Genomic DNA, 104,897 nt, shown 5'->3' with positions numbered 1-104,897 from the left:
GGGGTAAGCATTGCCCTCCTGGGCTCCAGTCACAGATTCTGTTCCACCTGGGGTAGGGGGTTCCTCCTGTCCTTTCCACCGACCCCACAAGGCCCATATAAGGCCCACAAGTGCCTGAACACCTGGGTCTGTTGTCCTCCATGGGCAGAACAATAAAGTCTGTGTTTGACACTTTTTGTGAGTTATTATCCCACCAGCCTTGTAGGCCCCACTGGCCCAGACAAAGCCACACAGTTTTCGATGGCAGGCGTCATTAATTCTTCTGTCCTCCTCCCAGCTGGTGTGATGGGTGGAGGAGGAGGGGGTTAAGCCAGGACCTCAGACAAAGAGGTGGAGGGGCAAAGGGAAGGATGGGGAGGATGAGCTTGGAGGGAGGAGCATTACCTGCCTTTCCCAGACTCCTAGACTAGAGAAGCCCCAGGCTAGGCTGGGGAGGAGGAACCCAGGCCGGGAAGATGTCCCTATGCCTGGTCCTCAGGTATCACTCAGCTGGTAGACTCCTGAGAATGTCCAGAAGCCCGTGTTCCAGGGACTCAACTTTCTCCAATCAGTGGCAGTCTCCCAGAGCAGCTAGATGCTCTCGCTCTCTCTCCTCAACAGCTCGGGGTTCCTAGACTCACCCAAGAGCTCCCTGAAATCAGGAAGCCGATTTTAAGCCACACTGCAGTTCTGTTGAGGCTTCCACACTTGAGACTCCATGACTAAAGTCCTGGGGACACACTGCAGAGGTTTGGCAGTGTGACTAACTCAAGCATGCCATCAGGTTTAAAAAGACCTCTGGCCTTGGAAAGCTTATGTGGCAGGCACCCTGATTCTGAATTAAATGGGGGGCTGTGCTTGAGAGGCTGTCAGGGCCTGTCAGGCCGCTCTGGGGTCCTCTGCTGGGGCAGGACAAGACTCAGCTGGATGGCGGTGTGAGGAACTCATTCAGCACTGGGCACTGCCTAGACTCCTGGCTCATCCCTCCCTCTGCTAACTGCTAAGGCACAGCCGGCACCTTGCTCCTCCCCCACGTGTGCATGTGCGGGAGCCAGAGAGTTCCTTAGACGCTGAAAGGCAAAGTCAAGAAACTGATTGCTCTGCCTCAGAAGAGAGAGGTCCCTGGGGCTCCAGGATCTGATATCAGGGCCCAGAAACCCACCCCCCAATCTCTGCCTGTGTGTGTGTGTGGGTGGGGGGATTAAAAGAAAAGCTGAGACTATGCCAACAAGTAGCTGTAGCCTACGGGATGTACCAGCTCAAGCCCAGAACATGTGTCCATGTCCAGTCTGTGAGACCACCAAGATGCTGTGGCAGGTGAGCAGGTGCCTTAGCTGAACCCTACAGCATCTTGTACCAGCGGCCTCAACGGCCCACCTCATCTCCTGGCCCACCTCTCTGACCCTCTCCAGGGCGGCACCTCTTTCCTCAATCCTAGTTCTGTCTTCTGGGAAGATTCTGGGCTTCCTGAAGGTAGAAACCACATGTCTACAGCCCTCCCCACCACCTGCCCCTGTCACCCACCACCTGCCCCTGTTACTCACCACCTGCCCCTGTTGTCCACCACCTGCCCCTGTCACCCACCACCTGCCCCTGATACCCACCACCTGCCCCTGTTACTCACCACCTGCCCCTGTTGTCCACCACCTGCCCCTGTCACCCACCACCTGCCCCTGATACCCACCACCTGCCCCTGTTACTCACCACCTGCCCCTGTTGTCCACCACCTGCCCCTGTCACCCACCACCTGTCCCTGTTACCCACCACCTGCCCCTGTTACCCACCACCTGCCCCTGTCACCCACCACCTGCCCCTGTTACTCACCACCTGCCCCTGTCACCCACCACCTGCCCCTGTTACTCACCACCTGCCCCTGTCACCCACCACCTGCCCCTGTCGCCCACCACCTGCCTCTGTTACCCACCACCTGCCCCTGTTACTCACCACCTGCCCCTGTCACCCACCACCTGCCCCTGTTACTCACCACCTGCCCCTGTTACTCACCACCTGCCCCTGTCACCCACCACCTGCCCCTGTTACTCACCACCTGCCCCTGTTGTCCACCACCTGCCCCTGTCACCCACCACCTGCCCCTGATACCCACCACCTGCCCCTGTTACTCACCACCTGCCCCTGTCACTCACCACCTGCCCCTGTCACCCACCACCTGCCCCTGTCACCCACCACCTGCCCCTGTCACCCACCACCTGCCCCTGTCACCCACCACCTGCCCCTGTCACCCACCACCTGCCCCTGTCACTCACCACCTGCCCCTGTCACCCACCACCTGCCCCTGTTACTCACCACCTGCCCCTGTCACCCACCACCTGCCCCTGTTGCCCACCACCTGCCCCTGTCACCCACCACCTGCCCTTTCTAAGGTCTGGGAAAGAGAAGGACACACAGACTGTATACACACAGGGCAGGGAAGAAATTCACTAATTAGGCGGGGTGGTGGTGGCGGCGGCGGCGGCGGCGGCGGCGGCGGCGGCGGCGGCGCACGCCTTTAATCTCAGCACTTGGAAGGCAGAGGCAGGTGGATCACTGTGAGTTCCAGGCCAGCCTGGGCTACAAAGCGAGTCCCAAGACAGCCAGGGCTACACAGAGAAAATAAAATAAAAATTACGTAATTAATTCACTAGTTGAACCTTCGAAAGGACCTTGTATCTTAGCATCTATCGTTTGCATGGCAGAACTGTTAGTGCCCCAAGGGCGACACTGGCCAGTCTGAACCCACTGTCCTCTTCCCTTTTCAGCCCTGGACCAAGATCACCAAGGCAGGTGTGGTCTCCATCCTATCAGAGGTCAAAGGAGAAGGACAGAGGTCAGATGAAGCCATTTGCCCTGTGATAGGGACCACAGGAGACATGAACTGCTGAGGAGGATGGATGAGGGAGACTCCCTTGAGGAGAAGCCAGGACTAGGGATCGCCAGCATCAAACCTCTCTCATGACTTGAGGGCAGAGGGGACAGGGGTCAGAGGTGCTGGGCAAAGGGACGCCTCTTTGTTCATAACGGACAGCCTGGGGATGTTCTGCCAGAACAAGGCAGGGCAGGGCTTGGGTCATTTCCCACCCATGACCTTAAGGACAAGCCAGCTCAGATCTTTCCGCAGCTGTTCCAGTGATCCACCTGGAGACTGAAATCAACCAGGAAGTCATTAGGAAGCATCCAAGCCAGCGACATTCTTAGAGCCACAGGAGGGGTCCCTTCCAAGCCCAGTCCTATCGGGACTCAGCTGTGCCCTTTCCCAGGGTCTGCTGGGTGAACTCAGATGCATGAGGCAGGTATATACCTGCTTTCCAGCCTATCAGCCCCTCCCAGGATGTGAGGGTCAGTCCTCCCACATCTGGACAGGTGAAGCCCATTTTTCAGCAGCCGCCAGGATGGAGCCAGCCTCCTTTCTGGGAAAGTGACTGCCCAGCTCAGGTTGCCTGAAATGGGCACCAGCATGTGAACAGACAAAGCCTGGGTGGTGGGTGGGGCTGGGGCCCTCAACAGTGTGTGTCGTCAAGGTGGCAGCAGTGGGTAGGACAGCCCTCCAGCCCTGCTATGGAGCTCACAGAATCCCCACAGCTGTTCATGAACCTCTAGCCCACAGCCTGTGCCTAACCATTGTCTGTCTGTCTGTCTGTCTGTCTTTCTTTTTTTTTTTTTAATTGTTTGTTTGTTTGTTTGTCTGTTTTGAGACAGGGTTTCTCTGTATAGTTCTGGCTGTCCTGGAACTCACTCTGTAGACCAGGCTGGCCTCGAACTCGGAGAGCTGCCTGCCTCTGCCTCCTGAGTGCTGGGATTAAAGGTGTGCCAACATCACCCCCCAGCTTCAACTGGTCATTTCTTGAAATCACACTGAAGGAACCAAGCTGTTCTTCCCAATGTCCCAGAGCCTATCACTGCCCAAATGCCAAAGACAGGTTGGCACAGAGAGAGCACTAGCTAGGCATTGTAGTCTCCGGTCACAACTCCAAGGTGGCATGTGACCAGTCTTAACAGACCAGACTCTTCCCTGTTTCTTCAAAGTTATGGCTTGCCTTAGACATGGGACTAGACCCAGGGGTGCCATAGAGGCCCAGCTGACCTCTCCCACTCCCCGGGAAGGAAGGAACTGCTCTGACATGTCTCCTGCTCTCCTCACTTGTAGAATTAGCCTTGGGGGAACCCTATGACCCAAAGAGGGAGGCAGCGGTCTGGCTTCAGACCACTCATCTGGGAAAAGGGATGACTGTCCTCGTTGATGTCCTCGTTGATGGAACTGTAGGGTCTGAGCCTCTGGAGGGAGGGGTTAGCCTTAGCACTTCTTTCCCCTTGGTCCCTTCAGAGAGCTCTCTGTGTCTTCTGCATTCGGAGCAGACTTGGCGCTTGTATCTTGCATTAGCGAGCATCCCATGTGACAATAAGTACAGGCCTGAGCCACCAGCCCTGGCCTTTTGTGTCCTGACACTTCTAGACAATGTTTGGCTGTGGCTATGGGGTCCCGCAGGCTTTCAGGACTGTGTAAAGGGTTCCAGAGGACCCAAGGTCACACCGGATACTCCGACTGTGTCCTTGCTGTGGGACCTTGGACCACCGGCGAGAGTGAGATGTGCCAGCTCCTCCCACTGGGTACTCCAAAAGGCCGTGACTACACCCAAGAAAGTTCACTTCCCATTTCCTGTTGATTGGGTCTCCTCTAGACAGGCATCCTCTCTCACCTCCCAATCACCATTTCCTCCTGCCCCTTACCCCACCCCCACCTAATCAGAACCTGCCCCTGCCCCCACTGAGTGGCTTCCTCTCACGGCTTCTCCATCCTACTACAGTGAGAAGGGGACACTGCCTTTCTTCAGGCCTGTTGTCCTCTTCCCTCTGTCCTTCAGAAAGCCCCCGCCCTGCTAGGTCCTCTTTCCCTAGCTGAGGTTCAGGAACCTGACCCCCACCCCCAACAAACTTGGCTCCTTTCGGCTCCCCTCCCTTGCGGGCAGAGGCAGGGCGTTCAAGTCCATTTAATCTTGGCAGAATGCAATTTCCTGCTTCAGGGAGCTGGCGGGTTTAGGAGGCTTAATGAGGGGGGAGGGGGGAGACAGGGAAGAAGAGAGGCTGAGTCGGGCCTGAGAGATGGAGACGGAGAGTCCCTGAGAAGGGTGGTCCAGGAAGCCTAGGGGGTGTGTCTGGGATTGCCCTGGAGCGGGGGATCTTTGAGATCACACAAAGGTCAGCTCCTGGGCTTCGGGCTCCCACTGGGAGGTCAGGGACCCCAACCTGCAATGCTGTGCATCCCCAGCTATGAGGGTCAAAAGAGGGGGGGACTCTGTCAACAAAATGTGGAGGGTCAGGGGTGGGGACACGGTGTATAGGGTCAAGGGAGTAGGGGGCCCTGGCTCAAACGTAGAGGAGGGGGAGGACTTAGTAGAGGAGGGGGAGGACTTAGCGAAAAAAGTGCAGCTACAGTGGAGGGCTGTGGGTGGAATATACGTGTTGGGTGGGTCCCGGGAGAGTGTGCAGCTGGCAGGTCCCAGACCCCCAGGGGGTGGAGAAGCTGCCAGGTTGGAATTTCAGCCCAGAAAGGGATGCTTATCTGTATGCTGCCACCAAAGAGGCAGCGAAGATAAGGGACAAAGGGGCCTCTGAGGTGCCGGAAGCCTCACACCTGGTGGGGGTGGGGTAGCCTAGAGCCTGCCTGACACCTGGAACACAGACAGCCCCTCCGGGGAGACTGAGGCTGACTGTCCTCCTGTGCTCCCTGCCCTGAATCTGTAGTAGCCCCTGTCATCCTTAGCTCTACCCCAGGTGGTCTCCCTAACCTGACTCCTCAGAAGCACTTAAAGGAGCCAGGGCTGCCAAGGAGGAGGTCCCCCAGCCCAGGAGAGGCTAATGAGGGGCAGAATGGAGGGTTCCAAGACAAGGAAAAGCAGCATGGGAGCAGGGACATGCATGTGTGCGGGAAGGTCTATCTGCGGGGCTGGGGAACGGACAGAGCACGGCTCAGAGGGCAGGACCAAGGCTGCCAGAAACACCAGACATCCAGCCTGCAGCCAGAGCCCCACTTTTCCTGCTGTGAATGGCATTGCCGGGACCGGAGAGGAAGCTGATGGAAGCGGTGAAGTTCTCTGCCCTCTGGCACTTTGGATAAGACCCTCTCTCTGGACCTCAAAGTCACCATTTATGATCAAGGGTCATAAACATTTAACCAGAAAGGAGCCTCTGGAAGCAGGGGACCTGCCTCAGCCCAGGGATGGCCCGTGGGTGTGCTTGAACGGCACCCAGGTTTGGGGTGGTCAAAGAAGTAGGCAGAGAAGGTAACAGGGATACTGTGGCCTTGTGCCCTCCCAGAAACCTTGAGCTTGTCATCATTTGTGGACATAACATGTCCTAAAGAGGTGCTGTCCTGTTCCTCTGGAGAGAGTTGCCAGTCAGCCAACAGGGGCAGCCAAGGTCCCACAGGTTGGGGGTCTCCATGAGTATCCAGCCCCCTGTGGAGAGCTTTGCCTCTCTGCTTCCCTTCTGACCAGCTCCCCCTCACCTGACACTGGCTCTGGCTTTCACCTCATTCTAACTATGCCTGTTCCTAGGTTGGAAGGGCTCCCTGCTGACCCCCAGAACCTCACCATGCTGACTCCTATAGTCCCAGGTCCATCACGGTTTGGAGGAACTACGGGCTGGACATCAAGGGTTGAGGCCGGCCATGGCCTGCTTAAGGAGGGGTGGTATGGGTCCCAGGGGTTCCAGGCAGCCTGCTTTCCTAACGCTGTGTTCCCATGACAGCCTGCACACAGCTTATCTCCCAAGGGAACAACGAGGCTGCCTTCCCTCAGGAGGCCCCAAGGGTGTGCATGTGGGCACCACATACGCCGCCGCTGCCGGGCCTGACGAGCAGAGGCAGTGACGGGGGACGGGGTCAGACCAGAGCAGCTATGAGCCACCCCCACCTTAGAGTATCCCTGTGTCAGGTGGGAAGGCAGACACCTGCTCCTTCTTTCCTGGGGCTCCAGCAGAGCAATTCCAGACAGGCCCCTGTGTCCCCGGAACTGGCGTTTTGCTCTCCATCAGTAGCAGGGAGGGCCAATAAGTTATAACAACTTGGGGAGAACGCACTATACACACTAATGGTTGCTCTCGGAAGTCTGTTCACGGAAGTTCATTTGAAGCTCCCACAGCCTGGTGAGGAACGGATGTGCTCCCACTTTAAGATGAGAACACCAGGAACCAATGAAACGCCCGGCAGCCTGGTCCTGCCGGCAGCCTTTCTCCATAGCTGTGCAGGTACAGACACCCTCGTCCCAACCTGTGCAGGAGTGAAGAACAGTAAGCTCAACAGCCCAGGGCTGCCTGGCCATCTAGGTGGCCCTTCCTGCGTCTGTCCCTGATGCCACCTCCACCACGGAAGCTCTAGAATAACAGCTGTGCTGGCTGGCTTCTTACCTTCTGGGCTCTGGCTTCTCTAAACACCAGGCTCCCTTTTGCCTGGACTCTTCTCCTGCCCTCAGGGAACTCCAACCACAGTTAGAGCTGATGATGCTGAGCCTTTAAGGTATCCCCCGTAGGGGGCTCTAGCCCTTAGCCCTTCGCTCACAGCTTGACCTACGGCTTAGAGATGGTTTCATTGAAATAGCAGACCAAACTAGAGCGGAGAAGTCAGCCCGTGTAGCTAGGGCATGGAGGGTAACACACGTGACGTTTGCAGAATAAATGAACGATGTTTGATGGAGATGGGACGTTTGCAGAATGAATGAACGATGTTTGTTGGAGATGGGACGTTTGCAGAATGAATGAACGATGTTTGATGGAGATGGGACGTTTGCAGAATGAATGAATGATGTTTGATGGAGATGTGACGTTTGCAGAATGAATGAACGATGTTTGTTGGAGATGGGACGTTTGCAGAATGAATGAACGATGTTTGTTGGAGATGGGACGTTTGCAGAATGAATGAACGATGTTTGATGGAGATGGGACGTTTGCAGAATGAATGAATGATGTTTGATGGAGATGTGACGTTTGCAGAATGAATGAACGATGTTTGATGGAGACGTGACGTTTGCAGAATGAATGAACGATGTTTGATGGAGATGTGACGTTTGCAGAATGAATGAACGATGTTTGATGGAGATGTGACGTTTGCAGAATGAATGAACGATGTTTGATGGAGATGGGACGTTTGCAGAATGAATGAATGATGTTTGACGGAGATGTGACGTTTGCAGAATGAATGAACGATGTTTGATGGAGATGGGACGTTTGCAGAATGAATGAATGATGTTTGATGGAGATGTGACGTTTGCAGAATGAATGAATGATGTTTGACGGAGATGCAGGGTGCAGTTCAGGACCCTCTTAGACCAGGGGTTCTCAACCCTCCTAACGCCGCAACGCTTCAATACAGTTCTTCATGTGCTGACCCCCAACCATAAAATATTTTCGCTGCTACTTCATACTGTAATTTTGCTACTGTTATAAACTGTAATGTAAACATCTGTGTTTTCCTACGGTCTTAGGTGACCCCTGTGAAAAGGCTGTTCGACCCACAAAGGGCCATGACCCACAGGTTGAGAACCGCTGCCTTAGAGCCAAGACAAAGGCTGTTTGGGCAAGCTAAAGGCAGCTTGTGGGGAGAGTATTTGAACCAGGCCAGGGGACCTCTTAGGAGACAGGGAAAGGTATTGCTCACACCTTGTGCTCCCAGCCCTGCCTAGTCCTTACCTTCCCACCTGCAAGTCCCAGGATGATGAGGGCCCTGGCTGAGTGGGCTACTTTGTATCTCTAAGGCCCCAGACCCTGAACAAGATTATAAGCCAGGACTGGCCTCTGGGGCCAGCTCTGCTCAGCCAGTTCTTTGGAGAATTCTACCCCAGAGACTAACCCAGTCTATGATGAGAAATGCCATTCCTTCCTTGAACTTCTATGCTAACATGGAGCCCACCCTCAGTCCCATCTGAGTGAGATTAAGACCTTGGAGGGGCTGGGGATGTAGCTCAGTTGGTAGAGTGTTATCTAGCATGTTTAAGCCCTGGCTTTCAGCACTGGGGAGGTAGAGGCCTGGTGACCAGGAATTCAAGACCAGTCTCAGCTACATAACAAGTTCATGAAGTCTGGGCTACATAAGACCTGGTCTCAATCTAGCAACCAATCAAAAAAATGTTTTTAGTCTGGGCGTAATGGCACATGCCTTTAATCTCAGCACTTGGAAGGCAGAGTCAGGTGGATCTCTGTGAGACTGAGGACAACCTGGTCTACAGAGTGAGTTCTAGGACAGCCAGGGCTATATAGACAAGCCCTGTCCCCCTAAAACAAAACACAAAATGTATTTTTAGATTTATATCATGTATATGAATGTGTGCCATGTGAGTACCTGGGAGTTACAGATGGTTGTGAGCCACCATATGGGTGCTGGGAATTGAATCCAGGTCCTCTGCAAGACAAGCAAGTATTCTTTTTCTTTTTTCTTTTGTTTTTTTTTTTTTTCTTTTTTCTTTTTCTTTTCTTTTTTTTTTTTTTTTTTTTTTTTGGTTTTTCGAGACAGGGTTTCTCTGTGTAGTTTTGCGCCTTTCCTGGAACTCACTTTGTAGACCAGGCTTGTCCTGGAACTCACAGAGATTCGCCTGCTTCTGCCTCCCCCGAGTGCTGGGATTAATCAAGGTGTGCGCCACCACCGCCCGGCCAAGCAAGTATTCTTAACTACTGAGATATCTCTCCAGCCCCAATTTAAAAAAAAAAAAAATGAAAGCTTCATCTTCAGCTGGAATCCCTCATTTCTGGAAACACTGAAAGTTTGGTGGGTGAGCTTGAGCATGGGCAGGTAATGCTGAGGACAGTTCATTCCCAGGGAGGGAAACTGAGGCATCAGGGATAAACTCTTGAGATTATCTCCAGATCACCAGGTCTGAAGTGACAGACTACTGTCATGATAGTTGTCCCGAGACTGGTGGAAGCTAGCAGAGAAGGGCTGTGGTTCCCTGGTTCTAGCCACAGGGCTGTCCTGTGCATTTCCTCACTCAGGCAGGAGCTAGGTGCCTGGGGAGAGGGAGGTTGAGGCAGGCACTGGAGGACTGAGCCAATGCGGATTAGAAAACAGCAAGGAAAAAACATTGCTCTCTAAGAGAAAGCTGGGTGAGGTGCTGCCTAATCCTAGCACCCCAAGGAAGGATGGTGCGGGATGGTCTTGAGTTCTTGCTCGCCTGATCTGTATCCATCGAAACCCTGTAGCAGAGGCTGCAGAGATGGCTCAGAGGTCAAGAGCACTTGCTGGCCTCTCCCAACACCCACACCAGGCAGCTCACAACCACCTGTGACTCCAGCTCCCAGAGAGGCTCAACAGCCTCTTCTTTTGCCTTCCGAGGACACTCACATGCACGTGTGCATACATATACATGAACACACACACACACACACACACACACACACGTATATAAATAAAAAAAATAAAAATTTGAAAAAAGAAAGACCTCATATCAACTCCCTTCCTTAAGAAAGAAGACAACATGAGTTTGGGAAACGGCTCAGTGGTCAAAGTGCTTACTGAACAAGCAAAAGGACCTGAGTTCAGATCCCCAGACCCCGTGAACATGCTGGGGAAGTGTGGTGGCTCACCTGTAGCTTTAGAATCTCCGTAAAACTACTCTATCTGCAAGCTCGGGGTTTAACTGAGAGACCCTGCCTCAAAGAATAAAGTATGAGAGTGATAGAGGAGCCAGGCGGTGGTGGCGCACGCCTTTAATCCCAGCACTAGGGAGGCAGAGGCAGGTGGACCTCTGTGAGTTCGAGGTCAGCCTGGTCTACAGAGTGAGTTCCAGGACAGCCAGGGCTACACAGAGAAACAAACACAAAAAAAGAGTGATAGAGGAAGATTTCCTTGTCACCAGGCTTCAGCCACCTCACAGACATGCACACATGTTTGCCTACACGTGTGTGTTCCTTTTAAAATATTATTCTATGCATCTGAGTGCTTTACCCACGTGTATGTGCATTATATGCATACATGATTGCTGTGGAATATTTTGATTGCTGGCTAGTTGTGCTTCTTGAGGCCCTGAGAGCCTCCTTGCAGTTAGCTATGACCAGTACAGGTGGCAGACAACAGGGGTGGCACACAGCAGGCACACAGCAGGCGGGGTGCGGGTGCATGAATATTCTACTGGCTGGCAGGAACAAGGTCAGCAAGTTATTCTGAGGGTTCTCAAGCCAGGAGAGTGTGAGATCTGTTCTGCTGTCTCAAACAAACCACGCCCCTCCCTATTCTACCCTCCCCCGGTTCTTATCCCTCCATCTAGGTTGGTCCCTGCTCCTCTGACAGCAAGCTAGAGCTCTGTGCAAGCTTGTCCTCAGATTAAGGTTTACATCAGTCTTGCAGGAGAGGAGGGGAGGGAGACTTGCCAGGCTGGCTGTGTGTCTAAGGGTAGGAGAGCCAGGGAGGTAGCCTGGATCTCCAGTCCCAAATCCAGGTCATACCCAGTGGGTTGGAATTCAAAAGAAAGCTGAGGAGTCCTGGTGACCTCTGAAGAGGTCTAGCAACATCCCAGTGCTGCAGCCGAATTTGGGACCTCTCCCCTGGATATCCACAACTTTCTCTCCGGGTCCCTATTAGCCAGGGGAATACTTTAAAATCTGAATCAAGGCCGGGTGGTGGCAGCGGCGGCGGCGGCGGCGGCGGCGGCGCACGCCTTTAATCCCAGCACTCGGGAGGCAGAGGCAGGTGGATCTCTGTGAGTTCAAGGCCAGCCTGGTCTACAAAGTGAGTTCCAGGAAAAGCGCAAAGCTACACAAAGAAATCCTGTCTCAAAAAAAAAAAAAAAAATCTGAATCAAGGCTGGGGGATAGCTCAGTTGATAGATTACTTGCCTACCATGTATGGAGCCCTGGATTTGATCCAGTACCACAATAAAGTCAGACCTGGTAGAGTAGCACATACCTGTAATCCCAGCATTTGGGAGGTGAAGGTGGGAAGGTCAGAAGTTCTAGGTCATCCTCATCTGCATAGAGAGTTGGAGGCCAACCTGTGATGCTGTATCAAATAAATACATCTAATTAAACTGAAATCAGAACATGTCATACCCCATCACCCTCAAGGCAGTCCTAATCATTTCAGAGATTGCATCCCAATATTCAAGGGGGTCCTTGAACATGGCAGTCCTAGTCCCTTTTAGAGGTTGCACCCCAACATTCAAGGGGTCCTGGTCTGGAATCCACAGACAAAATCAGGTAGGCTCTTACCCCTCAAGGTCTCTGTTCAGTGGATGTGTGATGATATATAGCCAAAGTGAGTGCAAGGCCCTACCCTAGATTCCACAGATCTCTAGTAACACAGTGGAGGTCCCTCCCCATCCTTGGATGAAGAGTTGAGACCACATATGGCAATGGTCCTACTGTGTCCAATGGTGCTTGAAAATCAAGTCCTACTAAGCCAGAAAGGTATCCACTTGGCTTGGCAAGTACCCAGCACATGAAGAGCTGCTCTTGGACAGGTGGACCGAGCCTGGGGTTGAGCTGGCTTCTTACACTCATACCTGGCATTGGCCCTGCTGCCTTGCCATCCTCCAAAGCACTAAAGCCACACTCTGTGAAGAGGAGATGTTTCTAGAAGGAGCATTCCTGGTTGGCCCATCCCAGCGTTGCTATTGCCTCAGGGGCCTTGCTGGTGAAAACTCTCAGATTTCTGGATCAAGGAGGCTAGGGATTTAATTGGGATGCTCTGGCCTCAGCTCTCTGGAGGGAGGGACAGGACAATGACCTTAAATTGCAACCCCTCTTCAAGGATGACCTGTAGCCAGGCCCTGGGAGGAAGGCCTGATGGCAGGGTGCCCAGTGTCTGTGCACTAGCCCTTCCCCCTCCTGTGGGGGGACTGCCTTCATCTGGGCCTCACTCCCCTGCTGGGAGAGAGGGACTGGGGGGGGGCACACCACCACCACCACCACTGTCACGGAAGGGACATTCCCCAGTCATTTGGAACTAAGTAAGTCCAGATCCCCGCTTTGGCTGCAGAACCCTCTTTGGGCCCCCCTCCCCCAGGACGGGGCCACACAGACACATGGAGGGAGTGTGCACAGCAGATGCGGTCCTGGGAGGTAGCCAGAAACCTCACAAGACCAGAGCTGCCATGGTCTGCTTTGTCGGTGAGCGGCATGCCGGGACCTCGCCAATCTCTCCCAGACTGGAAGTCCACCTCTGCCCAAGGGACTGTGTCTGCCCCTAGAAAGCTCACAGTCCAAGCGTCTCTGCCTTTTAAGTTAGAGCAGAATCCACCTTGAGTCCTTGCTACTGCAGCTGCTGCTTTCAACAGGGGCTCTCAGGAGGCCAGTTCTTAAGAGAGAAGCGTCAAACAAGCATCCCTCCGTCCCGTCCCCGTCCCATCCAGGGCAAGCAGAGGTCCCACTCAGGGGAAAAGGTCAGAATATGCAGCACCCTCAACCCTTTCCTGGGTCTTTTACTCACTATCTGGAGAAGCAACCCACAAAACAGGCTGCCTGCCCTCTGGGGCAGACTAGCCATTGAATATGGAAATAGGTCTCTTATGTGGTATGCTGGGAGGAGAAAGGGGAGAGGAAAAGGGGGGGATGAAGGCTGCTGGGAGCATCAGGGGTCAGAATGGACCCAGAAAGGAGGCAGCAGCCCAGGCCAAGCATGGAGTCAGTGTGAGACCTCCAAGTGCAGGTGTCTGCGGGAAGAACTCTCAGGGATCCTCAGCACAGAGGCCCTGAGGCTGCAGTGGCCCAGGTGTGCAAGGAAAGGCTGTAGCCAGGAAGGGGAGAATCAGAGAGGTGGGACGGGGACCGGCGGCAACCCATCCAAAGACAGCGTCCCTCCTCCTCCTCCCCTTTTCCCTTTTATTCTTGTTTATTTTACATTTTTGTTTAGCATGGGTGGAAGTCAGAGGACAACTGGAGGGAGCCAGTTCTCTGCTTCCATCGTGTGTGACTTGGGGATCAAAGTTGGAATTCGGGATCCCTTTACCCTGCCTCCCCTTCCTTCCTTCCTTCCTTCCTTCCTTCCTTCCTTCCTTCCTTCCTTCCTTCCTTCCTTCCTTCCTTCCTTCTTCCCTTCCTTCCTTCCTTCCTTCCTTTCTTCTTTTTTTCTTTTTTGAGAGAGGGTCTCACTAAGTGGCCCAGGATGGCTTTGAACTCACTGTCCTTCTCCCTCAGCCTCCAGAGTGCTAAGATTACAGGTGTGTGCTATTATACCCAGCTTGGATTTGACTTTCAACGAAGTAGGAGCGAGCCGTGGTAAGCACGGAAATATGACCTTGCATCCATTTTAACAGAATCGCTCCGAATCCTGCCTAAGTTGTGGGAGGAAAGATTGTGGGTTGGGAGAACGAGGAGGTGGCTTTCATAGTGACAGATAAGAGGCAAAGTTGGCCTTGGAGGTGGTAGAGTGGCTGCTAAGCAAGCTGGCGGTAACTTGTGGTCACCTGGCATTTTGCACACTGTAAAGGTGAAGCTGGACAGATTTACTAATGTAAGAATCTAGACTAACTTAGGCTCTGGGGCCTGAACGGCTGGCAGGAAGAATTGCCCACAGAGGCAGGCAAAGATTACTGGTATGGTAGGTGTCCTCAGCCAGGTCCATTGCCTGGCTGCCTATTCATCATCGACCAGGTTCTCAGAGGAGAGGTCTATGCCAAGGGAGCAGAAGAACCCCGAGTTCTCACCCCAACTCTTACTGGGGGTGTGGCTCTGCAGAGCTAGGTAAGGATGGAGTTTGAGGCCTGGTTCCTGGCTCCCCGTGCAGGCTAGTCAGGCCTGATGGCTTGCAGGAGGGCTTTATGGCCTCTGTCTAAACAGGATGTGCTCAGGATGGCCCTCAGTCATGGGTCACGTCAACAGTGAGCTTAGGTCCTCTCAGCTCCACCTCCCCGCCCCCCATACAGAACGGAAGGATAACAAACAAGGATCTTCATCGTCCCTTATGTCTGCCTCTATTGTTCACACTGAACTCACTCGGGCAGCAGTTGCTGATGGAGTTCAGGATCGCCTAGTGACTGGATGGGTATGAGACCTTCAGGACCCCGGGGAGCTCTGGTTCATCCATCATCAGGACTGGCTTCCTGGGTGATAAGCCCAGGGGCCCGAAGGATCTAGAAAGAAACTGGAAAGGCATTCTCCAGACAAGGGACCCACATGTGGGAAGGCTCCAGAATGAGAGTTCAGAGGTTCTAGAAGAGACCAGGGATGCCTGGCGGGGGGGGGGGGGTGGGGGGGTGGTGGTGGGGGGGGTGGTGGGGTGGGGGGGGTGGTGGTGTTGGGGAGCTGAGTCCCTTGGACAGCAAGGGGCAGCGTCTATGGGTGAAAGGGACCAAAGGCTCAGTCCTGGAGGAAGTGCAGGATTGCGACTGGCATCGGTGCCTGGGAAGAACATTCCTGGTGAGGGAACAGCCGCAGAAAGGCTGGTAAGCAGCCAGGGAGGTGGATCATTCTAGCGTTTGATCGGCTCCTAGCCAGCCTCTGGGGCAGGCTGGGCAGGAGGTTGAACCAAACCTCATCCTGGCCCTGGGCCAGGGGTGACTCCTCACTGCCTCCCCCTCACGGTGCTGCCCACCCGGCTGCCCCACACCCCCTCTTAGGCCCCTTCCCAATTCTCCCCCTCTCTGGTTCCAGTTCCGGGGGTGGGGGCTGGGCGAGAGAGCAGGCAGTGGCGCCTGGGGCAGGGGAGATGAGAAAACCAGAAAGTAGGGAAATCTGAGCCAGCGATGCTGGGCGGGCCAGGGCCTGCTCTGCCTGCTAGGCCCGGGAAACAGGTTCCCTGGAGACTGGTGCAGGGGCGGAGTGTAGACACCACCTTCATCCAAGGGGCGTGGCGGGTCTCTGAGGTCTTCCAAGTCCAGCCTTGAGATGCAGAGAGCTGAGGTATAGGGTCTCTCTCAGGTTAGCTGGGGCGACGCGGCTAAGGGCTTCTCTCTCCAGCCCGCGGTAGGCCTGGCAGCCAGATAGAGGATGTACAGGCAGCGGGAGGCCAAGAGGCTGCAGTGCAGTTATAGCACAGCCTGGAAGAGCTAGAGGAAGAGACACGGGCACAAAACCTGCCAAAAACCAGTTTGGGCCAGGTTGAAGGGCTGAAGGACCTGGGGGAGGAGCTTTCCTCTTGCTTTTAGGGAGCATCATCACCCAGCCGTGAGGACTAAGCCAGTTCCTGCCCACCTGGAAATCCCAGAAGGTGCAAAAAGCCAAGGCACAAGCAAGCAACCATGTGGACAGGCTAACTGGCTGTCTGAATGCCCTCCCCTGACCCTATCACATGACTGGAGTGGGAGCTACAGAAGATGCATGGCATGCCTGGAGCTGGGGGTCTCACAGAGGAGGGACAGAGGTCTGGCTGGTGATTCCTTTACCCCTAGGGCATCCTCTCAATGAACTTGAACAGCTAATGGGTGGGAGGGGGAGGGAGACCAGAGAACTCTGGTGTCGGGGAGTGGTAGGGAGCAGAATGTCAGTCCATTGAGCCCGGTAGGATGTTGGCTCTCTCAGCTCGGGGCTTCTTGGCTCATGTTATCTTTAGATCTGGTGCTACGCAGGCTTGCTCTGTAGTCATTCAGTACAGATACACAGAGTTCTGTCAGTGAGGCTCGGGGTCCCAGCACTCCGCCACCCCCAGAGCACCCGTCTCTTTCATGCCTTTGGTTTCTTGTGGGCACCACAGCCTGGCCTTCTGCCCGTAGGCTTTCTCTCAACTGAACCTCTCTCCAGGTACCACAGCCTGGTGGGCATATGCCTTGCCCACTTCTCTCCGTCTTTTCCTCTGTTCTATGGTAGGGACAATGGGTCCTGCTTCTCTATGTCGCCCTGCCTGGCCTGGACCTTACAATGTAGACCAGGCTGGCTTCAAACTCACATAAATCTGCCGGCCTCTACTTCCTAAATGCTGGAATTAAACCAGGGCTGGTTTTAAAGGTTCTTTGAATCCCTAAAATTGAAGGCAAAATTGCAGGAAACACCATAATATTTCTTCAAACAGTACTATATAATAACACATTACAGGGTGGGGAATGTAGTTTAGCTGACAGAGTTAACAATCATGCACAAAGCCCTGGGTTTGATCCTCAGTACCTCATGCACCCGGCATGGTGTCATCCCTGCACTGTGGAGGTGGAGGTCACTTGAAGTCATCCTAGGCTGCTAACAAGTTTGAGGCTAGCCTGAGACACATGGGACTCGACCTCACAGAGATCTGCCAGCCTCAGCCTCCGGAGAGCTGGGATTAAAGGCGTGTGCCGGCACACCTGGCTAGTATGTGTTTTCTGTGGACAGTACCTCCCTATGCAGCTCCAGCTAGCTTTTCACACTCCCGTCGTCTATCTCAGACCCTGAAGTGTTGGGGTTCTAGGCATGTGCTTCTGGGACCAGCTTAATACTCGGGTATTTGTTTTGTTTTTTCCTCCTCCTCTTCCTCCTTTTCATTCAGGGTTTTTGAAATAGGGTCTCATGTAGCTCAGGCTAGCCTCCATTTGTAGCTGAGGATGGCCACAAATTCCTGATTGTCCTGCCTCCACCTCCCAACTGCCGGGACTGCAAATGTGTGCCTCCATGCTTATCAATACTCAGATACTCAATTTTTAAAGTGTTAAATAATTGATTCAGCCCTCCTGAACAGCTTAGGGGGCACTTGGCCTTCCCCTCTGCACAGTAAGGTTCAGTTCTTGTTCCTCCCCTTCTCTGGCCCCCTTCTTGTCTTCCCCATCACCTGAGGCCTTTGTGCAACAGGCTGTTCTGTGTGTCTGAGCGGTTGGTTCTTCACATGAACAGATCAGCTGAGAGCTGCCCTTTCCAACCCTGAACTTGGGGCTCCACCACCCCCTACAGTTCTGCCTTGTGACCACGAGGATGCTGGGGAGAGAAGGGGTGTGGGGCAACAGGTGGAGACTGTGGAAGAGATGGTCCCGGAAGCCATAGCAATGGCAATAGGCGATTTTTGTTGTTGTTGTTGTTTTGTTTTGTTTTTTCGAGACAGGGGTCTCTCTGTGTAGCTCTGGATGTCCTGGAACTCACTCTGTAGACCAGGCTGGCCTTGAACTCACAGACACCACTGCCTTTGCAATGTCCGGAGTGCTGGCATTAAAGGCGTGCACCACTACACCTGGCTACAATAGCCACTTAAAAAATTATCAATTTGTATATTGTATGTATATGTGTGCTCTATTTGCATGTACGCCTGCATGACAGAAGAGGGCACCAGATAAAAGTGGGCATCGGATCCCATCACAGATGGTTGTGAGCCACCAGGTGGTTGCTGGGAATTGGACCCAGCACCTCTGGAAGAGCAGCCACTGCTCTTAGCCACTGAGCCATCTCTCCAGCCCCTGGTGATAGCCACTTAAACACGGTGAGTGAGTAGTCATGGTGGCCCAAGCTGCCATGGTGATGGTGGTGCCCAGGTGGTAACCACAAAGGCGGCCCTCGAACGGACCAGTAAGGATGAGGCAGGCTGGCTATCACAGTGATTTACGTACTTTTGGCACTGCAGATTGAACTCGGAGCCTTGCACATGCTAAAGCCTATGCCCTACCACGGAGCAACACCCTTAGTCCTGTGAGTGTGTGTGACTTTTGTTCACTTATCTGTTTTCTGAGACAGGACTTGACTAGATAGCACGGGCTGGTCTGGAATTTACCATGTAGACCAAACTGGCCTGGAACTCGAAGAAGTGCGGGGATCAAAGGCTAAAGGCATACGCCACGCCACACCACGCCACGCCACGCCACCACACCTAGCCTCTTGTTAGTGTTTTGAATGAAGCATGACACAGGGGAGATCAGGTGCTGTCACTCACTACAGTCACCATAAACAGCAGGCCGATGTCTCCTCACCTCAAATACCCTCTTCCTCGTGCAAGCATACGGGTGGTACCCCACTTCTGAGTCAGGTGACCCTCTGCAGTATCCAGGTACCCCTTTCTACCCAATACTTACAGTCATCCAGTCAGTGGGTCCGAGGAAGAGTGGATCTCCCCGGAGTCTTAGCCAGGAAGAGAAGTGGACAGGGGAAGAAGAGTAAGAGAAAAAAGAAAGGAGGAGAGGAAAGAGCCGGAAGGGGAAGACGGGCAGGGAAAAGGGACAAATGGGGTCAGGCATGGGAAGAAGAGAAGGCAGAGGAGAAAGGGAATGAAAGGGGAATGAAGAGGAGAAGAAAGGAACAGGGAGAGAGGAGGGAGGAGAGGATGGGGAGAGGAGGAAGGAGGCGGGAATAGGAAGGCGACAGAGGACCAGGAGGAAGCAGAGGACAAAGAGGGCCCAAACCTCTGGGGACCACAGCAGAGTGTGTGGAGAAGCGCTGAGAAGTGGTTCTGGCTGATGGGGCCATGACCTTGGGGGATGGGCTGCTCAGAGGGACCCTTTCTGGGGTCAAGGGAGGCTCTTGCTCAATTGTTGAGGCTATTTGAAAGCAAGTGCCCCTTTTAGGGCTGGAGGCCTGGACTCATCATCTGGTTTCTCTGGATTATGGCACTGCAAAGGGAAAGTCTGTGGGAGCCCGTGGCTTGAGATAGGACTTACTAGTGGTTGAGGTGATTACTTGGAGCATTTGGGTAGCTGGACAGAGCTAGCTGGTGGCTGGGCTGCACAGTCTTGACCTACTCTGGAGGCAGCCATCTGTCGGAAGGTCCAGAAGTGCCAACCGTCCCAGGGGCTGTACCGCCACCTGCTGAGAGGCCTGGGCCGTCCCAGGTCCTTCGCAGCGGGGCCGTGGGCTCGCTGCAAGTAGGAAGGAGGGACGCGGAAGGGGGCGCGCAGGTGAGTGCAGGCTGGTTGTTCCCCTGCGCTCCAGCCCTTCTCACTAGGGAGTTGCGTGCCCGGGTAAACACCAGGCGCGATGTGCGCGGTGTATCCACGGAGAGACAAAGCCAGGGCGGGGCGGGGGCGCCGCCCGCGATGCCAGGGCGGGGGTGCAGGGCGCAGAGCAGCCTCCCCTGGCGCGGGTCGCCCACCGCCTGGGAACCCTGAGCCCAGCCCGCGGACAGGTGGAGCGGGGGCGGGGCGGCGGCCGGGAGGGTCCCGCCCCGGGGGTGGGGCCGGGCGGGCCCGGCGGGGCGGGGCCGTGCTATGCAAATGTCGCCCACGGGCGGCCAATTGCCTGCTCTCCGCGCGCGGCTCCGAGCGAGCGTCCCGTCCCGCCAGCGGCCTCGAGACCGGAGCAGCTAGGGAACAAACCGCAGCGGTCCAGGGAGCCCCGAGCGCAGCGGAGAACCAGGCACGCCTCGAGGACCCGTGCAGCCCCGCGCGGTCTCCGGGCCCCAGTCAGGCAGCCAGGCGAGCGCAGCGCCATCCGGCCGAGCCCAGCGCAGGGCTCCGTAGCCTAGCGCTCGCCGCCGCCCGCGCCCCGCACCGGGGAATGCGCCCTCGGCGGGCAGGCCAGGGGGCGCCCGTAGCCCGCCCCGGGGGAGGCGGCCCCGAGCGCCCCTGAGCCTTTCCATGGCCCGGGCTGGGGCCCGGGGCCTCGGCTGCTGACGTGCACGAAGCCAGTGGAACCAGTGAAGCCGCGGCTGCCGTGCGGATCCCGGCTCAGGCTCAGAGGCAAGAGGGCGCGGACAGGGCCGTGGCCCCGGGGGGCCGCTAGAGCGGACCGGCCCGACGCGAACCTCTCCGCTGCTGCGGCGGGCACCACTGCCCGGGCGCCCAGGCCCCGCCGCCGTGGACGAGGTGAGTACAGAGGGAACGCGACCCCCCGACCCCACTGGGACCCGCGGTACTGCAACTCCTTAGAAGTGTACAATGCGCAGGGTCTGGCGAACCGTGGCGCACTGTCCGCGGGCACCAGGCGCCAGGACTAGGATGTGCTTCATACCTGTCCCGGCGTCCAGGAACCCCGCAGCTTCCGGGCGGTGTAAAGATGTGGGACTGAGTGATGTGGCCTGCCGGGTCACTGGTGTGTGAAGAATTAACTTTTTCCACCCCCGCAAGGTTTTGGGTGGGTACCCTCACCCTCGCAGAGTGGGAGTTTGGATCCTTCTGTTTTAGTCTTCTGCTGACGCCTGCAGCAAGCACTCTTTCCTAATCGGTGCGCATGCACTGCCTCAATGGCCCTGGTCTGAAGACCAGGTCAGCCTCAAGGGGAGGTCTAAACTGGAAGCCCCCACGTGGAGGGTCACCCGGAACGGCAAGGGCGTGAGGATCTGCCTCTAAGTGGCTTTTCTTCCAGCCCTTTGCCGACCTCCTGGCCCCTAACTGCATCTTGTCCTGGCTTGGATTTAGGGGTCTCCCTGTATGTGAGGTGTTGGTAAGTTAGGAAAGCCTGCAGTCAAGCCCCAGGTGAAGTGGGCAAGGGACCAGGGGAGTGGGGGAGGTTGCCTAGAGCAGGTGAGGCGAGGGAAGTGTCAAGATGAAGAGTCCTTTGGAACTGGGACTGGGGGCCCAGCTGGACCACGAAGTCCTTATTCTTGAAATAGGTGCGTTTTGCCACCAGTCCATTAACGTCTGGGAAGCGGACAGACTGAAGCCTCCCTCATGTCCACCCTGGAGCTGGGCCGGGTGGAAGGACTCCTGGTCCCCTGAATTCGCTCTGTTTCTCCAGTGTCCGCTACCCTAGTTACAGATAGGGGAAAACTGTACCCAGGGGTGGGACGGAGCAGGGGCTTCTCCGGCTGCCCAGGGGGTGTGCCTAGATAGACCCGGTGGACTGTCTTGTCTGGGTAAGGCAAGGATGCAGGCATATCCACCCCCACTGTTCCCCCTTAGTTCCAAAAGAGCCAGGCCCGGAAGTAGGAAGGTGGGGGTTGGAGAGAAGGCCAGAAGCCCAGCCACTGCCCCCGCTACTCTGCATACCTTGGGGGGGTGGGGATGGAGCCTGGCCCAGGTGACCTTGACTGGGAAACCCTGGCCACAAAAGGGGGTTTCAGGCCCAGCAGGTCTGCTTCCTGGTCCATGAGGTGTTGGGGGAGGGGGAAGCTGAGGATCCAGGAAGGAGTCTTGGGGTGTGGGGGGGAATAGCTGAGGAGCTGGTGGGGTGCTGTTAGTAATTTCCTCCCTGCGCTCCCCCACAGTCCTGTTCTCAGCTAGAGGAGCCAACCTCCCTTTGCTAAGACAGGCTCCCCCCGACACACACACACACACACACACACACACACACACACACACACAGTGAGCTTGGGAGGTCTGGATCAGGCTGGACAGTTTGACCACCTGGCCCCCTGTCCCGCCCCCAGGTGCCTCTGGACCCCTTCCTCTGTCCGCCCCCTTCCCTGCACCCCTTGCCAGCCCCAGCTCCTCGTTTCTTTGTTCAGGCGTCTCTCCTCCGTCCCTCCCTCTCTCCTCCCTCTCTCCTCCTCCCGCCTGCCTGCTGCCTCCCTCCGTTCCCTCCCGCCAGCTTTCTTCTCCTCCTTTTGGATTTTCCTCCTGGTGGGCTCCCAGGTGGCGGTGGCTGGTCCTCCCCTGTCCACCTACCTGAGCTTATTCTGACTTGGGGGTTTTGAGGGGGCTAGGACTACATGGACGGTCTCCAGGGGCTGGCTGAAGGAAAGGGACTGGAGGAGCCCCCTCCCCCTCCCCTCCCCGGTCTTCTTCATCCTTCTCTCTCCTCTGTCCCCACCCCTAGGCTGCCAAAGAGGGACCCTGGATGTGGTCTTGAGACCCCAGCAGACTTCATCACCCCCCCCCCCATTTACCTCTTTCAAGGGCCAGAAAATTATGGGAGGTCCCTGTAGGAGCCTCATGGAAAGGTCCCCTACTTGCCTGGACACCTTGAGTGAGTCCAACACTAGCTTTGGTGACCCTGACCCTGTCACTGTGAAAATGGACACTGGAAAAACGAGGCAATGGGGGGGGTGCTGACATGAACCCCCTGATCAAAGCTTTCAGAGACTCAGACGGCATCTTGCCCTCCTCGCTTCCTGGAGCCCCACCCCACTAGCAGGTCAAGTTCTTGAGCAAACCCATGCTTGTAAAGACGAGCGTGGGCATGCAGGTGTGGATGTGTGTATGTGCAGGACTGCTCGCGGGGGCCTCCCAATGCACCCTTGGGGTGATGGAGGCTGCACAGCCCCCGTCCCCCTGCCTCCCTGCCAGAGCCCGCCTTGGATTCTGTCAGCATTAGCTTTGTGCCCCCAGCAGACTGGGGGAGGGGGCTGGGACCGAGTCTCCCCTCCCCCAGTCAGCCAGTCTCCCTGGGAGAGAGCATCTGGGGTGGGGAGGCCTTGGAGGAAAGAGAGGTGTGCCAGGCACTCAGAGAGCACCGCTGGAGGAGTCAGGCTGAAGCTGCACTTCCTGTCTGAGGAACCTCCAAGTGGTTCGCTCGCCTTGGCAGGAGAAGCGGCTTCCGGGCCGGGGGCTGGGTCTGAGGAGGGCACTGGAGTCGAGAAGTCCACAGTGGAGACTGGGCCTGGTCTCAGCCCTGCACAGCCCTGACTGGGGCAGTCACAGGCCACAGTACCCCAGCCCCATCCCAACACACACATACCCTGGTGTCCTGAAAATGGCTCTGTCCTATGGCCTCCCAAGGGAACGGGGATAAACGGGGCAGCTCTGGGGGGTGGGGCTGTTGTTCTTAATGCCCCCACCCCCAGTGCTTCGGGTGGGGGGTGGGAGTTGGCAAGGATTTGTATCGGGAGGGAGCAATATGTTTCAACAACTGGTGCTGGGCTGCGTTTACCCAACAGCCAGCCTGCCTGGGGAGACAATATTTGAAAAACAAGAGTATTAAAATTTGGACCTGCCAGGGATGTGGGTGACTTTGAAGGGAGTGATGTAGCTGGCGCACAGCTTATCACCGGTCCACCGGCCATTCTAGCACCCTTTCTGATCCCTGAGCTGGTACTTTTTTCATGGAGGAAGTCCTTCTGCCCGTCTAACCTGGGTGCTTCCTGCTTCCTGCTTTTTGGTAAATGTGAGTCTTGTTATTCTGTGACTTTTCTTTTTTGTCTGGTGTCACCTCCCCTGCTTTAGGCTGTCAGTGTGTCTCGTTCTTGCTCCCTATTCTCCCATGATTCCCCTCCACTATTATTAGGTCCAGATTTTCCTGCCCTGGGAAGAGAGCCTTGGCTCAAGCAGACCTAGAGCTGGAAGAGAGGGGCCACTCTGCGGGTTGTGGGCACAGTGTGGAAACCTGCTGTGAGCCACAGAGGGTTCCCATTATCTGCATGTGCTCCAGCATGAAACTGAGGGGACAGGGAGGCTAAGGCTTGTGTCTCCAGCCACTCCATCAGTGCTGGTGCTCCCAGGTGGCCCGCTACAGCCTGGACTCCAGGCTCATTGGCGACATGTCCCCAGACAGAAGGCAGAAGAAAGTGTGAGGTTTCTCCTGAGTTGAAGGTTGTTGAGGAGGGAAACTGAGGCACTTTGGTCAGAGGTTGGACAAGGGGAGGTAGGCAGGGTGCTGCTCTCTAGTAATCCCAACACTCAGGAGGTGGAGGCAGGGGGACTAAGTCCCCTGTCTCAAAAGGAAAAAGAGAGAAAAAGAAAAAGGAGCCAGGGAAATGGCTCATACATTCTTCTAATCTTGATCTCTTCCCAGGTGTCCAGAGAACTGGAGCCTGCTTCCTGGGCCCTAGGCCCCTCCACGATGCTCGTCACTGGTCTCATCCTGTGGGCTTCCCTGCTGACTGGGGCCTGGCCAGCTACCCCCATCCAGGACCAGCTTCCGGCCACACCTCGGGTCCGACTGTCATTCAAAGGTCAGAGACTTGTTTGCGCCTCCCTCACACCATCCTTTCTCACAGCACTTGCTTCACTACTGAGGAAAGAATAGAGGTCAGGGCACAAGACAAACAGTATATATAGTCACGTGGGCAAAGCTGGAGAGAAAGCAGGACCTGTCGGGAAAGGCTGGGATCCAGGGGATGGAGACGATGCTGGAATCTTTGAGCTCTGGCTGATAGGTGGGGAGATACACTGAGGTCAAGCCTGCCTGTGCCCCCAGGCAGCTCCCAGGGCTGAGGGTCAGACCATGAGGTAGACCGGAGCCTCAGCCAGCTGTGAGGCAGAAACAGTTCTGCCCGGGTGTGAGTACCTGGGTAGTGTTCCCGTGAACTTGAGGCTGTGGGCCTTCCGGGGCCCTGAGGGAAGGGACTGTTGGCTGTGTTGTGTGGGGAGCATTGGGGGAAATGGAGCACTTGGTGAGCTCAGGGAAGGCATCTACTGTTGTGAAAGGCATTAGCACCCCGGCTGGCTCCCCAGTGAATGCTCTGGGAAATCACTAGGAGATTTTAATGGCGGCCTGGGGTCTGTAGTTTACTTATTTCATTACCTTTGCACGCCGCCCACCTGGCAGATGACACACAGTGACAATCCGGATATGTGTCAAGGGACAGTGTGTGTGTGTGTCTGTCTGTCTGTCTGTGTCTGTGTGTGTCTGTCTGTGTGTGTGTGTGTCGGTCTGTGTGTCTGTGTGTGTGTGTCTGTGTGTGTGTATCTGTGTGTGTCTGTGTGTGTGTGTGTGTATCTGTGTGTGTGTCTGTGTCTGTGTGTGTCTGTCTGTGTGTGTCTGTGTGTGTGTGTCTGTCTGTCTGTGTGTCTGTGTGCGTGTGTGTGTGTGTGTGTGTGTGTGTGTGTGTGTCTGTGGGTGTGTGTGTCTGTCTGTGTGTGTGTGTATCTGTGTGTGTGTCTGTGTGTGTCTGTCTGTGTGTCTGTGTGTGTGTGTGTCTGTCTGTGTGTGTGTGTGTGTGTAGAGTGCACCACGTAGGTGAAGAACAGAGGCTGTGTTGGGGCTGGGGGACCTAGGGTTACTGCTGAGTTCTGTCTTGGCCATCCTCTGGCTGGAAGCAGCGCTGGCCAGCCTCCTGCCCTGGGTGGGGCCAGTTCAGCCCAGGCTGGCCAGATTTCCCAGCAGCCATATTGGGTTAAAGGCTGAACTGACCTTTCCTTCCCCAGGCTTGGCTGAGACCCAGCCTCTAGCTCATCGCCCTGGATGGCCCCTGGCAGGGCCCCGCCTCATCCTACCCACACCTGGAGGAGGGAGTGGGGAATGATCTGGTTAACTTTCCTAGTCCTGATGGGCAGACAAGAGTTAATCCGTTCTGGTTCCTAAAGGGCCTCCTTTCCCAGGCTTGGGAAGGTGAGATACTTACTCGCCTGATAGTTCCCTGGTGGAATTCCTCAAAGCAGATTAATAAATCTTGAAGGGGCCGGTTCCCCCCTCACCTCCCTGCCTGGGGCTATTGGAGTGTCTCCTCCCCCCAACAAGAGGAAGGAGGGGCCTTAAACCCCACCACACCTCAGGACCCTTTCGGTATTGTTACTTTTTTTTTTTCCTGGTTTTTTTCGAGACAGGGTTTTTCTGTGTAGCTTTGGAGCCTGTCCTGGATCTCTCTCTGTAGACCAGGCTGGCCTCGAACTCACAGAGACCAGCTTGGTTCTATCTCCAGAGCACTGGGATTAGAGGCGCGCACCACCACTGCCTGGCAAGGTATTATTTTTATTAACATTCATGCCAGAAAGCAAGAAGGCAGAAGACTGCCTTCTGTGTGCTCCTTTTAAACCTTGTCGAACCTCAGGGGCAAAGGGGCAGAGGCTTTGTTCCTGTTTTCCAGGGAGAGAAACTGAGGCTCAGGCAAGGGCAGGGCCAAGGTCAGGCAGGAGGCAGAGACAAGGCCAGAAATAGAACCCTGGTGTCCTGGGCTTGCTGGCGCCCACATCGAGTTGGGTCGATTCCCTCTCAATTAGCTCTGAAGCCGACACCCACAGTGACTAAAAGCCCGGCTTCCTGGCAGCCAGCCTACGGTGTTGTTTGCTGGGCCTGTGCCGGCCTGGGGTAGGGTGGGAGGATGCTTGGGGCCACCCCATCTTGGGACTTTGTACCTTTGCCCAGGCAGGTTCTTCAGCCAAAATGACCTCCCTGTTCTCACCTGACCTTATGTCCTCCTCGTATTGTGCTTGGATGGGAGCTCAGGTTAGCGGGTACTTGAGCACCTACTGCGTGCTCTACTTAGCCGAGTCCTGGGAACTCTGCAGTAGACAAGATGAAATGCACATCAAGAGACCAGCTGAAGAACACTTATTAGGTGGCCCCACTGAGGAACCCGGGCCCTGTGTGATCTCTCCTGCTCCAGGCTCAGGTCCACAAGAAGTGTGAGGGGAGTGGAGACTGACTTCTGGAGACTGGGGTCTCACAGCTAGCTTAGGACTGGAAAGGAGTGTGTGTGTGTGTGTGTGTGTGTGTGTGTGTGTGTGTGTGTGGTCCTTCCCTTCCGGTGTGCACATAAGGGGTTCATAGAGAGGGGCCCTCAGAAGCACTGCCGGTAACGTGGGCTCATTAGTCTGTTTCTCCTTCCTCTTTGGAAGGATACAACAGCTGGGAGCCAAGTTTGGGAGAAAATGCCTGTCTTAATGTGCTTTGGGTGTTATAGCAGAACTTGCCACTTCCGCTGGGTCCAGGCAGAGGTGCTGGTGTGAGGGGCCACACTGTCCAGAGAAGATAAAAGAACAAAGGCAGGAATTGGACCAGCTTCCAGCTTGCAGCCCACCCATCCGTCCAGGCACCCCAGGTCTAGAGCCAGGAGGGCATGGGAGCGAAGGGGCCAGTTCATTTAGACTGAGAGGTTTCCGTGGTCCTTCTCCTGGGCTTCCATTAGCCGCCCAGAGAATGCCAGGCACAAACAAGGAGCTGAGTAGGACCACCTTCCAGGGGCACCAAATGTGTCTTTTCTTTCCACTTCTGGCTGCTTGCTGGGGATCCAAGACAGTAAGCCCTTCCCCCTCCTCCTGATGGGGCCTGGAGTCCCCTTTGCCCAGAATCACAAGCCAAGTTTGGGTGGAAAAGCTTCCTTCCCCTACCCTGGGCCACCCTAACCCTGGACACCGCCTCCCTAACAGCAGCAGGGAGGTGCCAGGCCCTGCCAGGTCCTTTGTTCTGTGTGGGGAATGTTTACTTTTCCCCAGGAAGCCAACCCCCCACCCCAACATGCCACTGCTGTCTGGGCTGGCTTTGGCCAGGATTTGGGCCTGAGAAATGTTTGGTCAGAGAGAGGGATCTCGTGGTGACATGAGGCAGCTGGGTACGAGGGAAACTGAGGTGGAGGGGTAGGGAGAGGCAGCCAGTGGCCCCTGTGTGAGAGAGATCAGGAAGGAGGCAAATCATGGGAAGGGAAGTGGACGTCTCTGCTGAGGTGAGAGCCGGGGCAGCCCTGACTCCAGGTGCACCTGGCTCCTCCGTGAGGAAGAATGCTCTGTGGGCCGATCCCTGCCTGCCACCTGTCAGTGCCCACTCACATCGTTTGCACGTGGCATAAGTGGACCCGGTTGCTGTAGCTTGTTGGAAATGGAGGAGCGGAGTGTTCACAAGTCATTGACTTCAATTCACCCTTGCGGGTGGCGAATCTGGGTTGAGGTGTAAGGCTTGAAGCAAGCCTTGACAGAGCCTTGGCCCAGGCTTAGCTGAGGGGTAGGGGTGGGGCTGGAGAGCTGGAGTATCACTCCGGCCCCTAGGGGTTCCCTGAGTCCCCAAACTCTCTAATTGCTGAGAAGTAAGAAGGAGGAAGAGGTACAGGAGTTAAGGCCAGTGGTGGCACCAGGAAGCTAGGCAGGGGTCAGGTGGCTTTGACAGCCACCGTGGGTTTGCAGCTCCTAAACTAGGGAGGGGCAGGCATCCCAGGATGAGCCAGGATGACAGTTGGCTCTGGAGGAAATGGAGGCCGGCTCCCTGTGATTGCGGGAGGCCCAACTTGAGGCACTCAGGTCAGGAGCCTCAGCTTTTAACCCAGACTCATCCCAAGCTTTGGATGGGGTGCACTGGCTGGGCCTTCCGAAGCCCAGGCCTTGTCTCAGCCTCTGGCATGCAGCCCACCCCGCCCTGCTGGCTCCAGCTTCCCTTGGCACCGAGTGGAGAGCTGGTGCATGCTCCAGGAGTAAATCATGTTCCCTGGCAGCCCTCACGGCTTCGTAATCGTAAAGAATTTAAAGAGAAACTGCCAAGATACAGATCTCACCCGGGGCCCCTAAAGGCATCTTTTACCCTGTGGCTTGGGAGGCAGCGAACCCCAAAGAAGGTTCTTGGCTGCCTGCACACCTGTGTGTGTGTGTGTGCACCTCCCTTCTCCTTCTCCAGAAGTGATAGTTTGGAAGGTGGCCTCAGGGCCCTGACTGCCTGGCCTCTGACTACTAGGAGCCCCCAGTGCCTCCTTCAGTTAGAGGATCATGTGGGTGTCATCCACCTCCAGTTCTACCCTTGGTGGCGGTGTGGATTCTATGAAGATGCTTAGGCTCACTGAGTCCTGGTTTCCCCCTTTGCAAAGTGGGAATGGTGGTAACCCGTGAAAAGAGCGCCCACTGTAGGCCTGGCTGGCTTGGAATCTGAGATCCTCCTGTCTCAGCCTCTGGGGTGGCTGGGATTATCGGCCTACACTGCCAGGCCCATCCTGGAAGGAGTGTCCTGAGGGCTGCCTCGCTTATATCCTCACCAATAGGCCCTATACAGAGAACTTGCCTCTGTTCCCACTGTCTTCTGGAAAATGGGGCCAGGGATAGTTCTGACTTCACTGTGGTGTTGGGAGGATTAATTATGTGGATACTGTCACTGTCCTCAGCAGAGAAGAAATCTTAGTGACCAGGGTGGCTGACAGGCTAGGGTTGATGGGGAGTACCACAAGGTCTCCTCACAAATCCCTTCCGGAACTCTGCCCTCTGGTTAGGGAGCTGGGGCTTGGAAAGGACTGTGGGGAGAGGGGTCGAGAGGGAGAGAATTCCTGCCTTGGGCGGGTGAAGGCAGGCAGGTTTCATGGGTGAGGCCGGCTCTCAAACAGAGGAAAGAGGAGGGGCAGAGGTAGGGTTCGAACCACCCAGCACCCTGTGGCCTTGAGCTCTGTTCCCTTGTGGCAGAGTCCTAAATATAGGTGGTGGCAAAATCTCACTGGCAGAAATACGTTGGTGGGGAGCAGGTATCCTGAAGCACCTGCCTCCCGCTGAAATTGTCTCCCAGAGCCTGCCTTAAGCACCCGGGCATCTGCAGTGACCCCCTCTACGGAGGCTGTTCTGACTTCCGCAGCTCGTCTTAGGGTGGCCTGCCTCAGGCTGCTCTCTGGGGCAAAGAGGAGGTTTGTTGGCCTGGCCCAGAGCTATCTTGGGAATCTGAGCCCTGCCTCCAGGGAGCCCATGGAGAAGCAGAGAGGATTCCTGCTGCATTTTTCTTAGAAATAGCAAGAGGGCCTTTGCCAGAGCCTGGCGTGCCAGAAGGCTACATGCAGCCTGAATCCAAAGCCCCGCTCACGTGGGTGCCTGAGCTTGGCAGGCCTGTGGTTCCCACCCAGGCTGCTCAAGCCCCAGGGAGAGGGCTTTCTGGGCCCCAGACCCTGACCTATGGTCTTGACCTAGCGAAGAACAGAGCCTGGGCAGTGGCTACTGGTCTAGGCCCACTGGCCTACTCACTGCTTGCAAGGCCTCCGCTGTCCAGGGCTGGCTCCACACAGCAGGGACAGACACAAAGCACCGACCCTTTCCAGGGACCAGGAATGCTGGGAGTCTGGAGACCTTAGCTCCAGCAGCTCCCTTCTCCCCCCACCTTCCCCGTCCCCTAAAGGTCGCCTTGTCTTGACTTCCTACCCTGGCCTGATCTTTCCTCTGAAGTCTCCATAGCTAGCCAAGAGCCTTATTTCTTCCCACTGGGGACCTGGTGCTGGTACCCTCATTTTCCTCTGTGGGCCCAGTCCTAGGCATCCATGGACAACAGGCAGAGTAGCTGTTAGAATAAGGGAGATTGTGGGCTTCTGCAGCATCAGGGACGGGGTGGGTGGCACTCCAGGGGGCCACAACAGAGCTGCTGTGATTTTAACCCTTTCCTGACACAGCACCACTGTAACTTCCCACACTGACTCAGAGCATCTCTGTCTTGGTTCCCCATGAGAGTGTGAAGGTGTGGAGGCTAAGACGGGGCCATCCTGTAATGGTGGTGGGAAGAAGGGGCTGCTACGGGAGTCTGAGGAAGACAGCAGGAGTCTGAGGAGGACAGCAGAGATGCTGGCTGGGCCTAGGGCAGGGGGAGGGTCTTGACACCCACAAGCCTGTCTTCCCATCCTGGCCTGTCTGTCTGGGTGATTTATAGCAGTAAATGAGCCATGGAGAGTTTGTTGTCTTTTGCAGTCCTGGGGTGGAGGAGGAGGTTGCGGTGGAGGAAGGAGTGAGGGGTAGGAGTGAGGGGTTTCCGGCCAGGTCTGGAATGTGGGAGGAGGGGTGAGTCCCTGGGCCTTTGGAACTGGAGACCTCTGAAGACTGGTTCGCTCTTTCTACCTGAGAAATGGATCCGCGTTTCCCCAGACTGGCCCCTTTGGCTACTCCTTCCTTTCACATTTCTGGAGGCACATTCTTGGAAGCTGTGATTGCCTGGCCTTAGTTACCCTGCGCTGGCCACCTTCTCCCACCCCCTACCCAGGGAGTCTCTGAATTATGCTGCGTCCTTAAGCCGAGTCAGGGCTCTGGCCTCTGCACACCTGGCCGATGCCCACGTGTGTTTTCAAATGGCAGCTGTGCATGGTAAGGGTACTGCGGGACCTCCTGGCCTCTGTCCAACAGCCTGGACCTAAAACTCTCAGACAGCATGGGGCCGTGGCCTAGGCAGACGTGAGGAAAGGCTCTGGAGAGCCGCCCTCTGCTGGGGCAGAGGGTCAGACGTGACTGGACATCCTTAGCACCAGGTGTGGACCCTCTGTCTCTGGGCTTGTGGGTGCCTGAGTGGAGTGTCATTACCCTGCTGCTCCCTCCCTTTGGCTCTTCCTGGCTTCAGGATGAGCTGGCTCCTGGTCCCTTGTCTGCCCTCTCCTGGGCGGGGCAGGGGGGCAGTGGGGCAGAACGGCCGTGGGAACAGCATGCCTGGCCCTGCTGGCCCCAGCCCCTGAAATGGGAAGGAAGAGCGGAGGAGCTTTAGTCCATCTGGGTGGCTCTTACTGGAGCGGGGTGTTTACTGAACGGCTGGGATGTTTACAGTAGCCCCTAAGAAGCGGCCCCTGGTTCTAGAGGGTTTCCCATCTGGAGGGTCCCACCAGGGGCTCTTGCTACCTTTCTACCTCCCTGCTCCTCTGAGATAGAAGTACGAAGGATTTAGGGGCCTGCAGCCGGAGTGCTCACTCCGCTCCCCTCTCCCCTGGAGTAGGTTTCCTGGAAGTGGCAAACTGTAGGTGAAATACGGTAACTGGGTTCCCAGTTCAGACATTTAAATTAAATTCAATCAGAGTGGTTATTGAATATAAACACACGGAGTCATTTACATGTTAATTATGTTGAACGGACTATGAGGCCATAATTAGTTGCTAATTGGGTGAGAGCGACTGTAATTGGTTTTGTTGGCACCGACCTGGCTCACCTGCCTGGTGGGGGGGCGGTGCCGGTGAATCCTGGGAAGGCTTCTGGCTCTTAGAATGCCTGGTCAGGAAGGGGATGGGCACAGAGAGTGGTTTAGGGTGCTCTGCTCCCCAAGGAGGTGCAGCTTCTCACCAAGGCCAAACCTTCATTCTGACTTCTGGGAAGAAGGGCACCAGCCTCCCTTGCCCAGCCCCAACTTGAGTTTGACTGTATATATTACATACCATTATCTATTAGTGCCCAAGGGAGGCAGCATGGGCAGGTACCACTGCTGTCGATGGGTCCAGAGTTGACCTGGTCCCTGGCTGAAGTCTTGGCTTTGGGTATGAGTGGAGTAAGCTTGCTGAACGAGGGGATGGAACACACTACGGCTTCTGGGATGCCCTGCCCCCAACCCAGCCTGGCTGGGGCTCCCAGGGTTGGAGAGCTGTGGCCAGGGGCTGAGGCCTTCCGGCTGGCCGCTCATTAAAAGAGGATTAGGCTGGGAGCCAGGGGGCCAGGCCAGCCCCCAGGCCTTCCTCTGGGGCCCCTCATAGCTTTGGAGGAGTGGGAGATGCTAAGGGTGACCCTTCCCTAGAGCCCATGGGAATGCTGAGTGGGGATTTCCTGGGCTCCGCCACTTACGTAACTGTCACTGCTTTATATATATGTAATATAGATATATACATTATCTATCTGTCTGTCTGTCTGTCCTGTCTACCTCAGTTTCCCTCCCCAGGTCATGAGGCCTGTCTTCCTGGTGGATGACGCACTAACAAAGATCTAGACGGGCAGCCCCTTCACACCCAATCCCATTTCTCTTCAGCTCAGGGATTAGGGTTGCCACTAGCCCACCAGGAGGTCAGAGGTCAGAACTGGGCTACAGGGACCTGTCTATCATTCTCTCATCCCCAGCCCTTTTGGGGGAGGTCACGCTGTCAGTCAGAGCCGAGTGCTTTGTGGAGCTGTAACCAAGGGGGCGGGCACCCTACCTCTGCTCCGAGGCTCTTCTTCCTGCAGCAGCCCCTGCCTGGCTGGTAGCAGGTCTGGTGTCCTAGAGACAGGCAGCAGGGTGTGAGGCCCGCCCACTTGGGGTCTCTGGTGAGGGCTGTGGACACGCCCACTGGCTTCTTTAAAGTAAGGCATCAACCATTGCTTCCCAGGACGAGGAAGCAGAGACCCCAGGATCAAGCCCGAAGGCACTAAGATTGTTCCTGCCTCTGGAGCTGGGCCAGGCCATGCTGGGCCAGGACAGTGTCTTAACAGCCACAGGGAGAGGTCTGGAAGCTGGGAACGGCTGCGGAAATGAGGTGCCTGATGCCAGAAAAGGCTCTTCCTTCCCATGACGGGAAAATCCTTCCCGGATGCCACCCCGCCCAACCTGTGCCCAGCTTGGGTGAGAGCAGGGGGGTGGGGCTCTTCCCAGGAAACAGCACCCAGCCCACCACCCTCCCCTGACACGCTCAAAGCCTATATCACAAGACTGGTGTGAAGACATGGCCAGGCTGGGTCTGCATCAGTACCACATTGCGCTGATGGCACTCGGGCCCCTGGAACCTTTTGGCCCAAGTCCCGTTAAGACTCCTGGACCTGGCAGGATCTGCAGGTGTCAGCTAAGGGTACCTGCCTGAGCGTCCCTTCTGGCTCTGAACCAGGCTTCTTAGGAGAAGATGAAAGTCCCAGAGCGTTTGCCCTGTGGTACACAGGTTAGGATAGGTCAGGAAGTTAATTCTACTCCATAATCTAAGCACCACCGTCTTCCTGTCTGCTGCTTGGGATGTGGGACAGTTGTGGGGCTTCTTATTTGTGTTTTCTCCTGACATCTAGCTGAGTGGCATTAGCACTGGAGCTGTGGGTTAGCAAAGGCTAGACCCCCTACACATGATTCTCTCTAGAGCCTGGAGAACTAACCATCTTTGCCTCTCCGTTTTTGTGGGCTGAACTGAGATTTAGCTGTGCTTCTGGATGGGGCTAGGGGACGTGCTGGTGACACAGAGGTTGGGGCTGAGTCAACAGGAAGCCCCTTCCGTCCCTGTGGCCCTCTTTGCCCGTCTCCCCAGCACTAGGAAGGGGGGTAGTAGGGGATGTGAGTGGGAGGTGGATGTCCTTCAGGTAATGGTGACATCTGGAAGGAAGCCTGCTTCCTCAGGAAAAGATCTGGGAACCTCAACCCATTCATTCTGTGGTTCCCCTCGAGACAAATGCCCTTCAGGGATGTGTTGGGGAGGCCAAAGGAATAACAGCTCCCAGGATCCACCCGGGCCACCTTGATGTCAGATTTAGGAGGCCCATGAAATGTTCTAGACTGTAAAATGAAGCTCAGAGAGCCAAGGGTATTTCAACAGGGGGGGCGGTCAATAACGCCCATTGTGGAAATGGAGCCACAGCCAAGGATCTCTGACCTTCCGTACCTCGTCTCCAACCTGCATCGCCTCCCACGGCTCTCCTCCTCCTCACCATTTCCACGGTGACTAAAGCATCACGTCCTGTGACACCAGAGTGTCCTATAATACCAGAGCCATTGACGCCATGTCCTGAGGCCACTGAGAGGAGTCCCTAAGGTCCTGAATCATTTGCCTTGATGATGGAGGACGAGTCACCTTCCGGCTCTCCATCCTGGCAGGCAGTCTCTATCCCCGGGACTGGTTTCCATGGGCTCCCTAACCTTTGGACATCAGTCTTCATGCAGTTTGCCGGTCACTTTCCTTTCCTATACCCTGATGTCCTCACCTATAGGCTGGATGTAAGCACAGAGCTCCAAGGAGAGAAGGCTGAGAGGCTCCCTCCACCTAGGGACAGACTGAGGGAGATACGGAGGTAGTGTATGTTGGATCAAAGAGAGCCTTCTGTCTCCTTTCTAGAACTTTCTTTCCTCTCCTGCCCAGGGATGTCTGTTGTCTTTCTCGCAGGGAGGCGAGGCCCTGAGAGCAGATTGCTGGTTTGGACCTGGATCTTGGCCCCTGGTACAGCATAGGGCAGGGTCTAGATTATGAGGCCGAGAGTGAGTAAGGACGTGTAAGCACAAGGCTTTGGGATTATGGCTGCTTGGGGGCCTGGGGGCTAGCTCTCTGAATCTCCCCCTTCTGACCTGGGTGCGACATTAGAAGGTGTCCCTCCTCTCTTCCATTGCCCCTGAAGTGACCCCCAGCGTAGCAAGATGAATAAGGGCACAACCAAGGCCATGCCCCCAGCCAGGGTATAAATAACCTCTGGCAGACTGTCCCAGCCTGGGGGGGCTCCACTGGCAGCCCCACTTCCTCTCTGGCCACTTCCCAGCCCTGGGGGTGGGGGAGTGTTTACTTTCCTGTTGTCACTATGGCTGGGTGGCCAAGGAGGAGACTCCAAGTGACCCAGCAACAGGTGCAGGACAGGTGCCCAGGCTGCCCTGCCCAGGACTTCAGAGGCGCCGCCGGACAGGCGGGCGAGGCCGTAGCCAGGCAGGGATCGGCCCTTTGATCTTTCGGCATCCCTGCGTCCCTGCGTCCCAGTGGCTGGCCAAGGTCATCACCTATATTCCCTTGTTGGTACGTAATCAGGTCTGAGCAGGGCAAGCCTTCTCTGTGCCCTGCAGTTCTAAACAGTAAGGTCCTGAACCAGACTCGGGCTCTCGGGCGACTGGCAGAGACATCCTGCCTCCACAGCCCAGCCCGGCCCCTTTACGTACCCTGACCAGCTTGCTGGTCTCAGACAGAGTCCCTCTAGCTTACCCTAGGGTCTCCACACACCAGTTGGAATCAGAGCCAGGCCGATCAGGGACAGCCACCTGCTGGTGCCTCCTTCAGGCTGTGTCCCGGGCGTCAGACCTCAGCTGTTCTCTCTCCAGGTGCCTCGCTCATCCAGGTCTCCCCCTCAGTTGCCCCACCTGTGAAGTTGGGTGCCAGCTGTGGAATCAGGGAGTGGGTATATATGCTCTAGTACCTCATCTGTTGCGGGACACATTTACATACCTGCTACATGTGTGTGCCACGTATGTGTCCTGTATGTTGCCACCTAAGCTCCCCCCCTTGCTAGTATTTATCCATGACCCTCAGTCATCACTTTCTCTCTCCTGAGCTAAAAATAGCTGGGGTTGGGCAGGGGACAGGCCTGCCCAGTGGACCTTGCAGCTCCCCCAAAGACAGGTTCACAAGCTTCCAGGAGTCCTGTGCATGTCGTTGGCCTGTCGTAGGCTGAGCTTCCTACCGTTCATCCCAGGAAAAGCTTTACCTTAGTGTCCTGAGGATGGGAGCCGAGGCTGCTGCATACAGGCCGAAGGGGGAACAGAAGGCCCCGCTGTACCTGCCCTCAGCCCTGGCATGGGGCTCCTGTACATAGCATCGCTGGGGGAGCCTCCTTCCCACGGTGATGCCCCCTGGCTAGCTCCACGTAGGCCCCGAGTCCCACCATTAGCAGCCTTATGGGGTCCGACGGACTGAAGTTCTGTAGGCTGTTAGGGCTCCCTCGGGCTTTTTGGTGTCTGGCTAGCCTGTTTGGGGTCAGGTGGGGACCTTGGGGGGTAGCAGCTGTGCCTTCTGCCTGGTGGTCCTCTCGGGCGAGGGCAGGGTATCCAGGCTCGGAGCCAGCGTCTCTAGCCTGTCCTCCACCACCGCTTCCACCTGCTCATTAACCCTTTCGGGCCCCTGTGGGAAGCTGGCCCCACCCTGAGAAGAGACATCTACCCCCACCTGAGCAGACTCGGATGCCATCACACACCCTGGCTTGCACCCATGGCCCTTTCATGGGGATTAGCTTGGGCTGCCTGTGAATCAAGGGTTTGGCCTTGGGTGTGGCCCCTTCTCCGGCCTGCCCACATGTCCCACTTTCTCAGGGAGCTAAGTAGGCCCTGGGAGGGGACAGCTGTGGCCTCAGTGCCTCTCTGTCAGAGGGAGTAGGTCTCTCGAAGGCCCTAACTGGTGTCCTGCCCTTCATCCACAGAACTTAAGGCCACAGGTACCGCCCACTTCTTCAACTTCCTGCTCAACACTACAGACTACAGGATCCTGCTCAAGGACGAGGACCATGACCGCATGTACGTGGGCAGCAAGGACTACGTACTGTCCCTGGACCTGCATGACATCAACCGAGAGCCCCTCATTGTAAGGGCTGGCCTGGAAGAGGGGCAGGCAGGGCGAAGGGCATGGAGCCCAGGGTCAGGGGCTGGCCAGCAGGCTGCATCCTCTAACCTCCATCTTTGGCAGATCCATTGGGCAGCCTCCCCACAGCGCATTGAGGAGTGCATACTGTCCGGCAAGGACGGCAACGTGAGTGCAATGAACCCCCCCACCACCAGGGTGAGGCAGCGACCTCCTGGGGAGGGGTAGAACCGGGCGGGTGCCGGGCGTCCACACAGCTTTCTGTCTGGCCGCAGGGGGAGTGTGGGAACTTCGTCAGGCTCATCCAGCCCTGGAACCGCACACATCTGTATGTGTGCGGGACCGGTGCCTACAACCCCATGTGCACCTATGTGAACCGTGGTCGTCGCGCACAGGTAAGCCCCTTCCTGCCTCTGTGCCGGCCCCGCCGGTGGCTTCATTCCCAGGTCCTGATGGGAAGATGGACTTGAGCCCCATCCTTACCACTCCCAAGCCCTGTGACCTGGGGTGAGTAAGCTGCCCATCCTCCGAGCCTCGGTCTCCTCACCTGGCAATGGGGCTCACAGGTCCCTTCTGACAGGTTGGAAGAGGCAGTGAGTTAGCGCTCTCCAGCTAGCACCGTGTCTGGCGCACAGTAAGCATCTGCCCCACGCGGGGCAATAAGTCTCTTGGCTACGTCTGTGGATCTTCACCCAGCCGCCAAGTCAGAGAGCCTGGTGGGGTCTTGGGTCTCCGGAGGCTGGAAGCCTGGGGGAGAACTGCCCCCTCCCCTTGCTCCCGGGGCCAGGAGAGCTAACCTATCCCAAGCTGTACTGTCCCACCCTGCCTGCTTCTGCCCTTTTCCATCTCCATGTGGGCATGTATGTGAGCTGATGCAACCTTGTAGGGCTTGTAGGAGAGCGACTGGACATGAGGGGCACATGCGTGTGCAGGCGAGTGCCAAGCCTGTGTGTATGTGTGTGTACACGTGCATATACGTTCTCTGGGGGCCCATGTGTTCATGTGTGATCCTGGCCTGAGTGGTATGAGAGGCTGGCAGCCCAAGCCCGCTCCCCCAGCCCCCGCCACCCCCAGCTCTAACCTCTCTATCGTTCATTCCTCATCCTCTCAGGCCCCGCCATGGACCCAGACGCCGGTGGTTAGAGGCCGAGGCAGCAGGGCCACAGATGGTGCCGACCGCCCGACGCCCACAGCCCCACGCCAGGTGGGCCTCATCCTTCTAGTCTTTTGCCAAGCCAGATGACCTCTGAGCTCAGTTTGCCCTGGGCCTGGCCCCAAGGCCAGCCCCCCCAGCGTCTCCCTTCTCCCTCACCCCTACCCCATCCTCACCCTTCCCCTGCAGTGCCCTCAGGTTCTGAAAGCAGTTCCAGTGGACACTTGTCAGCCTCAGTGGGACCCCTGCAGGCAAGGAATCCTGACGCCACCAGGTGGGGAAGAGAGGACAGTCATGCCTCAGTCCTGAGAACACGTGCCAAGACACACATGAGCACGTGCCGGCATATGCTTGGGCACTTCTTGTTATCCATAGTGGGTCCGGCACGTGACTCCTATGTGTCTGCTCCCGTGCCTCCTGTGGGTCACGTAGTAAACACAAGTGTCCTGCACATTCACATATGGGAGCTCTCCTTTGAGGTAGTGTGTCTGTCCGTTAGTCAGGACTGGGGGTCTGGGCTGGTAAGGCAAGTTGGGGCTGGGCAGGGGCGGGCGGGGGGGCAGAGGCTGCCGGTGAATGACAGCATGTGAGTGTGTATGAGGTTACATGTTTGTGCATGACTGTGCGTGCGTGTGCGTGTGCGTGTGCGTGTGTGTGTGTGTGTCTTCCTGGTGGGGAGTGCTGAAAGCCTAAGGCTATCTAGAGTCTGTGTGTGTACATTTAGGATGAGCGGTGGGTGTGCGTGCTGGTTGTGTTGTCTGCCGATCTGTGTGCAGCCCGTGTGTGTACAGGAAGTTGCGTGTGCAGAGTGTTAAGCGAAAGCAGCCCCGTGTGCGCCTTCCCATCGCCATCTGCTGCCTGCCGCCACTTCCTCTGTGCGTCTCTCCTCTTCCCTCTCCTTCCCTTTCCACCCCACCAGGCCTGTGAGCTCACCCCGGTCCCAGAGACTTCACAGGCCTCCCCCCAGCATCTCCTGGGGTGAAGTGGGTGGTGTGGGGAAAGATGGCTGTTGTTTTTGTGAATTCCACGGTCTCATCTGTCTCCCCACCCACCCCACAACGTGGCTCTCTGGGGAGATGTGGCAGAGCAGAAAACCCGTGACCTTTTGGTCCATCCTGAGGTCCACAGGTAGAGCAAAAAGTCTGGAGACGTATCTTAGACTCCCTGTTTGGACCTGGTGCTAGGAGAACAGGACCCCAGCCCTTGAACTGTGCCCCCTGTCCTCCCAGGTCTGCAGCCCCTCACTGGCCCAGGGTAGGCAGCTGTAGCTCCAGGTGTCAGGCCTCTGGAGCCCAGGGGGGTCTAGCAGGCATCTTCCTGAGCTTGTTGGCATGGAGGGACTTAGCCTGTATAAGCCCAGCCTGTGGTCCCTAAGACCTGGACCTCTGAGACTCGATTCTTAGTGTTTGCCTGAGGCATAAGATCAGAAATTATTTCCCTTGGAAATACCATGGACCTGCCCCAGGAGACCTGGCTGACGGGAATTCTGGGGACCCCGAGGGTGTGCGGAGGGGGCGGGCTCAGGGTGTCCCTTCGGGTGCCCTAGGAACCTTATGGAATTTGGTCTCCTTGTCTGTGGGACTTGCCGGGATGTGCTGAGCCCTCCTCTACCCTGCAGGATTACATCTTCTACCTGGAGCCTGAGAGACTCGAGTCAGGGAAGGGCAAATGTCCATATGACCCCAAGCTGGACACAGCCTCAGCCCTTATCAGTGAGTTCCTTTACTCCATCCTGGTCCTATGGCATCAGTATGTAGCCTTTACCACTAGAATGAGGAGGGTTACTAACAGAGTTGACCACGTCAGAGACCATGACCATGTTCCCTTGGCCCCCAGTGGGGACATACCTGGAGGGGTTGGGGGTACGGTACAGACTCGGATGAGCTGAGAGGCAGAGCTTAAGTTCTATAAGCCTCCATCCGGCCTTCTGGATGGGACACTAAGGTCTTCCCCTGAGATACCAAGCGGGGTCTTCGCCAAGCCTAGAACCCTTGGAGCCATGGGTTGCCTAGAAGAGAGATAAGCTGAGTTTGTACTGAGAGTGGGGTGAGGGGTCCCATAGCTCCTTTATATGTCGAGGAGACTGGAAGAGGCTGACTCAGAAGCACCACACACAGTACCCCAACCAAGTACCCCGACCAGCTGGGGAGGACCTGTTTCTGGACTGTGCAGGTGTCTTGGAGAGTGGGGGGCCTCTTCTCCAGGAAGTGTCCTGTGGACAGCGGCTGCCGCACCTGCTTGCAGCTTGGGGAGCTTGCCCCCGGTTTTACACTCTGTCTGCTTTCTGACTGTCCATACTGTGCATCCCCAGGGCCTCTCACAGAGCAGCGGCAGGTGCTATGCCACCTGCGAGCCTGGGGAAGGCCCTTGGGTGTGGCCGGGCGGGTGTTCTCCTCTTGGTGAATGAGAAAGCAGAGTCCAGACCAGGGAATATAATTGGGGGAAGGCAGGGTTTACCCTGGAGAGTCTCAGAAGGAAAACATTACTCAGCCCCTACATTTTCAGGAATTTTTGTGATCCAGTTGTTAAACACAGCTATTGTTGAAAATTAAATTATAAAGGCTCACAACCAAATCAGTTGTATTAAAACAGAAGTAATGGCAACAAAATATAGTGAGTGCTCAAAATGTATTACTTCCTAATTGTTTTACTAGATTGCTACATTGTAATCTGTGCGTTTGAGGCTCTAATTTAGGCCCGTTGTGATTGTGTGGTAGAAATCCTATAGGATGGCATTGGCATGCCTTCCCCACTCTGTGTGAAGTGAGCTCAGGTTAGCAGCTTGAGATAAGCCAGGGTAGGAGGGCCACAGGAATGGGCTATTCAGGCCTCCTCCCAGACCCGACTGTAAACACTTAACAGAAGATATGATCATGCCCTGGGCGGCTGGAAGGGGGCCAGGACTCTGCCTGGGGGTCCCTGAGACTGAGCAGTCCCCTGACTGACCCACTGACCCTCCTACAGACGAGGAGCTCTACGCAGGCGTCTACATCGATTTTATGGGCACTGACGCAGCCATCTTCCGCACGCTTGGAAAGCAGACGGCCATGCGCACAGATCAGTACAACTCCCGGTGGCTCAATGGTGAGCTGCACCCCCGAGGCCTCAGTGGGGGTGTGGCTGGGACGCGCAAGGACATCCACAGAAGCATGCCTTGGGGAGAGTTCCCAGACCGACTGGCCAGCTTGGGGCGGGGCTGGTTTCCTGTTGGGGATTCTGTTGGAGAAGAAGAAACCGAGCCAGGTTCCATGCTGCTGACCCCTGCCCGCCTGTCTACCCGCAGACCCTTCATTCATTCACGCTGAGCTCATCCCTGACAGTGCGGAGCGCAATGACGACAAGCTCTACTTCTTCTTCCGGGAGCGCTCCGCCGAGGCTCCTCAGAACCCCGCTGTGTACGCCCGCATCGGGCGCATCTGCCTCGTAAGTGCCCGTCAAACCCTGCTGCCGCTCCCCAGACCTGCTCCAGCCAGTCTTGGGGTGAATGAGCTGATCTAATCTGGCTGCCTGCTCCCACCCCCAGAATGACGACGGTGGCCACTGCTGCCTAGTCAACAAGTGGAGCACATTCCTGAAGGCGCGGCTCGTCTGCTCTGTGCCAGGCGAGGACGGTATTGAGACCCACTTCGATGAACTCCGTGAGTGCTCCACAAGCAAGCTGGGTCCTCTAGCAGGAGGGATGGCGGCCGGATCAGGGGTCAGGGTGCCTTTAGGGGCCTCCTGTGGGCAGGAGTGGGCAGGCTGCATGGGACTTCTCTCTCAGGCAGTGTCCCCAATACCTCCTCCCTTTTTTTTACAGAGGATGTGTTTGTCCAGCAGACCCAGGATGTCAGGAACCCGGTCATTTATGCTGTTTTTACCTCCTCAGGGTGAGGCTGGAGTCAGGGCAAGCAGTGGCAGGATTGGTGGGGGGTGTGACCGTGTAGGACCCTGGCATGGTTGCAAGCTGTGGGGTGGACGTGGGCTGGAGAGGGCCATGGGTCCAGGGTCTGTCCTGGGCATAGCAGTGACGTGCTTGCACACAGCTCCGTGTTCCGAGGCTCTGCTGTGTGTGTCTACTCCATGGCTGACATCCGCATGGTCTTCAATGGGCCCTTTGCTCACAAGGAAGGCCCCAACTACCAGTGGATGCCGTTCTCAGGAAAGATGCCCTATCCCCGGCCTGGCACAGTAAGTAGCTCCATGTGTTTCTCTTCTTTTTGTAGACCAGGCTGGCCTGGAATCAGAACTCAGAGATCCCCCTGCCTCTGCCTCCTGAGTGCTGGGTAAAGGCGTGCGCCGCCGCCGCCGGCACCCCCACCACCACCCCCACCACCCCCCATCCTTTTTTTCCATCCCTGTCCCGAGACAGGGTCCCACTGTTTATCCCTGGCTGGCCTGGAACTCACTATGTGGATCAAGCTTGGCTCAAACTCAATAACGATCTGCCTGCCTCTACCTCTCAAGTGCTGGGATTGAAGGCGTGTCCTCAGGGTTTTTTTTTGGGGGGGGGGGCTGGGGGTTGTTTTGTTTTGTTTCTGTATGTGTATGGGTGCTTGGCCTGCATGTATGTCTGCGCACCACATGCATGCCTGGTTCTTACAGAGCCCTGAAGAGGGCTTCAGATCCCCTGGAGTTACAGATGGTTGTAAACCTCAGCGTGGGTGCTGGGCATTAACCCTGGACTTCTAGAAGAGCAGCCAGTGCTCATCTGAGCCTTCTTCCTAGCCTCTCTACTTGACTTTAAGAGGCCTATTCCGGCCCCCTGCAGACATGGGCTCCACTATAGTGACGCTCCCAGTCAACAAGGGCAGTGGAACACACCACACTTAGAAGACGACATTCACAGCCGGGCATGGTGGCACACATTGATCCCAGCACTTGGGAGGCAGAGGCAGGCGGATCTCTGTGAGGTCAAGGCCAGTTGGTCTACATAGTGAGTTCTAGAACACCCAGGCTATGTAGAGAGACCCTGTCTCAAAAAAAATAAATAAATAAATAAAAGAAAGAAAGAAAACTACTATTCACACATCAGGCTGTAAAGAAAGCGGCCTCCCAGGGTTCTGAGGAGGATAGGGGCCTGGTGTGGTGGGCTGCCCCCTGGAGGGTACTCTAGGAAGCCTTTTGGGAGGTGAAGTTTAGAGGGAAGAATCTTTGAGGCAAAGCTGGAGGTAAGCTGAAGTCAGTTTGGCCGGCTAACAACAGGAAAGGTAATGAGGAATGGGCAGGATCAAGCCACACCTACTCTGCCTCATTGGGAACTATCTCAGTTTGTCTGGGTATGACCTGGGTGGGCTGCCACAGGAGACTGAGTGTGAGAGCTGAGACATGATCTGACCTAACATCTGCAGTGGCAGATGGGACCATGGGGTCAGTACGGGTACGGGGAAGCTGGTCTTGGAAGGGGTCTGGGAAGGCTTCCTTCCAGAAGGAAGTTGGAGTTGGAAGGATGACAGGCTGAGCCCAAAGCAGAAGGAACAGCACTCGGGTAGAGAAAGCATTGCCTAGTGTGTGTCAAGATCTGGAGGCCAGCAGCCCAGCTGCACAGGAAAGAGCAATGGAACCAGGACAGCCAGAGAGGAAGGAGACAGCTGGGTGGGGATGGGGACATGGGAAGGGAGTGGTTAGTTCAGCCAAATGCTACCACAAGGTCATGACGCAGGACAGATCTGGTGGAAGGCAGAGCTCGGGAAAGGGTTTGGAGAGAGAAACAGGTAGATGTAGGGACAGTGTGGAAGCTTCTCCTGAGCTAATGGGTCCACGTGCCCCGCCTGGACCGCCTCAGACTGACCCTCATTATCTGCCTGCAGTGCCCTGGTGGAACCTTTACGCCGTCAATGAAGTCCACTAAAGATTATCCTGATGAAGTGATCAACTTCATGCGCAGCCATCCACTCATGTACCAGGCTGTGTACCCGCTGCAGCGGCGACCCCTGGTGGTCCGTACAGGTGCACCCTACCGCCTCACCACTGTCGCTGTGGACCAGGTGGATGCAGCTGATGGGCGCTATGAGGTGCTTTTCCTGGGCACAGGTACCCACTGCAGCTCTCAGACCCTCCCACACTGGGCCCACTGGATGGGAGGAACTGATCCTGGGACCAGATTCTGTCCAGCTAGGGCTTGCTTCAGACTCATCCATGGGAACCTTCTCTCCTGGGCCAGAACAGCCAGGACTAGAGTGGGAAAACTCCATCTATTCCCGTTTCCAGGGGCAGCAAAGTAGGGACACCGGGCACCTAGGGGCCTTGTATGACTTGAAAAGAACTTAGGATACAAGGGATCTAACTGTTTGCCCAGACGTGTATACGCACACGCACACGCACACACACACACACACACACACACACACGTATGTACATATGTATGTATAGCACCCAGCTCAGTTGCCCATTTTATATTCTCAGGAGGGCCCAAAATGAGAGTCTGGGTGTGGGGGCAGACCCTGGCCATGACCCCCTTTGTCCTGTTCTAGCCTCCCCCGCTCCCAACTGTCCCCTTCGTCCAAGGGACGCCCCTGAGCCTCAGCATGGAAGCCCTACTCCACTGCCCTAAAGGAGAAGGGGCTTTGGTGGGGAAGGGGCTGAGGCTTTGCCCCTTCCCCAGCACCCCCAGCCCCACTGAGGTCCTGCCCGGCCCGTTCCAGACCGCGGGACAGTGCAGAAGGTCATCGTGCTGCCCAAGGATGACCAGGAGGTGGAGGAGCTCATGCTGGAGGAGGTGGAGGTCTTCAAGGTAGGTGAAGTACCACCCAGTCCTGTCCACACCACCATGACCCTCTCTGGTTCCCCAGCCTCTGAACTTAGACCTAAGCCAGGGCAGGGAGGGGTCCTCAGAGTCCCAAGCTGACCCCTGTTTTCTTCCAGGAACCAGCAGCCGTTAAGACTATGACCATCTCTTCCAAGAGGGTGAGTTTTGGCAGTGTGGGCTGGAAGTGCGCTTGGGGCCTGTGTCCCACTGGGGTCATGCTCGTGGTGTAAGGATAGGGGGACATGAAACAAGGAAGAGCAGGAATCCCGCCCAACTGGCTACTGGTAGGGCTGTCTGTGAGGAGAGAACTGACCCTCCCTGCTTCTGCCCCCAGCAACAACTGTATGTGGCCTCAGCTGTGGGCGTCACACACCTCAGTCTGCACCGCTGCCAGGCCTATGGAGCCGCCTGTGCCGACTGCTGCCTCGCCCGGGATCCCTACTGTGCCTGGGATGGCCAGGCCTGCTCCCGCTACACCGCATCCTCCAAGAGGTATAGACTGCCAGAACCTCGGGATTTTACCCACAATGCCGGGGTGGGGGCGGGAACGGAGCCTGGATAAGACATAACTGCCCTGGGGGACAGGGCCCTGTTCTAGAGTCTTCGGGGTGCAGGAACCTGGGAGCAAGCCTCCCAAGAGCACTCCTTCAGGGGTTCTCCTCCTCCAGGCGGAGTCGCCGGCAAGATGTCCGCCACGGGAACCCCATCAGGCAGTGCCGTGGGTTCAATTCCAATGGTGAGTCGGCATGTTGCACATGCTTTAGGGTGCCTCTCACCCAGGGCCGCGGACGCCCCCACGGTAGAGACCTGAAGAGGATTCCCTGGGTGGTGGGAACCTTCGGTCCGGGATTAGGATGTCCTGTGTCACTCTCTCAATGGGTGGCTCCCCGGTGATGCCCTGTCTTTGTGTGTGGGTGCCCCTTGATGCCTGCCTCTCCCTGCTGAACAGACGGCCTGCCTGGGAGCAATGCTGCTTCCACTCAAGACCCTCTTGATCCACAGCAAACAAGAACGCCATAGAGTCGGTGCAGTATGGCGTGGCCGGCAGCGCCGCTTTCCTCGAGTGCCAGCCTCGCTCCCCACAAGCCACTGTTAAGTGGCTGTTCCAGCGCGATCCCAGTGACCGGCGCCGTGAGGTGAGTTCCTGTGTCCCCCAAGGGGCAATGCTGCACTGTGGATATGGGCGTTCTTTTTCACAGTGGTGAGCCCATGTGAGAGAAATAGAGTATGGCAGCCAGCCTGGGGCAGCCCTCGTTCTGTGGAACCCATTCTAAGCCCCCCTCCTTACACCGGAATCATTTGAGTGATGTGAGTTACATAGACACTCTGTGGGGTAGGCTTTAGTAGATGGAGACCGTTTATAGGCTGGCTTCATTTAATAAAAATTCCATATCTGAGCCGGGCAGTGGTGGCGCACGCCTTTAATCCCAGCACTCAAGAGGCAGAGGCAGGCGGATCTCTGAGTTCCAGGCCAGCCTGGTCTACAGCGAGTTCCAGGACAGCCAGGGCTACACAGAGAAACCCTGTCTTGAAAAAAAACAAAAGAACAAAACATTCCATATCTGTACTCTGTTGGGGTATACCTCCTTGTATGGAAATCATGTGGGTGAGCTCCAGTATATGGAAATTCTGTGGATATTTTCTGGTGTCCCTCTTTACATGGAAATGGTATGTGGGTGCCACAATTGGGTATTCTCATTAAATGAAAATTCTGTGTGTGCTCCAAAATTTTCTCATTCATTGTTCAGAACTCCCCGCCCCCCCCAGGGTCTTCATCCCCCCCCTGAAGTGGGAATATGTGTGGATACCTTATTCAGATCCCTCTCATGTGCAAACAGTACGTGGGCTTTACCCTTGGTTTGTGGAAATGCCCTGTGGGTATCTCTGCTGGAATGGCCACAAAGGAGGCCTCACCTGGAAGCTGGCTAGGGCCGTGGAGTGGTGACCCAGCCCCTGAGCCCCCACCCCTACCCCTGCAGATTCGTGCAGAGGACCGCTTCCTGCGCACAGAGCAGGGGCTGCTGCTTCGCGCCCTGCAGCTTGGTGACCGCGGCCTCTACTCCTGCACGGCCACTGAGAACAACTTCAAGCACATCGTCACTCGGGTGCAGCTGCACGTCCTGGGCCGGGACGCCGTTCACGCTGCCCTCTTCCCCCCACTGGCTGTGAGCGTCCCTCCACCTCCTGGCGCAGGCCTCCCCACACCTCCTTATCAGGAGCTGGCCCAGCTCCTAGCCCAGCCGGAAGTGGGCCTCATCCATCAGTACTGCCAGGGTTACTGGCGCCATGTGCCCCCCAACCCCAGGGAGGCTCCAGGAGCACTTAGGCCTCCTGAACCCCAGGACCAGAAAAAGCCCCGGAACCGTCGCCACCACCCTCCGGACACATGAGGCCAGCTGCGGGAGGCCTACATAGGACCAGCCTAGCCCCTCATCCCTTTTAATATAAAAGATATATATATATATATATATATAAAATATCTATATTCTATACATACCCTACCCCTGCAAAGACAGTATTTATTGGTGGGTTGTATATAGCCTGCCTCAGTGGCAGCATTATCCAGAACTTAGACCCATGTTGGTCAGCAACGGCACATGACTGAGCATGCCCATCCTGGCCCAGGAAGTTGCCAGGGCCAGGCCAAGACCACACAGCCCCCAGACTCTGCGGAAATCTCCTTGCTCAACAGCCGTCAAGATCTCCAGAACACAGGGAGGGAGCAAGCCCTGTTTGCCGGGGCATGGACCATACACCTTTGCTGATGAATGGTGTCAGCTGTGCTGTGGCGTAGTCATGGACACCAGGACTGCTGTGGAGTCTGGGGGGTGGGCCCTTGGGGCACTCAGAAGGGAGGAAGGGGCCATCACGGGATAGAGGCCCCTGCCTGGGTCAGGGGTGCTCAGTCAAGGCCAGCCTTTCCCAGGTATTTATTCTCTATTTATTGGGGACAGAAGAGAAGTCTGCCTGGGTGGGGCAGGGCCTTCTCTTCTCCCTTCCTTGCCTGTCCTGGCAGGTCCACCCCACTCTACCTCCTTAGCTTTTCCTGTGCCGCCTCGACCCATGGGGAGAGAAAGCGGCTGAGTGCAGGCGTGGCTCAGAAGAGCCCCCAGCCCTGAGGGTAGATGGGCCATGGTGGAGGCCCAGGGCCTGCAGGGTCCCCCAAGGTTCCCTTCTGCCCACCGCTTCAGGTGATGGGTGTAAATAGCTCTGGGGGCAGTTGGGCAGATGGGTGGGGGGCTCCTGCAGCCCTCTGCTACCCAGGCCATAGCTGCTCTTGGGTTCCATCTTGCTAATAAACACTGGCTCTGGGACTAGACTTTGCTTTCTCTCCTTGGTGGTTGGAGTGGGAATGGAGGTGGGTTAGGCCCACACTTCTAATCTCAGCACTAGAGAGGCAGAGGCAGGTGGAATTCTGCCTTTGATGCCAGCCTGGTCTACAGAGCAAGTTCCAAGACAGCCAGGGCTGCCCAGAAACCCTGTCTCAAAAACGACAGCAACAGAAAAGACTCCAACTCCCCTATGTTGGCATTTAGTTCATTTTGAGCCTGGAGAGATGGCGCAGCAGTTAAGAGCACTAACTTATCTCCTGAGGACCCCAGTTCAATTCCCAGCACCCACACGGCAGCTCACAACTGTAACTCCAGTTTCAGGGGACCCAATACATTTGCCAGCAAAACAGCAATAAAGGTAATTTTAAAAACGAGACTCCATATGTAGACATCAGGCTAGATTTAATTAGCCAGGGCTCCTGTACTGCCTTAGACCCCGGTGGCCCGCTTACGGTGGGGAATTGAAGGTGGGTGGAGCCCAAGGCTATAAGTGGCGTGGATGAAGCAGTCTTCTGAGCTGAGCCCTCCTCACTCAGGATGAATGTTAGGATGAGTGTCCAGAAAGCCCGTTTAGGGTATCTACTTCCTACATGTCCTGATTAGGGATAGCATGCTCAGTGCCTGGGACCCTGGGACCCTCCTAGTAGTCTATTGCAGAGTTGAGTCTGGTCTCAGGAGTCCAGTGAGGTGGCTCCAGACTAGAGCAGCCATCCTTGAGAGCCCAAGATGTGGGCTTTCCAATTGCATGTGGACAGGAGATCTCCAGAACCTAGGAGCTGAGCTGAGCTCCGCAGGTGCCAACCACGCTTCACCAGCTGCTACACTTGAGCAGGTCTCCAGACCCGAGTGGAGGCTGTCAGGTTTTAGTGGTGCCCGGTGCAGGTCCCACACGCGTGAACCAGATAGAACCAGGGCAGGTGAGCCCCACTCTCCCATACTCGGGAACAGCAAGCCTCAGCATCCATATCTGATAACAGGCTGGCAAAGATTCACTCAGAGTTTAGCCACCTCTAAAATGATTTTGTTGCACCTAAGTAAACGTGTAGGTAGACAAATGTAAGTTCACGGACTGGAACAGACAAGCTTTATGCATACACACAGGGACACAGGTGTGCATCTAAATACATAGGCGAGTGGGCTGAGAGTGTGTATCACAGTTACCTACACTTGCACATTCAGGCATACACGAACAGCTATGAACCCACACAAAGCGCTGCAAAATAAACATACGTACACCTGTACCTGTACAGGCATGCATAGGATGCTGGAGGTGCAGCTCAAGAATGCAGAGATCCCTAGATTTGATCCCCAGCATATATACACACAGCGCCAATGCACATACACATTGCATGCATAGTCTCAAACAGGTGTGTAAGGGCACATGCACTTAAAAAGCTACTAGCAGATACACATGCATGCAGATATGCAGGCTCGAGTGTGTCTAGTCATTACTTGGTCTTAGTAAGGAAGAGAAAGATACACCCAGGCATGTATAGCAGACTGACCCTGCAGAAGGCATGTAGAGACCATGCTCGGGGTCACATTTAGCCCTGAGTATGAGGCAAATATAGTCACCTATTCCCTGGTGCCTTCCAGCAGACACAACCCTCTGATCCAGAGATACCCCACCCTTGTGAACCACTGCTAATCATGTGACCCTGTGCCTCTCCTAATCAGTAAAGTGGAGCTATGGTTTGGGCACCACCTTCCCCCAAGTTCCACGTAAGCTTACAAAAGAGTGGTCCTGATGCAGCTGGCCAAGCAGTAGGTCCTCTGCCTGCTTCTCCTTCAGCATTCGCCTGCCAATCCCCAGCCCGTTTTCCTACTCCTGGGGCTGAAGGGTCTTTCCCCTCAACTATGCCAAGCGAACCCCTATAGGACAGGAGAAGGACTCTCTAGGGTCTCTTCTGGAGAATTGGGGGGGAGGCAGAGGGGTGCACTGTCAGCAGTTGATGGATTGGGGCCTTGCCAGCCTGATTAAAAGGCCAGGAGACTGAGCCTCACCTGTCCTTGTCTCTGATTGGCCCTCGGGCATTCCGAGCTCCCAAATCCCACTAAGCAATCCCGCCAGGGCCCGCACAGGTCTGTGCAGGGCCAGTTGATTGCCAGCCTTAGGGCCAAAGGGTTGTCTGAGGAGGCCGGAGGCTGCCTACCCTGTCCCTTTGCCTGCTGCTGGGACCATGGGGGCTGGGGCCAGTGCTGAGGAGAAGCATTCCAGAGAGCTAGAAAAGAAGCTGAAAGAGGATGCTGAGAAAGATGCTCGAACGGTGAAGCTGCTGCTGCTGGGTAGGAGTCCCTGCCGGCCAGTGTTGGGGAGGGGACAGCGGCGGGTCGGCGGCCTGGGGCTAGGCAAGCAGCCTTTCTATGAAACCAGGATTCCTGGGGGGGGGGTGACAATGTGACAATGCGGGGGGTCAGAGCACAGAGTGGGGGCCATTCCTCCGCAAGGTCTGACAGGTGGTGATGTCTCGGTCCCCCAAGGTTGGGCATCCTGTGGCATTTTCCTGGGGATGCCCTTCTCTCTGCAGAGCTGTGCGCCAGACACACCTTTGCATAAGTGTGTGCACTCAGGCACACTTTTGCCCTCAAGGTACAGCCTGTGGTTTTCCAGGCCTGCTCAACAAGGCTCAGGTCCTCTTGGCTGCTCTTTCTCCCTTGGGAATAAGAAGCTTCTAGGGTCACCCATGTCTACAAAGGTACTGGATGCCAGAACTTGGTAGACTGTGAAACAGCTAAAGAAAGTGGAAAGATGCCAGGCCGTGGTGGCACACGCCCTTAATCCCAGCACTCGGAAGGCAGAGGCAGGCAGATCTCTGAGTTTGAGGCCAGCCTGGTCTACGGAGCAAATTCTAGAATAGCCAGGGCTACATAGAGAAATGGGGGGGGGGGAGTGGAAAGATATTGATGCCTATAGGAATAAATAAAGCCAAGCCCATGACCCCATGGGTAGTGAGAGAGATGAGTGTACTGCCATTGCTTAACCCCCAAGGGAAAGTTGCTGGTTTAGGGGGGCAGGCAGAGGTACTAAGCCAGGGCCCCCAGGAGAAAGGCTGAGAAACTAAGCCGGAAATCCCATTAATTGTATCCAACACCCTTGAGGAGGGCAGACTCAGAAAGGATGTCAGCTCTGTCCTCTCCCCCCATCTAAGGGTGCTAATTCCTTCTGAGCCTCTCAGAGACATCTCTTTAGGTGAAAAGCAGAGGTTGGTCCCGTTCAGATAATCCTGTGCATGCAATACTGGAAATCCCCACAAGGTGGCCCTAGAGGGTTTCCTTATTTTGATCTTGTAGCATAGTAAAAGCTCTACAACTGGAATCTTGGGGGTATCTACCCCACCCCACCCCGGCAGTTAAGGTCGCTTAACTGAGGTAGGACCCTTTTGTCATTTACAACCATTTCTCCCAGGGGTCTTCAAGACTTTGCTTTGGATGGAAATGAGGGCAAGTGTATCTAGAGTTCTAGCTGGCACCCCAGGGCTCTGATCCAAAGGAAGTGGTCAGTGCTGGTCAGTGCGACTCTGAGGCACAGCTTCCCTTTCAGGTGCTGGTGAATCCGGGAAGAGCACCATTGTCAAGCAGATGAAGTGAGTGTTCCCTGTCCATCCTAAAGCCCTTAGCCATAGCCCTCCCTACTGGCCCAGGAAGCTCTGACTCTGCCGGTCTTGGCTGCAGGATTATCCACCAGGATGGTTATTCACTGGAAGAATGCCTGGAGTTCATTGCCATCATCTATGGCAACACGCTGCAGTCCATCCTGGCCATTGTTCGGGCTATGACCACGCTCAACATTCAGTATGGAGATTCAGCGAGACAGGTGAGGCAGGCTGCTATCAGTCCCTGGGGGCTCAAGGCACCTGGGTAGGCTCAGGTTCGCAGCCACTACCTTGCCCTGCCACCAGGATGATGCCCGGAAGCTGATGCACATGGCGGATACCATTGAGGAAGGCACAATGCCTAAGGAGATGTCCGACATCATTCAGCGCTTGTGGAAAGACTCGGGTATCCAAGCTTGCTTCGAACGTGCCTCGGAGTACCAGCTCAATGACTCTGCTGGCTAGTGAGTGCACAAGGGGATGCGGGAGCAGAGGAGGTGGATGGCAGGCCCCAGCTGGGGTGATCTCCCACACCACTTACCCACTCATGTCCAGTGGTCTTCCTCAGCTATCTTTCAGATCTAGAGCGTCTAGTGACTCCAGGCTATGTGCCCACTGAGCAGGACGTGCTGCGCTCTCGTGTCAAAACCACCGGCATCATCGAGACGCAGTTCTCCTTCAAGGACCTCAACTTCAGGTAAGACCCCTGCACGCTTGTTCAGCTGGCCTGATGGGAACTTCACTGTCCTGAGTTAAGGTCCTACCCTTGCCAGGAGAAAGGCTGGTCACCTCAGATGCCAATCCATATGAGGGCGCCCCAGACAGCTTAAGAAGACAAGGGGTGCCGGTGGGCATATCCAGGTGACCTGATACACGGGTCTAAATCCGGACACCGCTCTGACCTACAGAATGTTCGATGTGGGCGGGCAGCGTTCCGAGCGCAAAAAGTGGATCCATTGCTTCGAGGGTGTGACCTGCATCATTTTCATCGCCGCACTGAGCGCTTACGACATGGTGCTGGTGGAGGACGACGAAGTGGTGAGTGCCAAGTTGGGCCTAAGTGTTTGAGAAGGGAGGTGGAGCCGGGGGAGCCGCCGAGACTCACAGGAGCCGAGGCTGTCTGGGAGCGGTGGGAGGCGCCTAAGTCCCGGGAGCCCAGAGGCGAAGGGGCCGCTGCCGGCGTAGCCTGGTGCCCCACAGCCTCTGCCTTCCCCAGAACCGAATGCACGAGAGCCTGCACCTGTTCAACAGCATCTGCAACCACCGTTACTTCGCCACTACATCCATCGTGCTCTTCCTCAACAAGAAGGACGTTTTCTCCGAGAAGATAAAAAAGGCACACCTCAGCATCTGCTTTCCCGATTACGATGGTGAGATTCCCTAGCCCCGGCCGCCAGGCGGTGCCCCAGTCCAACGATTCCCGCCGCGCGCTCCTTCCCGGGGGGAAGGTCTTCCCGCGCAGAGTGAGTGCTGCCCTCTGCCGCAGGACCTAACACTTACGAGGATGCCGGCAACTACATCAAAGTGCAGTTCCTCGAGCTTAACATGCGACGTGACGTGAAGGAGATCTACTCCCACATGACGTGCGCCACCGACACACAGAACGTCAAGTTTGTCTTTGACGCTGTCACCGACATTATCATCAAGGAGAACCTCAAAGACTGCGGGCTCTTCTGAGGTGGGGGTCCTAGCTGGCCAGACCTTCCATCATCCTGCTCCATCATCTCAGGACCCGAACCCTGCCCCTAGTTCCCCACGGTGATCAGGGCTCCAGACGGCTCCGTTCCCTGCTGCCCACCCCTCCCTAAACCCCGCCCCACGGCTTTCAGGCTCCACCCACCCCAGAGGCCCCTCCCCCTACTCTTGAGCTCAACATTTTTTCATGCCTCCCCAACCTCCACGGGTACAGGTTCTAGGGCTGCCCCGACAACGCCTAGTCTCATTTACTTTGCTGCTCAAGAATGCTGAGGTTCCAATCCCTTTTCTCTTCACAGATGCCTGAATTCGTGTGTGTCCCTTGCTCTGAGACTCTGTATGTAGCCCAGCTGCCCTGTAGTCCCCTCCAATAACTCCCGTGCCTCAGCCTGCTGCTCCCTAGTCACACATCCAAAGCTCGGAGGCTTGAAGTGCAGACCCTCCCCCAAGTCCCCAACCCCGCCCCGCCCTTCACCGCCTGGCTGCACTGGCCTCTTGGACCCACGGCAGCCAGCCTCAGCTAGGACAAAGGCAAGACTTGGGACAGCTGGAGCTCACAGTGACTCAGCAGTGCCCGAGTGACCCGTCCCCTTCTGCCACCCCCACCAGCAGCCGCTCACCTGGTGGATTTGGGTTCAGCAAACAGCGCTCCCTCCCTCCCCAGCATTCATGAAGGGCTGGAGGTATCCCTCCCTCAAGCAGGCCTGCCTGCTTGCCAGCAGGTCATTTCAGTCTGCTACCTGCATATGACAAGTCCAACATCTGTCCACGCAGTGGTCAGTAACTGTCCCTCCCGGCAGCCCAAGGGAGCCAAAGTCCAAGCTCTGGTCTGTGGAGCCTCACATAGATAAATTAGTGACTTTGAGATGGGTGCCAGGGAGAGACACAAGACAAACCCATGCCCAAATACGAGGCTCAGGCCATCTCCCAGTTCCTTTTCCCTCCGGGGCTTGCCCCTCTGTCCTTGAACACTTCCACACCCCACTCATCCACCCACACACAGTACTCAGGGCTGGCTGGTCAAGGTATGGTATACTGAAGGAGGGTGTTATTGACATCAGCTATGACCAATAATCAAGCTATGCTGGGGGGTGGCTGAGGGCAGAGTCCAACTCGTATTGATCAAACCACAGGTAAAGACCAATTCCATGTGAGGTTACAGGGAAGTCCATGTGACTGCTGTCCCTCCTGACTCAGGACCCAGTCCTGGCGAGAGAGAACCGAAAACCTAGCCTGGACCATTAGAGACAATGTCCCACCTCCACCACCACCCCAGCCCCTTCTCCTTTCTTCCTCAAGTCTTTGCTTAAGCCTGTGGACCAGAGTCAGTGCTACTGTTAGAGACGGTACTTCTGTCCAGCAAGGCTAGGCCACGATCTGTACGCCCTTAGCTACGTGCCCAGACTCAGCAATAAACCTTTGCACCAGGTCTGCTGTCCTTTCTTGAGTCAGTGGGGGAAGCTGAGTTGCCATGAGTCCTGGACATTTATTAAGTTCCCAATACTAGACACGAGGGATGTAGGAAGATGACCCTTCCAAAGTAAAGTGCCTGGCCTGACTTGCTCTCAGGGGATTTTGGAGGGGGATAATGGGTCCAACTCATGACCCTTGGCAGAAGCTGAGGGATATGGGAAAGGTTACTGGAACAGTCTCAGATCAGCAGGGAGTTTTTTGTTTACTTGTTTTATGAGACAAGGTCTTACTGGATAACCTAGGCTGGTTATGAACTCACCATCCTCCTGCCTCAGACTCTGAATGCTGGGATTGTAGGCGCCTCTTGACACCTAGTGACAAGGAGATTTGAGGCAGCAGTTCACCTGACAGAGGCAGGAGAGTGCATAAGATCTGGCTGAGCACTTGGACTTGTGAGCACAGGAGGTCAGGGAAGCAGGAGGGGGGGGGAGATGGGTGGGGGGACAGTAGAGAGGGCCAAATGCCCAGTGGAGGTAATGAGGACTTACAGAGGCTCTCAAAGCTGGGAGCGATTGAGGCAAGTGACGCTCTCATCTCCAGAGCAGAGGTGGCGGCCAGGGTCTGGGTGTGGTGGTGCATGTTTTTAGTCCCAGCGCTCAGGAAGCAGAGGCAGGCCGGTCTCTGTGTGAGACTATCTTGATATATGTAACAAGTTCCAGGTCAATCAGGGCTACATAATGAGACCCCCTCTTTTTTAAATCAGAATTAGGGGAACTGGGGAAATGGCTCAGCTGTTTGCAGGAGCACATGTTGCTCTTACAGAGGATTGGAGTTCAGTTCTCACAGCAGGCTGCTCACAACCGCCTGTAACTCCAGCTCCAGAGGATCTGATACTTCTTCTGGCTTTGGAAGGCACCTGTACTCACATCCACTTACCCTTACACAGATACACACACACACACACACACACACACACACACACACACACCCCACATAATAAATAAGTCTTTTAAAATAGTCAGGGGACTGGAGGGAGATGGCTCAGCACTAAAGAGCGCCGGCTGCTAACACATCTTTAATCCCGGGCGCGTCTCTGAACAGGACAGGCAGGGCTACACGGAGAGAAACCCTGTCTCAAAAAACAAAACAAACGAATAGCTAAGATGCAGCTAGCGAGGAGTCTCCCTGGGTAAGAACACTTGCTGCACAGGCCTGATGAGCTGGCCTGGAAGCCCTGGGAAAAGCTGGATGCAGAAGCTCCCATCTGCAATCTCAGTACTTCTGCATGAAGACAGGAGACAGGAGGGTTGCCTGGGAGCTTATGGAGTGAGTACTCGGCATGGAAAGATGAGAGACTCTGCCTAAAAAACAAGGTGGGAGGGCAAATCTAACGCCCCAAAATTGCCCTCTAACCCTCCATACAGGCCGTAGTGTGCATGCATCAACACCCACACATTCTCTCTGTCTCTCTCTCACACTTTCTCTCTCTCTCTCACACACACACATTAATAACCAATAAAAATGTTAATGGTTAAAATTGTAAGTTCTATGGTATATGTATTTCACTACCACCACCAAAAATGAGCAAAAATGCCAGGCAGTGATGGCATATGCCCTTAATTTCAGCACTCTAGAAGGAGAGGCATGTGGATCTCTGTGAGTTCGAGGACAGCCTGATCTACAAAGCAAGTTCCAGGACAGGTCAGCCTGAGCTGTAACAGAGAAACCCTGTTTCGAAAAACAAAAAACAAACAAACAAACTATATATATATATATATATATATATATATATATATATATATATAAACAGATATGTTTCAGGTTCCAATAAAGTTTGGCATGTCTTTCTTTAATTTTTATAATTTTGTTCACAGTGAATTTTTGCATTAATTTTGACTTTTTAAAGTTTTATGTATTTACTATTGTGTGTATATATGGGGCGTGCGCACCACAGTGCAGATGTGAAGGTCAGTGAGCAGCTTTGAGAAGTCAGTTCTCTTCTTCCATCTTCATGTGGGTTCTGCAGATGGAACTCAAGCTTGCCCAGCAAGTGGTTTGCCCACTGAGCCGCCATCTTGGTGTGATTTTAAAGGTGTGTGCCACCACGCTGGATTGTGACTTGTAAAAATATTTGGGAGACAGGGTCTGGACAGTTGGCCTGGAACTTACCATGTGGACCAGAGTATCTTCAAACCCACAGAAATCAGCCTGCTGAGATTAAAGTCATGTGCCCCCCTGCTTGGTTCCTGAATTTCTTTTGTTTGGTTTGGTTTTTGTTGTTGTTGCTGTTTTTTTTTTTTTTTTTTTTTTTTTTTTTTTTTTTTTTTTTAAGACAGAGTTTCTTTGCTTAGCCTTGGCTGTCCTGGAACACACTCTGTAGACCAGGTTGTCCTCGAACTCACAGAGATCCTCCTGCCTCTGCCTCCTGAGTGCTGGGATTAAAGGTGTGCACCACCGCCGCCGACAGGCTTTTCTTTAGTTTTTGAAACAGGATGTACTATGTAGCCCAGGTTGACTTGGAACTAGCAATCCTGCTTCCACCTACTCTACTAAGTGCTGGGAATGTACCTACTAAGTGCTGGGAATGCACATACTACCATGCCTGGACCTTGTGTAACATCCCATTTTTCTCTTGGTCTGGGCATTGGACCTGGGGTCTTGTCCATGCTAAAGAATTCTCAGTCACCACTTGTTTTTTTTGAGATCTGTATCTATATTCGTGCCAGAACACAAAAATACCTTTTAAATTTGTTTTTAAAGCTGATGTCAGAGCCAGGTCTTTAATCCCAGCCCTCAGGGGAGGCAGAGGAAGGTGGATCTCTCTGTGAGTTTGAGGCCAGCCTGGTCTATAGAGTGAGTTGCAGGATGACCAGAGGTACACAGGGAACCCTGTCTTGGAAAAACCAAACCAAATCAGAACAAAACAAAAGCAAATGAAAGCTGATGTCAGGAGTGGAGAATTATATGTAAACCCCATCACTTAAAAAGCAGAGCCAGGGACCAGCCTGCTCTACATAGTTAGTTCCAGGCTAGCTTGGACTACAGAGTGAGAACTTATCTAAAAAACCAAAACCAAAAAAGAAAAAAAAAAACCAATCAAATAAATAAATGAAACTCAAAAGTAGTATTATATTAGTCGTTTCTGTCAGGGCCTGGAATTGAACCTAGTACCCTACTCTAGATCATGTGCTCACTGAGGTGCGCCAGAGCCCAAACATCATTGCTTCGTTTCCTTCTTTTCGTTTTGATCTTACACACATGCTAAGCAAGCGCTCTGTCACTGGGCTACAGACCTCCACAACTACTTGAATCTTAAATATTTTATTTCTACACAAAACACAATTTATTATCATTTTATTGCCCTGTTTTAGTGGCAAAAAGCAATGATATTTGCGAACTATACTTCAGAAAAAAAATCACTGACGTTTTAAATGCTGAATGTGGCCATGCATGTAGGTAATCGCCAGCATGTTTATGCAAGGTTTATGCACACACACTTAAAAAACAAACATATTTTAGCAGGGTATGGCAGTGCATGCCTGGATATTCAGTATTTGGGAAGAGAAGGAGGTCAGGACCACCACAGATCCACAGGGAGTTTGAAGTCAGCCCAAAGTATGGGAGAGTGTCACAAAAGAAGATCCAAACAAGGAGAGCAAAGCCACGACGGTTTTGAAGGCAGCCTGGACTTCCAAGTGAGTTCAAGTCTAGCCTGGATGACATGAAGCTCTATTGAAAGAAACAGGGAAAGCCAGGAATGATGGTGCACACCTTTAACCCCAGCACTCAGAAGGCAGAGGCAGGAGAACCTCTGTGAGTTCGAGGCCACCCTGGTCTACAAAGTGAGTTCTAGGACAGTCAGAGCTACACAGAGAAACCCTGTCTCAAAAAACAAACAAAGAAAAGAAAAGAAAAAAAAATATATATGGGTCCACATATTTCCCTGAGCATGGAGGACTAGGAGGAACTGAGAGACACAGGAGAAAGAGAATCCTCGGTATCCACCAGAGTCTGGGCCTATGAGGCAAGGTGCCCAGTGGCAGGGTCTGGATCTCTGCAGAGTTGGCCAAGTACATACCTCAACCACAAACAGGCAACGGATGTGCGGAGTCTGTACCTGTGGTCGCTTGAGGAAGGAATCTAGGAGGCAGATGGTCCTTGTGACTAGGCAGGAGGCAGAGTCTAGAGAAGATAAAGGGGGACTGTTGTGAAGAGGCCCCAAAATAGCTTGACCACACAGCAGCCATGACAGGTTTAGGGGCCTAGACACAGCTTCTGTGACAGGCTTACTGGTAGGCAACACCCAGATCCAGGAAAAGCCTTAAGCTGATACCACCCAGGGATCTACCCAGGGATGAGGAAGCACCTGACATCCCAAACATTCCAACCATTAGATAAGGTGGCCAGATGTCTTTGAGTCTAGCACACACCTATTTTTGTTTTACAGATACCCCTAGACAATTGTCAGCCAATCAGGGTCCTGGACCCTGGAAATCCCCTCACCCCAACCTCTGCTATGATAAAAACTCTGCCCCGCCTGAGCTCAGGGCTCTCTGCTCACTGTTGTGTCGGACAGACAGAGGGACCAACCTCAGAGCTTGAAATAAAGGCTCTTTGCTTTTACATGTGGCATCCGGTCTCCATGGTGGTCTTTTGGGGGTCCTCGCGATCTGGGCATAACAACTGTGAGCCTGTGGGGGACTAAAGAGAGGGAGGGAGGGGACTAGGGCCTGTGCATGGGATGCTACATGGCTTAGGGAGCCCAGGGCACATGTGGCCAGCTGTGAGGGTTCTGTCCAGGAGCCTGAGGGGAGGACAGCCGAGAGAAGGGGAGAGTGATCTGCTGGGTGGTCTAGGGCTGATTGAGGTGAAGCTGTTTACCTCTCCTGAGGCCCTCTCTCTAAGCTGTTTAAGATAAGGTAGGGTAGTGGTAGTGACAAGGAGTTAGCTGGCAGAGGTCAGTAAGTTTTAGGATTTGAGATGTTGGGAGGAGGGTGTATTAACGAGAAAGGCAAAAATAGCGGCCCTGCTTGGGGAAAGCCTTTTTTTGTTTGTTTGTTTGTTTTTGTTTTTCAAGACAGGGTTTTTCTGTGTAGCCTTGGCTATCCTGGAACTCACTCTGTAGATCAGGCTGGACTCAAACTCACGGTTATCTGCCTACCTCTGCCTCCCCAGTGCTGGAATTAAAGGCATGTGCACGCATCACTGCCCGGCTGGGGAAAGCCTTCTTGAGTAAGGGGTAGAGAAGAACCTCAACTCTACACGTGATCTGACTCCACTCTCTAAAGACGGTCCTGAGCACAGGCTCTGGGATAGGATAACATTTCTGAGTCCTGTGTGATGGGGACACTGCCTGCCCTCAAGCTGCCCTGTGTGTGAGGGGAGTCTCCTAGGCGGAAATGCTTAGCTCCACTTTCCATACCAGTGTAAATGCACTCTAAGAAAGAAGCTCAGCGAGTGCCTAATGCCTGAGTCACAGTCCGGGACAGAGGATCGGAGAGAGCACCATGGTCACATCTGTCATGGAGGGGGGCATTTGCTGTGTGCACTCCAGCCTTCCTGCCTGCCCTACAACCTCAAAGTGTCCCTGAAGGCCCTCATGATCTTCAGCTCTGGCTCTGACAGGTCTAGCCTGGCCCGGCCACTGACCAGAGATTAGACAAGTGGCTGGTTAATGCCACTGACGTCAAGGCCTGGCTGGATGACCACTGCGAGTCTGGGCCCTCCCATGGGCAGCAGCACAGTCCATGTGACCTGGGCTCATTAAGCTGCTTCAGTGACCAGAGAGGCTAGGGGCCGGATCTCAGGGGAGAGGACAGGCATGCCAGACCTGCAGAGTCAGGCCTTGGCTGGGAGGCCACCAGCTCTAAGGGCCCAAGCTGGGGAAGGCTAAGTAGGAGGATTGCCTGTGGGTCACTTCTGTATTTCTATGTTCTATAGTGTGACATTCAACTCTGTTTGCCCAAAGAGCAGCCTCCTGGACACCAAACAATGAGCCAGGGTAATCAGGAGCATGGGTCTGGGTCTGCCACCCTGGAGTGTCAAACAAGATTCCCCTCTCCCATGAACCTCTGAGTCCCCAATCTGTTTCCTTAACAAGTATCTCACGCCTACACACAGCCTGGAACCTACGAGTGCTGATCCGGTTGTGTGCCAGTCTCTCCCTGGAGTTCTCTTTCTCTTCCAGCCCTGGCACGTCCCTTCCCTCCCCTGGGCTGAGTCTGGTCCACAGGCTGCTCCTCTACTGGGCTCTCACTCACTGGTGCACTCATTCTGGAAGGCACTTCTCACAAGATGCCCTCTGGGGAGCATGTGAAGACGCTGAGGCTGGGATTGGGAAGGGGGTGTTGATGGGGTGGTCACTGCAAGCTCCAGAATAGCTGGTTCTTTGTCGATCTGGGCAGTGCTCCCAGGGGTGATCACCTTTGGGTGCTAAAGGACAAATCAGAAGTGGCCAAAGAGATAAGACTGTGAGGATCTCAAGCGTGGGGAAACACCCGGGCAGAGGCACAGAAGCATGAAATCTGGCATGTTCTAGGAACCTTAGGGGCGTGTGTGGTCAGCTAGGCTATGTGGGGAGGAATGGCTGACCAGGAGCAGTGTAAGGGAGGAGCCTGCAGGTATCCATGCAACCTGTGGAGCCAAGAACTAGGTTAGAGGTGAAGACAGATCCAAGGGCTAGGTTAGAGGGCATGACTGTTGGAAAGTGTCTCGAGAAATCATGTAGAATGGGATATGGTGAGAAGAGGCTGCCTCGCTGGAGGCTGGATGGGCAAGGGCTGAGAAGAGCCGGGGGTTAATGTGACCTTGGAAGGAGAGTCTGTGTGATCCTAGGACCCCAAGATCCATCCCACATGTCTGGCAGTCTTTCAGGCCTGTGTTTGAGATGTGGAGATGAGGGAATGGAGGCCCGGTCTAGCCTGATGCCCCAGACAAATCTCTCCCTCTCTTGGAAGTCACCACCAACGTGGTGGTGACATGGCTGGGCATTTCCTCAGACCTCTGGGAGAAGGTGCTTGGCAGCCATCAGGGCGTCCTAGGCCGGCTGTGCAGCTAAGGCGGCCTGGGCTGGGAGATTCCCCAGGTGGTGAGAAAGGCCTCAGAGTTCTGTTTACCCTGGCAGGGGTCCAGGCCCAGCAACAACAAACAGTTAACCCTCCCCCAGCTAGGCCATGATTGGCCTTACCCAGGAACCCCTCATCACACTCGCCTCCAATCCTCCCACAGCAGCTCAGCCAGTTTCTGCTCCTGTTCAGTGTGGACCGAGGACCTCAATATTCACATGCTGAGAACCTTGAGCTGGCCTGGACCCTCAGGAACTACCAGTTGGTGACACTATCCCTTGACAAATATCTCCTGTGAGTATCCAAGGAGGTTCCGTCTCATGCCATTCCCCCCCCCGCCCGAACCCCCAGCCTGGAGGGCTGGGATTACAGGCATGTACGACTCTACCTAGCTTCCCATGATGTTTTAGAGGGTGGGGGCATCTAACATCTCTTCATGACATGGTAAGCTCTGGTCTGGCAGTTATGTCAACCTCAGCTAAGGATGAGAAGCTTTCCTTTCTGCCATCTGGCTACCGGAAGTGTGGGCTCGACTTTCTGGGGTGGTCACCATCTCACGCTGTTTTGCTTAGTCTCCCAGCTCGCTGGCCCTCCTAGCCAGCACCTAGTCAGTCCTAAGTCCATGGCTTCCAGCCTTCTCTTCACTTACTTATCTCTGGCCAGAGGGAAAGACAGCCATTTCCTTTTGAGACAGAGGGAAACTGAGGCACGCTTGGGCTTGGCTGTGGTGGTGCTATGAGTCAGCAAGAAGGGAATCCAGGACTTCTAGATTTGAGGAGTCCTGACTCTCAGCCTGGGGCAGAAAAGGGGTGAGACCTGGTCTCTGCAGGTCTCCACAGCATCCGGAAGGAGAGATGACATCAGGAGGTAGATATGACAGAGAAGTCCAGCTTGGAAAGGAACAGCAGAGGCCATGGAATTAATCGGATCAGAGCCAGTGGCTGAGAAGCAAGGGGCACAGCTGTTCCGTTCCCCCCCTTATCCTGAAAGTCAACACCCCATCCCCCACCCCGCCCCCAGCTGCCTACACACCACCTTCCTCTGAGCACCAGAGTTCTAGGTGGGAAGCAGAAAGAGGTGGCACTGACTGCCAGCCAAGGAGTCCTCCTTAAAGTCCCTTCCTCAGAGTCCTGCCCCCGCTTCTGACGGGCAGGCTGACAGCTGTCACTCAATCTCAGAAACAGAATGGAGGCCATAGGCAGGCAAGGCCAGAAAAGAGGCAAAACAATACCCCTTACTGCCCTCGTGTCCTCGCTGTCCCAGGCCATGTCTGCTTCAGCCTCAAGGATACTGACTCTCTGGGGTGAAGAAAAAAACCAATTCAGACAGGCCCTCTCCCCGCTCTGACCACCACTAACAGGCAAAGGTGACCGGGCGTCAAGTCTGAAAGTCGTCCTTTTAAAGCCCCTCACTGAAGCTAAGCCTTGCGGTGTTCCCACTCCTTTCGGTTGAAGATCCCTTGAGGTTTAGAGAGATGTAGGCAAAGTGTTTCAGGGGTTCAGGGCAGCTACAATCCTCACCAAGATCTCTGGTTTGACCTGAACCAACGCCCCGATCCTTCAAGGCTCAAGCGACCCCTCCCCACCCAGGCTCTCCCACCTACAGGCTCCGAGGGCACCGAGGGCACAGACTGCCCCTTTGAGACAAGCCGGCCAGGCCCCCGCTCCTCCCCGGACCAGCCCCTCCTCCCTCGGGCAGCCAGGGATTGGCGGGCCGGGGGCGGGCCAGGGGCGGGGCCGGGCACCCTTCATCCCCTGCGGCTGCAGTTGCTGCTGCAACCCAGCTCTCAGCCTGGAGCAGAGCGGATCTTACTCTCCGGGGCGGAGCGCCGAACGTGCCCACCACGAGGCCAGGTACTGCCGGGGTTATAGAGCCACCAGCCCAGGGGCTCTGTGCGGGTCGAGCCCACTATACCTTCTCCAGTCCCTCGTGGGCTTTGGGCAGCTTTCCTCGTACCCCGAGACCCGGGCAGGAGTCCCAGCTTTCCGAGAGCAGAGCCCTGCGCGCTCCAGGGCACAGGCACAGGTCTGCGAGCCTGCCGGTAGGCACCCAGCTCCAAGCTTGTGCCAGCGTGCTGGGAGGGGCACCTCGTCGACTCCGCTTCTTGGCAGGGTCAGGCTGGATAGCAAGGGGACAGCAGCCCCGAGGTTAGGTCCACAGGGCACCTAGTTTGAGGCTCAGGAGACAGTGGACCGACTTCCCGAGTCAGGACCCACGGGCACCAGCTAGAGAGTGGCCGGGAGAAGACGCTGGAGCGCTGCCCCGACGGGCGCCTAAGAGGCAGACCCGAGGCTGGCACGCCGGCAATCGGGTATATTTATCCCGGCCTCACTGGGCAGAGTTTGAGGGCAGATCGGGCCGGGACGCCTGAGGGGCCGCGGGATACATGCTGGCCCCAGAACCGGTGTCATTTGCAGTGGGACCAACCGGCACCGCCTGCCCTGGGTTCCTTTGGCTCTTTGGCCTGAGGGCGGGGCGCAATGGGCGCTCCTCTCCACCTGTGGACCTGGCTGGCCCGAGTGTGAGAACTAGCTGGGGGCCCCAAGACTCAGTTTTCAGGAGCCCGCCCCTGCTGGATCGGCCCCTTCCATTGGCTACAGCGAATGCGTCCCATTTGTTTACACTAGAGAAGGGGGGCAAGAGTGGGGCGTGTGAGAATCTGCACCCCCCCACCCCGTGACCGGAGACCTGAATCCAGGTCTGCCTTCCCCACAATGCTAAGGGGGCCGACATCAAAGGCCCTTGCGCCCCGAGGAGTCCCATGGAGGACATCGCCATGTGCGTTCTTCCTTTAGGCCACCAGTTCGGTTCTGACCTCTAGCACTTCATCCACTTCCCGCCACTATATTGTCCTAGAAGAGACCCCTGGTACATAGTCTGTGATGGGGGCTTATTATCGGAAGGGAGGCCAGTCCCTTGGAGCACTCACTGCGTGTCAGGGGGTGGGGGTAGACAGCTACATAAACCCAAGGGTGGCTCTGGTGGGAAGTAGGGACCTTCCGCACAGCTGTGGAAAGCTTTCCCAGGAAGCCCCACGGTAGAAGGGATCCGGAGCGCATGAGGCCATGCCTGGCACATTTCGGAGCGGCAGGCATGACCATCTCTTACTTCTTGGGTTTGAGTATGGGACTCCGTCTCTAGGAAGGATGAGACCATGTATTTCAGAGTTTTATTCTGCCCGAGTCCATGGAACCTCTCTCCTCACTGCCCTCTCAAGCCATCCCTGTTGAGTGCCGATCTTGTCTCAAGCTTGCTGTATGCCACAGTCCAAGGCTCCGGATAGCCAGCTGGAAAGAACTGGTTATTCCTATAGTTGTGTCACTGGCCTAGAGAGTGGCCTTAGAGCCCCCACTCAAGTGGAGAAACAGGCGCAGTGAAGGCAGGTAGATCCTGAACTCTAGACTGGACCTGGAAAAGAGAGGAAGCTGAATGAAGCCTCCATCACCTGGAAGTCTGGGCTGGGTGTGTTTGCAAGGAAGCGCCTGCCAGGGAGATGCAGTTTAGGCATCTGTGTGCACAGACAGCTGGGGTGTGTGTATAGTCTATGCTGAGGCAGGAAGGGGCCCTGGGGGAAGAGTTCTCCTGGAGCCATCGCCAAGGACCAGGCGCCACAGAGCAGGTACACTGGACTGAGAACGTACAGAGGGCTTTGAACCCGCTCTGTTCACTCAATAATGTTGACTGAGCGCCTACTACGTGTCTCGCTCCCAGCGCCGTGGGTGGAAGAGATGGGCTTTGGGCTTTGGATGGGAAGACAGGCAGAGGAGGGGCGGGTGGGAGCTCTAACGGGCCAGGCAGCACTTCTGGGGGTCAAGGGGAAGGAGGGCTTTCCTGCCGGTGGCCTAGAGTTGCTTGGCTTTGGATTTCCGCTCTGCGGGCCACGTCCTGTGCACAGCCCCTCAGCCAGCACGTCTGCACCTGTGTGTGGCCACTGACAACGGGAGTCACCCCGACTGGCCAGCGCTTCTGCTTGTCTTTTCCATTATCCAGGTAAATAAGTCTCAGGCACCAGCCTTGAGGTCTCCGAATTTTCTAGAACCTGATCTAATGACCCCCCTGGGCTTGGCTCCCCTGGATAACATTGCATCTGGCTGGTGGGCCATAACCTGAATTTATGGGGAGCTGAAGACGCGGTAGCGGCCTCATGGAGATCCAACTGAGCTCTACCTGGGCATCCTATGGTACCCACTGTGCCTGGCACACATCTGCCTCCTCCTCTACACATGGTCATTTTGGCTCCTCTCCCGTTTTTTTGCTTCTTCCAGGGCTCTCTGTCTTTATGTTTTTAAAGACAGTTTTACTACGTAGCTGTGGCTGGTCTGGAACTTGCTATATAGACCAGGCTGGCCTGTGACTCATAGAGATCCTCCTGACTCTGCCTCCCACTTGCTGGGACTTAAGGTCGGTGCCACCACGTGTGGGGGGCTCTGTCTTTTGCTGGCTGTCTCTTGCCACTGTTTCTCTCCATCTCTGCCTTCCGATGGTTGTCTCTTTCTTACCTCCCTCAGTGTCTCTTTCTCCATGCCTGAATATCAAGCCGTCTACTTATGTATGGTTTTTGTTTCTCTCTGTTTTCTTTTGTCTGTGACCCTGTATATCCACCCATGTTTCTCTAGCTCCCTGGGCCCCTGTCTGTCTGTCTGCTTGTCTGTCTAGATCAGTACGCATGGGCGCATATGTGAAATGTGTATGTTTTCTCTTGCACTGTCTCCCCTCAGATCTCTCCTCTCTCTCCCTCCCTCTGCCTCAATCCTCCTGACCAAATGTCTCCCCTCCTCCAAGCTGACCTTGCTTTAGCCCCCCATCAGGGTCTACAGCGAGTCCCAAACTGCCCCAGGCCTGTGTTCCAGTTTTCCTTGGGGCCAGGAGTCCGGCTGTCCAAATATTTGGCCACCTCCAGGGGATTCCGGGTCGGCAGGGGGAAGACAGGCAGGCTGGCGCAGGGTCTCCCCTGCCTCTGGGGGGCACAGTCACGTGATGTCCTGTCCTCTGCCTCAGCAGGACCTCTGGCCGCACGTCCCTCTGAACAAGTTGGCAATGGAGCTGGAGGAGGGGCTGGCCAGCTCGGGCCAGGAGGTTCTGGCCGCATGCTCTTAGAACCAGCCTGAGCAAAGGAGGGTCCAAGCTGAGGTGGGAGATGAGGCCAAGGTGGCTTGTAAGCATCTGCTGGTTGTCTAGGAAATGTACCCTGTCACAGGAAAGTCTACCTTCCGGCCCCAGCTGGGCTTCTCAGATCCTCCTAGGTGCTTCCGGATAGCCAGAACACCAAGACACAGGCTACAGATCCCTGGGCCAAGGAGCAGCGGCGGAGGCATTGAGGTGGCTAGTGTATCAGGGCCCCAGGCCATCACCTTCCCCTGGCTTGGCCTGCTCTTGCACACGCGCCTTGTCATGCCGTCTGTGCCAGACACACACTGGCCACATGTTGCACTCTCCTGTTTAGTATGTGGGATGATGAGGTAGTGGGTTCGGGACTGGGGTCTTCTACCACCGAAATGTGAAGTTGTGGCCTAGGGGAGGGACGAGGGGTGACTGACTGTTCTAACCTCGATCTCTTACAGCAAGGGCGTCTCCCAGCAGTCACTGCGGCTGTGTGTTAGGGACTTAAAATTCAAACATGTGTCCTGATTCCCCAGTAACGTACTCTTTGTCCCAGGATGGAGTCTTCCCTTTAAAATTAGGAGAAGCAGGGCAGCAGAGAGGTGGCTGTCTAGGTCACAATGTCTAACCCAGGGAAAGCTTCCCGACCTGGGTGCCCTCAGTGAGAGGCACCGTGACCCTTTATTCCACGCCGTCTGCTTCTCACCCGGTCGGTCTTCCTTGGGCTGAAGTCAAGGCTTCCCAGGCCCAGGAAGCCTGGGCCATAAAAAGGAATTTCATATGACACCCACACTCCCATCAGAACATATGGCTGCCGGACTGGGAGAAGCACAGTCCGCCTTGCAGCCTGCAAACCCACTCGGGTCCCTGAGAACTGAGAAGCACAGTCCGCCTTTCAGCCGGCCCACCCCTGCAAACCCACTGGGGTCCCTGAGAACTGAGGGGAAAAGCAGGAGTGAGGGACTGTGATGTAGGATAGAAAGCTGTGGTTCCCATAGTGGCTGATGCAAGCAGCCAGCCCATCCTGGCCTGGATTCCTGGGCCTAGAAGTCTTTAATTAGCCAAAGTCAACACCTGCTGAGGTGTGCCTGGTGAATTCTCGCTCTGTGATGCCCGCGTGGGCAGGCGTTACTTGCTGCACCAGCCTGCCGGTTCTGCCCCCTCCCATCTCCCCACAGCACAAACAAGCCTCCGAGTGGTGGCCTGGGTCGGCCACCCGTCCGTTGCCCAGGCCCACGTTGCGCTCATGACTAATGCCATTCTGATGATCTGCCCAAGGGCTCAGTGCTCTCTCTACCCTAAGGCTTGGCCATTCTTTGGACACCCATGGCCTGCTCTCGAAGGTGAAGCCTCGTAGATCTCCCCCATTCTGTCCTCAGCTTTGGTCTAGCCTCACAGGACCCCGAGATATCGGGGGACAATGAGGTCCTGGGTGAGGGTGTTCTGTCCATGTTGCACAGTGAGGCTGATCCAGGCGAGGGACTTTTACCTCCATGGCACTGGCTCGTCAGCTTTCCTTCATCAGGCTTCTCTCCCGAGTTTACCCTGACTCCCTAACATAAGCAAAGGAGGGTTGAGGCTGTAAGAGAGGAACCAGCAGCCTTGGGAAGTATCAGAGCTCTCCCTTAGAGGGTCAAAGCTAGTCTCCACCTGGGGCTCTAGTCCTGAAACCTCCTCCACAGACCCCGACTTAGCCTTTAAGGCTCTGGAAGGTTTGTCTGTAGCCACAGAGTCTCCCTCCCACCCTCGCTACCTGCTGACACCACACCTCAGAGTCCATGCTTTGCCTTCTACCTAAGGCTCTCTTCCTCGCTTCTCACTTTGGAGCTTCTGTTGGAAATTTAGGCCTAGCTACACCACCTCCTCCAGGAAGCCTTCCTTGATAACTCCCTCCCCCCTAACTTTTTTTTTTTTTTGCATTGGCATTTAATGGATGGCACCTGACCTTTATGCATGCCAGGGAAAGACTCGACCACTTAGCTAAATCCCCAACCCCTCTCCCCTCCTTTTTAAAGTCCCAGAAGAAGGTGTTTCACATCCAGTTGTAGCGGGAGATTTAGAGTGGTGATGGGGGAGGGGATAATGGAACATGAAGAGTATCACCTCTACCAGATTGGAGATCACTTAAGGACAAATATTCTACATCCTTCCCGGGATCTCAGGGCAGCCCGTGACCCAGCAATAACTGGTTATGAATATTAGCCGCCAGGCCCCAAAGACTTTAGCCCCACATCCTGAAAGGAGACAGAGCCTAGAGCCAGCACCTCAGGCACACCCCCCATAGCCATTCCACGGACTTAGTCTCCCTGGAGCCAGTGCCAGGCTGCCTGGTACCCTGATGCCAGAACAGAATGAAGCCCTGCACACACCAGCCCAGGCAAGCCCTGGGGGCCTCTGTCATTATGGCAGAAACGGTTGCTTGGCCTAGATGCTGACACAGCACGCTCCAAAGGCTTGTCCCAGCTTGCCCAGGGTGGGGACCGAGCAAGGACAACCTACTGAGTGCCAGGGGGTACTCTGGAGGGATTTTGGAGACCTGGCCGTGGTACCTTCAACCTAGGTGAGGTCCTGGGAGGGGTGTTGAAGACAGAGCTCAGCAGAGGGGCAACATGAGGGCAGCCTTGGGAATGATGGATGGTGTAGGGGAAGAGAGTCCAAGGAGAGAGGTCCACACTGTCAGGGTCCTGAGTGGGTGGGACGGGAGGATCCGGAGCTCAAAATCCACAGCCAGGGACACAGAGGTAGGTAATGGTGCCTGGTGTGGAGTCCCCAGTGCTGAGGGGTCGAGCTCTGAGCTCTGGGCCAGAGCAGTGGGTGAGGTACTCCAGTGGGTGATGGGAGACGGATGTCTACAGGGTGTGGGGGCATAAGGCCTGAGCCTGGCTCCCTGCAGGATCAAGATCAATCCTGAGTGCTTGTTGAGCTTCTTGTAGCTTCCACTTCAAAGCCGACCTGAGACCTGAGGCCGTTAGGGGATGGAGTAGGGAGAGGAGTCAGTGCTGGATTTGGGATACCTTTTTTGCTATACCTCAGGCCCAGGCCCGGGCTATCTATCCTGCCTGGCACAGACACCCCTTTCTGGTCTCCACTCCGGCTCAGCCCCCCTGCTGGCCACTCTGGTCTTTAAGATGTCCTGACAGAGCCTGGGTTCACTTTGCCCAGACGTCTTCTGGGCACGGTAGGTAACCCCTGGCCCCAGCGATGGGAGAGGGGCCAGTGAGTTGTCTGGGCAGTGCCCAGTGGGGAGCGAGGAAGCTGGATCTTTTGCAGTCCAGCTGAGCCAAGCCCAGAGAAGGAGCACCAGCAATGACCTGGGCTCCTCTTCAGCCAGCCAAGCCCTGAGCGCCTGGCCCAGGGAAATGAAGGCTCTGTTCAGAGGATGGCTTGAATGGCAGGCCCTGGGGATTAGGGGCTCTCCCTGGCAAGAGAGCAATGTTAGAAGGAAAGCGTGGTCCTGAGGCCAGGGCTGTGAGGAGCATGAGGACCAAGTGGCCCAGAGAACTGTGCCCTAGGACATCCATTTCCTGGAAGGGCCCCTGAGGGCCCTTCCCCACAGCCGGGCTGGATAGGCCCAGGTGTCCAGCCCCAGCACCGCCTCAGGCCTCCTGGCCCTGGAGGGGGCATCCTCTGCGCCTGCTGTCCACAGCGCCAGCTCTCAGCCCACAGAGGGCCCTTTGTTCCAACTGCCAACAGAGCCCGCCGGGCATCTGGGAACAGGGCCCACAGCCCTCACCCTCTCCCAAGGCCTCCAGCCATCGGGCAGAGCCATTCTAGGTTGGCCAGGAGGCCCCTGGCACACAGGACCAGCTCAGGAAATTGTGTCCCAGGACTACTGTGAGGAAGGGGATTCACTCCAAGATGCACATGCAGAGAGGGGTCAGGACCTAGGGCTTAGCATTCAGGGCCTCTGGTGCCACTCGGCTATGGACTCAGATCACCCAATGACCCTCGCTTTGCAGGAAGAGAAACTGAGGCCCTAAGAGCTTGCTTGGACTGTCTATATAGGGACTGGTGTTTTATGAGTTGTCTCATCAGGGCGTCCTAGGAGCTCAGGTGTGCAAGCTCTACTCCACACCCCAAAAGCAGATCCCAAGGAAGAGACAGGTCCCGGTGAGCTTTCATGTGCCTGCCTGTCCTGAGTGACCCCTCTCAGAGCTCTACTATGGCCACTGGCTTCCTGTGGGGAAACTAGACCACGGTCCCCAAGATAACCAGAGGGACCGATGGCCCCACAGACCTCTGACCGTGTTGGCGTGAGAGCAGAGCCCCTTGGTGGTCCTCGGAGCCATGGAGATACCTCGACAGACGGAGATGGTGGAGCTGGTGCCAAACGGCAAACACTTGGAGGGGCTGCTGCCGGTGGGCATGCCCACAACAGACACTCAGAGGTGAGTGGGAGGGGGACCTGGCGGCAGCTCGGAGAAGCACTGGGGGGAGGTGCAGGGCACGGGGATGGAGCCGAGTCCCGTGCGCTGTCCTCCTCCTGCAGAGCTGAAGACCCCCAGCACTGTGCCGAGGGCAAGGGCTTCCTTCAGAAAAGCTCCAACAGTGAGACACACTTCACCGATGTGAGCCGGGCAACCCGGGGGGGTTGGGGGGCTGGGGGGACGTTGGACTCAGTGATGAGGTGCTCTGCAGCAGCGGTGGGAGGCTGAGGGACAGTGAGGGGGAACGCCACAATACCCCCCTTTTGTTGTTGTTGTTGTTGTTGATTCGCCACATTTCCCCATCCCACCTGCAGTTCGAGGGGAAGACCTCGTTTGGGATGTCTGTGTTCAACCTCAGCAATGCCATCATGGGCAGCGGCATCCTGGGGCTGGCCTACGCCATGGCCAATACTGGCATCATCCTTTTCCTGTGAGTGCCTCTGCAAACAGCCCTAAGCAACTAACCGCCAGCCATGACCTCCCAGGACCTTCCAGCTCGCTATCCAGTGGGTGGGCACTTCTTACTCTGCACCCAGGCCACTGCTGCGAAAACATCCACAGCCAGACAAATACACCTCCCTGTTCTTCAAACCCACAAGGCTAGCCCTACAGGCCTGAGTCTGTTCCTCTACGTTTACAGAACCCTTGTGGCCAGGCCTTGTGTGGCCACACGTGCCCTTGATTTGGTGGCTCTGCCCTGGGAGCCTGAATGGAAAACATGTTTGTCCCTAAGACTCAAGAAAAGAAGGTGCTCAGAGCCCAGGCACAGGGCACTCTTGACCCAGAGGGCCCCCGCCTGGGTCGTGTGGCTCCCTGGGTAAAGAGAGTGGTTGTTCATATCTCTGGAGTCTCCTGACTGGCACCCGCTCCTCAGCCATTTGCCTCCCGGACTCCTCTCCCCACCCCAGCCTCTTTGAGCTCATCACTCCCTGCCAATCAAGCTCCAATGGCCTCTTTTCCTCCATGGTCTCCAGGTTCCTCCTGACAGCTGTTGCTCTGCTGTCTAGCTACTCCATTCACCTGCTCCTCAAGTCCTCAGGGATCGTGGGTGAGCAGCCTCTTGCCGGCCTGCAGAGGGGCAGGGCTGAGGTGAGCTGGGCCAGGCTCCCCTGGCTATCCTGACATCCGGTTTCTACAGGCATCCGTGCCTACGAACAGCTGGGCTACCGTGCCTTTGGGACCCCAGGGAAGCTGGCGGCGGCCCTGGCCATCACACTGCAGAACATTGGAGGTGAGGCTGGTGCTTGGGGCAGTGGGATGCAGAAGGGGCTGGCTGGTTCCGCGGACCTCAGCAGCTGTCCCCCTGCCTTCTCCCCCAGCCATGTCCAGCTACCTGTACATCATCAAGTCTGAGTTGCCTCTCGTCATACAGACCTTCCTGAATCTGGAGAACCCGAGCCCGTGAGCCTGGGGAACGCGGGCGGGGAGCAGTGGGTGCCCAGCTAGCCTGATAGCCAGATAGCCAAGCAGAAGTGTGGCTGATGGAGAGCAGAGAACTACCCAGAGAGCCACATTCGGTTCCTGTTTGTGTGTGCGACATCCAGGGAAACCCCAGGGGGGACTTTTAGAGCTAGAAAGCTGGGGTCCACGTGACCCAGGACCCTGCACATGAGCAGAAGGGCCTCAGGCTTAGCTCTAAGCACTGCTATTCCTGACCATGGGGTCACCCCCCACCCCCCGCCACTACCAAGAGATTAAGTCCAGGGCATGTGTGGGGGTGCCTACTACTTAGCCGGCACCGGCTGGGCATCAACCTTGCTTTGTGTTTGAGGGGAATGAGGAGAGACTAACCCTGCTCCTGACCACCCGGTGCCCTCAAGCAAAGGGGCTGCATGATTGAGAACAGTGCTGAGAGGGAGAGAGAATTAGGATTCCCTACCTAGGTCTTAGGGACCTTTGCCGCCAAGGAATATGCCTTTGAACCTGCTCTAGAAGAGTGAGCGGCCCGGGCCCTCCTGCCCTTGTCTATGCCCCCACGTTCATTTTTAGAAGAGAGGAGGGCCAGCATAATACAAGATGCAGGTGCCAAGAAAGACCACAGGGGCCACAAGTTATTGGCAAGTCCCTGAGACCCCCAAGAAAAACACAGAGCCTTCCTGAGCCGGGGCCTTCCATCCTCCCTTAGGAGGCTGCCCAGACCTGCAGTCATAAGCGGACCCACAGGAGCCGTGCCCCAGGGCCAGCTCACCTCCTCAGGAGTGTGACAATGAGCACCCCTCCCCCGTTTCAGAGAAAGCTCAGGAAGACTTGGGGTTATGGTTTAATGTTGGTCAGGGGACACAGTGCGGCATCACCGGTGCCCCCAACAGGGAGAAGCAGGTGACCCCACCTCAAGCTGAGGAGCTTCTGACTGTGTTTCCCACTCTTACTCCTTCAGGGTGTGGTACATGAATGGCAACTACCTTGTGATCCTGGTCTCTGTCACCATCATTCTGCCCCTAGCTCTAATGCGGCAGCTCGGTGAGTCAACAGGGTCCGCCGGTAGCGGGTTGGGAGGGGACACACAGGAGGCCCGAGTCTCACGGTTGGTTCCCTCTCTGGCAGGCTACCTAGGCTATTCCAGTGGCTTCTCCCTCAGCTGCATGGTGTTCTTCTTGATCGCAGTGAGCCACCCTCCATGTTGGTCAGGAAAGAGCCCAAAGGAAGTCCTCTGTGGGGGCGGAGGGGAGGGGGCGGAGCAGGGCCTCTCGGGAAGAAGCCGGAGTGAGGAGGAAGCCCTTCTAATCTTGAATATGGCTTCAGAGTGACTCTGCAGGCAGCCTGACACTGACGCTCTCACGCTTCCCCACCCCAGGTCATCTACAAGAAGTTCCAAGTTCCCTGCCCATTGCACATCTTGGTCAATGCCACAGGCAACTCCAGCCACATGGTGATGTTGGAGGAGAAGGCGCAGCTGCACGATGAGCCTGAGGCTGCGGCCTTCTGTGCCCCAGACTACTTCACACTAAACTCACAGGTTCCAACAGGCCACGCCAGGCCAGGGAAGTGGGGAGAGGGTCTCGGGTGGGAGGGCTGCCTTGACATACCTCTCTGTGTCTCCAGACAGCATACACCATCCCCATCATGGCCTTTGCCTTCGTCTGCCACCCTGAGGTGCTGCCTATATATACAGAGCTCAAAGAGTAGGTGTCTGTGGCTGGGAGGGGGATGGTAGCTGCCTTGATGGCCTGGAGAGAACAGGTGTAGTCTTAGATATGTGTCTGGAGGGAGAGGGGACAAGACCCAGGTCACCAGACTGAAGATCGCCGTGGTTGATAGGAGTAGGAATTAGGAGCCGGGCAGTGTTGATGCACGCCTTTAATCCCAACACTCAGGAGGCAGAGGCAGGTGGATCTCTGTGAGTTCCAGGCCAGCCTGGTCTACGGTTCGAGTTCCAGGGCAGCCAGAGCTATTACTCAGAGAAACCTTGTCTCAAAAAAACAAACAAAACAAAACAAAAAAAAGAGTAGGAATTAGGGGCAAGAAGGAGACTTTCTCACCGCTGAGTAGAGGAATGTGGTGCCAGAGCGAGCCTTGGACATATACAGTTATCACAGGGTGGCTCAGCTTGTCCCCCAAATCCTTCTCTACCTGCCTGCAGCCCCTCGAAGCGGAAGATGCAGCACATCTCCAACCTGTCCATTGCTGTCATGTATGTCATGTACTTCCTGGCTGCCCTCTTCGGCTACCTCACCTTCTACGGTATGGCTGGATCAGCATGGGTGGGATCGGAGGCCAGGCTGGGAGGCAAGGGCTGGTCAGTGGCCGGAGTGCCCTGAATACTATAGGCACTCACTAGTGATGCCTGACTGTGTCCTGCAGCTGTGGAGGTGAGTCTGAGTGCCACTCCCCACAGCGTCAGGGTCCGCCGCCCCCTGGCCTGCTGACCACCCTCCCTGCCTGCCACAGACAGGGTGGAGTCGGAGCTGCTGCACACCTACAACAAGGTGGACGCGTTCGACGTGCTGATCCTGTGTGTGCGCGTGGCCGTGCTGATAGCAGTCACACTTACCGTTCCAATCGTTCTGTTCCCGGTGAGCCGGCGGAGAGGCGACTGGGCCAGCAGAAGGGAGGGTCTAATGGGGGCCACCAGACTGATGGCTCGTCCCACCTGCCCAGGTACGACGCGCCATCCAGCAGATGCTGTTCCAGAACCAGGAGTTCAGCTGGTTGCGGCACGTGCTCATCGCCACTGGCCTGCTTACGTGCATCAACCTGCTGGTTATCTTCGCCCCCAACATCTTGGGCATCTTTGGAATCATTGGTGAGAGTCTGGCCCTGCTATAGGAACGGGATTGTATGCCAGAGAATTTCACGTCTACACATCCTGGTAGAGCCCTCAGCACATACCCTACATTTACGTGATAGTTGTGTCCTGTGCACAGGGTTTAGCCTCCAACCTGAACTCTTGACCTTAAAGCTATTGCAGTCCATTTCGAAGGCTCAAAACCACTGAGTCGGTCCTCTTTAATAGATAATGGGACGGACCCTGGTGCCAAAGTCTTCATAAAGGACCTCCTTGGATTGGGCATGGTAGTGTGTGCCTGTAATCTTAGCTTGAGAGGATGAGACAGGAGAATCATTGAGTCCAAGTGTTCAAGACCAGCCCCGGAGGCATAGTGAGATACTTCTGACAAAAAACGAAAGCTCTCGTAATGTCTTACCCCCATTTTACACATGGGGAGACCAAAATCCAGAGAGATTAAAGGAACATAAGAGCCGCGGTGGGTGAGATGTCAGACTCCAAGCTTGGCGTCCACGGTCCCACCCCAGCTGAGGTTTCGAGCTGGAAAATCAGGCAATTCTGAAACATCTTTGGGATGAGCCAAGTTTGACTCCTTGACCCAACTCTTTGTCTGCCTCACTGATCTGGGTGCCGAGAATTGTGAATATCTTGAAAAGACTCTTGCTTCCCTATGTTCCAAGTCTGCGTCAAACTGAAATCAGCAGACAGAAATGCATTGTTGAAGTGATGGAAGAGTCTCTTGGGGAACTTGGTGTTAGTCCAGTTAGCTCTTCATCGCTGTAACAGAACCACCAAAGCTATTAACTTACGAAGAGAATAACCAGGGCTGGTGAGATGGCTCAGTGAGCAAGGGTGCCTGCCACCAAACATGGACAACTTGACTTTGATCCCCATGGAACATGCTGGAAGAAGAGAACTGACTCCTACAAGTTGTCCTCCGTCCTCCATGTGTGTACGGTGGCACACGTGCACCCACATGCCTACAGATACAGAAAACAATAGATGTAAGAGTTAAATCAAGAGAGGGAAAAGGCTCAGGGTACACAACTTAGCAGTGTTGGCCTGGCCATGAGTGTATGGTGCTCCGGGTTAGAGTCCAGCAGTGCATAAACAAGGTATTGTGGCCCGTGCTTATATTCCCAGCATTGAGAAGGTGGAGGCAGCAAAACCAGGAGTCCAAGGTCGTTCTTGGGTATATAGTTTGAGGCTCTCCTGGGATAGCCTTGTAGTGGGATAATCCATCAGGACAGAGGTGTGTGGCAGCACAAAACAGTTTACCCCGTGGTCAAGCACTAAAGGGAAAGAGGGACAGATCAAAGCCTTACAAGCCCCTTAAAGGGTTAATCCCAACGCCTTAGGACCTCCCTCAAGGCTCCACCTCCTCAAGGTTTGGTCCTTCCAAACTGAGAGCCCCAACTGGACCCTCTTAGAGAGCACACCACCAAATACTTGGGCCTTCTGAGAGCATTTGGAGATCCAAATTCTAACAAGCTGCTAGGAACCCAGGCCCCTTAAGGCTTTATCCTGTAGCAAGTCTCTTTCCTTCATTGTCGGCTTCATTCATCCACTTCTGTTTTCCTCACCCGCCAGCACCTTCAGCCTTGCAGCCTGGTGGATAGAGAACATGGGGGAAGGCTGGTGGGCTCCCCTGGGATCAGGCAGAGCTCTCCCAACACAGAGACTGGTGCACCTTCCCGGTTAAGAATGCTTGGTCTCACGGAGTCTGCCTCAGACCTTGGCCAGCTGTGAGCCAGCTGTGACTCTGCTCTGCTCTTTGCAGGTGCCACATCTGCTCCGTGCCTCATCTTCATCTTTCCCGCCATCTTCTATTTCCGAATCGTGCCCACCGAGAAGGAGCCTGCAAGATCCACCCCTAAAATCCTGGTACGAGGGGCCTGGAAGCCGGTGGGCTGGGGCAGGGATGAAGGAACTGTCCTTATCTCGGGCCTCTCTCATTTCTGACCCTTAACAGGCCCTTTGTTTTGCTGTGGTTGGCTTCTTGTTGATGACCATGAGCTTGAGTTTCATCATCACTGACTGGGCCTCCGGGACCAACCCGCACGGTGGAAATCATTAGGAGGACTCTGGTCTTGTTCTGTCTATTCATCCCAGCACCCCGCCCTCACTCTCCAGCCCAGGGGCTCTTAAGGGGAGAAAGACAGGGGAGAGACACTGTAAATACTATGGCATTTGGCTCCACCCATATCCTCTCCGTTGGAAGGTTTTTGTTGAAGAGCCAGGACCAAGGCCCTTGGACCACCCCCCTGCTGGGCTCCAGAGCTGCGGGGGCTTCCTGAGCTAGGAACAGGGTGGGGCTGCTGCCTCAGATCCCACCGAAACCCTCCACCCTCCTCCCACAGCTGTGTACACTGAGGCCCAGCAGCCACCTCCTGAGGTCACACAGGCTGTAGGGGCACACAGAGCCAGAGCCCAGGCCTGAAGACATCCCCCAGGCCTGCTGGGAAGCCACAGTCTGCACCCAGAGGGCTCGTCTCCCCCAGCCTGCTGATCTCACAGCCCCCTTTCCAACACTTGGGCCCCAAATCTAGGATACTCTTGTCCTCTTTTCGCATCTCCTTCACGGAGGGAGCCCCTATCCTACCCCGCATCTGGGGTCTGCAGGTTCTGCTGAGGATGGAATGCACCCCAAGAGATCCCTGCTGTGGACCTTTACCAGTCCTGGGGAGGCTGGGACTCCCACACCTCACACCTGGGCCATGACTTACATTCCGCTACTAGGAGAGGAGAGGCTGGGCCCAGAGTATCCTGCCCCTGGGAGTCAAAGACCCCAGGAGCCACACTGGCACAGAGGTGGGGAGGCTGGCCTTTTATAAATATTATACATAAGACTGACCGTGTTTTATGTTTTTGGTCTACATAGTCCTCGGGGTTCTGGGAAATAGGGTAGGGGTCAATAAGGGTACGGATGGCACTGGGGTTCTCCCGTCTGCTTGCCTGCCTGAGAGAGGGGACTGAGCAAGACCACCCCCACCCCCACCCCACCTCCTGCCTCTCAGACCAACCAGTGGCATGCTCAGACCCAGCTCTGGGCCGGGGCCAAGTTCAGCACAGACCTGCTTTCTCACGGGGTGAGGTGGGGAGGAATTAATGAGGGCCCCAGGAAATGGGACAGAGAGAAGCCTGCGGAAGGAGGCAACGTGAGGTGCATCCCCAGCAGCTCCAGAGAGGGTCTGAGCTGGGGGCAGCCGAGCCTTGCGGAAGCCTCAGGAAAGGGCCCTGCAATCCGCCACCAGCTCCTAGGCTGCTGGTCCACCCTGTGTCGACGCCTTGAAGCTAGAGACAAAAGCGCAGGGATTCTTTCCTTTGCAGGGCTGTTCTTTTTATTGATAATAAACACCTCTATGAATAAAGGTAGGTTAGTAAGGCTCAGTGGAGTCGGGGTAGTCTTGAGTAGCTAAGGGAGAGTGAAATTCAAGGCAAGGCAGGGACTTCAAGGAGGCAGGGCAGCCCCAGGTATCCTGGCCCAAGTGGGACTGGGAAGCTGCCCATTGCAACTCACAGGCCTGAATCGGCTACAGCCTAGAGGCATGGAAGTGCCCAGGCCTTGGCACCAAACCCTCATTAGGAAAGACCCTGCGCCGGGCTAGGCCACCAGCGAAACGACAGCAAGAAAAATCCAGTTTGAACTTGAAAGGCAACTGCCAGCTTGGGAAAGCCCTGAAGAAAGAATTTCTTCAAGCTGGTGGCTGCTTGGCCCACAGCCGTGCCAGCCAGCAGAGGGGGGCTTCCCGAGTCCCATGGGCCCTAGGTACCTGACTTCAGCCAGGAGCCCTGTGGCCACAGGAAACATCTGGACACAGGCCTAGAGGTAGATGCAACCTAAGGGACCCTGTCAGGAGGGACGGATTGTCCCCTGGGGCTCACCAGTGTCTTCTCCATTGGATGGGACACACAGTCTTTCCTAGAATGCCTGGCTCATGGGGTCTGAGGGATAAGCAAGGGCAGAGTCTATCCTGTGGGCAGATCTTAGAGCCTTTGAACATCCTCTGTTCAAAGAAGGGTGCAGGACAACACAGCAGGGGGACACCAGCCAAGGCTGCAGGCGTCTCTGTCCAGATGTGATAACAGCAGCTCCCATACAGAGCCAGGGTGTGGAGGGGGACCCTCACCCCAGAGCGCTTCTCTGCATGTTCAGCCTGACCATGGGGGGCAGGCTCCAGTAGGAACGGGGCTAGTGATGCAGGCACCATACTAGATTCAAGAGCCATGTACCCACGTGACTGTGAAGTGAGTATTCCCATCGCTGGCTGCCAAGTCCAGGGGCATGATGATTCAGCCTCCATAAGAATGGGTCCGTAGCCCGTTGGACATCATTAAGGATTATTATGTTTTGAATAGCTTCCTAGGTTTTTTCCTTCTTTATGCTTTAGAGGAGGAAAAAAAAAACAAAAACAAAAACAATGTTCTCTGCTTGGAAGCTCAGGGCAGAGTACTTGTCTGGCATGTGTGAGGCCCTGAGTTCAGTTTACAGCAGTGTACGCACATGCACACATGCTCAGGGGCTCTGGGAAAAAAAAACTGTTCTATTTGAAAGACTGACTTAGAGCACCCCCAAAGTCTGGTACATGTGTCATTTTTATCTCCTTCACTGTCTTTTCCTGATGAGGGATGGAAGATAAGATCTTACCACGTAGCTCAAGCTAGACTCAAGCTTCCTCATCAGAGGTGGAGTTACAGGAGTGTGCCACCGTACCTAACTCTTGATGATCTTCATTGTTTCCTAATGCCTGCTTGGCATAGAAAAATAAGATAATATGCTTAGCACTCACTAGGGTAGGAAGATTCCAAGTCTGAGGCCAGCCTGGGCTACATGGTGAGACCAAAAAGGGACTGGAGAGATGGCTCAGAGGTTAAGAGCACTGGCTGCTCTTACAGAGGTCCTGAGTTCAATTCCCAGCAACCACATGGTGGCTCACAACCACCTACAATGAGATCTGGTGCCCTCTTCTGGCCTTCAGGGACACATGCAGGCAGAGCACTGTGTACATAATAAATAAATAAATCTTTAAAAGAGAGACAGAGACAGAGACAGACAGAGAGACACAGAAAGAGACCAAAAAGATAATACAGACCAGGAAAATATATTGGTCTCTTGCTGCCCAGCAGCCCGCATCTCAGCCACAAGCCCAGCCTTGCCCACATCACACCTGTGTGTACAGTCTTCTGTCATCTGAAAACTGAGTCACCCATTCATTCTCCAAGGTTTTTGTTTTGTTATTGTGGTGTTGGATATTGAATCCAGGGTCCCACGTATGCTAGGCAAGTGCTCCACAATAGAGCTGCATCTCCAGTCCTATTTCATGGAGGATGGTGGGGGATCAAACCCAGGGACTCACACATATTAGGCACAGGGTCTTCCTGAAAGTATTTTATTTATGGAGACTTTCACAAACACTCTCTTTTTTTGAGACAGAGTCCCTCTGCATAGCCCTGGCTGTCCTAGAACTCACTTTATAGGCCAAGCTAGCCTCAAACTCACAGAGATCTACCTGGCTTTGCTTCTCAAGTGCTAGGATTAAAGGCATGCGCCACCACCACCCAGCTGCCAAACACTCCCCCACCTTTATTTATTTATTTTTTAAATTTCTTATGTATGCAGAGTTCTGCCTGTATGTAGCCTACACACCAGAAGAGGGCGCCAGATCTCATTACAGATGGTTGTGAGCCACCATGTGGTTGCTGGGAATTGAACTCAGGACCTCTGGAAGAGCAGCCAGTGCTCTTAACCTCTGAGCCATCTCTCCAGCCCCCATTACTCTTAAACAAGGGGGAAGACACCTTTAGAACACAGGTATTAAACATGACCACTAAGTTATCTCACTCATCAGAAGACACTTCATACTAGCCGGGCACAATGGCACACCCTTTTAATCCCAAGCATTCAGGAGGCAGAGGCAGGTGGATCTCTGAGTTTGTTTGTTTTTTTCAACAGAGTCTCACTATGTAGTCTGGCTGTCCATGAACCCACTCTACAGACCAGCATGGTTGTGGACATAGCTCAATGGTAACACATTAAGCATTCAAAACGCCTTGGATTTGCCAGGCAGTGGTGGCACATGCATTTAATGCCAGCACTTGGGAGGCAGAGGCAGGTGGATCTCTGAGTTTGAGACCAGCCTGGGCTACAGAGTAAGTTCCAGGACAGCCAGGCTGCATAGTGAAACCCTGTCTTTAAAAAAAAATTAATAAAAATAAAGAAGGTGGGGCTGGAGAGATACCTCAGTGGTTGAGAACACTGGCTGCTCTTCCAAAGGACCTGGGTTCAATTCCCAGCACCCACATGGCAGCTCATAATTGTCTGTAACTCCTGTTTGAGGGGACCCGACACCTATGGCAAAACACCAGTGCAATTAAATAATAATAATAACAACAGTAATAATAATAAAGAAAGATGTGACAGCGGTGGTGGCGCACGCCTTTATTCCCAACACTCAGGAGGCAGAGGCAGGGGGATCTCTATGAGTTTGAGGCCAGCCTGGTCTACAAAGTGAGTTCCAGGACAGCCAGAGATTCACAGAGAAACTCTGTCTCGAAATGTTAAGTAAAAAAAAAAAAAAAAAAAAAAAAAAAAGAAGAAGAAGAAGAAGATGCTTAGTACTGGAGAGAACAAAAACATCCAAAGGTAGGTGGTGGAGAGAGGGGTCATGAGGTGGATCAGGGTGGGCCTCACTGAAGATGCGCTTTCCTTCAGAAGAAACCGTATAGAAATGTTCAGGGGAACATGTGTGTGTGTGGGGGGGATCAGGAGATTGTTCCAGTCAGCAGGACCAGCCAAAGGAAAGCCCTGAGGTCCTCACACGCCCTGGCATCATACGAGGAACAGCCAGAAGGTCACTGAGGCTGGGGCTGGGTAGGACAAAGGAAAGGAGAAGTGTCCAGCGGGCACTGAAGAGGAGGAAGTACTCTGGGGTCCTGTCAGCCACCGCAGGATGTTTGGACTAGTTTGCAGCGTGAGAACAATGCCAGGCCCAGAATGAAAGGGAGTAAGATCCGATTCAGCGGTGACTCTAAGGGTTTTTGGTTTTCCTTTGGTTTTTGTTTTTTTTTTTTTTCTTTGTGTTGAATTTTTTGTTTGTTTGTTTTGGTTTTTCTCTGCATAGCCCTGGCTGTCCTGAAACTTGCTCTACAGACCAGGCTGCCTTCAAACTTACAGAAATCTACCCACCTTTGCCTCAAGTGCTGGCGGGTAGCATCAAAGATGTATTCCACCACACCTGGCTGGTTGGCTGTTTTTTTTTTTTTTTTTTTTAAAGCAGACAATACTTTTTGTTTATCTATTTACTTTTAATGTGTATAAGTGTTTTGTCAGTATGTGAAAATATGTAACACATGCATGTCTGGTGTCTGAGGGGGTCAGAAGAGGGCATCAGATCACCTGGAACTGGAGTTAAGAGATGGTTGGGAGCTGCCACATGGGTGCTGGGAATCAATCCAGGCCCCTCTACAAGGCTTACTGGCATCTTCACATGCTGCTTGTCATGGCAGTGGCTGGCAGTGACTCCTTCCGCCTTCCTGTTCAGAGACCCCAGAGCCAGGTGGGTCTCTGAGTTTGAGGCCAGCCTGGTCTATAGCACGAGATTCAGGATAGGCCCCAAAACTACATGGAGAAACTCTTGTCTCGAAAAACTGGGAAAAAAAGAGCAGCCAGTGCTCTTAACCACTGAGCCATCTCTACAGCCCCTTCTCCTCCCCACCCCGTGACAAGATCTCAATATGTAGCCTTGATTTCACTGGAATTCCCAGTGTAGACCAGGTTGGCCTTCCACTCACAGATGTCCACCTGCCTCTGTTTATCCAGTGCTAGGGTTAAAGGCATGCGCTACCATACTCAGTAAGTCTAAGTGTTATATAGATAGTTCCAGTTGCTGGATTGAGAGATGGCTCAGAGTGATGTGGGATGGTCTGTATGTCAAATTACTCTGATTGGTCAATAAATAAAACACTGATTGGCCAGTGGCTAGGCAGGAAGTATAGGCGGGACTAACAGAGAGGAAAAAAGAAAGAACAGGAAGGCAGAAGGAGTCACTGCCAGGCGCCGCCAGGACAAGCAGAATGTGAAGATGCCGGTAAGCCACAAGCCACGTGGCAAGGTATAGATTTATGGAAATGGATTAATTTAAGCTATAAGAACAGTTAGCAAGAAGCCTGTCACGGCCATACAGTTTGTATGCAATATAAGTCTCTGTGTTTACTCGGTTGGGTCTGAGCGGCTGTGGGACTGGCTGGTGACAGATTTGTCCTGACTGTGGGCCAGGCAGGAGAACTCTAGTTACATCAGAGGTTTAGAGTCTATACTGCTATTCTAGAAGACCCAAGTTTGGTTCCCAGCATCCAGATCAGAGAGCTCACATTGCCTGTAACTCCAGCTCCAGGAGGTCCAAAGCCTCTGCCCTTCTTGGGCGCTTGCATTTATGTGTTCATTATGTATTTTTTAAGTTTAAAAAGTGAAATGAAATGAAGACAGAGACTGGGAATTATTTCCAAAAAGAACAGAAAGGAAAGTGCTTCACTGGCTGATGAGCTGGAGCTGGTAAAAGGACGCTGGCGAAACGGAGCTGGAAGACAGTAACGGAGAGGGTGGACAGTGACAGCTAGAAATCAGAGAGTGACCGAATCAGTCGCTAGTATCCACTGAGTCCCAGATGAGCCATTACAGGAAGGAGCATGTGGGAAGACCCTAGGGACGTGTGTGGGTGTCTGCCTTGACCCCAGTGAAGGGTCTAAGCAATGACTTTCTTTCAAACAACTTGTAGCAGTGACACTCGATCACAAGTGAGGGACTTTGGAAGAAGAGCCCTGGAAGAAAGACTAAAGGAACAGAACTGCTTTGGGGAACTAGAGACGGCTCAGCAGTTAAGAGCACTGGCTGCTCTTCCAGAGGACCCAGGTTCAGTTCCCAGCACCTACACTTGGTGACTCACAGCTGTTTGAAATTCTGACTCCAGGCATCTGATCCTTTCCTCTGACCTCCATAAGAACCTGCACACATGTGCACATATACATATAAAATAAATCTCTTTTAAAAAAGAAAGAAAGAGGTGGGCAGTGGTGGTGAACACCTTTGATCTCAGCACTTGGGAGACAGAGCCAGGTGGGTCTCTGAGTTCGAGGCCAGCCTGGTGTATAGCATGAGATCCAGGATAGGCACCAAAACTACACAGAGAAACTCTTGTCTTGAAAAACCAAAAAAAAAAAGAAAGAAAGAAAGAAAAAGGAAAGAAAGGAAGGAAGGAAGGGAGAGAGAGAGAGAGAGAAAGGAAGGAAAGAAGGAAGAGAGAGAGAAAGAGAAAGGAAGGAAGGAAGGAAGGAAGGAAGGAAGAAAGAAAGAAAGAAAGAAAGAAAGAAAGAAAGAAAGAAAGAAAGAAAGAAAGAAAGGAAGAAAGAAAGAAAGAAAGAGAGAGAGAGAGAAAGAAGAAAAGCCATGCAGTGGTGGTGCACGCCTTTAATCCCAGCACTCAGGAGACAGAAGCAGGTGGATCTCTGTAAATTCAAGGCCAGCCTGGTCTACAAAGCAAGTTCCAGAACAGCTGGGGCTACACAGAGAAGCTCTGTCTTGGAAAAAAAAAAAAGACAGAAAGAAAAAAGAAAAGAAAGAAAAAGAAACCTGCTTTCAAGTTTTCACAAGGTCTAGGTGAGGCAGTGGCAAGCTTATGGTCCCTAATAGGAGGCAGGAGGATGGCCCCAAGTTCAAGGCTAGTTTAATCTACATAGGGAGTTCTAGACAAACCAAGACTACGAAGAGAGGCTCTGTCCCAAGAAAACAAAACAAAGCAAAGCAACAATCCCAAACAAACAAACAACACCATCAAAATCTAAGCCTTAAACCTGAGAGCTGGAGCACAGTCAGCTTAACCTGACCAGCGCTAAACCTTCACGTCTACAGCAGGCGGCCTCTGCTGCCCTCTGGTGGTCCGGGTTGTGCGGGGACCCAGATTATACGGAGGAGGCAGAAAAGTGCAGAGAGGGAGAGATGATCCTAGAAGGCTTGGATCTCCCAGAGTGTATTGTGGGCAGGTGAATACCACGGGGATCCAGTCTGGGCCCACTTGCTATCCGGAGAGACCCCAGGATGGACCCTTTTTTCCCCTGCCTCCATCTCGCAGTTGCTGGGACCGTATACATGCATCATCATGTACAGTTTAGGTAGTTTCAGGGATGGAACCAGGGCTTCACGCATGCTAGAGAGCACTCTACCAATTGAGAATTTCAGCTATATCCCCAACCCAAACCCTGATCCTCTCTCTCACCTGCCGTGGATGGAACCCAGGGCTGTGCACATGGCAGGCAGATGGTATGCCGCTGAGCTATGTTCTCCAGTCCCATTTACTGCGCTCAGGGTTCTCAGAGCCCCTTCAGGTATTACTCCGTTTCTCTCCTTATCCTACCATTGACTTTAGGGTCAAACTCCACAGTGCATTCCCGCTCCCACAGTGCATGTCTTGGGCTGGGCACAGTGACCAACACCGAGCCTAAGCCTTCAGGAAGCAGGTAAGATGTCCAGCGTAGAACTACGCAAGTCACCTTGTCAGTCTCCAGTCTCAGCTGTGAAGTGAAAGCAGAAAGGGAGAGTCCTGAACAGAAAGCAGGAAGCACCACGAAAGACAGTTGTCACTGGAGGCGTTCTGAGGACCAGCTGATAATGGCTACAAGGGAAGAGGGTTTAGATGGATGGATTCCAGCGCAAGAGAAGAGCAACAGGGTAGGTACCACGGAGGGCACGGAGCAAGCAAGGAGATGCTAAACAGGGGCTGCTTTGTGGAACTGGGCCTCGACGCCCATGGACTGACGCTTCGGCGAAGGCGAGACTAGAGCCCAAGGCAGGAGACAAGAAGACCTGGAAGGCGGTAGCAGCCACAGGTGGTGGCCCGAGAGGCCAAGCGAGGACCAGAGAGAGGAAGATGAGGAGCCTGGTCCGCCACGGTTCCTGAGCCGCATGCGCTCTTTGCCCGCCAGGGGGCGCTGCTCCTCCGTGGAGGAGGCCGATGAACTCGCGCGCTCTGGCCTAGAGATCCCGGAAGAGGCGGGGCAGCTCTCCGGGAGACCACTTCCGCCTTCAACTCCGCGGAGGTAGATTTTTGTGGGGAGGCAGTGAGAGAACTGAGGGGTACGGGAGGACTGTGGTGCAGCGGCAGAGACAAGGTACCCCAGGAGGGTGCGCCCTGCTCAGCTCTAGGATTCACGCCTGAGCAGCCCCCTGATTTTTACCTTGTGAAACAGTCCTGTGGACCCTGAGTCTGCCACTGGCTAAGACCCTGGGCAGGGCCAGGACGGCTTCCTGTAGATGGAGAGGTGCAGAAAGGTGAGGAAACCATTAAGGGACTTCAGAAGTGTTCTTGGGCCAGCAAGATGGCTGAGTGGGTTAAAGGCCCTTGGGAGTAAGCCTGACACCTGACAATGTGTGTTAAGTCCCTGAAACCTACTTGAAAGCAGAGGGACAGAACCGACTCCACAAAGTTGTCTTTTGTTCCTCACACATGTGCGCTGCCACACACACGTACACACACACACACACACACACACACACACACACACACACACACACACACACACGTACACACACGCGCGCGCGCCAACAAGTATTTATTTAAGACCAGATCTCACCATGTAGTCCCACCTGGCCTGATGCAGACCAGGCTGGCCTCGACCTCACTGAGATGTGCCTGCCTCTGCCTCCTGATTGCTGATGCTAAAGGCAAGAACCACCACACTCGGCTTTAAAAGTTTTTTTTTTATATATATATATAATGAGCCACCTCTATTTGGAGAAAAGGCTATGCCTTCAGGGAAGACTAAAAGGAGACCAACCAGTCCCAGGCCTGCTGGAGGAAGCAAAAACCAGCCCCTTAATGTATTTGTGTACACACACCTAAGAGCTCTCTCCTAGGAGACACAGGACTGTCCTGTGGGACAGGCTTCACGCCATCACCCTCACATGATGGCTACTCCCTGCCTCCCGGCCTTCCCTCTTGTCCTTAGGCTATATTTCTCATAAAAGCCAGAAGGATCGTTAAAATACCAGATCTTGGAGCTGGAGAGACGGCTCAGCAGGAAAGAGCACTTGCTGCTCTTGCAGAGAACAGAACTGAGTTCCTAGCACCTATATTGGGCAACTCAAATGCATGTAACTTCAGCTCCTGGGGACCTGACACCCTCTTCTCACCTCCAAAGTCACCTGAATTCACATGCATGTACCCACACACAGATACACACACACACACACACACACACACACACACACACATAATTTAAAAATGGAAGAAGGAGGGACCAGGAGATGGCCCAGCAGTTAAGAGCACTGAATGCTCTTCCAGAAAACAGGCATTTGGTTTCCAGCACACATGGTAGCTCACAACTGTCTAAGCTCCAGTTACAGGGGATCTTACACCCTCTTCTGAAACCTTCGAATATATACACGTAGACAAACAGTTATGTAAATAAATTCCTCTGTTTCTTATTTTGAGGGAGGGTCTCACTATGTAGCTCTGGATGTCCTGGAACTCACTGTGTAGACCAGGGTGGCCTCAGACTCAGAGATCTATCTGCCTCTGCTTCCCAAGTGCTGGCATTAAAGGCTTGTGACACCATGCCTGACTTAACTCTTTTTTAAAAAAAAAAAAAAAAAGATTTATTTATTTATTATGTATACAGTGTTCTGTTTGCATGTATCCCTGCAGGCCAAAAGAGTGAGCCAGATCGCATTACAGATGGTTGTGAGCCACCATATGGGTGCTGGGAATTGAACTCAGGACCTCTGGAAGAACAGCCAGTGTTCTTAACCTCTGAGCCATCTCTCCAGCCCTTAAGTCTTTTTTTTTTCTTTCTTTTTTTTTTTTTTTAAATAAAACTGGAGCAGGATGGTGGTGGCACGTGCTTTTAATCCCAGCACTTGGGAAGCAGAGGCAGATAGATCCCTGTGAGTTCAAGGTCATCCTGGTCAACAAAAAGTGGGTTCCAGACAACCAGAGCTGTTCCACAGAGAGACCTTGTCTTGAAAATCTAAATTAATTAATTAATAAAAAATTAAAACTGGGGCTGGAGAGATGGCTCACTGGCTGAGAGTACTTGTTGCTCTTACAGAGGACCCAGGTTTAGTTCCCAGCACCCACATGGCTACTCACAACCATAATTCTAATCCCAGGGGTTGTGCATCCTCTTTCGGCCTCCATAGACACCAGGCACACACATGATGCACATACTTACATACATGTAGACAAAACATAGATACACATTTAAAAGATAATAAAACAAAAATTAAAAATGACTTAGTGTGGTGGGACATGCCTTTAATACTATTTGGGAGGCAAAGACTGATGGATCTCTGTGAGATCAAGGCCAGCCTGGTCTACATAGTGAGTTCCAGGCCAGCCAAGGCTACATAGTGAGACACTGTGTAAGTTAGTTAGTAATTAATTAGTTAGAAAACAAATCTTAAAAAATAAAATATCAGATCTTGTCACCCCACCTGGAAAAGGGGGAGAGATAAAACCCCTCAAATGATTTTATCGTGCTTAGAATACAGTTTGACTCTCCCCCCCCCCCACCTCTAAGAGTCACATTACTCTTTCTTGCCTGTGGCCCTTATGATCTGACCTCCTCCTCTCTGGTGCTAGTTCACACCCTGGCCTGCTGGAGGACACATACTGGTCCTCATCTTAGGGCCTTTTTCCTGGCTGATGGCTTCCTGGAGCCTGGTTCTCCAGCAGCCTGTATTGCCCCTCACCAGGCTCCTCTCTGTCTGCTTCGCCTTGGGTGGCTTCCTACAGCAATGGCCCTGTGCTCCGCTGACCCAGTGGCCAGCTGTCCCCCAGCAGAAGCTCCCCGACTTTCTTCCCTCTCTATTGCGGATCACCGTCTACAGAAAGGCCTCATTCCCACATGGCGGGCGGCAAGGTGCACCCTGCTCGGCGGCTGCTCTTACATCACCTTCATTAGAGCTGTTTTTGCCTCTTCATTAAATTAAATTCCAGGAAGCAGTGCTAATGACGGCACTAACGAGTCACGGGAGAGGCCACCAGCCCCAGCCTCTGGACAGACTGGAAAGGAGGACCGGGCCACAACCTGAGCAGAGCAGTGGCTCCTGGGATACGGCTGATTATCATTTCCCAGCCCTCCTAGGACCCTGAGCTTCCCCGGCGGGCGGGCGGACAGCCTTCTGAGGCCCAGTGAAAGACTGGGCGTGAACTCTTCAAGCACTCAGAGAAGCCAGGCTCAGTTCCTGGCCCTAAAGCCCTGCGTCGTCTTGTTCTAGTGCGAGGTTCCAGGGCCAATCCCCCCCACTTATGACAGAAGTGCCTTTCACCACCAGCATAAGTAGGAGTGACAAGGACAGACGGGGTCCCCCATCTGGAGATGCTAGGTGTCCTTCCTTGGTGACTGACATCTCTCACGGTACTATCCTTACTTGTATCTCACATTACTAGCCAGGCTCTCTTCTGGTCCAGGAACAGCTAGCTCCTGCCTGCCCCAAGCCCTGCCTTTGCTGTTGGCTGATCATGTCCCCTCCTCTGTGCTTGTCACAATGTGGGTCCCTTTCCATGAGACGGAGTTCTTCCTTCTCGAGCTGGCATCCCTGCACGCATCTCCTGCTGATTTCCTCTGAAACTGGAGTTCAGTTCCCTGTTTGCTTGTTCAGCTCATGCTGCTGAGGGTGGAGTCCACCTGCCTTCCCTGCCCCTGCAGTCTCAGCCTTGGCACCTAGCAGTTTCCAGGGCTTGAGCAGATGAGCAGGTGAGGTTTCCCAGTCATGGGGGTAGGGTGGATTTGGGGGGAGGGGATCTTGTCTATTCCAGGAACTTCTGGGCAAAGAGTTCAGGGTCTTCAGTTCTCTAAGCTGAAGTCAGTTATTTGTGGAGAGATGGTCAGGAAGGGGAAACTTAGGGTCTAGGGGCCCAGGCTTGGTCTGTCCCTTTTGGGAAAAAACAGCACCCAGGCAGGGACTGGGAAGAGAGGGGAAGATCGCCCACTCTAATTTCAGAATCACTGCTGGGCCAAGAAGCACAAAGGGGGAAGTTCAGGGGACAGACCGGGAGGTGGAGCTTGTTTCAGGGCTGCGGGGGCGGGGCAGGTTGGGGGGTTAGCCAGGACAGGAGCTCTGGCCACTGAAAACCTCAAGCAGAAGTTGCCAATGCCCTATCGTATCTCCAAGGTAGTGATTTGGTGGTCATGGGTCTTTGTCTGGAGACTCCCCTCACCACACCTAATCGCCGTGGAGGTGAGGTACCTAGGATCTTGGACCTCCCTGGGGTCTTGACCATTCCTGGACTCTGGGCCAGGGTGGCAGACACACCCACTCTGAAACTGCCTTTGGGGAAGTGCTGGCAGCTTCCTCTTCCTGGCGCCTGTAGGCTAGGGTGTCACAGCCCACTGAAGGGGTCTCTGTTCCTCACCCTGCTCGGGACTGTGGCTTGACAGGAACTCAGGACAAGCTGGACACGCTCTGTGGCCTGTGGTGAGCCACAAGGCCGTTCTGGCCCTGGGGGGTGAGACAGCAGTTCCCTGTAGCATTCCGGCTGGGGGACACTCTCGCTGCTGGCTGTCACCTGCCTTGTTTGATGGTCAAGTCTAGGTGGGGCTGAGCTCACTAGGCCAGCAACAATTCAGGTTTCCTCTAGTGCTCCGGCTCTCGCTGAACTACCCTCTGCCCTAACGTGACCGCCTCCAAAGCGCCCCTGGGTTCCTGAGTGTGGAGGCACCTGGAACCTCTGCTGCCTCTCATGGCATCCTGGTCCTCAGCTGATTCAGTTATAAACAAAGGGTTTCTCTAACTGAATCTCCCTTAATCCCCCCCCCCAGCCCCACTCTTCAGTCCTACCTTTCTCCTTTACATGTGGCCCCTCCCTCCTCCTCTAAACATTTTCTAATTTATTCTTTAAAGATTTATTTATTTTGGTTTTTTTGAGACAGGGTTTCTCTGTACAGCCCTGGCCTTCCTGGGACTCTCTGTAGACCAGGCTGGCCTTGAACTCAGAGATCCACCTGTCTCTGCCTTCTGAGTGCTGAGATTAAAGAACAGCGTGTGCCACCACCACCCGGTTTATTTATTTTATTTTATGGCAACGAGTGTTCTGCCTGCATGTATGTTTGGCCACTACTTATGTGCAGTGCCTGAGGAGGTCAAAAGAGGATGTCAAATGCCCTGTAACTGGAGCTAAGGATGGTTGTGGGTCACTGTGTGGGTGCTGAGAACCAAACCCAGGTCCCCTGGAAGAGTAGCAAGGCTCCTAAGTGTGATCCACCTCTGCTGTCCACCATGCCTCTTTCTGCAATGTTCTCTCTCACTGCTCTTCTCCTTAAGCACTCGGAATAGAGACCGAGAAAGTTCCCTGGACTTCCCAGGCAACAATAGCTTTCCCCTTCTTGGCATGTATAGGATAAGGCAATTTTTTTCTTACTTATTGTTGGGGGAAGGTCTGAGACAGGGTACCCCCTCTATAGCCCAGCCTGGTCTCAGATTTGTTACAGAGCTGAAGATGACCTTAAACTTGGCATCTTCCAGCCTCCACCTCTGCAATATCAGGGTCACAGCTGGTCTACATTCATCTCTAATAGGAGGAGATCCCAAGTAGGGTAGATTTGGGGTAATTTATAAATGTAATTTGACACATATTAACCTGATGCCCCATAGAAGACCTAGAAACAGGGGCCTGGGTCAGGGAGACCACCATCAGACTTAGTTCAGTGAGGTGGTTCTCACCCTTTCCAATGCTGTGACCCTTTATTTAATACAGTTCCTCATAGTGTGATAACTCTACCCCTAAAGTTCTTTTCTTTGCTACTGTTATGAATTGTAATGTAAATGTCTGATATACGACCTATGTGAAAGGGTTGGGGGTCTCAGCCCACAGGTTGAGAACCACTGCTCCAGTGGGTGCCAGAGAGACCTAGTCCACAGCCAGGAGATTAAAAAAGATGGCTGGGGCTGCAGTGACTAATGGGATAGAGGCTGACATGGTACAGCAAAGCACCACAGAGTGGTGTCATGGTGGCCCGTTCCTATAATCCCGGCTCTCTGGAAGCAGGAGGATTGCCACAAGCTTCAGGCTAGCCTGATTTGTACAGAGTGAAGTCATCCTCTGAGTGGGGACAATCTCTATAGGGTCTATAAAAATCACTGTTTTAACAATTTACCCACACTGAAGCATTCTGTGCGCCACATGCAGTCTGAATATTTTACCTGTTTCCTCCCTCAGTCTTATGCATTGGATATAAAGAGACCCACTTTACTGGTAAGAAAACCAAGATGTAGAAAGCATCTGACTGATACTCGTCCAAAGTAAGACACAGCCAGCAACTTACTTTCCCAGAGTTCTTTCAGGCAATAACTGTTCTACCTCTAGCAAAGTTTGTTTGTTTGTTTATTTATTTATTTGAGACAGAGTCTTATTTATTTATTTATTTGAGACAGAGTCTTTCTTTCTTTCTTTCTTTATTTGAGACAGAGTATTTATTTATTTATTTATTTATTTATTTATTTATTTATTTATTTATTTATTTATGACAGAGTCTCTCTTGTAGCCCTGCCTGTCCTGGAACTCTTTTCCTAGATCAGGCTGGCCTTGAACTCACAGAGATTCATTCACCTGCCTCTGGCTCCTGAGTGCTGAGATTGAAGGCATCCACCATTACTCCAGACTCCTAGCAAAGTTTAAACCACTGCTTTATCCTCAGGGTTCTAGGGAGCTAGAGAAGGTTTGTAAAAAGGGAGTGATATGATTCCCTTCAGTTGTCCTGCTGGCCACCCCGTGGACGATGCCCTGGAGAAGCCGCAGAGATGGGAGGATGATGTCTCCCTAGAATGGGAGATAACGGGGACAGAGAACACGCAGGTTTTAAGGAGGAACGAAGGAGAGGTTAACAGTGGGTATCTGGTGGGACATGGTCAGTTCTGGGCGGGATGGGTTTGTGGGAGTCGGAGGTGTCTGGCAGAGGCTCCAACACGGGGCTGACAACCGGGAAGAAGTCAGATAGCCATGTGAGCTCTGAACTGATGGAAAGGGAGCAAAGTGACTGGGGTGGCAAGCAGAGGCCTGGCCACAGCTCTGGGGACTCACGCCGAATGAGGGAAGAGCAGCCAAAGCGTTGGAAGCAGCAGTTGCCAGGCTCCCGAGGAAGAATAAATATGGGGCTAGAAAGGAATGGCTAGCTGCTGGGAAGGGTGCAGGGCTGTGAGCTCTGGCCCAGGCCTGGAGAAGGCAGTGTCTTCTCGTCCCACCTCCACACACTGGGGTCTGTACACTGCCCACCTCCCTAGAGTGGGGCCTCCAAGGGGCTGACAGGTTCGTTTGTTGCCTGGCAACTGAGAGAGCTGTTGGCTGTTGCTAGGAGCAAGCTAGGGAGGCCAGAGGAGCAAAGCTCTGAAGCGTAGGGCGGGGCAGGCGGCGGGGGAAGGGGCTGGCTTGGAGAGGGATTTGTCTGTCATCTGTGTGTAGTAGAGCGGGATCAGCTGTGTGTGCCCATATTCATGATGTGTTCTGTGGATCTGTCGTGTTGGAGGTAGGTCCTACAGGTGGATGTATAGAGCATATCTCTGCCCATAGGTAGCATTATGTGTTTTCATCCTATTTTACCCTTACGTGCCTGGGGTGGGCCTGCTTGAGCTTTGGCTTCAGGCAGAAAGATCCCTGAGGGAACCGCTGGACGATTACAGGCGAATGACTCCTCAACATTCAGAAGACATTCAGATGAGAGAGACACGTGGACCAGACCAAGAGAGCAGGCTTTGGTCTGGGGCCATACAGAACACCTTACTGCATAATGTTTGGAAAACGCTTCAAGTATCCAATCAAAGTTGGGGGGCCACAGACTCCTTAAAAAAGCAGATCAGAAAGATTTGAAACATCTCCACTTCCACTTCTGCCCAGCCATAGGGTTGCAGCCGCTACCCAGAAGAGACACGGGACTGAGGAAACCTCTAGAGGCTGACAAAGGATGAAAGGGACAAATTGTAAGATCATGGCAACGGTTGTTTCCTGAAGTCCAAAGGCAACGTTCTCTTCCTTCTGGCGCTTCTGGTAGAGCCCAGTTTGACTGGTCCCTGGCTGAAGCCCCGATCCCTGCCTGCAGGAGAATGTTTCCCAGCCTCTTAGGCAAAAGGACTAAGGTGTAGATGAGAGAAGACAGTCCAGGCAAAGGTGTAAGGACAGCAATCAACTGTTTTTGCTTTTTGGCGTGGTGCAACTTAGAGAAAAAGCTGCCTCAACGACAACCGAGATCCAGAAAGACATCATTTGCCCTCCTCAGGGCCGAGTTTAGTAGATTCCCCCAAACAAGTTTATGGGTTCACTTCTAGCAAGTGAAGACACACCTCCTCCATCTCACTCTTCTAATTCACAAAAGCTCCGAGTCCTGGTTTCTTTTCGGCCTGTAGCGAGGGTGGCCAGTCCCGACCCTTGGGCTACCAGATCAACGGGTCCTACAGTCTTGAAACAGAGCCCCAGGCTCTCAGCACCCAATCGGAGCCGAGCTCCGCCTGCAGCCCGCCCAGAGGCCTGAGCCTGTGTGAGCTAGATCTACCCTTAATGCCTTCCCTCGCTGCGGCCCGCTTTCAGCCTTCGCCCAGGCTTGGACTGCGCCTAACTTCTCCCTTTGCTCCGCCCTCCAACCAATCGCCCTCCCCGAATTCCCTTTGGCCCCACCTTCAGGCCCGCCCCGGCCCAGTCTCGGGCTGGGTTCGCCCGGGCCCCACCCCTGGCCCGCCCCGCCGTCGGTGCGCGGCGGCCGGGAAGGCGCCTCCCGCAGTCGCTCGGAACTGCGGACCCGAGAGCTTCCCGCAGAGGGCCGTCGGTGGGAGCGGAGTGGGTCGGGCGGGGCCGAGCCGGGCCGTGGGCCGTGTGGGGGCCAGGCCGGGCCGGCGGACGGCAGGATGGGCTGCACCGTGAGCGCCGAGGACAAGGCGGCCGCCGAGCGCTCTAAGATGATTGACAAGAACCTGAGGGAGGACGGCGAGAAGGCGGCGCGGGAGGTGAAGTTGCTGCTGTTAGGTGAGGCGGCGCCCCGCTCGGGGACCCTGGACTCTCCGCGCCGGTCCCCAGACGAGGACCTGAGACGACGCGGCGTGGGTACTCCTACCCACACCTGCGCTTGAAACCCTAGGACCACCCTTTAAGAGTGCAAACTCTGGATTGGTCTAGACTTTTAATCCTCGTCCAGACTCTGGTTCAGACCCTCAACTCATCCCAGATCCCAAAACCCCCAAACCCAGACAGCAGACCCTGCGTGACTGTGGCCCCTTACTCTCCAGTCTCGGAGAACTCAGCCCCCCGCCTTGTCTTTGCACATTTTCTTAGGCTTTTCTCGAACCCTCAGACCCCTACTGGTTCCCACCTTCAGGTCCACCTGTTCTGCTTCTGCTGGCACGAGCATTCCTTGGGACCCTTGTCAAGCCCCGACCCACCCCGTCTCTTCCCTAGCCTTACTCCGGGGTCTGTACCCCCCCCTCCCTGTGCACTCTGACCCCTTCCGACGCTCCTAAGGGGGAAACTTGACTCTTAAGTCCTCGCTAGCTTGAATCCCCGCGGAGCCTCGGTGCCAGGTCACCAGATCTCTCTCTGCAGGCATCAACCCCCAAGTCATCTGCCCCTCTTTGAAATCCTCTCTCACACCCTGGCATTCTCTCGATTCTGCCCCTCCTGTCCCAGGTGGGCCCTGATGGGAGTGTGTGGGGCAGGAGCCAGGGGCTAGAGTGGGGTTCTAGGCTGAGGTGGGCAGACCCCCCTCCCTCCCAGGAGGCTGGACTGAGTCACGTTGGGGAAGAGGGACCAGGCCCCGAGCGAGCATCTGTGGGAAGTTCCATTCCCTGGGAATGTGTCTCCTAGTTTCCAAGGCTCGGCTGGGCCAGGGCCAGGGGCGTCTGGGCAGTAGGAGGGAACATGGAGGAGAGTTAGGTTTGTTGCCACTTCCAAGGCCAAGGAAGATGGTGGCTGCTGGCATTGGGGGGTGGGGGGGGAAGTGGAAGTTGTGAGACAAACGACATATTGCTGCCCCTGTGTGACTGCAGGGATCTGCTGGCGGGTGCTGGGGTTCTCCCCTGCCCAGGGCCGAAAGGCCTGGCCCGGGGCCTAGGATACCGAGTGGACGGACCTGTTGGTTCCCAAAGGAATCAGTCCCGTGATGGATGGGGAGTGGGTGGTGGGCAAGCTGGACGAGGGGTTGGTGGGAGGCAGCCGCCGGGAGCCCCCGTGCGCCCTGAAGCATCCAGGCTAGGCTTTGGTACAAGCGGGTGAGCCTGGGCGGTTGTGTCCAGTCTGCCCCCGGGAGGCAGAGTGGGTCCCTGCGGCAGATGGAAAGATGGGGTCGTGTGGATCGTGGGGAGGGAGGCCGGAGCGGCGCCCGCCGCCGCCGCCGCAGCAGCAGCGCAATCGGCTGGAGAGTACGTGGGGGGGGTGTGGCCCCTCAGTCCCAGGGCCGCCCCGGGGCCTGCGGGCTATCAGAAGCCTGGCATTTTTTTATTTTTTTTGGCCAGGCCTGTGGCCGAGAACCAACATGTATGTGTTGCTGGATCCATCTGTTGACTGTCCCCGCGGACCCGGCCCGGGGGCACAGCCCCGGAGGTTTCAAAATGGCATCCGCTCCACCGCTCTGCCGCGGGGAGGAAGAGAAGGGGCGGGAAGGGGCGGCGGCCCAGCCTCCTGGGCTGCTTTGCGTTGGGCGCTCGCCTCTTCCTGTCTCTGCTGCTGCGAGTGCGGCGAGCAGTGAGTGGGTGTCGACGCGGCGGCCGCGGCGGCGGAATGTCCGTTGCTGCTGGGCCTACGGAGGGCACTTCCGGGACCGCTAGCTCCCCGTGCCCAGCCTGGATCCCCTTCCCAGCCCCTCCCAGGTTTATTGCAGTGGTTGGGGGTAGCTAAGGAGATGTGAGTCCGGACCAGAGGGCCGGAGGGAAGGGGTTGCTTGCACAGGACTCCTGGCCTGATCTGTAACACAAGGCTTGCTCTCTAGCCTGCCAGGCTTCCTTGCCTCTTAGAGCCCAGCTCAGCTTTCCGGACAGGCTAGGGGGCCCCGGTATCCCTTCCTACCCTGGACTGCCAACAGCCAGTGGTACAGGATCTGGCTTAGCACTTTATCATCGTGGGAACAGTCTCTCCCAGGATCCTGTCACTCTGGCCTTGCCTTCCTCCGAAAGGGAATTCCTGACTTGTGGCAGAGGAGTACCCACCGTGAGCCTTAGACCCTGCAAAGGGGTGCAGCCGAGGGCCGAGGGCTCTGCTGAAATGGGCAGCCCGGTCTGCATGCCCACTCTGTCCCTGCTACCTGAGAAGGGGTCCTGGCTTGACTTGTCCCCTTCCTCATGGAGGAATAAGGTGACATGGCATCCCAGCTGTAGCAGGTTCAGAATTCCGGGCACCAGTGCCTCGGAGCCAGAGACTCTGTCCAGGCAACGGGGACTTAGGCTGGGCAAGTGCCAATCTTCCCTCCCAGCCAGAACCACGCCTGCTGCCCCACCCGCACACTGTCTCCCTCCGTACCCTGTATCCCTGCCAGCAGGCGGGCACAGTCCCTGTCACCAGGGCAGAGGCAGATGTGGTACACACTAGCAAGATAGTTTCCCCTGGCAGCTTGGTGGGACAAGTCGAGAAACTGATGCCAGTCTTACTGCAGGGGGACCCCCCAAAGCCCCCCCAGTTCAACCTGACTGACTAGCTAGGCCCAGGTGGACTTTGGTGCTCTGGTGAACGCCTGAGCTGGACACACCAGGAGAAACAGCGTCCACTGTGGGATCCACGAAGGCTCAGAGTCTAGACGCTGCGCTCTGTCTCACCACAGGACTTTGTGACTTTCCTACTTGATTGCTCTTTAATATTCCATTCATAGATCTCCCAGAATCCTCCCTGGAGTCCCACCAAGGCTGATGCACCATCTCCGCTCCCTGGGTTCCCGCTTTTCCCACTAGAACATGGTATTGGCCCTTGAGGCAGCAAGGCAGGGTTGTGTTCTTTCGTTTGTGTGTTGCGTGAAGGATGTACGTGGTGAACTTGGTTTGGGGGATGGGTAGGTAGAGGTCACTGAATCACAACTTGGTGCACTGTGAACAGGTAACAAGTGCCCACTGGGAGACCCAGTGACCAAGAGTGGCGGGATGCAGGTGCCTCAGAGATCGCCTGCACCATGCAGATCTGCTGCCCGGCCCGCAGTCTGTCTTGGGGCACAGCACACAGCAGAGAGTGACTCCATGTGAGAGAGTGACTGACTCTGCAGTCTCACGTCACCTGTGTTGGGACAGCTGGAGATACAGCCAGGGACAGTTGAGCAGCTCCAGCTCTGCCTGGGAGCACTGGGCGGGCTCAGCCTTGAGCAACGCTGCAGGAGATCCAGGCTCGTTAGGGCAGGTAACGCTCAAAGCCGAGCCAGGCTTCGGGAGTTGTGTGGCCTGTGGCCTGTCTGTGTGTCTAGCAAAAGGCAGGCATACTGCATTTGGTGCATATAAGTATGTGTGTGAACCACGAAGCTCTTGAACACATCCTGGAACGGGCCACAGCCCGTGAGGATGAGAGAATGAAAATATAACCCGGGGCTGCCATCTAGGAGACCGATGGGCAGGCTGGCCTAGGGTCCTGACCAGCTAGGCCAGGGATGATTCCAGTGGGGACTGTGAAGGGAGACTTTCTGGAACCGTCCTTAGGTAGCCTGGAAAATGAACATCATTTACCCATAAGATGGCTCACCGTTGGCCAGTGCCAGGCACCAGGGCAGAGAAAACCAATTCAACCAAGGCACAGAGACGGGAGATGTGGCCTAAATTCCCCAGGCTCTGGTGGATGTTTCCTGGCCTGAGGCTGGAGGCTTACCCTGGCTGGACCACTCTGGGGGTCCTGTGGATATAAGTTAGAATCCTGGGGCTGGAGAGATGGCTCAGGGGTTAAAAGTACTGGCTGCCCTTCCAGAGAACCCGAGTTCAATTCCCAGCACTCACGTGGCAGCTCACTGTCTATAACTCCAATTCCAGAGGATCCGACACCCTCACACAGATATACATGCAAGCAAAACACCAATGCACATAAAATAAAATTAAAAAAGTTAGAATCCTGGCTCCACCTTCTGCACTGCTTGAGGTGAAGAAGGCCTTCCAAGAGAGCTGCCCAGCCTGTAGAACTCGGTGGGCATAGTGCACCAGAGCCTGGAGGTTTAAAAAAAAACAACAGATGAGGGATCCTCTGCTATCTCTGACTGGGTACAGTATGGGGGGGACCCTGGGGAACTCCCTTCCTGCCCCCAGGAGGTTCACAGCAAGTGGGAGGCCAGGGTTTGCAAAGGATTGATGAAGTGGTTGACTGTTCCAGGGCCTCAACGCCTAATCTCTGGGGGCCTAGCCTTGGGGGCGTGGTCCAGCGCTGCGAGCCAGGTGGGCTGGTACCCAGGCCGCCTCCCTCCCCTACCCCACTTCTCCCCTGCTGGAGCTCATTAGCACTTGAATGGGGGGCTGGTCTGCTTGGGCCTCAAAGTCTCTTCCCACCCCTCCCCCAGGCTGGGCAAGGCTTTGTCTGCCCAGGCGGGCCTGGATGAGCTCCCACGCTAGGGAGGGAGTGGGGGGTCCAAGCCATTTCTAACCTCATCTGTCTGCATTTTGTCTAGCTCTGCCCTGCCCGTCACTCCACTACTGGTACAGCCAACATTAAAAGCCGGCTCAGTACCCTGGGCAGAGACAGGAATCAGTAGAGACTAGATATTTGAAGGGACATTCCTGAACTGGTGAATCAGGACAGCTCAGCCAGGGGCATCCCTGGTGGTGGTGGTGGTGGTGGTGGTGGTGGTGGTGGTGGTGGTGGTGGTGGTGGTGGGTCCTTTGAACATAGTCAGACAGGTGGCCATTACTGGGAGTGAGCTGCTGCTGTGGCTGGAGGTGGCAGGCCAACCAGCTGAGGGCACACAGGCTCTTTTGCAGCATTGAGCCACCCACTGTGGTCAGGTCAGAGCCTAAGCTGTGGGCATAGTCAGGGTTCATTTGGGTCTGTGAAGCTTGTAGGGTTGGCTGAGCTGAGAAGTAAGGTAAACATTGATTTGTCCACCAAAGTGACAGGGGGGGGGGGCTGCTGAGGCTGTGGTGATCAGTCCAGCTGATGTCTCCAGGCCTCCTTAGCACTGGTGGATGGGGCTGGAGCTTGGGCCACTGGAAAGCACTCTGGTCCTGTATATCCTGCCCTCGGTCTGCACCCTTCACTGCCTCCCTCTCACACTGTTTCTAGCAGTCACTGGTTCACTTGGCAGGAAGATGGTGGAAACAACTTTGTTTACCCAGGAAGCTTTTAGCCACTGAGGGACTAGGGCACCCCACCCCTACCACCAGCCGGGGATGGGAGAGGTGTGACCTGGAGCCTGAATGCTACCGTCTCCATTCACCTTGGTGCTGGGACAGAAGCAGTTGGCCAGTGGGATCCGGTATAAGCTAGGCGCCCTTCTCAGCTCCGTGGCATCAAACTGGGATTTCACTGAGAAGAGAGTCAGTAGGTTGTTGCAGGCCACACACAGCTCATGGATGGTGTCTAACAATGTTCTGCAGGGTACCTTGGGGAGCGCAAAGGATCGGACCCTTTAGTGTGCCCCCGGTACCTGGAGCTCTCAGGAAGCCCCTGCCTCAGCTACAGGTGCAGGGTGGGGCCTCCTGTCTAGCCACACCCTGTCCTTTGCCTGGAGCTCCTGTTCTTACTAAACCCGGCCCCACCCTCACCCTGTTGGTGCTTCTCGGGTCTGAAGCCACTCTTGGTGGTTTGGGACCGATAATCTTCCAGGACTGAGGCAGGATTGCTGGGCTGCCCTTCAGGGTAGGCCTGCAGAAGGGTAGGCATACAAGGCTTCCTGAGGGGTGCCAGGCCAGTTTGAGTCAAAGTGGGGTCATCCAAGGCTTGGTGGGGAGAAGGTAGGTGCCTTTGAGCCTTGGGGGGATGCTGCCCCCCACCCCACCTGCTTCAGAGGACTGAGGATGTGGATGGCAATACCTGCTGTGCCTAGGCCCCGAGTGGGGACAAGAAGTCACGAAGCTGGGCCTCTCAGGGAAATGGTGTCCACATCAGAGAAAAAGGAGGAAGCAGCTGGAGGGGAGGAGCCCAAAAGAGGAAGAGGCCAGAGGGCTGCTTGGTGCTGGTGCAGAAGTGTGGGTCCTGAGTCACCTCGGACTCGCCAGCCAGAAAGCCTAGAAGTTCACACCTGCCCAGGCTCACCTGTGAGTTCCTGCGGGCCTCCGACACCCAGTCACTGGGTTAGGGCCTTGGCCTTGGCCTGTCCGAGCAAGTGCTGGGGCCAGGATGCCAGAGGCCCTGCTCCTCAGAAGGATTCTAGGCCCCTCCTTTAGCCACAGGAAGTGGTGGCTGGGAGAGGGACACCAGTGGGAGGTCCAGCAGGAAGGCCAGAAGCCGCTCTTAGATTCCCGGGCGGCCATTGCCCTCCAAGCAGGAAGGCCAGCCACAGGCAGAGATGAATGCCTGGAAGCGGAGCGGCCCCGTATTAGCTCACTCTGGGTTTCCCCTGCTTCAGCCCAGCCTAAGGTTCCCCCATCCCTGCTTGATGAACCGGAGTACCCTTCGTTCACCAGGCCTCAGTTTCCCTTCTGCTCCTAACAACAGCTGCCTCTGATGGAACCTTGGTTATTATCTGATGCTAGACCCTGCTCAGTCTGTTTAATCTTGTGAGGCCGGCTGGGATAGGCATTGCACCGGTACCTTTCTCACCAGTGGAGAAACTGAGGACATACAAGCAGAGATGCTAGGATGTGACCCAAGCAGTGGTTGTCCACCTGCCCAGCCACTGTGGCCCTTGGTGTCTGTGGCAGCCCCCGCCCCCCCCCCTCCGCGCCAGGGTTGGTGTCAAGATGACGGGCCGAAGCTGCTGCGCCTCTTACAGGTGCACATGTGTCTGTGGGTACTTGGGGATCCCGCCTCAAGGAGTCTTAAGCCCTCCTTTGCCCTGAAAGGTGAGACCTGTGATTCTTCGAGCTTTTCTGCTGTCCAAACAGAAATCTGTCTGCGGCCATGGCTTCATCCTCCACGGGGCTGCTCCTGTCTCATTTCCGGCCTTTGCTCTCAGCCCGTGTTCCTTATAACACTCACGTCATTCGCAGTAAACTTAGCACCGTGCCTCTCCCCTAACCTCGGGGGGAGAAGGACCGGACTAGAGGGATGCTGAAAGGAACTAGGTTTCTGCTGGCAGCCTAGCGTGGGAATTGTCCAGACAGGTGGAACGGCACAGTGTTCCCGCAAGGCTTCTGTCGCGAATATTAGCTCAGGTGGCTTCAGTGTGGCTGCTGGGTGGGCTGGTGGCATTTGCTACAGGGGCCCTTGCTTCTCTTGACCTCCAGGTCCCAGGTCTCTGGCTAGGTGGGGTTTACCCTCCCCATGGAGGTTCCCGGGATTCTGCTATGCTGTCAGGACAGGCCCTCTTGGCTAGGGCCTTGTGGGAGGCCTGCTCCCCACCTTTGAAAGGGTTCCTATGAGGAGGAGAGAAGAATAAGAAATATTAGGTAGAATGATAGGCCTAGCTGAGAAGAAAGACGGAATAGCTTCGGGAGGACCTGGGTCAATACCCAGTGGCCCAGAACTTTATTGAAAAGGGCTTTTTATAACTATGCCATGGGGTGAGGCAAAAGACCTCCCCCTTGCTAGATACAGCCAGTTGTAGGCCCTTCCAAACACCTGGTACCCAGGCCCGTGGTCCAATCAACCTTTTATGCAGTCCTGCTGGGTACAGCAAGCTCTGATTCTCTGACCCTAAGTAATTTGGGCCTCCACAGGGGCTGTGCTGGAAAGACCATGCTTAGATCACTGAGGCCTGGGGACAAAGGGACCCCATCCCCACATTCCTCATTGTGTGAGCTCAGGCTGTATTCAGTACTGGGACTTGTGCGCACATGGACCACTGCTGCCTTGAGTTGGGCCCTAAAGCAGTTTGGAGTGACTAAAGACCATAGGAAAGCTACTCAGGGTAGGCCCTGGGCTTGGCACATTCCCTTGAGGGGTACATTTCACAGATGGGTACACTGAGGCCCCCCCGGCGGCAGGCCTCTCACCTAGGACCTGCCACAATGATTTAGAAGAGGCAGCCATTGTGTGGGCCCTTGAAGACTAGCTAAAGGAGTCCTTTATAAAGCGAGGGAAAGAGAGGTACCAACGATCTGGGGCTGGTTCCACGATCTGGGGCTGGTTCCGCGTCTCCAGGCTCTTACAGGTGGTAAGACTTAGAGCCTGAGGCGGCATGGGGGTGACTGACTTGCTGGCATCTGGTGCAAGGCTGGTCCACAGACTCGGATGGAAGTGTTGCTGGGTCCTTCCAAAACCCCACCTCCTTGTCACCTCCTTCTCCCCCCCAGTGGGAGACCCGGGCCGAGCCTCCTCGGGGAGCTCAAGGGGGTCGAAGGCGAGCACCTGGAGGAAGGAAGAGAGGCCTGGGGTGGGGTTCGGAGCCTTTGTCTGGCTGCGCCTCCCCCCTCCTTTCTTCCCTCCTGTTTCCATTGTTCCTGTGTCTTCAGACGCCGAGGTTGGCTGGGGGCTTCCCAGGGAGGAGGTTGTAGCCGAGGGTCTTGGCACCTCCCCCAGCCACCCTAAGCAGGGGAGGCCGCTTTGCTGAAACAAAACATTCCCCGCGCTGCCCAGCCCCCACCCCCTCCGCTTTGTCTCTGGCTGCTGGGCTCCCCCTGGTGGTAGCTGAGCCCCAGACCCTTGGGCTACGGGGCAGGGAGGTGAGAGGATCGAGAACCGCAGCGGCGGCCCAGCGCCGAAGATGCCGCACCTTTCCAGTAGCTGGGCCACCTTTGGGGTGACATCCCGGGGCCCAAACCCACCTCCCCCGTGACCCACTGGGATTGTGGCAGAATGGGTGTGCCTGCGCTGTGGCTTTGAGCTGGGCTGCTGCCCAAGCCTACCCTGTGGTCCCAGCTACTCGGGAGAATTTCTGCCCTCCGGCTGCCACGTCAGCTGCTCCTCTCCTTAGCCCATGAATTCCAGGGGAGCCCACCAGCTCAGGCGCTGCCT

The 104,897-nt window shown here is 55.0% G+C and overlaps 4 protein-coding genes and 1 long non-coding RNA gene across 8 annotated transcripts in view; 4 read left to right on the top strand and 1 right to left on the bottom strand.

Annotated features, from left to right (window-relative positions):
* Positions 1-20,008: 20,008 nt before the first annotated feature.
* Positions 20,009-48,397, top strand: Sema3f (semaphorin 3F). Of its 2 annotated transcripts, XM_015997047.3 has the most exons (19): positions 20,009-20,573; positions 24,379-24,538; positions 37,041-37,201; positions 37,304-37,366; positions 37,474-37,593; positions 38,310-38,402; positions 39,970-40,063; positions 41,316-41,435; positions 41,635-41,774; positions 41,875-41,989; positions 42,151-42,220; positions 42,377-42,521; positions 44,141-44,363; positions 44,975-45,063; positions 45,195-45,236; positions 45,413-45,570; positions 45,747-45,814; positions 46,081-46,214; positions 47,058-48,397. In XM_015997047.3, exons 2-19 carry the CDS (start codon positions 24,427-24,429, stop codon positions 47,466-47,468), a joined length of 2,358 nt encoding a protein of 785 aa, XP_015852533.1. In that variant the 5' UTR covers positions 20,009-20,573; positions 24,379-24,426; the 3' UTR covers positions 47,469-48,397. The 2 variants fall into 2 exon arrangements, with proteins under 2 accessions (XP_015852533.1, XP_006978407.1); XM_006978345.4 differs by lacking the exon at positions 38,310-38,402 and having other exon boundaries at positions 20,010-20,573.
* A 1,070-nt stretch (positions 48,398-49,467) lies between these two features.
* Positions 49,468-54,458, bottom strand: LOC121830990 (uncharacterized). Of its 2 annotated transcripts, none has more exons than XR_006074372.2 (2): positions 54,319-54,458; positions 49,468-53,320 (listed from the first exon to the last, which is right to left on the bottom strand). It is a non-coding gene; the product is annotated as an uncharacterized LOC121830990 (long non-coding RNA). The 2 variants fall into 2 exon arrangements; XR_006074373.2 differs by lacking the exon at positions 54,319-54,458 and adding an exon at positions 53,504-53,638.
* Gnat1 (G protein subunit alpha transducin 1) lies at positions 50,591-55,127 on the top strand. The gene is made up of 9 exons (XM_042281616.2): positions 50,591-50,696; positions 51,952-51,994; positions 52,083-52,224; positions 52,310-52,467; positions 52,572-52,700; positions 52,912-53,041; positions 53,220-53,373; positions 53,490-53,681; positions 53,998-55,127. Exons 1-8 carry the CDS (start codon positions 50,591-50,593, stop codon positions 53,678-53,680), a joined length of 1,053 nt encoding a protein of 350 aa, XP_042137550.1. The 3' UTR covers position 53,681; positions 53,998-55,127.
* Positions 55,128-62,313: 7,186 nt separating this feature from the next.
* Slc38a3 (solute carrier family 38 member 3) lies at positions 62,314-78,776 on the top strand. 2 transcript variants are annotated; one of them, XM_006978347.4, is made up of 16 exons: positions 62,314-62,469; positions 71,511-71,663; positions 71,765-71,843; positions 72,017-72,132; positions 72,677-72,750; positions 72,841-72,933; positions 73,022-73,103; positions 74,080-74,162; positions 74,247-74,305; positions 74,497-74,658; positions 74,745-74,824; positions 75,283-75,383; positions 75,591-75,715; positions 75,801-75,945; positions 77,708-77,811; positions 77,900-78,776. In XM_006978347.4, exons 2-16 carry the CDS (start codon positions 71,563-71,565, stop codon positions 78,002-78,004), a joined length of 1,509 nt encoding a protein of 502 aa, XP_006978409.1. In that variant the 5' UTR covers positions 62,314-62,469; positions 71,511-71,562; the 3' UTR covers positions 78,005-78,776. The 2 variants fall into 2 exon arrangements, with proteins under 2 accessions (XP_006978409.1, XP_015852535.1); XM_015997049.3 differs by lacking the exon at positions 62,314-62,469 and adding an exon at positions 63,893-64,028.
* A 16,904-nt stretch (positions 78,777-95,680) lies between these two features.
* The window catches only part of Gnai2 (G protein subunit alpha i2), a 21,979-nt gene continuing 12,762 nt past the window's right edge, over positions 95,681-104,897 (top strand). The window contains exon 1 of the mRNA XM_006978348.4: positions 95,681-95,927. Within this exon, the coding sequence (XP_006978410.1) occupies positions 95,810-95,927 (118 nt within the window). The 5' untranslated portion in view covers positions 95,681-95,809. The remainder of the gene's footprint in view (positions 95,928-104,897) is intronic.

This window comes from Peromyscus maniculatus, chromosome 7 (assembly GCF_049852395.1).
Source record: "Peromyscus maniculatus bairdii isolate BWxNUB_F1_BW_parent chromosome 7, HU_Pman_BW_mat_3.1, whole genome shotgun sequence".
NCBI lineage: Eukaryota > Metazoa > Chordata > Mammalia > Rodentia > Cricetidae > Peromyscus > Peromyscus maniculatus.
Note: the sequence above shows the minus strand (reverse complement) of the source record. Positions and strands in the feature narration are given on the sequence as shown.

Bases quoted from the DNA above. Each gene is read 5' to 3' on its own strand.
- Gnat1 (XM_042281616.2), top strand. From the start codon at position 50,591: ATGGGGGCTGGGGCCAGTGCTGAGGAGAAGCATTCCAGAGAGCTAGAA. The intron at 51,995-52,082 runs GTGAGTGTTCCC...TCTTGGCTGCAG, and splicing joins ACCATTGTCAAGCAGATGAA to GATTATCCACCAGGATGGTT. The intron at 53,042-53,219 runs GTGAGTGCCAAG...TGCCTTCCCCAG, and splicing joins TGGTGGAGGACGACGAAGTG to AACCGAATGCACGAGAGCCT.
- Sema3f (XM_015997047.3), top strand. From the start codon at position 24,427: ATGCTCGTCACTGGTCTCATCCTGTGGGCTTCCCTGCTGACTGGGGCC. The intron at 41,436-41,634 runs GTGAGCTGCACC...GTCTACCCGCAG, and splicing joins CAACTCCCGGTGGCTCAATG to ACCCTTCATTCATTCACGCT. The intron at 46,215-47,057 runs GTGAGTTCCTGT...CTACCCCTGCAG, and splicing joins CCAGTGACCGGCGCCGTGAG to ATTCGTGCAGAGGACCGCTT.
- Slc38a3 (XM_006978347.4), top strand. From the start codon at position 71,563: ATGGAGATACCTCGACAGACGGAGATGGTGGAGCTGGTGCCAAACGGC. The intron at 72,934-73,021 runs GTGAGGCTGGTG...CTTCTCCCCCAG, and splicing joins CACACTGCAGAACATTGGAG to CCATGTCCAGCTACCTGTAC. The intron at 73,104-74,079 runs GTGAGCCTGGGG...TTACTCCTTCAG, and splicing joins AATCTGGAGAACCCGAGCCC to GGTGTGGTACATGAATGGCA.